The following is a 144,179-nucleotide window of genomic DNA, read 5'->3' as shown; positions in this document are numbered from 1 at the left end:
TCCCTGTCCGTCACCAACTCCCAGAGTTTACTCAAACTCATGTCCCTTAAGTTAGTGATTCCATCCAACCATCTCATCCTCTGTCGTCCCCTTATCCTCCCACCTTCAATCATTCCCAGCAGCAGGGTCTTTTCAAATGAGTTAGTTCTTTGTATCAGGTAGCCAAAGTATTGGAGTTTCAGCTTCAGCATCAGTCCTTCCAAAGCACTGATTTCCTTTAGGATGTACTGGTTGGATCTCCTTCCAATCCAAGGGACTCTCAAGAGTCTTCTCCAACACCACAGCCAAAACCATCAATTCTTTGGCACTCAGCTTTCTTTATAGTCCAACTGTCACATCCATACATGACTACTGGAAAAACCATAGCTTTGACTAGATGGAACTTTGTTGGCAAAGTAATGTCTCTGCTTTTTAATATGCTGCCTAGGTTGGTCATAACTTTCCTTCCAAGGAGTAAGTAAGCATCTTTTAGTTTCATGGCTGCAGTCACCATCTGCAGTGATTTTGGAGCCCAAGAAATAAAGTCTGTAACTGTTTCCCCATTTATTTGCCATAAAGTGATGGGACTGGATGCCATGATCTTAGTTTTCTGAATGTTGAGCTTTAAGCCAACTTTTTCACTCTCCACTTTCACTTTCATCAAGAGGCCCTTTACTTCTTCTTCACTTTCTGCCATAAGGGTGGTGTCATCTGCATATCTGAGCTTATTGATATTTCTCCCAGCAACCTTGATTCCAGCTTGTGCTTCATTCAGCCCAGTGTTTCTCATGATGTACTCTGCATATGAGTTAAACAAGCAGGGTGACAATATAGAGCCTTGACATACTCCTTTCCCTATTTGGAACCAGTCTGTTGTTCCATGTCCAGTTCTAACTGTTGCTTCCTGACCTGCATACACATTTCTCAAGAGGCAGGTCAGGTGGTCTGGTATTCCCATCCTTTTAAGAATTTTCCAAGTTTGTTGTGATCCACACAGTTAGAGGCTTTGGCATAGTCAATAAAGCAGAAATAGATGTTTTTCTTGAACTCTCTTGCTTTTTTTGATATCCAACAAATGTTGGCAATTTGATATCTGGTTGTTCTGCCTTTTATAAATCCAGCTTGAACATCTGGGAGTTCACGGTTCATATACTTTTGAAGCTTGGCTTAGAGAATTTTGACCATTACTTTACTAGGGTGTGAGATGAGTACAATTGTGCAATAGTTTGAGCATTCTTTGGCATGCCTTCTTTTGGGATTAGAATGAAAACTGACCTTTTCCAGTCCTGTGGCCACTGCTGAGTTTTCCAAATTTGCTGGCATATTGAGTGCAGCACTTTCCCAGCATCATCTTTCAGGATTTGAAATAGCTCAACTGGAATTCCATCACCTCCACTAGATTTCTTCGTATTGATGCTTGCTAAGGCCCACTTGACTTCTCATTTCAGGATGTTTGGTTCTAGCTGAGTGTTCATTCCATCGTGATTATCAGGATTGTGAAGATATTTTTTGTATAGTTCTTCTGTGTATTCTTGCCAAGATCACATATATTATAATTCTTCTTGCTCTTGTAATCCATAATTCTTTCAAAGCATCATCCACAAACAGTTTTCTTAAATTATTTTTATTTCTCATTAATCCTTCTCATATCCTCTTCACTTAAACCAAACAAATTAAGTTTCAATCCAATATCATCTAAGGCCATTTTTATCTTCCATTATGCCCTGCTAGTTTCCCAAAGGTAAACCAAATTCTCTTTGCCAGTACATGTCAGTCATTTACATGAAAATCAAAAAGTGATTTAGTTTTTCACAGAAAATATTTTACTGTCTCCTCACTCAGCATTTACTACAATGCTTTCACCATCTAAAACGACTCAATATATTTCTTGCATCAGTAAATTTGACTAAATTAATTTTTGTTTGCACTTTCAACATTCTAAGTGTGTAAGGAAATGTATTAGCTAAAATGCAGATTCCATAAGACTAAAGACCATATGGTTCAATTATTTGTTCCAAGTATGTAGAGCAGAGCATGAGAATCAGTATACTTTCAGTATATATTCGATGAATGAATGAAACAGTCTTTTCTGTCTTTCTTTCTTCTCTCCTCTCTTTTTTTCATTGCTTAATGGCAGTATAATACTATACAGTATTCTATTTGGCATATTGGATTTTTCCACCTAACAAAATCTTGGAGATCTTTCTACATAGATCAATAGAGCACTATCTTAATCCTGTTACAAATACATTCCAAGGTTTCAACTGCCATATTTCATCATAAATTTTATGTAAATAGCTATTGCAATCAATGCTAATGTCTTATGTAAGTGAACAAATTCTCAAAGTATATACCTAGGAATGAAGTTTACATTCCTATGAAGACACATTTGGGTTGATCAAAAAGTTCATTGAGGTTTTTATTGAATGAACTTTTTAGGCCCCCCAGTACATTCTAAATTTTGGTGAATATTGATAACTTTGGTGAAAATTTGGTGAATACTCAGTAGAGTATTTCAGGTATTTCAGGTAACACTTTTACCAGCAATGTATAGGAGTTCTATCTAAAGTCTGTCTTCAGCCTACACTGTTATCGAACTCTTGGACTTTTGCTAATCTGAGTAGTTACAAAAGAAGTTTTTAAATTTTAGTTTTAGGCTTTATTCTTTTATCACCATTGAAGCTGATATATACCACATGTTTAAAAGCTATTTTTAGTGTCTTTTATATTCTCTGCTTATTTGAACCATATGTCTATGTTTTCTACTGAGTGTATGCTTTATTATTGATTTTAGTTCCTCTTTATGGCTGGATGGCATCACTGACCAGATGGACGTGAGTTTGAGTGAACTCCGGTAACTGGTGATGGACAGGGAGGCCTGGCGTGCTGTAATTCATGGGGTCGCAAAGAGTTGGACACGACTGAGCATCTGAACTGAACTGAACTGAGTTCCTCTTTATATACTAAGAAAATTAGTCTTTACTTGTGATTTCAATTATAAGTCATTTTTTTTCTCAGTTTATCCTTGATGTTTGACATATTTATGTTTTTCCCTCAGGGGATTATTTTTATGCAGATTATGTGACCTTATTTATGTCATCATCCATTTCCACTTTATTAAAAATGTGTTTTCATTTTAATGCTTGTAGTCTTTTAAAATTTTAAGTTTATAGTCTGTAAATTCTTTTTATATTGGGTGTGCTATCCAATTTGGGTCTTCCCAGCTGCTGCTAGCGGTAAAGAACCTGCCTGCCAATGCAGGAGACATAAGAGATGTGAGTTTGATCCCCGAATCAGAAAGATCCCCTGGAGGAGGGCGTGGCAACCCACTCTAGTATTCTTGCCTGGAGAACCATATGGGCAGAGGAGCCTGGCAGGTTGTAGTCCATAGGGTCACAGAGTCAGACAAGACTGAAGCGACTGAGCACACATTCATTCACTTTACTTTTGTTCCCAAGAAAGCCATTCAAATGTATCAGCATCATTTATCAGTGCTGATTTAAATGTCACCTGTATAGTGCCTCTATATTTATTTTTGCCTCCAAATTGATTTTTCAGTTTTCCATTTGTTTTTAATGTCTATTTATACTTCAAATCCATAGTGCTTCATTAATAAAACTGTACAATATATTTCAATATTGGAGTATTGGATTTAGTCTATCATATTATTTTCTTTTAATTTAGGCTTATCATGGATATTCTCACTTGCTGCTTATTCATTTCAAGTAAATTTTAGAATACTACTGTAGTTTATTTTAAAAAAAAACACTGTTGTTTTTATTGAAGTCAATCTACTTTTAGGGGTTTCTTTTGGGAGAATGCACCTTTATAACACTGAGTCTTTTTATCCAAAATGTGTTAAGCTTTCTAAATTTTTTACATATTTTATTTTTATTGTTGTTGTTGTTGTTGTTACTAACGTTATTTTTAATTTTGTGTCTGATGACATTCCATAGGTTCATCCATGAAGATTTTATATTTATTGATAAGGTTATCCTTGAGCTCTGCATTGATTTTGTCATTATAAATGGAAACTTTTTTTCATCATTTCTCCTACTCAGATATAATTTGTAATAATATGAAAATTGCTTTTTATATATTTGCTTTCTACCTGGCAACCTTTCTCTATTTTCTTTTTACTTTGTGTAAATTTAAAACAATGAGTTCTTTCGGTTTTTTCAAGTAAAAAAATCATTTCATTGGTAAATAATATGTATTTCTACCTTCCTCTAATTTTTATATTTATTTATGTTTCCTCTTAATTATATTGGCTATTATTATCAGGACATTGTTAAATAGTAGAATCAATATGGATTGATTTCTGTTCCTTGCTCCCTTGAAAAAATTTATTAGGTGTGTTTCTGGCAGTTGTGAGTATTAACATATTTTATCTGTTAAATTTGTATACATCTCTTCTTAGTTTTTAAAGATTTATCCTTAAAACTTTAAAATGTATTAAATGAAGTTTCAGTGAATATAAAAAAGATAATATGATTTGTATATTTTCATATATTTATAAAATAAATTATATTAAGACATTGGTGCTTATTGAATTGATGCTTTTGAACTGTGGTGTTGGAGAAACTCTTGAGACCCTTGGACTGCAAGGAGATCCAACTAGTCCACCCTAAAGGAAATCAGTCCTGAATATTTGTTGGAAGGATTGATGGTGAAGCTGAAACTCCAATGCTTTGGCCACCTGATGCGAAGAACTGACTCATTTGAAAAGACCCTGATGCTGGGAAAGATTGAAGGTGAGAGGAGAAAGGGACAACAGAGGATGAGATGATTGGATGGCATCACCGACTCAATGGGCATGAGTTTGAGTAAGCTCTGGGAGTTGGTGATGGACAGGGAGGCCTGGCGTTCTGCAGTCCATGGGGTTGCAAAGAGTTGGACATGACTGAACGGCTGAACTGAACTGAACTGAACTGAAAGACATTGGTAGTATTAAATATTTGCTTACCTGAAATAAATATTATTCAGTCTGATGACTTTCTTTTTATACTATAGTGCATTTTTATTTGCTGCTTTTCATTTCACATTCTTATATTTATAAGTAATATTTGTCCAAGGTTTTCTTTTTTGGCAAAATCTGTTTATATTCCAGTGCCAAAATCCAGTCCAATGGCCAACACTAATATTTTTGGGGAAAAGAAAAGTGCCCACAGGAAGCACTGTACTCACATGGCAACAGGGAGCTAGTCAATGAGAAGAGGGATAAAACTAGATGGGAGCAATAATACAATCATCCATAATTATACTATCTTCACAGTGTTTTTTCCTTCTTTCCTTTTATTCTTCTTTATTCTTTTCTTTTTTTTTAATTAATTTTATTTTATTTTTAAACTTTACATAATTGTATTAGTTTTGCCAAATATCAAAATGAATCCACCACAGGTATACATGTGTTCCCCATCCTGAACCCTCCTCCCTCCTCCCTCCCCATACCATCCCTCTGGGTCGTCCCAGTGCACTAGCCCCAAGCATCCAGTATCGTGCATTGAACCTGGACTGGCATCTCGTTTCATACATGATATTTTACATGTTTCAATGCCATTCTCCCAAATCTTCCCACCCTCTCCCTCTCCCACAAAGTCCATAAGACTGTTCTATATATCAGTGTCTCTTTTGCTGTCTCGTACACAGGGTTATTGTTACCATCTTTCTAAATTCCATATATATGCGTTAGTATACTGTATTGGTGTTTTTTCTTCTGGCTTACTTCACTCTGTATAATAGGCTCCAGTTTCATCCACCTCATTAGAACTGATTCAAATGTATTCTTTTTAATGGCTGAGTAATACTCCATTGTGTATATGTACCACTGCTTTCTTATCCATTCATCTGCTGATGGACATCTAGGTTGCTTCCATGTCCTGGCTATTATAAACAGAGCTGTGATGAACATTGGGGTACACGTGTCTCTTTCCCTTCTGGTTTCCTCAGTGTGTATGCCCAGCAGTGGGATTGCTGGATCATAAGGCAGTTCTATTTCCAGTTTTTTAAGGAATCTCCACACTGTTCTCCATAGTGGCTGTACTAGTTTGCATTCCCACCAACAGTGTAAGAGGGTTCCCTTTTCTCCACACCCTCTCCAGCATTTATTATTTGTAGACTTTTGGATTGCAGCCATTCTGACTTTGTCCATTTTTCCCCCTCCCTTCCTTTGTCCTTATCTCCCTGCCTGCCTTCTCCCTTGCTCTTGTACATTCTACGGATTTGAACAAATATATGTGATATGTATCCACCATTATAGTATTGTATAGAGTAGTTTCACTCTGCAAACAATCCTCTATACTCTGTTTATTCATTTCTAACCCCTGGCAACCACTGATCCTTTACTGTCTTGTAGTTTTATCTTCCAGAATGCTATATGGTTGGAATAATATAGTATGTAACCTTTTAAGATTGACTTATTTCACTTAGTAATATGCATGTCAGGCTTCTAATGTCATTTCATGCCTTGATAGCTCATTTCTTTTCGGAACTGAGTAATATTCCATTTTCTGAATGAACTACAATCTATTTATCCATTCATTTATGGAAGGACATCTCAGCTGCTTTCAAGTTTTGAAAACTGTGAATAAAGTTGTTATAAGCACTCATGAACAGGTTTTTATATGACTATAAGTTTTCAACTTTGGGGAAAATGCTATGGAATATGACTACTGGATTGTATGGTAATAGTATGTTTAGTTTGGCAAGAAACTGCTAAATCACCTTTCAAAGTGGTTGTACCATATTATATTCCCAGCAACAATGAATGAGAATTCTTATTCGTCTGTGTACTTGTCAGAATTTGATGTTGTCAGTGTTCTGACTTTTGGCCATTCTGATAGGTAAGTAATAGTATCTCATTGTTTTAATTTGCATTTTACTCATGACATTGATGTGGTGCACTGTTTCATATGACTATTTGCCATCTGTATATCTTCTTTGGTGGCATGTCTAAGGTTTTTGACCCATTTTCTAATCAGGTAGTTTCTTTTCTTATTGTTGGGCTATGAGATTCTTTATAACAAATGTTTTAAATATTGTATGGGCTTCCCTGGTAGCTCAGATGGTAAATAATCTGCTTGTAATGCAAGAGACCTGAGTTCAATTCCTGGGAAAAGAAGATTCCCTGGAAAAGGGAATGGCTACCCACTCCAACATTCTTGCCTGGAGAATACTATGGATGGAGGAACCTGGTGAACACAGTCCATGGAATTACAAAGAGTTGGACATGACTGAGGGGCAAACACTTTCACTTAACACTTTAAATATTATATCGACATATTTAAGAAACATTTATTAAACATGTTAAATATCCTGAGGTAGGAAATATAAAAATTCTTAAGACATGATTTCTACTAACAAAAGAGAGGACTGTGCTCATTTGCTCAGTCATGTCCAACTCTCTGTGACCCCAGGGACTGTAGCTTGCCAAGCCCCTCTATCCATGGGATTTTCCAGGCAAGAATACTGGAATGGGTTGCCGTTTCCTACTCCAGGGTATCTTCTTGACTTAAAGATCCAACTCATGTCTCCTGTATCTCCTGCATTGATAGGTGGATTCTTTATCACTGCACAACCTGAGAAGCCCTCTCTAAGGAGGAGGAAAAAAAGTAAACCAAAGATTATGATAAAAATTACTAAACATAAAGTTATGTAATGAAACACACACTTTAGGCATCTAATTTAAAATGTACTCATACTGAAGAAGGTATAATCAAATATTGTCATATGATTTTATGTCAAAATCAAGATATTGTTTTTATATGAATTAAATAAGTCAGATTGAGCCCATTCAAGAAAATAAGGAAATCTTAATATTAGCCATGAGAATTAACTATGGCTAAAGAAAAGAGTGAAATATGAATATAGAGAAAGATAAATCTTAAACTATTGACAGAGTAGAGATTATAAAGGATCTTGTTAGGTTTAAAGAGGTTTTAGAATTTCATTTTGAAAATGATGGGAATTCTTGGCTTGGTTTTTAGGTTTGGGGATGAAATAATGAGAACTGGACTTTTGAGAAATTTATTTAACCACAGCAGTGCAACAATCAAATAGATATAAATATTCAATGAAAAGTGATTAAAATGGAACCCTAAGAGATGTCAGTTGGAGTGAGCACACCCATTTTTGTTTGGGAGCCTGTGATATTTGGGGAACTGTATTTCCCTTGAGCCATGGTGTCCATGACTATAGGATGAGTGCACAGACGCGGATATGTTACTCAAGTGAATCAAATCCTACTTCTCTTTGTACTGAAACTTAAGAGATGTCTGCCTTGTACTGATGGCTGTCTTAAATAAAAGCTATCAAGCCTGGGATATTTTACTACTGACCACTTCACATGCTCTGACAATGTGTACTGAAAAACTAAGAAATCTAGTTATCTATGTGAGAAAGGAGTTAAGTAGAAATAAAAAGGGATATGAAGTAACTTAGAAACATGGCAAACTAAACTAGCCCACTACTAACCCTGTCATACAAATACAGAGATATTTTGGATACCTTATACTATTTTGTAAATATTTAACGTTAATATTTAACTTAAACATAATTATGTGACTTTTGATTCCACTTTTTCTAAATGTAGGTGCTATTTTAGAAAATTCTGTAGGAAATCAATAAAAAATATTCTTTAATTATAATAAAATATTGAGACTTTTTCTACAGAAATCAGGTCAATGCAGAGCAATTAAAAAAAATGGGGTGAATCTAGAATCATCATGAGGAAATAAGTTATTATTTACCTACAGAACAGGGAAATTAAGAAAATAGAGATCTTTTTATTCAGATCAGATCAGTCGCTCAGTTGTGTCCGACTCTTTGTGACCCCATGAATTGCAGCACGCCAGGCCTCCCTGTCCATCACCAACTCCCGGAGTTCACTGAGACTCACGCCTCAGTGATGCCATCCAGCCATCTCATCCTCTGTCATCCCCTTCTCCTCTTGCCCCCAATCCCTCCGAGCATCAGAGTCTTTTCCAATGAGTCAACTCTTCGCATGAGGTGGCCAAAGTACTGAGTTTCAGCTTTAGCATCACTCCCTCCAAAGAAATCCCAGGGCTGATCTCCTTCAAAATGCACTGGTTGGATCTCCATGCAGTCCAAGGGACTCTCAAGAGTCTTCTCCAACACCACAGTTCAAAAGCATCAATTCTTTGGCGCTCAGCCTTCTTCACAGTCCAACTCTTACATCCATCCATGACCACAGATGAACCTTTGTTGGCAAAGTAATGTCTCTGCTTTTGAATATGCTATCTAGGTTGGTCATAACTTTCCTTCAAAGGAGTAAGTGTCTTTTAATTTCATGGCTGCAATCACCATCTGTAGTGATTTTGGAACCCAGAAAAATAAAGTCTGCCACTGTTTCCACTGTTTCCCCATCTATATCCCATGAAGTGATGGGACCGGATGCCATGATCTTCGTTTTCTGAATGTTGAGCTTTAAGCCAACTTTTTCACTCTCCTCTTTCACTTTCATCAAGAAGCTTTTTAGTTCCTCTTCACTTCCTGCCATAAGGGTGGTGTCATCTGCATATCTGAGGTGATTGATATTTCTCCCGGCAATCTTGATTCTAGCTTGTGCTTCTTCCAGCCCAACATTTCTCATGATGTACTCTGCATAGAAGTTAAATAAACAGGGTGATAATATACAGCCTTGATGTACTCCTTTTCCTATTTAGAACCAGTCTGTTGTTCCATGTCCAGTTCTAACTGTTGCTTCCTGACCTGCATACACATTTCTCAAGAGGCAGGTCAGGTGGTCTGGTATTCCCATCTCTTTCAGAATTTCCCACAGTTTATTGTGATCCACACAGTCAAAGGCTTTGGCATAGTCAATAAAGCAGAAATAGATGTTTTTCTGGAACTCTCTTGCTTTTTCCATGATCCAGAAGATGTTGGCAATTTGATCTCTGGTTCCTCTGCCTTTTCTAAAACCAGCTTGAACATCAGGAAGTTCATGGTTCACGTATTGCTTAAGCCTGGCTTGGAGAATTTTGAGCATTACTTTACTAGCGTGTGAGATGAGTGCAATTGTGTGGTAGTTTGAGCATTCTTTGGCATTGCCTTTCTTTGGGATTGGAATGAAAACTGACCTTTTCCAGTCCTGTGGTCACTGCTGAGTTTTCCAAATTTGCTGGCATATTGAGTGCAGCACTTTCACAGCATCATCTCTCAGGATTTGGAATAGCTCAACTGGAATTCCAGCACCTCCACTAGCTTTGTTTGTAGTGATGCTTTCTAAGGCCCACTTGACTTCACATTCCAGGATGTCTGGCTCTAGGTCAGTGATAATACCATCATGATTATCTGGGTCATGAAGATCTTTTTATTAGTAGAAGGTATTTCCCTAAACAACAACAACAATAACCAACCAAACAAAAAGCATCTTATAATTTTAGTATTGAGTAAGATCTCTAAAATGAAGGCAGAGAAACCATAATATAAAGCCATGTTCAGCTTCTAGTTAAATCCAAAAGAGAAAAATTACTTCAATAGGTTTATGGAAGTAAGCAACAAAATGAATACTGAGAGGACAGAATAAAAAATGGATTAAGATCTTCAGAGTCAGAAAGAGAAATAAAACTTTAATAGAAGGAAAAACAGTCAGTAGACAGATGATTTGGATAATCCTCACCAGTTAGCCAAATTGCCAAAATTTTGTTTGATGAATTTTCTTTCTTTGGATTCACTTAGAATCAACTCATTTAACTATATCTAATCAGTTGTATTTTCATTATTAGAACTATCTAAATTTAAGAAGATCATACTGTGAATACTACCATACTTTAAATACAAATGAAATAAGATGGCATATTAGAAAATATATAAACTTATGAATTTAACATCAACAAATTTGTATTCAAATTCTAGAACCAGTATTTCACAGCTTAAGTGAAACTGTAAAATATGCCATCTGCTCAATCTGCATCACATGTTTAAATGCATCATATGAAGTTTTTGCAAATGTATAATACCTACCATTGACCTATCTATATTTGAGACAACAAAGAGAGTTACTACAGCAATAATGATGCAATAAGAAAATTTACAAAAGAATTGTCATGAAGTATGAATATAAGCTATATTATTTTTTTCTAAGGACACTGGGAATATAGCAGGTGAACAGAGTTAAGACTTTCTGCATCCCAAGAGTTACTGTTAAATTTGCTCTTGGCATTTAAAAATATATATATACTATCCTCAGGATAGAAAGTTGTAGAAAGTTGTCAGTGTTCAAGTTAGAGCTAGGGAGTTCATATTTTCAAGATCTAATTAACATATATCAAATCTACTTACATCTGAAAATCTAGTTTCAAATTTTGAAATATTTTAAATATTTTATTTATCTAAGATAAACATTATATTCTATAAATTAGAATGGTATTGATTTTTTCCTGTTTTACTCCAAACAAATATATGATAAAATAATACCTTCAGAAACAATAAGCTATTCTTTTATTAATTCAACAAATGTTTGTTGAGCATCTACCATGTACCAGCCACTATGAAACATAATAATTATAGCACAAGTGTACAATTAAGATCTTTGCTCTTATTTATAGTTGGGGTAGGAAAAGGCTTAGCAAACATTCCATGTCAGGTAGGTGATATGTACAGTGAAGTAAAATAAAACAAAAGAAATATAGGATAATGAAGTTCAGTTCAGTCGCTTAGTCATGTCCAACTCTTCGTGACCCCATGGACCCCAGCATGCCAGGCCAACCTGTCTATCACCAACTCCTGGAGTTTACCCAAACTCATGTCCATCGAGTCGATGATACCATCCAACCATCTCAACCTCTGTTGTCCCATTCTGCCCCTGCCTTCAAACTTTCCCAGCATCAGGGTCTTTTCAAATGAGTCAGCTCTTCAGGTGGCCAAAGTATTGGAGTTTAAGCTTCAACATCAGTCCTTCCAATGAACACCCAAGACTGATCTCCTTTAGGATGGACTAGTTGGATCTCCTTGGGAAGTACCATTTTAGATAGTCTGGTGTTGAATGCCTCTTCTGATTAGGTGATGCTTTGGCAGAAACCTAAATAAAGTGAAAAATGAGGCAAAATAGATACCTAGGGGAAAAGAAATCTGGGTAGAGAAAATATTCCACAGATATTTACTGAACCTCAAATAAGTGTCCTTCCATAGTGTTATGAAAGCAGTGTTTGTGATCTTGTCATCAGTCAAGATATGCCATAAAAAGTTATTTGCTAGTATAAATGGTTGGATAAACTCAGTGAAAAAAAATTCACAGACTATGGTATTTCTATAGCATAGACAAGTCTTTTCTACATTACATATTACTGAGAAAATTCTGAACCTTTGAGTAGTTACTATTGAAAGGAAAGTCTTGTTCACTGTGGAAGCTCAGGACAAGGATCTGTCATTTACTGGATATTCAAAAAATGGATGGATGGGTGAGAAAAATGCGACCATATCTTTAAGAAAGCATTGTGTAAGTGGCAAGGAGGTAATCAAGTATTTCAGGTAAAGAAACAACATCAAAAGAGTGGAGGGCATATAGCAGGTAGAATTGATGTTATTTGTGTCAGAAGCAGAGAGATAAATTAACAAAAGATTTACTTTAGAATCCAATGATATCCATGATCTAATTTTAAGTGGTATTAGTAAATGGAGAAGGCAATGGCAACCCACTCCTTTGTTCTTGCCTGGAGAATCCCAGGGACAGGGGAGCCTGGTGGGCTGCAGTCCATGGGGTCACACAGAGTCGGACACGACTGAAGTGACTTAGCAGCAGCAGCAGTATATGTAGGAGTATAGTTAAGATCAAAATACATCTACACAATTTGAATATTAAGAATTTTATTGACACATAATGCAATAACACTAGGGTAAGTATATTGCTAATTAGTCTAATTTTTTTTTAATAAAGATAACATATGATCTAAGTTGTATGAGATGGTTGGATGGCATCACCGACACAATGGACATGAATTTGAGTAGGCTCCAGGAGTTGGTGATGGGCAGGGAAGCCTGGTGTGTACAGTCCCTGGGGTCTCAAAGAGTCGGACAAGACTGAGCGACTGAACAGATGACCTAAGTGGTTATTTTTCAGTTCTATTAACCCAATACATTCCCTATATATTCATTTTAATTTGATTTAAAAATAGTAATGAAGATGAAGAATCCAACCACTCTGCTTGCATTATCATTAACTATTTTAACTACTCCTGACAAAACTCAAATGATTTTTAAATAATTCATTTAAATTTATAATAAGTTAGAAGTATTACTTATAGATTATAAGTAATATACATATGTATATATATATATATATACACATTATTATATATATTATATAATAATATATAATATGTATATTATAAATATACATATTTATAATAGAACTTCAGTCTATGAAGCTCACCTTTCACTAAATTTGTTGTCATTGTTTTAGCTTGTACTGTACACAGGAATCATTGCAAAATGTATTTCCTTAATTAAGCAAATATTATTTTATTTGCTTTCAGTAAAAACTAATAATTACAAACAAACAATATTATTTACTGCTGACTTTATGAAATTAATTTTACTTCAAATAAAATATTTTTGAATGATACAAACATCTTACTATAATGCTTGAAATCAGATTTCTTAACATATTGGCAAGACGAAAATAAAGCTTATGACGTGCTTTATGTTTTTATTTATGTATATTTTATGTTTTACTTGCTTTATATATCATTTATGTTCAGAGCTTGAAAATTTTACCAGCTGTGCTGATGCTCAAAATGTATTCCGTGAACTCATTGTGGTTACAGTGTTTTAAATTGTTTCTTAAACACTATATAAGAGTAATATTAAAGGAAACATTAGCTACTTAGAGTGTTTCTTTACTTAGACACTGTCCAAATGTCACATAACAGTTTAGAGGTGAGTTCATGTTTGTGAAATTCCCTGGTCACTGTTGTATAACCAAATAGCTTAGTATTCTAGCTGATTCTAGTTCTGCCTTGCAAACAAGTGCACAACTGGGAATTGCAGTATATATGGTACTTTGGGGAAATTTCAAGGAAAGTTCTTCCCCATATTTTAACTGACAATGGAAGATAAAGACTGTCATAGGAATGTCAGGCTGAATTGAAGTATCTATTGTTCCAAGCACAAACAAGACAAGCTAGTCCTAGAGTTAAAAACACTTCATCTCAGCAGGGAACTCTGTTCTTTTACTTCACATGATATATTCTTTTACATTTTCATATACAGATCCTGGCATCCATCAGCTCTGAAATGAGCATCATAAAGAGTACATTATTTTTAGCTAGGACAATCATCAGAGCTTAAGAACTTTGAATAAATGCATAGAGTTTCATGCAATTTTGAAAAAATGTTATTTTAATATAGAATATTTATTTATAAGTAATTTTGACAAGAAAAGCTCTTAAAGTCAGAAATGTTATACATGGCTTTAAATAAAATTTCTTAGAATATGGTAGTCAAATGACATACATTAATCCTGTTATAATCAATTTAGTAATATTACAGAAGAGTGATCTAGCAAGTTTATTTGCTAGGAGCAAATAAGGAGCAAACTAAACAAGGAGCAAAACCTAAAACATGTGGTGCAATCACTGTTTTAAAATGAGATATTTTATTTATTTGGGTTGTGCACAATGTAACATATAAGAACATAAATTATTTTTTAAGGAAAATAAAATAAAAGTGCTTACTTCAAAAAAGGTATGATTAAAGGACAGTACATATGCCAAGACATTGACTCTGTATAGGGTTGAAACTGTAAGTCACATAGACTTTTTTTAAAAACCTACTCAGTATATAAAATTAGTATACATAGCACACCTAAAATATAGCTATTAACAGAGAAAAAGTGTTTTACTAAATTTGGAAAATAATATCTATTAACTTTATTTGACCTACAATTATATTATAATTTGAATTTCAAAAAGTCTTTGAATTTGAATGATTTAAAATTTAAGAAGGTATAAAATCACATTGCTTTATTTCAAATATTTAAGTGTTCCTGAATATTTCATATTTTATATAATCAATTATAAAATGACACAATGCCAAAAATAATAGTAAGAATTGAAATGAAATTGAAACAAGGTATTATTTTTTAATGAATTGAATTAAGTGATTATATTTCCTTTATTGAGTATAAAAAGGATTAATTCAGAAACAACATATAAATGCTTGTGATCACAGAAGATATGTCAAAATATCACAGGTGCTGAGAAGGTAATGACAGAAGGTTGAAAAAAAGGAACAAACCTCAGTATTGTTGCTTTACTTGAAAATTGAAATCCGGAAAGTTTTTGTTGAACATGAACCTGCCTCTCACAGTTTTGAAAGTATTTGACATTTTCTGTAACTAGAAGTGCAACAACATTAAAAAAAAAATATTGCTTCTCAAGCAAACCACATGCATGATGCTTCAAACAACAATAGTTTTGTGGAAGACCTAAACATGGTGCTGCATAAACTTGTGACTACCAATACACAGAATTAAATTCCATGATGAAGAAGGTGTAGACAGTCAAAGTCCACTTTTACAATGTCTAATAATGTCAGATATTTTTCCTTTATTTTAGAAAGGAGTTCTCTAAATTTTGTAATTGAAAACTAAGTGATCTAAACTTTACATAGGGCAAACAATAAAGGTGTATCAAGACAGGATGTACTGAATAATGAGGGGAATTTATCTTAGAAATGTTATGTTTGTAGTAGCATATCTAATTTCTAATAGTAATCTCTAATGTCAGCCATTAACAAACACACAAAAAGGCAGAAAAAAAAAGACCATCTTTTTCTATTTAGCAAATGTGTTTCATGCAACCATTCTGTTTTCACGAAATCATTTATATGCATAGAATTTAGAAGTTTGACTTTTTCTTTGCAATGTTTTTTTGATGAAATTGCAAAGCCTGGAAGATATTTGTGAAAAAACAATTCAATATACTAGTAGAGATACAAACATCTACATTCTTTAAATTTGGTATATTCAAAAGTTAAAGTGAAAATAAGTTTATTTACTTTGAATCTTTATTTTGTATTGATATTGTTCAGTGGCTCAGTTGTGTCCGACTCTTTGAGATCCCATGTACTGCAGCACATCAGGCTTCCGTGTCCATCACCAACTCCCAGAGCTTGCACAAACTCACGTCCATTGAGTTGGTGATGCCATCCAACCATCTCATCCTCTCTTGTTCCCTCCTCCTCCTGCCTTCAATCTTTCCCAGGATCAGGGTCTTTTCCAATGAGGCAGTTCTTTGCATCAAGTGTTCAGCATCAGCCCTTCCAATGATTATTCAGAATTGATTTCCTTTAGGTTTGACTGATTCTATCTCTTGCAGTCCAAGGAACTCTCAAGAGTCTTCTGCAACACCACAATTCAAAGGCATCAATTCTTTGGCATTCAGCTTTCTTTGTGTTCCAAACTGTCATATCCATACATGATTACTGGAAAAATCATTAATTTTGACTAGATAGAACTTTGTCAGCAAAGTAATGTCTATGCTTTTTAATATGCTGTCTAGGTTGGTCATAGCTTTTTTCCCAAGGAGCAAGAGTCTTTTCATTTCATAGCTGCAGTCACTTTCTGCAGTGATTTTGGAAGGCCCCAAAATAAAGTCTGTCACTGTTTCCATTGTTTCCCCATCTACTTATCATGAAGTGATAGGACCAGATGCCATGATCTTAGTTTTTGAATGTTTTGTACTATATTAATGCTAATACAAATATGAACAAATTAAAATAGTGGAAAAATTCTTAATTGCCAAGAGAATAATTCACCTTAACTTGTGGAATAATCCCAGCTAAATGGAAACATTTATCATAAGAAAAATTACTGCTTATTTCTAGACTAATACCAGCAATAGCAAAACAGACTATGCTTTATTGAGCTCATTATACTTTAAGTAACACACAGTACAGAGTAACTTTTCCCAGTCTCTACAGAAGCAGAGAAAAGAAATGGAAACTTACTTTTTACATTCTGTAGTTAGAAGAACCAGATAACTTTTTATAAGGAAATAAATATTTAAGCTAGTTTCAGGCTAAGGAAAGATATCTACCACATAATCTCTCAGAGACAAACTTTTATTCAATCAGCATAGATTTATTGATCATTTGATATGTTAAAGGCATTGTCTTGTTTCTCGGGATATATCAAGAAACGAAAACAGAATGCACATCTTTGCCACTGAAGTTTGAAGATTATATTCTAGTTAGGGAGAAGGAAATGGCAACCCACTCCAGTGTTCTTGCCTTGAGAATCCCAGGGACAGGGGAGCCTGGTAAGCTGCCATCTATGGGGTCACACAGAGTCGGACACGACTGAAGTGACTTAGCAGCAGCAGCAGCTTGTATTACAGACAAAAGAGTGTGGCTGACCATGTTCAAAATGACAAATTTGTCTATTATTAAATATTCTAAAATTATGTTAGAGACTTGGGACAGAAAAAGATACCCTGGTCTAGTGTCTTCTTTTTTTTCCATAACAATCACTTATGTTTGCTAAGTTTCCCACAATCTTGAAATAACTGCTAAATTGCATGAAATCAATTACCACTTTAGTAATTTCATACAGATAAAAATCACTTTAAAGCTCTGAAGGCACAATTCTCTGAGTTTCATCCCACAAATACCTGCCCCCAACTCTTTTAAACCAGCTTTTATTTAGCCCATCAACTTATCAACAATGTTAGTCAATGTGACTCCACATTTGTAACTTACCTCTTTGTTTCTACTTAGTGGTTGAGTCATGACCCTAAGACATAAAGAGTTCCCTATTCTGAGCAAATATAACTGGTGTGGTTATATTAGATGCCTAGTTATGTAGGAAGATTTATGTGCTTACATAGCTAAGTAGGTGACCAGATTTTGATAATTGAACAGAGATATGGTTCATGTACTAGAGGTTAAAACCAAACTAGTGCTCTTAGAAACCTAGATTTGTTTTTTTAATTGCACTATAAAAGTCCAAAGAACTCATGAGGGCTTTTTTAACTCTGGGCTTTCTTTTCAGAAACAAGGTATGCAAACTGCAGGTTACCCTCTAATAGGTTACCCTCCTAATTTTTCTACTCTTAGAGCCCTAAGGTGACAATTATTTCTGAATTCATTAGTAAATGGAAATCTAGTATGATGACAAAACCAGAAGAGCTCTATGTGTGTGTTTTTCCTGCTGCCTGAAGAATCCCTTGTGGCTGATAATAATATATCACCTCTAATCTTATTTCCTATTTCTAAGATGTATTTTCATTAGCACTCATTGTATATGGTATTTTTCACTCTAAAATATGATTTATTTTGTTTTTACTGTAATTTTGAGTGACTTCATTGAAGGCTAAAGTGATGGAATAAATTATCATGTGTGCAAAAATAGAGGGGAAAAAAAGACCCTCAATCAAGACCATTTAATTGAAAAAAAAAAAAAAAATCATACGCAACTTTAAGTGAATTTTCCCCCAAATTTACAAAGATACCAGTAAGTGTTAGAGGTTAAATGATCATAATGTTGTGTGATACAGCAATAATTTTATCTAACAAATAAGAAAACAGATGAAGGATGTGTCCAGGTGTTACTTTCTCCATAGAATGTAAGATTTCAGATAGGTCCTAGGGAAAAAAGAAACTTTATCATCTGAAATATTATAGGCTTCCCAGGTGTTGCAGTGGTAAAGAATCCACCTACCAATGCAGGGGCACAAGAGATGTGGGTTTTATCCCTGAGTCCAGAACATCCCCTAGAGTAGGAAATGGCAACCCACTGCAGGATTCTTGCCTGGAAAATTTCATGGACTGAGGAGCCTGGTGGGCTACAGTCCATGGGGTTGCAAAGAGTCAGACATGACTGAGCACAGCATAACAATAATGAAAACATATATATACAAGTAAAGGAAACATAACTAAAGCCTAGTGGCAGTTATTTAATCACACGCATATGCAAGGTAGTGTTGTCAGAAGCAGCACCCAGCACAGGAAGAAGTCTTAGTGGGGAAGGGAGGTATGTGCCAAACAAGCCAATTTAAATTCAGCCAGTCAGCAAACAGGAGAACCTGTCAGTTTGCAAAGGGATATTTTGCATTCCTTGGACAGTGCTCTTCTTCTGTTAAAAATAACATTACTTGGCTTGACATAACAGGATGTTTTAAACATGGAACTTTGAGGAAGAAGCATTTCTTTGATTAACTTGAAGAAATTGAAACAAGGTAAGATGGTTGAAAAGAGATAAAAAAAAAAAAAAAAGAATAGCTCATTGAAGTGAGCAGCAGATTGACATACATAGGAAACCCTGTAATGGAGAAGAGGGGAAATGCTGCTTGTGACTAATAACCTAGTTTGACCTACTGCAGAGCCAAGTATAACCATTTATGGTAAAAATAAAATGAAAATAAAAATTGTGGTTGACTAAAACTGACTTATTTAACAATACTATTTAAAAAAATGGAATTATCACATATTCTAAATAATAATGGTTTCATACATCTCATATTTGTTTATTATTTATTGATATCAATAATACCAATAGTGAACATTTATTAAGTTTTAAGCATTGTGCTTAACATGTGTAATTCTCTCAAAACTCATAAAATGGGCACTGAACTCATCTTCATTTTAGAGGTAAGAAATTTAATGCTTACAGAGATTGTCAATTGCCAAAATCACAGAGCTAGCAACTTAATTGGAAAATTGGTGTCCAGACTTCTCACTTTTAACCATCTTCCTGGCAAAAATGATTGAAACTGTTGGGACATTTATCCCCTTTGTCTTCAACATTATCTAACATATGCAAAATATTAATGATCATTTTCTTGAAAACTTAATGTTTTAGCCTGATGTAAGCTTTCCCTCAGAGGTTTTTTTATTTTTGTTTTTTTATTTTTTTTTAATTTATCAATAGACACTTCACATTTTCAAGAAAGAATGGATAGCAATTCACATCTGGGAGATAGTTATGAAGGCCTTTGTCTTCAATGAGGGAAGCTGATGGTGATTCACAATCAGTGGACATTATTTGCTGCTAAATTATGGTGGAATTCCTATGGCATCACATATTATATTCACATTAGAGTCAAATGAGCTCATCATGATTAATGTAACTACAGTGAATGCCAAAGAAATTAATAGTGATTATCTGCTCATTGTAAAGGGTGGCTGATAATTAGTGCTATTACACAAAAAGGTATATTTTAAGCAGTCATCACCATGCAGTCATTTAGTGCTATTACAATTCTGATCAGAATGAGTTCATTTGATAATCTTGCAGCCCAAACTCAGAAGCTCTCTGAGCCTCAGATTTGAATAAAGAACAATTCCATCATGTTTTTGTAATTTTATTTAAATATACAAAACACAGTTTTCTTTTCTGAATATATCACTTTGTGATGTATGACTGCAAATGATATACATACTTTGGTCTTCTTTTTTTAATGCAAGACATTGATACAGCTACAAGGCCACATTCACACATTAAGATTATGAGCTCAACATACACTCTAAATACTAAGATAATCAAATGTTTTATTATTAATTGTGCTGTGTATTCATTCATAGTTCTGTGTCATCTTAAACAGCAGTATCTGCTTTGAGGATGATAAAATGTGAGGAGAAATGAGCATTCATGCGTAACTCTGGGTACTTTTTAAACAGTGTAGGGAAATGGGTTTGTAATGTTAGGAAGATGTATTCTCTCTTTCTTTTTTCTTTTTTTGATCAAGATTAGAAATTGAATATTTGATTTACTTCTCTGATGCAATGACCCTTTGGACAGACTAAGATGATGGTTTTATTCAGGAACCAAAATGTCTCATAAGTAAAGTGATTGTCATCATTCCCTCCAAAATAACAACTTACAAGGATCATAAGTTTCAATTCAGTGAATTCTTTCTTTAAAATTGTGTTAAAGAATACATAAAATGAAATCGATACCTTAACATATTTTTAAGGGTGCACTACAGTGTTGTGAATATACATGTATTGTTATACAGCAGATGTCTAGAACTAAAGTAAATTCTAATTTGACAAAAATTTTATATGTTTTTGGTTGCATAAATTATGGACTTCTCCATTAGGAATTCTGATGTTAGAGAAGCCAGCTAGACTGCAGCTTTTTAATTAATTCAGTCACCTACAAATCATAGTCAAGAAGTGAAGCATGGACATCATTTAAATGATAATGTCCTAAGGCTTTCAGAATTTAACATCCATCCAAAAGTCCATTTCCATGAGCCCTCTTCACAAGTGAAATTCAGCTGTTTCCTTTTGATTTCCCCAAATCATTATTGGCAAAGGAAACTATGCAGTGGCACCAAACAGACCAGTATTTGCTGAGTAACCTGACTCTTCAGGCAGGGTGTTATTTCTGAATGTGACATGATCTTCACTACCTGAGTTTGAAAACTTCTGTCTTTTAAGTGAGAATATTCCTAAGAGAATTCTGTACTTGAGTGAAATGTTCTATTTGCCCTCATTTTAAATGATGAATTTTTTGTCGCTCAAGCAGAAGGAAAAAGGTTAATAGTTGTATTACTCATTTCCCTGAAAATATCATTTGATTAGAAAAAAAGTGAAATAAAATAGCCCACAGGAAAATAAAATGTTATGTATTTATGTATTGCAACATCTGCTACAGAACACAGAGCTAACACTGTAAATTTTTTTAGCAAATTTGGGAGGAGGTAAGATAATAGACTTAAAAAAATTAAATAAATGTACAAATTAATTGTATTTTAAAGTTTCTATTTGAGGGAGTTAAAGGCAGCTTATTAGAACTACATCTTATCTGTCTTCCATTTTAAGAAATATTTAATGGCATATGCAATATGAAGTTCTGCAGAATTTCGGTTGGAAAATGGGCCCTGGAATCAGGCTGGCCAATTCTGAAAATTGATTCTTCCTCTTTTTATAGGACCTGTGGGAAGATACTTAATTACTCTAGCTCTCAGTTTTCTCACTTGCAAAAGTGGGCAGAGGGTATGATGCTTGTTCCTAAATAAGAGGGTCTTTTGCATGCTGAAATGCAAAGTTCATGGAACAAATCCTAGCACAGACCACTTGGAAAACATGAATGTTAAGCTTATTACTGTATAGTTGTCTAAAACTGAGGTCAGCAAACTATAACCCTTTGACTAAATCCAGCTCACAGCTTTTATTTTTTTTCTTAAAGTTTTTCTAGACTTCATGTAAAAAGATCATGTAGTATTTGTCTTTCTCTGTCTGACTTATTTCACTCATTTTGCCTTGAGGGCATAATGCCCTCAGGTTCATCTATGTTGTCACAAATGATAAGGTTTCATTCTTTATATATGGGCTTCCCTGGTGGCTCAGTGGTAAAGAATCTGCCTGCAATGCTGGAGACCCAGGTTTGATCCCTGGGTCAGGAAGATCCCCTGGAGGATGGCATGGCAACCCACTCTAGTATTCTTCCCTGAAGAATCCCATGGACAGAGGAACTGGGCAGGCTACAGTCTATAGGGTCACAAAGAGTGGGACACAACTGAATGACTGAGCACGTGTGCATGCATATACATATTCTATACCATGTATTCTTTATCAATGGACACGTAGGTTGTTTCCATATCTTGGCTATTATAAATTATGCTTCAATGAATATAAGGGTGCATATATTTTTTAAAGATAGTAATGTTTGTCTTTTTGGAGAAATACCCAAAAGAAGAATTCTGGATCATATGGTGTTTTTATTTTTAATTTTTTGAGCAAACCTCATAATGTTTTCCATAGTGGCTGCACCAAGTTGCATTCTCACCAACAGTGCACAAGTGTTTTCTTTTCTCCACATCCTCCCTGATACTTGATATTTCTGTTTTCTTTTTTTTAATAATAGTCAGTCTAAGAACTATGAGGCTCTATCTCACTACTGTTTTGATTTTCATTTCCCTGATGATTAGTGATTATCTATTCATGTAATTTTGGCTACCTTTATTTCTTTGGAGATCACCTTTTCAGTTGGCTCTGCAGGTCCAACTGAAGAGTTGATCTTAGACCAAAATCTAGCAAAGGGAAATTAGTGAACCTAAGCCCCTTGTGGCAGAAAGTGAAGAGGAACTAAAAAGCCTCTTGAGGAAAGTGAAAGACGAGAGTGAAAAAGTTGACTTAAAGCTCAACATTCAGAAAATGAAGATCATGGCATCTGGTCCCATCACTTCATGGGAAATAGATGGGGAAACAGTGGAAACAGTGTCAGACTTTATTTTCTTGGGCTCCAAAATCACTGCAGATGGTGACTGCATCCATGAAATTAAAAGACACTACTCCTTTGAAGGAAAGTTATGACCAACCTAGATAGCATATTCAAAAGCAGAGACATTACTTTGCCAACAAAGGTCTGTCTAGTCAAGGCTATGTTTTTTCCAGTGATCATGTGTGGATGTGAGAGTTGGACTGTGAAGAAAGCTGAGTGCCGAAGAATTGATGCTTTTGAACTGTGGTGTTGAAGAAGACTCTTGAGAGTCCCTTGGATGGCAAAGAGGTCCAACCAGTCCATTCTAAAGGAGATCAGCCCTGGGATATCTTTGGAAGGAATGATGCTAAAGCTGAAACTCCAGTACTTTGGCCACGTCATGCGAAGAGTTGACTCATTGGAAAAGACTCTGATACTGGGAGGGATTGGGGGCAGGAGGAGAAGGGGACGACAGAGGATGAGATGGCTGGATAGCATCACCGACTCAATGGACATGAGTTTGAGTGAACTCTGGAAGTTGGTGATGGACAGGGAGGCCTGGTGTGCTGCAATTCATGGGCTCTCAAAGAGTTGGGCACGACTGAGCGACTGAAATGGACTGAACTGAACTGAAGCTATTTTTGAAACCAATGATCCAGGTATAGGCAAGTGCAGGTAAGGAGGACCTGAGATGTGAATGTGGCTGGAGTATTACAGGAAGAAAAGGGATACCAGCAAGGTGGGAGCTTAGATAATAAGGGGAAGAATGGGGACAAAATTATGAGAGGATATATTGTTATTTTAAGGCTCCAGGCATTATTCTGAGTGATAATAAAAACCTCTGGAGGGGTTTGAAATTTATTATGCTTGTTGTATGCACGTGTCATAAATTTGCTTCTTTCCCCTACCATCTTATATTTTTAGATACGCTTCATGATTCTTCTAATTGATCTGCAATAGATATGACACAATACACTTGCTTTGGGTTTTCTGCTACTTACTCTTTAAGTATTTAATAATCTGTGACAAAGGTCACATTCATAGAAGATAATTTTCCTTTTTCTCCTTACTAAATGATTGCTGTTTTAATACTACCACTATTTATTTTTGATGTTTTATATTTTTACACATTTAATGTTCATATGTAGTCACGGCAAATTTAACATATTCTGAAAATTTTATTTTATTTATTCACATCTTTTTTTCTATTCATATTAATAAATATATATGTATTGCTTGTGTGTATTACATGTAATATGTTATAATATCACCTCTTTTTATTTTTCAAAAAATGCCTTCTTAGGTTAATAAGGCATTTTTCTAATATTTCAATGCAAAATTGTTTGCCAGGAGTATAATCAATCAATTAATTCTAATTTTTATTGAATTAATTTGACATGTAACATTGTTAAACTTTAAGAAGTACAGTATGTTACTTCAGTATATTTATTTACTGTAATATGATTCCCATTGTTACAATATTTACCACATTCTATTATATAGTACAATATTATTGTCTACATTCATTACACTGTGCATTAAATATGTATGTGCATTAGATCTCTACTTCTTGTAGGTTTGTAACCTTAAACATTGTCACTGTCTCCCACTCCCACCCCAGTCCCTTGGTAACCAACATTTTACTCTGTTTTTTACACAACTGACCTTTGTGGGTTCCACAAGCAAGTGATAACACATAGTATTTGTCTTTCTCTGTCTGACTTATCTCTCTTATCATAATGTGTTTGAGGTCCATCTATATTGTTGCAATATAGATGCAAAAATATATCCTCCTTTCTTATTACAATGGCACAAGGAACTCTACTGAATACTCTGTAATGGCCTATATGGGGAAAGAATCTACAAAATGAATACGTGTATGTGTATGTATAACTGATTTACTTTTCTGTAGCCCTGAAACTAACACAACATTGTAAGTCAACTATACTCTGATAAAAATTAAAAGTAAAAAAACACAGGCAACAAGTGCTGGCATAGTTGTGAAAAGGGAATCTTTTTACATTGTTGGTGGAAATATGAATTTGTTCAACCACTGGAGAAAACAATATAAAAATTAATCAACAAATTGAAAATAGATTTACTAATCCAGCAATCCCTCCTTTGTATATATACCCAAAGGGAATGAAAGCTAAATTTTAATGAGATATCTGAGGGGCTTCCCTGGTGGCTCAGAGGTTAAAGTGTCTGCCTGCAATGCGGGAGACCTGGGTTTGATCCTGGGTCGGGAAGATCCCCTGGAGAAGGAAATGGCAATCCACTCCAGTATTCTTGCCTGGATAATCCCATGGGCAGAGAAGCCTTGTATGCTACAGTCCACGGGGTCACAAAGAATTGAACATGACTGAGCAGGGAATGAAAGCTAAATTTTAATGAGATATCTGAACTGCAGTGCAATTTTTATTACAACTTTACTCACAATAGCCAAGGTATGGAAACAACTCAAATGTCCATCAACAGATGAGTGGATAAAAATAGATGTGGTACATGTATACATTTTCTGTATTGTAAATTTATTTTTGTGAAAATCTATAGTACACAATATTTGAAAATGAATTGTGGCAGCCATTTAAGATTTAAAAATCTATATGAATATCAAAGACAGCTTTTCATTGAGGAAAAATATTGCTTTCATTAAGAAAATTTCATTTTAACTTTTGATGGATAGATGAAAGGAAACAAAACAAGAGTTCCCATCTTCCCTAAGTGACCATGTGTGACCAAGTGAAAATGTAGTCATTTTGACACAGAAATTTTATATTGTGATATGACAGATTGCTTATTGAAATATTTTATGTGTCTTATGTTATTTTCCTGTTATTCTCATCATGATTTCTTCAATCATATGTGGTTCAAAAGTTTAGAATCCTTTTCCCTGATCACATGTTCTGTTTTATAGAATTTTCAACTCTATTGTGAATTAACTATGCCTATATATTTCTGCTTTAAATCTCATAAAACATTTTAATATTTTAATTCTAACTGCTCTAGTTCTCATTTTTTTCAGTCTGATTTGTTGATCAAAATAAAAATCAATGAACTATTGTTTCAACCTGTGGGAAAAGTTTGTTGTGTCTAGACACAAGGCATAGTGAATATTATCAGACCTATCTTATGATTCTTTTATGTATTTTCAGGTTTCCTAGCTCAGTTCAGTTCAGTCCAGTCGCTCAGTCGTGTCCGACTCTTTGCGACCCCATGAATTGCAGCACACCAGGCCTCCCTGTCCATCACCAACTCCCCGAGTTCACTCAAACTCGTGTCCATTGAGTCAGTGATGCCATCCAGGTATCTCATCCTCTGTCGTCCCCTTCTCCTCCTGCCCCCAATCCCTCCCAGCATCAGAGTCTTTTCCAATGAGTCAACTCTTCGAATGAGGTGGCCAAAGTACTGGAGTTTCAGCTTTAGCGTCATTCCTTCCAAAGAACACCCAGGACTGATCTCCTTTAGAATGGACTGGTTGGATCTCCTTGCAGTCCAAGGGACTCTCAAGAGTCTTCAGCTTATGTTAAATAAATTGAACATGGTTATCTTAATATTCAAATGAACATTTTAAAGCAACTTAAATATCAATGATAAAAATTTAAAATTTTCTAGTGAAATTGGATGTTAATCAGTACCAAGCAAAATAAGGTTTCCATCTTGCATGGTCATTAATTTGAGGCAACAATAACATTGATTTCACTGAGCTGCTGTTAGGATTAAATTTAATTCATCTTAGTAAATGCATAGAATCAAGCAAGTGAATAGCAGATATTCAGTGGCATGTGTTGTGATGAGGAAAAGGAGGAGGATGATGATGGAACGCATAACAAGAGAAGATGAGAATTCTTCTAAGTAGAAATGGAGTTTTCTGTTATGGCTGTTGCTTGTAAGTTAGTTTTTAAACAACTTTTCTATGAATTTACAATTATTTCATCCGAGTCCTCAGGGTGTTTCTGATAATTTTGTAGGGAGCTGCCAAAAATTAGTTATTGTTCTGTTAATCATTGCTAATAAGAACAGAGAATTTTTCTAGTTGTCCCATGAAAATTATACTAATTAGAAATGTCTGAATTTTTGCATCTCCTTGGAGATTAATTTATTCATCATAATCAGTTAATCACTTTTCTTTACATAATTAGACAGCTTCTGGGGAAGAAGAAGACCCTTCAGTTTTATTAGAATGAAGAAGGCTATTTTAGCGACACTAGTGAAACCTGGAAGTCAGCTCAAGACCTTCTTAACATGTAGCATCCGTAATTGCATACTGATTAGTGCTGGTACCATTGTTGTCCCAAGTAAGAGAAGGCTCCAGGAAATGTTTAGAAAATTGACTCTGCAAAAGTACAGTGGACTTGTTGATGGGCAGTATTTTTTATTGTATGAATTATTCAGTAACTGACAGTAGTAGAGAATCACTTTATAAATAGGACCAGTCTCTACTATTTTCCTCAGTCAGCCTAACAAGCTAGATCCCTGCAAATTATCCCTGAATGAGACACCATTACTACTGTATTATTCTGCTTCTTCAATAGAACAGGAAGAGGAAAAAGGAGTCATATATTTTAAAGCTGAAAAAATTAATCACTTGGGCAATATGGAGTCAAAGAATAAATATGCACAGGAAGAAGTCAACTGATATTAGCAAATGATCATTATTTTAATAAGATAGCCATTATGTGCATGTTGGAACATTCTCATTTATTTAACCCTAAATTTCTTTTCTCAACTTAACCAAAATAATATAAAAATGTTTCTCTCCCAAAACTTCATTAAAAAGTCAGTAAAATATGCATTTCAGGGAAAAAAAAAAAACAAATTCAACTCAAAAATTTGTACTGAAGGCAGAAAGGACAAGTATTCAAAAGTACGGTAAAATTTGGGTATATCTAATCTGCATCTTTTAAAATAGTTGATAATTCTGGCTAATGTAGGGTATGAAAGCAGTGTGCCACTAAAGAATTGGAAGTTCATAACGTGTAAGTTTGGCAAAAAGGAAGTGCTAACAGTTTTAAAGAATTTCAGCTCATTTTATTAGTATTGGAGAAGTGCAGAATCACACAAAATAATTGAACTGATTGCAAATATTTTAATTACCTTGCTGCTGCTGCTAAGTCACTTCAGTCGTACTGATACCTATATACAATTCTAATATTTCCCATTAATTTAAAACACATGCAGTATTAATAAAATATTATTAGTAAAAATGGCATTCCAGGCATTTCTATGCACTAGTAAAATTTGCACATAAATTGAATTTTTAAAATCTAAAACCACTACTTTCTTTGAAAATATTTATTCTTGTATGTGTGTGCTAAGTCGCTTCAATCATGTCCAACTCTATGACCCCCATGGACTGTAGCTCACCCAGCTCCTCTGTCCATGGGATTCTCCAGGCAAGAATACTGGAGACAGTGGCCATGTCCTTCTCCAGTGGATCTTCCTAACCCAGGGATGGAATCCATATCTGTCTCCTGCATTCACAGGTGGGCTCTTTACCACTAGTGTCACCTAACAAATGTGTAGAGCTAGCCTGTGCACTTCTCTTCCTTTACATTTATAATTGTGTGTGTAGTCATCCCTTGTTGTCTCTTGGGGATTAGTTCCAGGACCTACTTTGGATACCAAACTCCATGGTTACTCAAGTCCCATAGTCAGCCCTCTGTATTTGTGGTTCCATATCAGCAGATTCAACCAACTGTGGATTGTGTAGCACTTTAATTACTAGTGAAAAAAAGATCTGCTTATATGTTGACCTGGACAGTTCAAACCCACATTGTTCAAGGGTCAGCTGTCTTTTTCCTTTTTCTTAAGGAAGCTTTAGATCTTTAAAATACATTTCTTTATATTGTGGAAGATTAATTATTTAAACTATATTTAGCAATTATAATTTCATAAGAATCACAAAATATGCATTATTATTCTCTCTCAAGGCAATGAGGAGGACATATAGGCTGGAATATAATGACTGTTTTCAAATTCAATAGCTGATCATCAGATTTTTTGATGATCATTTATCACCCAGCTACTTAACAGTAAACGAGTCCTGTAAAAGCCACAATATAAAATTTATTCTAACAGTATTTAAAAATATCAATATATTAAATACATTCTGTACATTTATTGTATACATTAATCTGCATAAAGCATAACTCTAACACGGATTACTTTGAAAACTACTCAGATGATGGCACCAAGTTTTGTCAATGGCACATGAAATTTCAGTTGTACTGTGTGTGTAAAATTTTCATGAAAAGTTGAATAGTTTTCAGATGTGTAAGTCTGCATATTGTCACTATGTAGACAATGTTACAAATCAGATTTAAAATGATCCATTAAAAATATTTGATATTTCAAATAAATTGTCATTCAGTAAATAGGAAGGCTAGAGTATGACAATAGTGGACAATGTTAATACTGTGCAAACTGAGGTGAGAAAAAAGTCTGTTTAATTTCTATCCATAGGAATTCCTATTATATTTGGTCATCATCACCACAGATTCCTGTACAAAGAAAACTGTGTGTAGAGTTGGAGCAGAGATGGTCCAACTCTACATGTATCCATACACTGACTCACTTATCCCCATGTTTATTTTACTCATTAAACATTTATTGAGCACCTACTTTATGGTGGAAGGTATAGTACAAGAGAAGGCTAACCTCATCCATGTGACAATACACAGTGTACTGGCAAGAAGACATGTAAGCACATTTTGTTGGTGCAACAATATATTATATATATATATATATATATATATATATATATATATATATATATATAATGTTGGCTGCAATGTGGGCCAAAGGATGAGATGTAGTTGATTTGGCATGGAGAAGACTGGGAATCATGTGCGTAAGGGATATTAATTTACCTAGATGGAAAAAAATAGAATATTGCCTGTTGGAGAAGGGGCTAGAAAATTTAATTATAGGATAAATGTCTCACTCACTCACACACACAGGTCCAGAGACTGTGGTTAGGGGAAGAGTAAGAGGGATAAAAAGCTGATCTGCAAACAAATTATACTTGAATGTAGGGTTTATGCATTGTTATCTGGGTAATGATTATCCACTGAATTGTCTATGCAGAAGCTTTTGTTATCAAAATTATTTTAGAAAGATCACTTTTATAGCATTGAGGATGATGGATTGGAGAGAGAAGAATGAATACAAGGACCTCACTTCCCCTACTTATTCTGTCTCTATGGATGATATGATTCTCCATGCTCTTGCTCAAATAGGGAAATGGTGGACTTTTAGATTCCTTTCTCTCTTTCAATTCATCACCAAATTCTTTCTTATCATTGCATATACATCTTAATCCCTGTAATTCATAGGATCAGTACAATTCAGTTGCTCAGCCATGTCTGATTCTTTGCAACACCATGGACAGCAGCATGCCAGTCTTCCCTGTCCATCACCAACTCCTGGAACTTACTCAAACTCATGTCTATTGAGTTGGTGATCATCCAACCATCTCATCTTCTGTCATCCCCTACTTCCTCCACCTTCAATCTTTTCCAGCATCAGGGTCTTTTTAAATGAGTCATTTATTCACATCAAGTGGCCAAAGTATTGGAGTTTCAGCTTCAGCATCAGTCCTTCCAAAGAATTTTCAGGACTGATTTCCATTAGGATTGACTAGTTTGATCTCCTTGTAGTCCAAAGGACTCTCAAGAGTCTTCTCCAACACCACAGTTCAAAAACATCAATTCTTCAGTGCTCAGCTTTCTTTATAGTCTAACTCTCACACCCATACATGACTACTGGAAAAACTATAGCTTTGACTAGACGGACCTTTGTTGGCAAAGTAATGTCTCTGCTTTTTTAATATGCTGTCTAGGTTGATCATAGATTGTCTTCCAAGGAGCAAGTGTCTTTTAATTTCATGGCATCAATTTTCACCATTGGCAGTCATTTCGGAGCCCCCCCACCCCCCCAAAAAAAAAAAGTCTCTCACTGTTTTCATTGTTTCCCCATATATTTGCTATGAAGTGATGGGATCAGATGCCATGATATTAGTTTTCTGAATGTTGAGCTTTAAGCCAACTTTTTCACTCTCTTCTTCCATTTTCATCAAGAGGCTCTTTAGTTCTTCTTCACTTTCTTCTTCACTTTCTGCTGTAAGGGTAATGTCATCTGCACATGGTGGAGTAGAAGGACGTGTGCGCATCTTCTCCTGCAAGAACTCCAAAATTACAACTCCCTGCTGAACACCTGTTAACAAGAGAATGTTGGATCACTCAAAAAAAAAAAAAAAAAGATACCCCATGTCCAAGGGCAAAAAGCAGAAGCCTCAGCAAGATGGTAGGAGGGGTGAAATCATGTTTAGAATCAAGCCCCATACCCTCCAGAGGTGCTCAGAGGGCACAAACAAAACCTTGTGTGCACCAGGAAACCCTACAGACTGAGCCAAAACTGTCTTTGAGTGTTAGAGTGCCTCTTGCAGAGGTACAGGTCAGCAGTGGCCTGCTGAAGAGGCAGAGGCTCTGAGTGCAGTAGACCTGGGTGTGGCATAACCCTCTTGGAGGAGGTTGCCATTAACCCCACCATAGAGCCACCAGAACTTAAACAGGACTTGGGAAACAGACTCTTGGAGGACACAAACAAAACCTTGTGTGTACCAGTACCCAGGAGAAAGGAGCAGTGACCCCATAAAAGACTAACCCAGACTTGCCTGTGAGTGTCCAGAAGTGTCTGGCAGAAGCATGGGTCAGTGGTGGCCTGCTGAGGGTTGGGGGCACTGAGTGTGGCAGTGCATGCACAGGACCTTATGAAGGAGATCACCATTATCTTCATTACAATAGGGAGGGAGCACAGCCCTGCCCATCAACATAAAATTGGATTAAAGATTTACTGAGCATGGCCCTGCACATAAGAGCAAGACCTAGTTTTCCCCACAGTCAGTCTCTCCCATCAGGAAACTCCTATAAGCCTCTTATCCTTATCCATCAGAGGGCAGAGAGAATGAAAACCAGAATCACAGAAAACTAATCAAACTGATCACATGGACCACAGCCTTGTCTAACTCACTGAAACTATGAGCCATGCCATATAGGGCCACCCAAAACAGACAGGTCATGGTTGAGATTTATGACAAAATGTGGTCCACTGGAGAAGGTAATGGCCAACCACTTCAGTATTATAGGCTGAGAACCCCATGAACAGTATGAAAAGACAAAAAGATAGGATACTGAAAGATGAACTCCCCAGAATGGTACGTGCCTAATACGCTACTGGAGACTTGTGGAGAAATAACAAACTAATTGAGCCTCATATATTCATTCTTACCTTTGTTTTTCCCTAGAGTCCATTCTTTCATACAACCATAGAGATATTGCTAAAACACAACTTTTCTGAAGAAATTCCTTTAAAATTTTGTTGTTACACTTAGAAAAAATTCCTGAATATATCATCTTTATTATAGCCTAAATCTGCCAAGTATTAAATTGAACATGAATGGCCGTAAAAAAGAGTCAGTTCTTAGATATCATTCTTCATAATATGTTATTCAACTAACAGATAATATAGATAATTATGATGCCCATAATAAATGACATTTACGTTGTACTAAGCTCAGTACCAGATCAGATTAGAAAACAATCATGGCATCTGGTCCCATCACTTCATGGGAAATAGATGGGGAAACAGTGGAAACAGTGTCAGACTTTATTTTGGGGGGCTCCAAAATCACTGCAGATGGTGACTGCAGCCATGAAATTAAAAGACACTACTCTTTTGAAGGAAAGTTATGACCAACCTAGATAGCATATTCAAAAGCAGAGACATTACTTTGCCAACAAAGGTTCATCTAGTCAAGGCTATGGTTTTTCCAGTGGTCATGTATGGATGTGAGAGTTGGACTGTGAAGAAAGCTGAGTGCTGAAGAATTGATGCTTTTGAATTGCGGTGTTGGAGAAGACTCTTGAGAGTCCCTTGGACTGCAAGGAGATCCAACCAATCCATTCTGAAGGAGATCAGCCCTGGGACTTCTTTGGAAGGAATGATGCTAAAGCTGTAACTCCAATACTTTGGCCACCTCATGTGAAGAGTTGACTCATTGGAAAAGACTCTGATGCTGGGAGGGATTGGGAGCAGGAGGAAAAGGGGATGACAGAGGATGAGATAGCTGGATGGCATCACTGACTCGATGGATGTGAATCTGAGTGAATTCCAGAGTTGGTGATGGACAAGGAGGCCTGGCGTGCTGCGATTCATGGGGTCGCAAAGAGTTGGACACGACTGAGCGACCGAACTGAACTGAAGCTCAGTACTTTATATGTACTTTATTTGGTCTTCACAATAACTCTGATTTTATTGAGATTTTATAGATTAGGGAATCAAATTGTAGCATGTTTTATTAAAGGTTGGATCTGAAAAAGAAATCAAATCTGTCTGACTCCAAGGTCTCTACTCAACCACCCACTTATGTTGCCTTCTAAAAGTAATAGGAGAGGGAAGCAATTAAAAATAATAATAATAATAAAAGTTTGAGAATAATTCCTAGCTTCAAGTCAAAAGAAAGCCTAGTTCTACCAAAAATATAAATTTGAGACTAAATTGAAAGTCAAAATCAAATGAGAAACCAGGAAACTATGAATAATAGCAAGAAACCGATATTATTTTAGAGGATTTTTAGCCTCAAATTATACCCTGGTAAGTGTGGGCATCTATTCCTATTCCAGGCATTGTTATCAATCTGATTAATGCCTGTCAAGAGTCTCCTTCTGAGAGAAACTAGCAGTAGTATTAACCAGATGCTAAAGATAGGTATCACACTCAATGGATGTTACCCATAAAAGAAATACAGAGTACATATGTAAGATCATGGGGATAGTTCAGTTCAGTTCAGTCACTCGGTTGTGTCTGACTCTTTGCGACCCCATGAACTGCAGCACGCCAGGCTTCCCTGTCCTTCAACTCCCGGAGCCTGCTCAAACTTATGTCCATTGAGTAGGTGATGACATCCAACCATCTTATCCTCTGTCATCCCCTTCTCCTCTTGGAGAAAATGCTGGCTGAAAATATTCTCATTCTGCCATTTACATTCTAATACAAATGACTCCTTCTTCTGATGAATTTTCTTATTCAGAAGGAAAATTAGCCTCCCCTCCCAAACTAACACACTAAGAATAAGGAACTTTCACTGAGTCCCCAATTAATTTATGGTAGATTTGGATGGAGTTCAGTCAGAGTGCATATGTGCATGCTGTCACTCAGTCTTGTCTGACTCTTTGCAACCCCATTGGACTGCAGCTTGCCAGGCTCCTCTGTTCATGGAATTTTCCAGGCAAGAATACTGGAGTGGGTCAGTCAGGGTATGACTCATTACAATTTAGTTTTGTTTCATTTTGTGAGATGAGCATTTTGTATTTGTTTCCTCAATAGACAGACATTCCCTGTTCTGGCAACTGAATCTACAGTTAGAGAGTGGAATGTGAAGAGAATGAAACTCCGTCTTCACTTCAACTCAAGGTCTGGTGGTATTACACCTCCAGACAACTTCCAGGATAAAAAGATGTCAGCAGATTGCATTAGAAAGGCCTAAAATGAATCTCAGGCTTTGTCAGATATACAGTGGACAGTTGCAACACTCTTCCACCAGAAATGAACTTACAAATATATGGTCCCTCAAGCTGCTGATTGCCATCATGGAGCTTGAAGAAGGCAAAGGAAATGGAACCAAAAAGTAGAAAGAATTTGGCCTCTGGATGCCATTTCAAAACTTGTCTCCACATGCTCTGAAGCCTCATCTCTCAAAGACTATTCAAGCTATGTATGTCAGTAAATTCTCTTCCTTTGCTTGTTGTTGTTGTTGTTCAGATGCCAAGCTATGTCCAACTCTTCGCAACCACATGGACTGCAGCAGGGCAGCTTTCCTTGTCCTTCACCATCTTCCAGAGTGTGCTCAAGTTCAGGTCCATTGAATTGGTGATGCCATCCAACCATCTCAACCACTGTTGCCCTCTTTTCCTTCTGCCTTTAATCTTTCCTAGAATCAGGGTCTTTTCCTTTGCTTTTACATCAGTTTAAGTGAGGCTTCATGCAACTTGCAATGTAAAGCATTCTCAAGGAATGTTAACATTTCCAATTAGGCTTTTAACTGCTTTTCAGACAGCTTTTTTGTTGTTGTTGTTGTTTGTGTTTTACCAGTGAATGCTTTTCTAAAGATTTCTGCTTTGTTATTCACTCATTCATCCATTCATTCATTAGCTTGTTATTTCATCTTCTTCGTATCTTTGTACCTATTATTACCCTGGCACTTTTCAAAGCATGGAGGTGGTTTAGTTGCTTCAGTCTTGTTGGACTCTGTGATCCTATAGACTGTGGCCCACCAGGATCATCTGTCTATGTGATTTTCCAGGCAAGAATACTGGAATGGGTTGCCATTTTCTTCTCTAGGGCATTTTCCCGACCCAGTAATTAAACCCGGGTCTCCTGCATTGCAAGCAGATTCTTTACCATCTGAGCTACAGGGCGCTGGGGAGGCTACTGTAATACCTGGGCAATCACTTATGTGAAGCATATAATCTTGGAGAGTGAGGGAAAGGTGTATTTTTCACTGTAAAAATATAAGTAGGTTCTGGAAAAAATCATTTAAGGAAAATGGAATAAAGAAAACCAGGGATAAGATGGCATTAATATGAACATTAAAGATAGATATGCTTTCAGTGTGTAAAATTGTGAGAAAAGGTGCTTCAGGCAGAGAAAACAGTATGAAAAAAAGTCATGTATCATGAAAAATGGAGTTTGTTGGAGAAAAGCACATCATTTCACTTTGGCTGCCCACAATAACTGGAATTTTGTGTCAGTTTAAGAAATCTGTATTATAGCACATCCAGAAAAAGACAAAGCTTTATCCACCCCCCTGCCTTTGGCACCGGTCCAAAAGCAAGTCTTTAAGTTAAAAAAACAACAACAACAACAACAACAAAAACTGTCTACAGCTTAAAAGTCTCTTGTCTTGGAAACAATTCTGCAATGCTGGCAGATTATCATTCCTTCTTTCCCAAAACAGCAAATTTTGAAAGGGAGAATCTGACATTGAACTTTCACAATAGTGGTTTCTTGATTTCTCTGCCAAGTTTGCTTTATACATTCTGAACGCTATCTCTTCACTCAGTTCATAAAGAATGACATGAAATAACAGCAACATAATCACTATGGCCATTAAGAGCTTTAGGCAGTTGGGAAGTTATTTAAGGTTAACCCAACAGGAAAAAGCCTTGTATGTGCATTTATACAAGCTCTCAATTTGGATAGTATTGTTGCCATCTTTCTTACTTACCAGTCACCTAAAAAATGTAACATGTCTGTTATCCAGGATGTCACTTTACTCAGAAAAGTTCTTTGTAATGGTGGCATTAAAGGTATGTTAAGGGGGTCAGCAAGCCTTGTGGCTGGTGATTTGAATTGACTAAAACTCACAGTTCAAGTCAGTTGCTCAGTCGTGTCCGACTCTGCGACCCCATGAATCACAGCACGCCAGGCCTCCCTGTCCATTACCAACTCCTGGAGTTCACACAAACTCACATCCATTGAGTCGGAGATGCCATCCAGCCATCTCATCCTCTGTCGTCCCCGTGTCCTCCTGCCCCCAATCCCTCCCAGCATCAGAGTCTTTTCCAATGAGTCAACACTTCCCATGAGGTGACCAAAGTATTGGAGTTTCAGCTTTAGCATCAGTCCCTCCAAGAACACTCAGGACTGATTTCCTTTAGAATGGACTGGTTGGATGTCCTTGCAGTCAAAGGGACTCTCAAGAGTCTTCTCCAACACCACAGTTCCAAAGCATCAATTCTTTGGTGCTCAGCTTTCATCATAGTCCAACTCTCACATCCATACATGACCACAGGAAAACCATAGCCTTGACTAGACGGACCTTTGTTGGCAAAGTAATGTCTCTGCTTTTGAATATGCTATCTAGGTTGGTCATAACTTTCCTTCCAAGAAGTAAGTGTCTTTTAATTTCATGGCTGCAATCACCATCTGCAGTGATTTTGGAGTCCAAAAAAATAAAATCTGACACTATTCCCACTGTTTCCCCATCTATTTCCCATGAAGTGGTGGGACCAGATGCCATGATTTTCGTTTTCTGAATGTTGAGATTTAAGCCAACTTTTTCACTCTCCTCTTTCACTTTCATCAAGAGGCTTTTTAGCTCCTCTTCACTTTCTGCCATAAGGGCAGTGTCATTTGCATATCTGAGGTTATACTTCTCCCAGAGATCATGATTCCAGCTTGTGCTTCTTCCAGCCCAGCATTTCTCATGATGTACGCTGCATAGAAGTTAAACAAGAAGGGTGACAATATACAGCCTTGACGTACTCCTTTTCCTATTTGGAACCAGTCTGTTGTTCCATGTCCAGTTCTATCTCTTGCTTCCTGACCTGCATAGAGGTTTCTCAAGAAGCAGCTCAGGTGGTCTGGTATTCCCATCTCTTTCAGAATTATCCACAGTTTATTGGGATCCACGTCAAAGGCGTTGGCATAGTCAATAAAGCAGAAATAGATATTTTTCTGGAACTCTCTTGCTTTTTCCATGATCCAGAGGATGTTGGCAATTTGATCTCTGGTTCCTCTGCCTTTTCTAAAACCAGCTTGAACATCTGGAAGTTCATGGTTCACATATTGCTGAAGCCTGGCTTGGAGAATTTTAAGCATTACTTTAATAGCGTGTGAGATGAGTGCAATTGTGTGGTAGTTTGACCATTCTTTGGCATTGCCTTTCTTTGGGATTGGAATGAAAACTGACCTTTTCCAGTCCTGTGGCCACTGCTGAGTTTTCCAAATTCGCTGGCATATTGAGTGTGGCACTTTCACAGCAATTTCTTTCAGGATTTGAATAGTTCCACTGGAATTCCATCACCTCCACTCGCTTTGTTCATAGTGATGCTTTCTAAGGCCCACTTGACTTCACATTCTGGGATGTCTGGTTCTAGGTGAGTGATTACACCATCATGATTATCTTGGTCGTGAAGATCTTTTTTGTACAGTTCTTCTGTGTATTCTTGCCACCTCTTCTTATATCTTCTGCTTCTGTTAGCTCCATGGAGAAGGAAACGGCACCCCATTCCAGTATTCATGCCTGGAAAATCCCATGGACCGAGGAGCCTGGTGGGCTACAATCCATGGGGTCGCAAAGAGTCAGACACGACTGAGTGACTTCTGTGTCTGTTAGGTCCATACCATTTCTGTTCTTTATCTAGCCCATCTTTGCATAAAATGTTCCCTTGGTATCTCTAATTTTATTGAAGAGATCTCTAGTCTTTCCCATTCTGTTGTTTTCCTCTATTTCTTTCATTAGTTGCTGAGGAAAGTTTTCTTATTTCTCCTTTCTATTCTTTGGAACTCTGCATTCAGATGGGTATATCTTTCCTTTTCTCCTTTGCTTTTCACTTCTCTTCTTTTCACAGCTATTTGTAAGGCCTCCTCAGACAGCCAATTTGTTTTTTTGCATTTCTTTTCCATGGGGATGGTCTTGATCCCTGTCTCCTGTACAATGTCACGAACCTCCATCCATAGTTCATCAGGCACTCTGTCTATCAGATCTAGTCCCTTAAATCTATGTCTTACTTCCACTGTATAATCATAAGGGATTTGATTTAGGTCATACCTGAATGGTTTAGTGGTTTTCCCTACTTTCTTCAATTTAAGTCTGAATTTGGCAATAAGGTGCTCATGATCTGAGCCACAGTCACTTCCTGGTCTTGTTTTTGCTGACTGTATAGAGCTTCACCTTCTTTGGCTGCAAAGAATACAATCAATCTGATTTCAGTGTTGACCATCTGGTGATGTCCATGTGTAAAGCCTTCTCTTATATTGTTGGAAGAGTGTGTTTGCTATGACCAGCGCGTTCACTTGGCAAGATTCTATTAACCTTTGCCCTGCTTCATTCCGTATTCCAAGGCCAAATTTGCCTTTTACTCCAGGTGTTTCTTGACTTCCTACCCTTGCATTCCAGTCCCCTATAATGAAAAGGAGATCTTTTTTGGATGTTAGTTCTAAAAGGTCTTGGAGGTCTTCATAGCACCGTTGAACTTAAGCTTCTTCAGCGTTACTGGTTTGGGCATAGACTTGGATTACTGTGATATTGAATGGTTTGCCTTGGAAACGAACAGAGATCATTCTGTCATTTTTGAGATTGCATCCAAGTACTTCATTTTGGTCTCTTTTGATGACCATGATGGCCACTCCATTTCTTCTGAGGGAGTCCTGCCCGCAGTAGGATATAATGGTCATCTGAGTTAAATTCACCCATTCCAGTCCATTTTAGTTCACTGATTTCTAGAATGTCGATGTTAACTCTTGCCATGTCCTATTTGACCACTTCCAATTTGCCTTGATTCATGGACCTAACATTCCAGGTTCCTATGCAATATTGCTCTTTACAGCATCAGACATTGCTTCTATCACCAGTCACATCCACAACTGGGTATTGTTTTTGCTTTGGCTCCATACCTTCATTCTTTCTGGAGTTATTTCTCCATTGATCTCCAGTAGCATTTTGGCCACCTACCGACCTGGGGAGTTCCATGTTCAAGGTCGGGAGGGGCGGCAGTGAGGAGATACCCCAGGTTCAAGGTAAGAAGCAGCAGCTGTGCTTTGATGGAGCAGCCCTGAAGAGATACCCCACGTCGAAAGTAAGAAAAACCCAAGTAAGACTGTAGGTGTTGCAAGAGGACATCAGAGGACAGACACACTGAAACCATAATCACAGAAAACTAGTCAGTCTAATCACATAGACCACAGTCTTGTTTAACTCAATGAAACTAAGCCATGCTGTGTGGGGCCACCCAAGACAGGCGGGTCATGGTAGAGAGGTCTGACAGAATGTGGTCCACTGGAGAAGGGAATGGCAAACCACTTCAGTATTCTTGCCTTGAGAACCCCATGAACAGTATGAAAAAACACACAGAAGCAATCCTAAACACCTCATGTGATTTTTGCTTAAATACAAGTGGTAAATTGCTGTTTGATATAATCCAACTCCAATACTTTGGCCACCTGATGGGAAGAACTGACTCATTGGAAAAGACTCTGATTCTGGGAAAGATTGAAGGCAGGAGGAGAAGAGGACGACAGAGGATGAGATGTTTGGATGGCATCACTGACTCGATGGAGTTGAGTTTGAGTTAGCTCTGGGAGTTGGTGATGGACGCCAGGGAAGCCTGGTGTGCTGCAGTCCGTGGGGTCGCAGAGTCAGACATGACTGAGGGACTGAAAGGAATTGAACTGATAATCGTCATAGTCACTCACAGCTATTGAAAATCAAATTTATATTAATTAAAATAAACAATTCAGCTCCTTAGTCACATTACTCACTTTTCAGATGTTTCATAATGTGTTCTAGAAACTCAAGATTAGAGGCACAGATAATGTTCTCATCATCGCAGAAAGTTTTATTTGATAAGGTTCTTTATAGCATCCCACAAGTGCTTTCAGTTAGTCCTTCTGTAACATGGAAGTCACCATCCACTGAGAGTTGCCTGCACTTGAGAGATGCTGCTTTCACCTTGTTCAGAAAGAAAATATGTCTCATACACACTTAATACCTTCCAGTCCTGATCAGGTTCCTTGCAGACATATAAACTGAAACCTTATAAACCATACAAACTGAACATTTTCAGTTTTCAGTACTTTATGAGACCGAATATAAAGTCTGTAAGAAAATACTTTAGATGTTGAGCATCTTATATTTCTAGAATTCAAGCTTCTTTAGTAATCAAATGCAAGGAAAGGAAGCATAAATAAACAATTCCTGGCAATTCTAGCATCAAAATATAATCAAAATTTATTAATAATTATCATTGTTTGGGGCTTCCTAGGTGGCTCAGTGGTAAAGAATATGCTTGTCAATGCAGGAGATGCAAGAGATCTTGGTTTGATCCCTGGGTCTGGAAGATTCCATGGAGAAGGAAATGGAAACCAACTTCAGTATTCTTACCTGGATAACCCCATGGACAGAGGAGTCTGGCAGGCTACAGTCTATGGGGTCGCAAAAGAGCTGGACACGACTGAGCATGCAACACTCACTCTCGTCATTGTTTTAACACAATAAATTCCGCATGGTTGACAACAAATGCCTTCAAACATAGGCCTTTTTAAACGATTGATTATAAATGTAAAAATAATAGACTATTAAACTGAAAAATGATTATGGTTGTTTGCTAAACAAATTTAAAACATCGATAAGCCAGCACATATTTCCCTATAAGTGGCTAGGATAATGACCAATATATAACGGACACTCAACAAATGTTGACTGAATTGAGTTAACCTGGTAATAAAGTAATATAAATGGTTGACTGATTACCACTTTGTCTGCATTTAGCATGCTTGGCAATCAAGACAGAGTTTAAACTCAAATTCATATTTCAATTGCATTTAGAGGTGTTCATTAACCTCAAATTGTAAAGGAGTTCTAGAAGTACATTAAAGCATGCACTGTAAGACAGTGACTTCAACAACCAGATTCAAAAAGAATAATGTGACTTAAGTATCTCACTACAATAAATTGCTATACCCACCATGATTTCTATGCCTGATTAGCACAATACTTTCACTTGACTCAAAAATGAACTTTGAAAATATCTGAATATTTCATAAGCAGTTTTACCATTGGATTGATTTTAAATTTTCAAAAACTAAAATAAAATGCCACCATGCCTTTCAAGATACACTATTTGGAAACTATTCTGTGTTCTTGAAAAAATAAAATAATAATAAATTTTAAACTATTATGCTAGGTAAATTTTTATTTGATTGATTGGATTTTGACTCATTTATCTAGATTTTTTCAGAAAGCAAATTACTAAAGAAAAATATATAATTTACAGCATTATCAAAATATTATACTTTATACAATTTACCTAATTAATTTGATATAGATAGCTATTTTGCTGTATAGTTTTTCTGTGTAAAAACTTGAAATTTAAAACTTTTAAATTTAAAAAGTTTAATATAACCATTTAAACCATAAGATGATAAGATCTTTCATTGTTTTTAAATGTGTAAATTTTTATCTAAAACCAAATATTCCACTGGACAATAAGTTCTTGATAAGAAGATGATGCTATAAGCTTCTGACTAGTAGAGTGTAAGATATTCAGTAAACACTTTCTGATTTAGTGTGAGTTAAAATGTAGAAAACAATTTTCTGTAGACATATTTTTTCAGGCAAAAAAATGCTATATAGATATTTGTATTAAGAGTAGCTGTGTTTATATACACATACATGTGTTGTAATTAAATATATTTATATTACCAGGAAAAATATCAATAACCTCAGATATGCACTCTTATGGCAGAAAGTGAAGAGGAAGTAACCTCTTGATGAAGGTGAAAGGGGAGAGTGAAAAAGCTGGCTTAAAACTCAACATTCAACAAACTAAGATCACAGCATCTGGTCCCATTACTTCATGGTAAATAGATGGGGAAACAATGGAAACAGTGACAGACTATTTTCTTGGGCTCCAAAATCAATGTGAATGGAGATTGCAGTCATGAAATTAAAAGATGCGTGCTCCTTGAAAGAAAAGCAAGGAGAAACCTAGACAGTGTATTAAAAAGTAGAGATGCTACTTTACTGACAAGGATTTGTATAGTCAAAGCTATGGTTTTTCCAGTAGTCATGAACAGATGTAAGATTTGGACCATAAATAAGGCTGAGCACCAAAGAACTGATGCTTTGAACTGTGGTGTTGGAGAAGACTCTTGAGAGCCCCTTGGACTGCAAAGAGATCAAACCAGTCAATCCTAAAGGAAATCAACTCTGACTATTCATTGGAAGTACTGATGCTGAAGTTGGAGCTCCAATACTCTGGCCACCTCATGCAAAGAGCTAACTCATTTAAAAAAGACTCTGATGCTGGGAAAGATTGAAGGCAGGAGGAGAAGGGGGACCCAGAGGATGAGATGGTTGGATGGCATCACCAACTCAATGAACATGAATTTGAGCAAGATCCAGGAGTTGGTGATGAACAGGGAAGCCTGGAGTGCTGCAGTCCATGGGGTTGCGAAGAGTGGGACACAACTAAGCAACTGAACAACAATTCGTATATGTGGGCTTCCCTCATGGCTCATATGGTAAAAAATCTGCCTGCAATGCAGGACATACAGGTTCAGTCTCTGGGTAGGGAAGATCTCCTGGAAAGGGAATGGCTACCCACTCCAGTATTCTTGCCTGGAGAATTCCATGGACAGAAGAGCCTTGTGGGCTATATGGTGTATGGGGTTGCAAAAAGTCAGATATGACTGAGCAACTAACACTTTCAGTTTCAAATATATGTGTATGCATATTGATATAAAAACATTTTCAAAACATGTTTTCATTATCAGTGTATCATGACTTAAGAAGAAAAATGGTAGTTGAATTAATTCTAAGAACATTTATTCTCACTGACGTTAATTGTTCATCACTCTGACAATGCAAGAAATGTCAATTTCCAAGGTTACTTCTAGAAAACAATACAGTTTAGTAATTATTGTTTCAATACCTTAAAAGCTTTTATTTTCTTTAAAACATGAACTGCTTAAGAAGATAAAATTGTGGAAAACCACACATGATTTCTGGAGAAGGGAATGACAATCCATTCCAGTATTCTTGCCTGGAAAATTCCATGGACAGAGAAGCCTGGCAGGCTATAGTCCTTGGGGTTGCAAAAGAGTCGGACATGACTGAGCAACTAACATACAGAAACACTTGATTTCTTACTTGACTAACCATCTTATCAAAATGACTTTTTCATAATTATACATGCTTTACTTACAAACAATTTATAGTTGAACCCAAGTTCTCTGGTAAAGCCACATTTTTTCAGTAAAATATGTGACAAGTTGAAATTGGAAGGGATCTTTGTTGTGAAAATATCGATATATTAAAATGGCATTACCACCTCTATTCTTTATAGGACTAAAGCTGTAAGTACAGATTCTACTGGCCTTGCACACCATTAGTTCAGTTCAGGTACTCAGTTGTGTCCAACTCTTTGCAACCCCATGGACTGCAGCACGCCAGGCCTCCCTGTGCTTCACTAACTCACAGAGTCTATTCAAACTCATGTCCATCAGGTCAGTGATGCCATCCAACCATCTCATCCTTTGTTGTCCCCATCTCCTCCTGCCTTCAATCTTTTCCAGCATCAGGGTCTTTTCCAGTGAGTCAGTTATTTCCCATCAGTAAGCCAAAATATTGGAGTCCCATTTCAGTATCAGTCCTTCCAATGAATATTCAGGACTGATTTCCTTTAGAATTGACTGATTTGATCTCCTTGAAGTCCAAGGGACCCTCAAGAGTCTTATCCAACACCACATTTCAAAAGCATCAATTTTTCAGTGCTCAGCTTCCTTTATTCTCCAACTCTCACATCTATACATGGGTACTGAAAAGACCATAGCTTTGACTAGATGAACCTTTGTTGGCAATGTAATGTCTCTGCTTTTTAATATGCTGTCTAGGTTTGTCATAGCTTTCCTTCCAAGGAACAAACATTTCTCAATTTCATTGCTGCAGTCACCATCTGCAGGGATTTTGGGGCCCAAGAAAATATAGTCTGTCACTGTTTCCATTGTTTTCTCATCTATTTGCCAAGAAGTGATTGGACCGGATGCCAGGATCTTAGTTTTCTGAATGCTGCATTTTAAGCCAGTTTTTTCACTCTCCTCTTTCACTTTCATCAGGAGGATCCTCAGTTCCTCTTCGCTTTCCACCATAAGGGTGGTGTCATCTGCATATCTGAGGTTATTGATATTTCTCCTGGCAATCTTGGTATGTATGTACACCATACAGTCTACAAAATGATGACTTTTTCCTGTGAGCAATAGGGAGCTTTTGAAGGTGAAGGTTTGATGTACTTACATTTGTAATTTAGTCTATTAATCTGTGATGCTGGTGAACATGAGTGGAGGCAAGAGGAAATATAAGCTATCAGTCAAGATAGGTAAGAAAGTTAAGATGACATAAAAAAAGTGTTAAAAATCTGGAAAGGCATGGAGTAGGCAACACTTATGTTTCATTTGTATAATGCTGGCCCACAGATGTCATTATGAAGTTGTATGCTATGGGAAGACGTGAAAGTTTGAGAAAAGTATATTTCAATATTTACCTGGCAGTTAATGAATCCTATAATATCTTTTCAAAGAGACTTATATTCAACCCAATATAATTTTACTCTCTTAAATTTCCTGAACCTGAGTACCTATGAAAAGCATCAAGCTTCACCTATGGTAACATAGGCCCAAGATGGAGAAATGATGGTGTCATCCGAAAAGAAGAATTTTATCATTTTCTATACCCCCATGAAAAGAACTATTTTATACCATCTGCCTTTGTCAGTTTCCTAGATTTACTAAGATATCGATCCCCACATGATTATGATCTGTTGTGTAATGAAGGAAGTAGAATTGGACAGTAGAAGGAGGCATTGAACAACAATTTACAGGCAACAAAGTCCTCAGTTCTGAAAGTTTCAGAGCCCTTCAAAGTCATCCACCTTTGAGGCAGTGAGGTCACCACATCTTTCACCTCTCTACGACTAATTATTGGATATGTGCCCCTTTCAGAGAAGGATGTATCTTTGGCAGGGCACTTTGGGCCAATTTCCAGGAATCAGCCACCAACACCTCCCTGCCAGGCACAGACAGGAAATGAGTACATCAGTCCTGAGAGGAAATACTGGGCAGAATATAATAACATTCACTCCACAATCAAAGATAGAAAGTAATTTAAGATTTTTCAAACTACTTTCAAACATACACACACAGAAAACAAAATCATCAGTGACAAGAAACCAAACCAGAAAGACAGTTAGCTTTATGAGATTTGCTTTCTCTTTTATTTATGTTTATATTACATTTTTGAAAGAGGAAAATAAAGATAAAGGTCATGATAGCTGCATTAGTATGGATTGATCTGGCTCAGTGAACTGAATCTTCTAAATGAGAATTTCTAGAGTAGTTAAAATAGAAAGAACTTTTTAACAGGGACTTTGATTGATGACCATAACCTATACAAGCTTTTGCCTTAGTGATATGGTGAAGATGAAATGCTACAGCTTGTTTGAAATGAGGAATGGTGTTTTTAAAGGATATTTTCTTCTGTTCACTGGACATTGTAGAGACTTATGAGTCACAGCAACTTCTAGCTTTTGTGCCTAGAATTGTTTTTTGTTTGCTACTGTAACAGTTAAAGTTTCCAGTTGAGACAAATCTCAAGAAAAACTTATTTTCTTCAACATGTTATCAAGCTCAAAATCAAACAAAACTATCCACCTGTTTTATGTTATTAGAAAGTTTAACTGACAATTTTTAAGCAGATCTTTTTTTTTTATCCAGTCTCTATTAAAAAATATTAGATATCTGTGGGTCACTGTATCAGTGTTTTTAGCATTGTCATAACACTTCAATCTCTCATAGTAGAGAGAGAAAATAAATGTGGAAAAATTATAAAAGTAAAGCAATATATTCATGTTAGTACTTTGGACTTTCTCTAAAAATTTTAAAGGCATAAAGCAATTTAAACCATAAAAGACCAGCAAAATAACAGTTAAAAAATATGTGCATAAGGGAATGGATGATAGAAGCATCTTGAAGTGGAACAAATCCTCATATTCATAACTATGAACAATCCATGTGATGCTCCTTTGGAAAATAGTCAAGAAAAAAAAACCTAGTCAAGAGAAAACTACAAAATAACAGCAATTCTGTCTTATACATGGGAAAGATCTGTCTCTAACAAAGTGACATAATTGAACCATGGAGAATAGCTTTTGGCTAACACAAAACTACATTTTGTTGGAGCTGTAAGGAAACCTAGTTTTCAGACTCCTTCACTTGACAGATAAGAATGTTGAGGCCAACAAAGTGAAGTTTCTCAATTAAGGAGACTGGTACAGAGGTTTCTCTACGTTTGCTCTTGTCTCTGCCCTTCTCTATGTGTGTCAGAGGACAAGGATGCAATCTCAACATCTAGAACAAACCTTTCATTGATTCTTCCCCTGAGACTCATGATATATAGTAGATTTCCAAAATTTTGAATAGTAATTGCTCATTTATAGATCTACTTCCCCAACAGTGTCTCAGTTATTTTAGGAATAAAGCTATCTTTTATTGATTTTACTAACGTCCCTATTGTGTATGCTGAACTTTAATCTAGTTTAGTTTTTTTCATTGTCATGATTTTAAAAATGAGAAAAACACAACTGAGTTATAGAGGTTAATTATCTTGTTCAAGGCCACTTAACTTTTCTGAAATAGATATTATGATTCCAAGTTTATTTATTTATTTTTAAAATTTTCAATGTCTGGAGGAGATTGTGGTACCAAATAGGAACTTAATTTGTGTTTCTATTTGCTACATCAGGTATGACTCTTTGTGACCCCATGGACTGTAGCCTGCCAGGCTCCTCTGTCCATGGGATTTCCCAGGAAGGAATACTGGAATGGCTTGTGATTTCCTTCTTCAGGGAGGAACTCAATAAATGTATGCCAAATGAATCAATAAATGAGTAGTGAGCTAGTGAAGGAGTTGGCCCTAACGCCTAAGGATCTCCTAGAGAATCAACAGCCCTTCTTGTCATTTTCAATTACGTGTTCTTCCTACTAATCATCATTGTTTTCCTCCATCCTACTACCCTATTCAAAATCTGTCTTCTTTTTAACATTCAGATCGAGTAACACCTCCAAGAAATTGTTAATTTAAATGAAGCAAAATATCTTTACCCCTTTATTTAAATGAGAAATAGAGCAGAATCATGGATTGGGCTTTCCCCCTCCACTCTATGCATGGAGGAAAAGAAAGAAATATTGGTAATCTCCTGGTTTAATAAAAAAACATGACTTTATAGTTTCAGAAAATGAAAATGTCAATTTAGATATTACCAGGGCAACAGATTATTAGGTTACAACCAATCAGAATCACAGCTATTACTGGGGTTTAATCTTAATTTCAGAGGACACATCAAAAAATTTCCATAGCCTGAGATTCTTGCATGCTGTGTGTTAAGTTGCTTCAGCGGCGTCTGACTCTGCAACCTTTTTGACTGTAGTCCACCAACCTCCTCTGTCCATGGGATTCTTCAGGCAAGAATACTGTGGTAGATTGCCATGTCCTCCTCCAGGGGATCCTCCTGACACAGGGATTGAACCTGCATCTCTTGTCTCCTGCACTGGCAGGCGAGTTCTTTACTATTAGTGCCACCTGACGTCTTAAAATAACTCTGCAAAATCAGTGTATTAAATAGAACTATATGTGTTTTTCTACAGTTGTAAAGGAGGACGGAATATTTTCTCCTTATCTTAATCAGAGCTCTTTCACTATAGTTTGTAGTTTTCAAGACAAGAGCTAAAATTCCACTAATTAGAAAAACAGGGTTAAGAAGCTCAGAACTCATACCATGTACAGAAAATGTTACAGAACAAGACTATTAAAAATAGAATATAGGCAAAGTCATGTTTTGCATCTAAAAGTCTTTCCTCCAATATTTTAGTTATACAACGTTTGCTCCATTTTCTGATTATCTTGACTATAGCTCCTTATGCCACTATTTAATAATTGATTTTATACTATCTACTAGTTCATTTCCCATGCCTCCTACTGTAGGAATTACATGAGTTTTCTCGGCCAAGAACCACAAGAACTATTACACAGTGGTTTCTCACAGCATACAAAATATTGCTCTGTACACATGATCTATCGTATTATCTCTTTACACAGGAAAAAAAGAGTCAAATATTTAAAATAGGGTAATTTGACTGATTATAGTGGTTCAGGAAAAAATAATTCTTATAAAATACATCTAACTCTTGTGCTCTCTTTTAAAGGAAACTTCCTATTATTTGATAGGTAAGATATGTCACGATTGTACCCAATAAAAATTACTGTTTATCCTATGATCTACTTCAGAGCTTTTTCAAAGTGCTTTAAAATGCAAAACTTTTCATCATGAAGGTTATCCCTTAAGAAACACTGTTTACCCATGATATATATTTAAAATTACCTATGTAATGGAAGAACAGAGACTGATTAATAAAAATATCAGCAATGAGATATTTCTGACTATTCTTTTTTTTTTTTTTTTAAACTGAGTTGCAATATATAGTCTTTCCAAAGAGACAGCAGAATGAAAAGAAAATCACCTCTGGATTGACACAAATCTGGCTTCAAATATTTTTTTTTTAAATCTGCTTACTTGGTAACCTTTGGTAAGCCATAAGTCTTTTCAACTGTTAGATAGAGGGAAACATTTCTTGCTTTTCTTAGTCAAAATCAAAACTGTTTTCCAATAAGAGCTTCTAATCAGCATGAATAATTTTAAGCTTGAATAATTTAAGCATGAATAAATTTAAGCTTATATTATTATAGAATAATTTCTAGCTTGGTGCAAAGAAAATTCAGATTTATCAATTCTTGAAATCTTATTATGGATAACTGTACAAATCTTTATGAATTTTATAATAGTCAGGAGTACATCAAATAGTTCTATTGTTTTGTGGAACACACATTGAGACAGAGAAAACTTTATATTATTAAATTTTGTATTGGACTAGAGTTGATATACAATGCTGTGTTATTAATACTTTCAGGTATACAGCAAAGTGAATCAGTTATACATACATCCACTCTTTTAGGTATTTTCCCCATATAGGCCATTATAAAGTATTGAGTAGAGTTCTCTGTGCTACAGTAGGGTCTTGTGTGTGTGTGCTCAGTCACTCAGTCGTATTCTGTTCTTTGTGACCCCAAGGACTGCAGCCGACCAGGCTCCTCTCTCCATGGGAATTTTCTTAGCAAGAATACTGGTGTGGATTGCCATTTCCTACTCCAGGAGATCTTCCCAATCCTGGGATCGAACCTGCATCTCCTACATTTGCAGGTAGATTCTTTGCCACTGAGGCACCGTGGAAGCCCACAGTATGTGCTTATTAGTTACCTGTTTTTATATATCATAGTATGGAGACAAAACTAGGTCAACTAAAAGGATATTACATTACACTAAAAATAGGCAACAATTTTTTTTATTGAAAAATAAAAGTTTAGCCCAAAGTGATATATATTACAAAGATCAGACTAATAAAAATCAGATTTAGTTTATTCTTTCTTTTTCTAATCATCTTCCTCACCCATATCCTCCTTCCCTCCTCCTCCAGCACCTCTTCCTCCTCCTCCTCCTCCTTCTTCTTCTTTATCATCAAGCTGACAGAAGCTGGGTTGCAGGGCCTGACCTTGGATATGAAGGCCTATTTTTCTCTTAGCAATTAATCCCAGAATAAGAAAGAATTGCACACTTTGAAGGACTTACCATAGTTAAAATAAAATGGAGACCAGGCTGGAAAATGCTGCAGGCAGACAAAATCCTTTAAGCTATGCCAGGAAAAAAAAAATCTAGCTTTTTTATAAACATTAACAAATCTTAGGTTATTTTTTGTGAATACCTCTGATAATCATAAAGTAAATTTAAATAATCTTTCTACAATGTTTTAAGATAATCACTTTTTTGAATTCCCTGCCATTTGGAAACTCTCACTATATTAACTAATCATTGTAAAGGTTAAAAAAATATCTTTATTTTCACTTTATAAGTCATCATGTAACAGCCTGCTTCTTAACGTCATACCAGCTTGGGGTTTGCAGAATCCTTCTTTGTTGCAGTTTGTTTGCTCAATTAAATATTCATATTGAGTAAAGTTCTCTAAATTTTTTTCTAACATCAAATACAAAATAAACTATGCCAGCAGAAAGGAGTGGCTGAGGTAAGCATGTTTAATTTTCTCTTCCCAATAAGAAAAGACCTTCCAACTTTCCTGCAAAAAGTTACCAAAGAGGTAAAAAGAGGAGAGGACCCACAACAATTGTGCACCATCTTCTTGAAAGCATATAGGGAGTGGGAAAACTCTAACTGTCCATGTCATTTTTATTTAAATGAATATTCTCTCATGTATGTGTAATGATGGACAAACCATAAGACAGAAAGACTTTTATGACACTATTGTGCTATTACTAATGCAAAATTATCTCTAACTAAATTTATAGAAATGGAAATAGTCTTTATAAACTGAGAATTGACATGACTTAATTCAGTTTTGTTTTAACATTCTCATTATTTTGAAATTTGTTAATGTATTAAGAAATATGCTCAGGATGGCTTCAGTTTCCTTACAGTTATTTACTTCTATTTCAACTAAGTAAATTTCTGAAAGTGGAAGCTTTACTCAAGTACCGTAATAAATCTGCCTGAATTTTAATTTTTGGTGTAAACATGCACACTATTTCATAAAAATGTATTTCCTTCAAAGTAATACAAGTCAAGAAACAAAGTTGGGGCATTTTGTGAACCAAAAACAATTGATCATTCAGAATATTTATGGGATTAAGTTATTTTTCTCTTTGCATTTTGGTTTACTAAATCTTATGAATTAAAATAAATAAATAAAATACAAATGAAAAAAATATAAATATATTTATGACATGTTAGAATAAAATAAAATTCACTGGCACCCAAAATATTGCTGAATATAGGTTAAAAATCATTAAATAATTCCAGGTGAATTTAAAATACGTGTTTTGTCTTTTATCAGATCAGATCAGATCAGTCGTTCAGTCGTATCCGACTCTTTGCGACCCCATGAATCGGAGAACGCCAGGCTTCCCTGTCCATCACCAACTCCCGGAGTTCACCCAGACTCACATCTATCGAGTCAGTGATGCCATCCAGCCATCTCATCCTCTGTAGTCCCCTTCTCCTCCTGCCCCCAATCCCTCCCAGTACCAGAGTCTTTTCCAATGAGTCAACTCTGCACATGAGGTGGCCAAAGTACTGGAGGTTCAGCTTTAGCATCATTCCTTCCAGAGAAATCCCAGGGCTGATCTCCTTCAGAATGGACTGGTTGGATCTCCTTGCAGTCCAAGGGACTCTCAAGAGTCTTCTCCAACACCACAGTTCAAAAGCATCAATTCTTTGGCGCATTTAATGTCATTTTTCATTTTACTGGTAAAAGAGAAAGTTTAAGTAGCATAAAATGTGTTAATTCAGTGCTACATAAAAGAATTTATTGGATTTTTAAAAAAACTTAATTGGAAAAGAAATGGAAACAAATTAAGTAATTAAGTAAATGTTTATAAAACTGAAGCCAGAGCTGAGAGAGGATTTGAATTTACCTTATATATTTTCTATACATGATTTCAGTGAAACATGCAGCATTCATTATCTTTAAAATAATATAATTGAAGACAAAAGTGCAAGAAAATGGGACTGACCATGGGACTGGCAGAATGAAAAAAAAAAAGTCTTGAGAAACTTTTGTTGTTTAGTTGCTAACTCATGTCAGATTTTTTTGGAATGCCATGGAATGTAGCTTTCCATGCTCCTCTGTCCATGGGATTTTCCAAGCAAGAATACTGGAGTGGGTTGCCATTTCCTTCTCCAGGGGTTCTTCCCGACCTAGAGACTGAGTCCAGGTCTCATGCGTTGGCATTCGGGAATCTTTACCTCTGAACCATCAGGGAAGCTTTTGGGTGCCTATAAAGAGATGATCAGTAATTTTAAATTAAAATGTATTTCAAAAGTGTCTTATTCATTTTTTTCCCCAAAGTTCTTACACAAAATCTAGCAACTCACACTATTCTCTTTCTGGCACTGATCAATTATTCAAGCTTTATCCATGTCCAGAACATTTCTGTAAAAAAAAAAAAAAGGAAATCTTTTTCCCAGTTTAATGCACTCCATCCACATTTGTGGTCAATGCCAACTATAAAGTCTCAGTCAGATCACCTCTACTCCCAGGAATATATGAGGAGTTTGAGTTTTCTGTAATGAATAAACAGGAAATCAAGAATGTTGGCTTTCATTTTTACTCCCAGTATGCCTGGATGATTATGAAGGTCAGAATACTACAACTGTTTTCATATGAAGTCAAAAAGTGCATGACACCAGAAGAAGTTTCTGGGCAAATGTCCTTTCTGGGCAGAGAACACAGTGGGTAGAAGTTTGACAGTCTGCATACACTCCTGTAGGAATTATGCACCAAACTGAATCATAAGGGAAACAGATCTTCAACAATCTAAACCCCTGGAGAGTAGACTCAAAACACATTTTTTAAATACATAGCTCAAATGCTTATTCTTTTATGACTTCATAGTTTATCTGGGGGAAAAATCTTGGCCAAACTTCCCATTCTTTTTGCCAAATTAAACTAGATAATCTGTATAACTCCACCTACAATTGCATCTTTTTCTGCAAGTGATTTTTATCAATGTGAAATGATTAACTAGGTCTAATGACAATGATTCAGCTTTAATCAAAATGTTTTTATATTTGATCAAACTCTCATCTTGTCCTTAATTTACCTCAGGTTCACAACCTTTGGTCATTTAGCTGCTAAGTTGTATCTAACTCTCGTGACCCAATGGTCTGTAGCCCACTAGGCTCCTCTGTCCATAGGACTCCCCAGGCAAGATTACTGGAGTGGGTTGCCATTTCCTTCTCAGGGGATCTTCCTGACTCTAGGATCGAACCCACATCTCCTGCATTGGCAGGCAGATTCTTGACCAACTGAGCCATCAGGCAAGCTCATTGCAACCTTAAGTATGCGCAGTATTTTATATTTCTCTTAGCTTTTTAATTTTTCCTTCTACTTACATAAGACCCAAATAGCTTCTACATTTTATTTTTATGCTTCATTAATTTAATTCCCTGCTACTCACCTCAACTTTCCTTCTGGTCAATATACCCAACTATGGATGTGCCTTACTGCTTGTTCTCCTGATGATGATCCTGAGCCTGATACTGGCCCAGTGGTGCAGCCATGTGTTCTCTGGAGACCCCATGTACACAAGAGTGGCTACACTGCTGGTGCTCATCATTAGCATCACAGCCATCATTTGGAGGCAGCTCCAGAGCCCCACTTCTCATCATTTCAAGGTCCCTGCTTTCCTGTCCTCCTACTAGTGAACACCTTTGTGAAAGTTTATGATGCAAATGACCTAGGCCAAATTTGGTATCTGGAATGTGATTGGATTTATCATATAATTTGAATGACACAGCTTGGTGGAGAAAAATAACCAACAGTCACCAAACTCCACCTCCCAGACTTTGGACAAAAACCTCCCTTAACCATAGGAAACAGATGCTGCATGGGATTCCTCCATGCACTGGACATGTCTTTTGGGTCAAGTGGAACTTTAAGGCTCTATGGACTGTGAAGTTGGGATGCTTTTACAGCCCTGTATACTCATTGCTAGTGGACAAAATGACTTATATGCTGTATAATTTGTAAGTAAACTTGATTTCAAAGATTGATAGATATATACAGAAAAGTGCATACTTCATACTTGGGCATCAATATGCATTTTCACAGAGAGTACAAGGTAACCAGAAACCAGAGAAAAAAGAAAATACTAACCTGCATGAAAAAAAAAAAAAGAAAAATGAAACAGAGGCCTTTGGAGCGGTGTGACTTTAATAAGACCTGCTGCCTCTCTGAGCTTCACTTTCTTAACTTTCAAGATGTGAAAATAGACCTACATGTTTTTTGGTATCTCATCTAGATTCTTAAAGCTATGAAACCAAAGAATGTGTGGAAGTGAAAGAGGTATACGCAAGCATTGGCAGAGAAAATATAATATGGAAAATATATACTAGGCACCAACAATAAACAAAATGATAACACTTTCTCTGGCGTTTTAAAATGTTTGCTAAAAGCACAGGGGGCTTTTTTTTTAAAGTTGGATGATATTTTTATTTACAAGTTGAGATAATGAAAGCACAAGACTGAAAGAGCAAAAGGGCAGCTACATGAAAGGACAGAAGATATGTTTAGTGAAATAAGTCAGGCTGAGAAAGATATACACTGTATGATATCACTTATATGTAGACTCTGAGAAATAATACAAATAAAGGTATATGCAAAGCAGAAACAGACACACAGATACAGAAAACAAATTTGCAGTTACCAAAGAGGAGAGGGAACAGGAGGGGAGAGGGGACAGTTAGGGGTATGGGATTAACAAACTACTACATAAAAAAACAGCGACAGACTTTATTTGTGTTTTTGGGCTCCAAAATCACTGCAGATGGTGACTGCAGCCATGAAATTAAAAGATACTTGCTCCTTGGAAGGAAAGTTATGACCAACCTAGACAGCATATTAAAAAAGCAGAGACATTACTTTGCCAACAAAGGTCTGTCTAGTCAAGGCTATGGTTTTTATAGTTGTCATGTATGGATGTGAGAGTTGGACTATAAAGAAAGCTGGGTCCTGAAGAATTGATGCTTTTGAACTGTGATGTTGGAGAAGACTCTTTCTTGAGAGTCCCTTGGATTGCAAGGAATCCAACCAGTCCATCCGAAAGGAAATCAGTCCTGAATATTCATTGGAAGGACTGATGCCGAAGCTGAAACTCCACTACTTTGGCCACCTGAAGAGAAAAACTGACTAGAAAAGACCCTGATGCTGGGAAAGATTGAGGGTGAGAGGAGAAGGGGATATCAGAGGATGAGATGGTTGGATGGCATCACCAAATCAATGGACACAAGTTTGAGTAAACTCCGGAAGTTGGTGAAAGACAGGGAGGCCGGGAATGCTGCGGTCCATGAGGTCGCAAAGAGTCAGACACTACTGAACGACTGAACCGAACTGACATAAAAAATAAATAAGCAGCAAGGATATATATCGTATAGCATGGGGAATTATACTTATTTTCTTGTAATAACCTATAATGGACTATAATTTGTAAAAATACTGAATCACTGTTGTACACCAAAAATTAAGACAGTATTATCTCAACTCTACTTGAATTTTAAAAAGAACAAAAGAGAAATCTAGGTATTCTCCTCTGATATATTAAGTTGGACAATAAAATACACACCATGTTACTATGATTATAAATAATTACCATCCTCCTCTCTCTTTATTAAAAAATAAAAAAGAAAACCAAATTGTAGTAACACTTGTAACTGAAATAGGGCTTGACACCTTTAAAAAATAAGCCTTTCCACCAAATGTCAAGGATGTTGTGATGAAATGATTCTTACATGAAATGAAATACCAAAAGCTTTGTATTTCTCAAGAGACTGGAACTAGGAGAGGCTGACTTACACACACACACAAAAACACGAAATCATTAATCAGGAGTGTTTGAACCTCCAAATAATAGGTGTTAGTTTCTAAAATACTTCAGCTTCACATTTCCATGTTCAAGTAATTCTATATGTTATATAGTCCTTAGAGAAATAAAGAAATAACTTATGGGAAACAAAGTCAGGCTGGAGAGGGAAAATGTCTGAACTATTCTTCTACAATGCTACTTATTCCATACTAGGTGAAACGCCCATTTGGATACTTAAGCGAATTAATATTCATTCCCATTAATCTTTTTGAAAATTGTTTTCCTTCCTGAAATAAAAGTTTTTTCATTAACTTCCTCTTAGTGTTTTCTTCATGACTTTGGGAAAATCATTGAATAGCTACCTGACTGTATCATCATTTATAACATTAATCTTCATTCATTTGTTTCCTTAAAAAATATCTACTGCTTGCCTTTTACATACAAAGCAAATGGCTTACTGGTATGTCAGATAGGGTGACAAATTTAGACATAAGCCACACTGAAATTATTATCTTTAGAGAGAGAGGAAAATGACATGTATATAAATAATGTGTTCTCAGTGTTATATAAAGAACTATTATACAGGGTTGAAAGTGAAAAATGTCATAAAGAAGTTCAGATAAAGTGCAATGTAAGTTCAGAGCAAACCAGTCTTATTTAACCTAGAGATAAATGGAAGGATTTTGGATAACTTGAAATTTCATCTGGGCAGAAGAGCACAGGTTGAATTTGAAAATACAGAAATAAGAAAGAAGCATATACCAGGCAGAGGTAGACATCCATCAAGGTGTTCAGTTTTCCTGGAACTTAAGATGAAAACATAACAACCCAAAAAATACAGCAATAATGAAATTTGGATCAGAACTGCAAGAAGTTTTGATTTGCAGTGTTATCCGTTCAGATTTAATAAGATCCTGAAATTTTTTGAGGCAGAGACAGAATAAATTACTCTTTTAGAGAGATTAAATCTGTTATTATATATATAATATTTACATATTTGTACACATATTTTTATATGTGACAGATTATATCTGTATATTTTGTTGTTTAGTCGCTAAGTCATGTTGGACTCTTTTGTCAGCCCATGGACAAAAGCCCTCCAGGCTCCTCTGTTCATGGGATTCCTCAGGCAAGAAAGAATGGGTTGCCATTTCCTTCTCCAGGGAATCTTCCTGATTCAGGGATTTAACCTTTATCTCTTGCATTGCAGGCAGAATCTTTACCACTTAGCTACCTGGGAAGCCCATATATGTATGCATATATACATATGTGTACACACACACACACATACACTTATATATGTGAAGAAGGCTGAGAGCCGAAGAATTGATGCTTTTGAACTGTGGTGTTGGAGAAGACTCTTGAGAGTCTCTTGGACTGCAAGGAGATGCAACCAGTCCATTCTGAAGGAGATCAGCCCTGGGATTTCTCTGGAAGGAATGACGCTAAAGCTGAAACTCCAGTACTTTGGCCACCTCATGCGAAGAGTTGACTCATTGGAAAAGACTCTGATGCTGGGAGGGATTGGGGGAAGGAGGAGAAGGGGACGACAGAGGATGAGATGGCTGGATGGCATCACTGACTCGATGGACGTGAGTCTGAGTGAACTCCGGGAGTTGGTGATGGACAGGGAGGCCTGGCATGCTGTGATTCATGGGATCACAAAGAGTCGGACATGACTGAGCGACTGAACTGAACTGAACTGAACATATATATATAAAACAGATTTAATCTTTCTAAAAATGCTTCTGTATGTATACATACACACACACACACATATATATTCCTGTGTGTGTGCGTGCACACACACACACACACATATATATATATATATATACACACACATATATGAATTCACTTCAGTTCAGTTCAGTCACTCAGTCACGTCCAACTCTTTGCGACCCCATGGACTGCAGCACACCAGAGCTCCCTTTCCATCACCAACTCCTGGACTTTATTCAAACTCATGTCCATTGTGTCAGTGACGCTACACAACCTCCCATCCTCTGTTCTCCCCTTCTTCCTCCGTGATCAATCTTTCCCAGCATCATGGTCTTTTCCAGTGAGACAGTTCTTCGCATCAGGTGGCCAAAGTATTGGAGTTTCAACTTCAGCATCAGTCCTTCCAATGAATATTCAGGACTGATTTCCTTTCGGATAGACCGGTTGGATCTCCTTGCAGTCCAAGGGGTTTTCAAGGGTCTTCTCCAACACCACAGTTCAAAAGTATCAATTCTGTGGCTCTCAGCTTTCTTTATAGCCCAGCTCCGCATCCATGCGTGACTACTGGAAAAAACCATAGCCTTGACTAGACAGATCTTTGTTGGCATAGTAATGTCTCTGCTTTTCAATATGCTTTCTAGGCTGGTCATAACTTTCTTTCCAAGGAGCAAGCATCTTTTAATTTCATGGCTGCAGTCACCACTTGCAGTGATTCTGGAGCCCCCCAAAATAAAGTCTGTCACTGTTTTCACTATTTCCCCGTTTATTTGCCATGAAGTGGTAGGACCAGATGCCATGATCTTAGTTTTCTGAATGTTGAGCTTTTAGCCAACTTCTTCACTCTAATCTTTCACTTTCATCAAGAGGCTCTTTAGTTCTTCTTCACTTCTGCCATACAAGTAGTGTCAACTGCATATCTGAGGTTATTGATATTTTTCCCAGCAATCTTGATTCCAGCTGTACTTCTTCCAACCCAGCATTTCTCATGATGTACTCTGCATATAAGTTAAATAAGCAGGGTGACAATATACAACCTTGACATACTCCTTTTCCTATTGGGAACAAGTCTGTTGTTCCATGTCCAGTTCTAACTGTTGCTTCACGACCTGCATACAGGTTTCTCAAGAGGCAGGTCAGGTGGTCTGGTATTCCCATCCCTTTAAGAATTTATCCCCAGTTTTCGGTGATCCACACAGTCAAAGGCTTTGAAATAGTCAATAAAGCAGAAATAGATGTTTTTCTGGAACTCTCTTGCTTTTTCCATAATCCAACAGATATTGATAATTTGATCTCTGGTTTCTCTGCCTTTTCTAAAACCCACTTGAACATTTGGAAGTTCACGGTTCACATATTTTTGAAGCCTGGCTTGGAGAATTTTGAGCATTACTTTACTAGCGTGTGAGATGAGTGCAATTGTGCGGTAGTTTGAGCATTCTTTGGCATTGCCTTTCTTTGGGATTGGAATGAAAACTGACCTTTTCCAGTCCTGTGGCCACTGCTGAGCTTTCCAAATTTGTTGGCATATATTCACTAACTGCATGTATAAAGGAATTCCCAGAACATTCAATGCAAAGACTTGGAGAGAATGGTCTCACTTTTTTCATCAGCAACCTTATGTGCACTGTTCACCTTAGCAGTAATAAAAGATAATAAACATAATGAGTTCTATCATAGCTTATTTACCTGAACATCAAAGCAATGCTTGCTGTAATAAACTAGTTTACTGAGAAGCACAAGAACAGAAAATAGGTGACGATAGATTTTTCTCAAGTAAATTAGTTACTAAATATATTAATATTAGAAGAAAATTTAATTTTTAAGATTTGAAGCATTGTATCACATGAGAATAAATACTAGATTAGAGGAAAACCAAATGGCATAGTCCATCTGGGAGTGAGCATTGTTATGTGATTCTCAAGAAGAAAATATATATAAGTACAGCAAGACCAATTTATCCAGACTCACATCAGCCGGTTCTTCATTGTCAGCTGTGCTCCCATTCAGTGTAATGAGTTCACATCTTCTTGTTCATTTCCTCTATGCTTAAATTCCTTCATGCAAGCATTACAAATCTGAAAGGTGGCTTGTCAAAATGTTTTTTTGTGTGTGTGACTTTTCTATAAATTTTCTTTTCTCCAGAAAAACTCACAGCGGCATTTCAGCACAGGTGTTGATGCTACCTAATTCCATACCCAGCCCATTACCTATGGCCCATCTTTGCTGCTTCAAATGGCATCTCCCCATGAGGAAATAGCATCTTTCATCTCCCTGTAATCATTTCCGCCCATCTTTGCCTTATTTTGTTCGGTGGTCTGGGACCATGCATTAAAAATATTTGTGTTTTATCTTAACTGTTTTACACATGGTACACATTGAAAAAATTAGAAAATAAGTGAATAAATAAATAAATGGCCCATTTGAGAATGAATACAACCTGAGGAAAAAATGCTATTTTCCAGTCCTTTCCCAGATGTATTTTGAAATCACACCATCTTTTTATTTTACATTGGAACAAAAGCATTTCCAGTCCTTCACGTGGTAGAAATCTAAACACTGCCAAAGATACATCTTTCATTTTACACTTCAGAAATGATGCAAAAGATCATTTTATCCCCCCAGGGCTTGAAATAATGGGTAGTCTTTGCATGTGCTCCAGTTGGAAAAGACTACAGATTACCTACTGTTCCTTTTACCCATACTTATTCGGACACCAAATCATCACCACTAAAAGCTTCATTTTTTTAACAAGAAGAAAAAACAAAAGTGAGAGCAAAACACTCATAAATGTGTTAACTGCTAAGTAAATGTTAATTATCCATTCAAAATGGCAGTCAGTCTCTTTTGTGTATACCAAGTGCTTGGAGTATGTTGTGTGAGGTTATTCACCTCCAAAGCCAGGCAGATTTTGTAAACTTCTCTTTCAAAGCATATCACGTGCAAGATTTTACACCAGCTCTTCAGAAAAGGCATAATATCAATCCAGCAGGTAAATAAATAAATAATGCTTGCAGACAGGGCTCCAGGTCATTTCCTTTTTTCTCCTTTTGTTTTTGTTTGAGGTTTAGATATTAGTTGATTTTCCCCTTTTGCATACTTTATTAGTGCTGATTAATTAGATGTGATTTTCTTTTTCAAATGCAAAAGGTACAATTTTCTGAGTAATGCAATTATCAGTTTACTTATGAAAATTATAATAGTTGAGTCACTAATATAAGTATTGGATGGACTATATTTAACAGTTTTTGGTGAAATGGGAGGTCAAGGGATTATGTAAGTACTATGTTTACAGACTCAGAAACCATTTACTTGCTTCAGTGACTTTGGGCTGGTTCCTTCCATTATCTAAGCTTTCATGTCTTGTCTATAAAATTGTGATGACAAACCCTAATGCACAGGGATGTCATGAGTAAATAACTAAGTTTCCTGTTACATAGTAGTACTCTTCAACTGTTTTATTTTAGCCTAATCTAAATCAAACAGTTTAATGCAAATTAATCAGGTTCACTGTTACAGGGATCCAAATATGCTTCCAATTCAGTTGATTTTTGTTAGGCAAGTCTCCTTATGAAGCCAACAGTGAATTCTATAATTCTGTATGGGCTCAATATAATTAGTATTTCCTGAAACTAATTTTCACTGAGTATTATAAATGAACATAATTAGTATTAAGAGAAAACTGTTGATAGTCTGTGTTCACTCATTAAATGAAGGTACATATTTAGGTCTTTTCTCCCCCTTAACTGTCAAGCATTCTCTAAGTTAATGACTCACTTCCCTTGCTGCTATATCCAGAACACATGCTCTATAATAGCTACCAACAAATACGTATTTAATTTCCACAAAGTGTAAAGATGTTACACACAAGACACATCCCACACCCACAAAGGGCTCTGTTGATGGTGATGCTTACTTGACAATATGACTGAGAGTTTTAGGCAAGAAAGTTGCTCAAATTTAATTGTATGTTCTTTTCTACATTTTGATTTTTAAAGCATATTCATGTGTAATATTTAAAATAATTAAAGAAAAAATATTATGACAGAGATGTTAAACTGGAGTGAGAAAGATATTATGCACATAGAAAGCACTCTATCTTTGGCCTGCTGCTCTGCTATAGTCATTTTGAATGTTTTAATACTTGTTGGATAAGGGGTTCTGAATTTCTATTTTTCACTGAGCCTGCCTATTATATAGATGGACCTTCATATATATAAAGGTGGCATTATAAGGTAGAATGTGGTAAAAAAAAAAATGAGCAGTACTCACAAGAATTGATAGGATGAAAAGAAAACTGAATATTGTGTCTACTAGACTAAAGTAGATGAAACAAGCTAACAGGAACAGTTTTTGCAAAGCATGTTCTTATTGCTGCAAATGGTCCAGTCTCTAATGTGTCTTTACTCATTTTCAAATAGGCCAAGCCCTCTATTCCAACCTAAAGATGATTAGAATTCTATAGTTATGAGGTTTTTCAACTTTGGAGCACTAACATTTTGAAGTAGCATCTGTTCACTCAGATAGAATAGGTTCTAAAGTGCAAACTAATACCTTTAGTAATCAAGAGTGTGGATGTTTGATTAACTTTGTGAAAGTTAATTCCCCTCTCCTTTAAATTTAAATGTTCTACCCTTCGAATATGTGGCAGACATTGCCCTTTGGAAAGACCCCTTTGGGAACTGATCACATTTATAATTCATGCAAAAGGAACAACTTGTTGTCAACTGACTGACAAGATACTGTCAGATGGGTCACTTTGTGACATCTTTGAACTTAATTGGTACAAATTGTCAAAATCTTAGAGATGCTTCTGAATGCACAAGGTTATCGACCCAAGCCATCAAACTAAGTTACATCAAGAAGAGATGCACCATAAAGTCTAACCTCTTGAAAATCATTATAGACTCATGAATGGACTCTTGTAAAACTGGAGAGATTGTTCAGCCCCAATGCCCCCTTTGTTCATATCTCTTTTCTAAATTATACACATACACATACTGATTTGAGCATGTGGACATGATGCGTTGTGCCTAGCTTTTCTTAAGAGAGAGACTGAAATTTGGGCCAACTGACTTAGGAAGCCAAGCTATGGCAGCTGACTGCTTCAGCAAACAGATATGTAGAGATGCCACAGTGGCAAATGGTGCTGAAAGGCATGAGAAAAGTGGGACAGGAAAAGTGCTGGGCAACACACAGGATGATTGATGGCATGCCTCTTTTGCTGGGTGCCATCTGTTGAAGAGTACAAGGAAATAAATGGATAGAGTGTAATCTTTAAATAGCTTGTTACTTTTATGAAATCAATCAATGTAATAGAACTTAAAATGTACATGTCTACTTGCCCTCCCAGATTCCAGCCCTTTTTTTCTCCTGTCAAAAATATTTTTCATAAGTGAAAAGAGGTCTGTTGCCATATGTGCTTTAATATGATAATTTTTAAAGCTTATATTTTCTTTTCCTTACCAAGTCAAGAAGAAAAAAATTCAATTGCATAGATTTTATTTCAAAAGTCACTTGAGAAAGATTTACAGAATAAGTTATTTCCCATTTTGCAGTTGATTATTTCATTCGCTCACACTCCCTGGTGTTCAAAGCTGTAACTGTAATTTATAGAAGAAAATAAATAGTCAAAATAGACTAATATCACTGTGCATTTTAGACACTAGGATTGTAAAAAACCTTTGATGTACTTGTCATTGATGGGCCCTTAATTTGAGTAAGATTTCTTAATAACTTATATGTTTATTAAAACCTGCTTTAATTTCCAACACTTGCAACCCATCTGTTGTCTCTGCCTAACTCTCCAAGATAAAATTAAAGGATTTTATATGTACATCAACATCTATTGTTTAAAAGTCCTAAAGTCATTTGAATTAACTTGAGAGTATTTTTCAGTGAAATGTCACCAATGTTTTCTATACTGAGTACAGTGGAGAAGTCTCATATATTGATGATGAGGTCCAGCTTATATTTTACACAAAAATATGCATCATTATTGATGAAGGGAAACTTGTGTCACATTTTCATAAAGAATTTGCATAAATCTCCAGAGCAATAGGACTTTAAAATAGCCTATGAATTTTTTTCTCTTGCAAGTCAAGCTCCTACAATGAATTTAAAATAAGATAGGTTAGGTCTGTGCTATAAAATGAAAACTCACATATTTTCAACTGTATGTGTTAGAAAACAGATGGGAAGATAACATTCTATTCTTTCATTCATTCATTCATTTCTTGAGGCTGTTTACACTTATTTCAAATGTTATTACATATCAACATCAGCATAAAGCCAGGATTTAGGCAGTTAATGTGTAAAGATGAGCTCAGTCCTATCAAAAGAAAATAATTTATTAAATTCAATAAACAATTCACAGTGATTATAGGTCTTTGTTGTAAAGCAAAATTTCATTAACCAAATATTTCTTTTGAGAGAAAAAATGCTGTAGCATCTTTAATGAAGTTTTAAAGGTACTGCTTTGGGCCTTGAAATAATCAGACAGTAACTTCTGTGAATCTGATTTTAAAACCAAATCTAGGACCTCTTTGCTTCCTATCCCCAGTGTCTCACCAAAGAAGTGGAGTTTCTTTTAGCTCAGTCCTAATGCTCTTGTAGCACAGACAGGGAAAAAAAAAATTAAACCATCTGAAATAAGAACTTAGTTATTTCTTCTTCTCTGTCTGACTTACTTATCTTAGTATGACACTCTCTAGGTCCATCCATGTTCTGCAAATGACATTATTTCACTCTTTTTAATGACTAAGTAATATCCTATTACATATATGTATCACATCTTCTTCATCCATTCATCTTTTGATGCACAAGGTTATCGATCCAAGCCATTAAACTAAGTTACATCAAGAAAAGACGCATCATAAAATCTAACTTCTTGAAAATCATTATAGAGTCTATAGACATATATACATTTAGGTTGCTTCTGTGTCTTGACTGTTGCAAACAGTGCTGCAATGAGCATTGGGATGCATATATCTTCAGATCACATTTTTCTCCAAATATATGCCCAGGAGTGGAATTGTAGTGTCATATGGTAACTCACTGTTTTTAGTTTTTTAAGGAACCTCCATGGTGTTCTCCATAGTGGCCTTACCAATTTACATACCCATTGACATTGTCGGATGGTTCCACTTTCTCTGCATCCTCTCCAGCATTTGTTGTTTGTGGATTTTTTGATGATAGCTATTTGAGGTGACACCTCATTGTGGTTTTGATTTGCATTTCTCATATAATCAGTGATGTAAAACATCTTTTCACGTGCCTATTGGCCAACTGTTTGTATTCTTCGGAGAAATGTCTATTTAGGTCTATTGCCCATTTTTTTTTTAATTTTTTAACATAAATTTATTTATTTAATTGGAGGTTAATTACTTTAAAATATTGTATTGGTTTTGCCATACATCAACATGAATCTGCCACAGGTATACACATGTTCCCCATCCTGAACCCCCCTTCCACCTCTCTCCCTGTACCATCCCTCTGGGTCATCCCAGTGCACCAGCCCCAAGCATCCAGTATCATGCATCGAGCGTGGACTGGTGATTCGTTTCATATATGATACATGTTTCAATGCCATTCTCCCAAATTATCCCACCCTCTCCCTCTCCCACAGAGTCCAAAAGACTGTTCTATACATCTGTGTCTCTTTTTCTGTCTCGCATACAGGGTTATCGTTACCATCTTTCTAAATTCCATATATATGCGTTCAGTTCAGTTCAGCTCAGTTCAGTCGCTCAGCCGTGTCCGACTCTTTGCGACCCCATGAATCACAGCACACCAGGTCTCCCTGTCCATCACCAAATATACTATATTGGTGTTTTTCTTTCTGGCTTACTTCACTCTGTATAATAGGCTCCAGTTTCATCCACCTCATTAGAACTGATTCAAATGTATTCTTTTTAACGGCTGAGTAATACTCCATTGTGTAAATGTACAACAGCTTTCTTATCCATTCATCTGTTTGAGTGGGTTGTTTGTTTTGATGCTGTTTAGCATCATGAGCTGTTTGTAAAATTTGGAGGCTAATCCCTTATTGGTCACATCATTTGCAGATATTTTCTCCCAGTCTGTGGGTTATCTTTTTATTTCATTTATTGTTTCCTTTGTTGTGCAAAACCTTTTGAGTTTAAGTAGGTCCCATTTGTTTATTTTGCTTTTATTTCCAGTATTCTGGAAGATAGATCAAAAAATATATTGCTGTGATTTATGTCAGTGCTCTGCCTATCGGAGAAGGCAATGGCAACCCACTCCAGTACTCTTGCCTGGAAAATCCCATGGATGGAGGAGCCTGGTAGGCTGCAGTCCATGAGGTTGCTAAGAGTCAGACACGACTGAGCAACTTCACTTTCAATTTTCACTTTCATGCATTGGAGAAAGAAATGGCAACCCACTCCAGTGTTCTTGCCTGCAGAATCCCAGGGACGGGGGAGCCTGGTGGGCTGCCGTCTATGAGGCTGCACAGAGTTGGACATGACTGAAGCGACTTAGCAGCAACAAGAGCAGCGGCTCTGCCTATATTTTCTGGAGTTTTATAATGTTGCTAAGTTACTTCGGTCATGTCTGACTCTGTGCGACCCCGTAGACAGCAGCCCACCAGGGTCCCCCATCCCTGGGATTCTCCAGGCAAGAACACTGGAGTCTCACATTTAGGTCTTTAATCCATTTTGAGCTTATTTTTAGAGAATCTAAAAAGAAATGATACAAGTGAACTTACTTACAAAAAAGAAACAGACACACATTTTGAGAATGAATGTATGGTTTCTTGAGGGATAGGATAGTTAGTGAGTTTGGGAAGGACATGTACACACTGCTATATTTAAAATGAATAACCAACAATGACCTACTGTATAACACATGGAACTCTACTCAATGTTGTGTGGCAGCCTTGATGGGAAGGGAGTTTGAATGAGAATGGATACATGTACAGATACATGTACAGGCTGCGTCTGTAGACAGTTCACCTGAGAGTATCACAACATTGTTTATTAACCAGCCATAGTTCAATACAAAATACAAAGTTAAAAAGAAATAAGAACTTAGCAAAAATTATAAACCTAATTGGATATCACCAATCTGAACAGTCAAAAAATATTTCTTCCTAAAAACTCAGTAATTAAAGTCAGAAAGATTTTTTAAAAGAAATTTAGCATGCGAACAGAAATCAAGTTCAAAGCTAGTTCCTTCTCCTTCTAATATCAGCTAGAGACTTCCAGAACATGATCCTGCTTTGATTTACTCCAGCACGTTGGGCTGTGCTGAAATCAAGGCAGTTAATAATACATTAATCCATGCCTCTCCATCAATTCATTAAATATTTAATATTTATTGAGATCTTACTAGATTCTCTGCTAGGCAATGTGTTAGTATTTGGGCTTACAGACATAAAAGATACAGTCCATACATACCATTGGAAAGAATTTAAAAAGTAAAGAAAGAAATTAAAACATAAAATGTCATTACAAACACCTGAAAAGCATTTTCCTAATCTCTACCGTACTGGCTTGTTACTATTATTGTAAATAGACATGTAAGTAAATAATTGTTATTCAAGTGAGAATTGGGATGACAGCCTCGTATAGAAAACAAACAAATGTGAGATCAGTTCCAGTGATGTGCATGTGTTTGTGGTTTCACAGCAGGAGTGTTGCTTGAAAGATTTCATTCATGTGTTCCAAATTGCTGAACTGTGTCTGCTTTTTGCTCTAGCCAAAGGAACATGCTGCTTTGGGGCAGGGGTACTAAATAATAGTGGTTGAACTGGAGAAAGCAGTTGAAAAAAGGAGGAAGTAAGAACAGAGCATAAGACAAAGAAAGTAGTACAGCTTTCTTACCAAAGTTCAAGGGTGTGGTGGAGGAAAAACTATAAAATATATATGGGATTATCCAGTCTCCCCAAGTGGTACTAAAGAACCTGCCTGCAGTGCAAGAGCTGCAGAAAATGGAGGTTTGATCCCTGGATCAGGAAGATCCCTGGAGAAGGGCATGGCAACCCACTCCAGTATTTTTGCCTGGAGAATCCCATGGATAGACGAACCTGGTGGGTTACAGTCCACAGTGTCTTAAAGAGTTAGACATGACTGAAGAGACTTGGCCAACACAGGAATATTCACACTGTTACAAACTAATAATGAACACACCTATTAAGTGCAGACAACCACCCAGAACAGCAAAGTTGGAAGAACAGGCGGGTTTTTCATCTTGCTATTATCTTGTCCTCTTCTTCAGTGCTTGTGGTGTGCATATATATTCTTAAGCACATATGCTATTAATCAAACTTTCCTCCACAACCTAATTTTAAGAATGCATATAGGTAGGAAGCATTAGTCTGTCCAGTATCATATCATTTGTAAGTGTCTTGAGCAGTGCCACACCATGATTGTGATCTTGTGCTATCAACTCAGGCTGACATTATAGAACAAGGAGGTCAAGAGTGTAAAACAGTTATAAGAACAGACAAGAGTCAGAAGAGAACCACTGATGAAAAGAGAGATAAGAAGAACTTCTGTAACAAGATGAAGTGAAATTATGGTAATAAATAAGAAAAAAAAAACATAAATACAGTTCAGTTCAGTTGTTCAGTCATGTCTGACTCTTTGCTGCTGCTGCTGCTAAGTCACTTCAGTTGTGTCCAACTCTTTGCAACCCCATAAACTGCAGCACACTAGGCCTCCCTGTCCATCACCAACTCCCAGAGTTCACTCAAGCTCACATCAATCAAGTTGGTGATGCCATCGAGCCATCTCATCCTCCATCGTCCCCTTCTCCTCCTGCCCCCAATCCCTCCCAGCATCAGAGTCTTTTCCAATGAGTCAACTCTTCACATGAGGTGGCCAAAATACTGGAGTTTCAGCTTTAGCATCATTCCTTCCAAAGAACACCCAGGGCTGATCTCCTTTAGAATGGACTGATTGGATCTCCTTGCAGTCCAAGGGACTCTCAAGTCTTCTCCAACATCACAGTTCAAAAGCATCAATTCTTCGGCACTCAGCCTTCTTCACAATTCTTCTCTCTCATCCATACATGACCACTGGAAAAACCATAGCCTTGACTAGACGAACCTTTGTTGGCAAAGTAATGTCTCTGCTTTTGAATATGCTATGTAGGTTGGTCATAACTTTCCTTCCAAGGAGTAAGCGTCTTTTAATTTCATGGCTGCAGTCACCACCTGCAGTGATTTTGGAGCCCAAAAAAATAAAGTCTGACATTGTTTCCACTGTTTCCCCATCTATTTTCCATGAAATGATGGGACCAGATGCTATGATCTTCGTTTTCTGAATGCTGAGCTTTAAGCCAACTTTTTCACTCTCCACTTTCACTTTCATCAAGAGGCTTTTTAGTTCCTCCTCACTTTCTGCCATAAGGGTGGTGTCATCTGCATATCTGAGGTGATTGATATTTCTCCCGGCAATCTTGATTCCACCTTGTGCTTCTTCCAGCCCAGCGTTTCTCATGATGTACTCTGCATATAAGTTAAATAAGCAGGGTGACAGTATACAGCCTTGACGTACTCCTTTTCCTATTTGGAACCAGTCTGTTGTTCCATGTCCAGTTCTAACTGTTGCTTCCTGACCTGCATATAGGCTTCTCAAGAGGCAGGTCAGGTGGTCTGGCATTCCCGTCTCTTTCAGAATTTTCCACAGTTTATTGTGATCCACACAGTCAAAGGCTTTGGCATAGTCAATAAAGCAGAAATAGATGTTTAGATCCCTCCAAACACCTAGTAGAATATCTTATCCCTGGTAGATACTCCATAAATACTGATACTTGCTATCATGTGGGTCTCAGTGTTGGTCATAGTTCTTCTACTCAACCTCAATATGCCAACCACATTCTCCACCGAATTCCCATTGAACATGAGGCCCAGGAACCTTACACCATGCATAGAGGAAGGGATGTTAATTAGCAAGTGGACATATTGCATTGTTTTTTTAAGGCAATGGCACCCCACTCCAGTACTCTTGTCTGGAAAATCCCATGGACAGAGGAGCCTGGTAGGCTGCAGTCCATGGGGTCGTGAAGAGTTGGACACGACTGAGCGACTTCACTTTCACTTTTCTCTTTTCATGCACTGGAGAAGGAAATGGCAACCCACTCCAGTATTCTTGCCTAGAGAATCCCAGGGACGACAGAGCCTGGTGGGCTGCCATCTATGGGGTCGCACAGAGTCGGACACGACCGAAGCGACTTGGCATAGCATAAGCATAACATACTTTGATTAAAATGCTGCATTATATTTTGAAAATATATGAGTACAAGTAAATTATTTGCAAGTATATTGGCAAAATATTTTGAGAGCAAAGTTGTGATTTTAAGGAAATTGACATTTTTATTCACAAGTAAAATTATTTATGTATCAATAAAAATAACATTTAAAATTTTGTGTTAGAAATGAACTTAGATGACAGTGTGCATGTACTACATGAAGAAACAAAGCATATTTTAAAATATTTGACAGGATCCAAAGACAAAGTAAGTTCTTTCCAAAAAGTAAAGGGGAGATATTTCAACAATGCAACCATAAAAGAAAAGACAACCATAAAAGTGTTTGATATGTATAACTACAAGGTTTTATAAAGCAGAGACATCACTTTGCAAACAAAGGTCCATCTAGTCAAAGCTATTATATTTCCAGTAGTCAAGTACAGATGTGAGAGCTCTACCATAAAGAAGGTTGAGCACTGAACATTGGTGCTGGAGCAGTCTCTAGAAAAATCCCTTGGACAATCAAGTGACAATCTAGGAGATCAAACCAGTCAATCCTAAAGGAAATCAACCCTGAATATTCACTGGAAGGACTGATGCTGAAGCCGAAGCTCCAATAGTTTGGCCACCTGATGCAAAGAGGCAAGTCATTGGAAAATACCCTGATGCCCTGATGCTGGGAAAGATTTAGGGCAGGGGGAGAAGGGAGCGACAGAGGATGAGATGGTTGGATGGCATCACTGACTCAATGGACTTGAGTTTGAGCAAACTCTGGGAGATAGTGAAGGATAGAGAAGCCTTGGATGCCACAGTCCTTGGGGTCACAGAGAGTGGGACACAACTTAGCAACTGAACGACAAAAACAAGTTTTTGTGAATAGATGATATCTGTGAACACAGAAAACATTTATTTAAAGGAGTCCAATAGCTCAATTTTAAGGCCCATCATTAAGCAAAATGGAGACTAAAGAAGTGCTCTCAAAATGCAAATAGACTTGACTAGTTTAAGATCCCTCTCTGGAGTCATATCCTTTAAGACATTAAGAACTGAACTGGAAATAAGATTATTAATTATATTCAGTTCAGTTTAGTTCAGTGGCTCAGTTGTGTCTGACTCTTTGAGACCCCATGAACCGCAGCACACCAGGCTTCCCTGTCACCAACTCCTGGAGTTTACCCAAATTCATGTCTATTAAGTTGGTGATGCCATCCAACCATCTCACCCTCTGCGGTCCCCTTCTCCTCCTGCCTGCAATCTTTCCCAGCATCAGAGTCTTTTCAAATGAGTCAGCTCTTTGCATCAGGTGGCCAAAGTATTGGAGTTTCAGCTTCAACATCAGTCCTTCCAATGAACACCCAGGACTGCTCTCCTTTAGGATGGACTGACTGGATCTCCTTGAAGTCCAAAGGACTCTCAATATTACCCGTTTAAAAAACATGTGTCATTTAAATAAGTAAGTCCAGATGACCCAAATTAAATCAGTCTAATTTCTATGACACTTGCATTTTCTTTCCAGATGTTTCAATGTCCAACTGAATAATTTCTGGCAAGGTAACTGAACTACTGGTGTTATTTATTTATTTGTTAATTCAGTCCTTTGTATATCTAATCGTTAGTTTTTTTGCCATATAGTTGAATAATGAATTTTAACAATAACTTTTGGTAAGTTATGTAAAAACACTATGGCATATATATTTGTAACTATATATCATCAGGTGCTATTGTAGGACTAATGTTGAAATTGACTAAGAAGCTGTGAGTTCATTGTGCCAGCTGAAGCTAAGAGGACAGGTTTTATTTCAATTTAAATAAAACCTGAAGGTATTGCTGTGGAAAGCTGGCTCAAGCTGTCTGGCATTCTGCCTAGAAGAGAATCTTTGACAGTATTCTTCTTTAGGCTATATAAGCTTCACCAGTTTTTCTTAGTTAACATTAAACATTTAATTCTCCATACAGTGTAATTCACCAGGATCTTGCAATTGTTTCATCTGCCTCCCTCTTTCCTATCTTTCCTAAAAGTTCATTCAAATCTAGATCCTTACAAAGTTGCAAAATGAATCATCTACACTTTGCTGACAGTTCTTTTTGAATTCAATATGGTATTGTCACTCATAACTGGAAAGCACCACGTGATTATAGGTTACTACAGAGCTCAGAGCTCAGAGTAGTAAATATTCTTAAACCTAATGGGGATGTTTTAAAAATGTGCTTCTTAACTTTATTTTCATGTAAATTTTCACTGGTTGGGGATTATCAGTCAAAGTGAAAGGTAGATTAAGAAGCATTTGTAGGTTCTGATCTGCTTATAATAAAAACAATCTGCTTTACATCTGCTTTATAGGAAGAAAGCACTCCCTCCACAAAAATGCTTAGAACATATCAAGGGAAAAAATCACAATCTCAAATGGACTAGTTTTTCACTTCTTGTTTGCTTGGGGCTCTTGGATTTTCCTGTCTTGATATTTAATAAAATAATTTTCCCACACCCCATAGTTTCACAATTTCTTGGGAGTTGCTCCTTCTCTTCTTAATGCAATCAACAGCCACCACGTCTACAGTGACTTTAGAGAGGGTCAGTCACAGAAAATAACACATTCCAAAAGCAAAACTGTTGGATTATTCAATCACTTATCTATGAATGTCTTTTGATAATTTCATGAGGTCTTGTGAGTTTCTTAAACAGATCCTTCAGTTATTCAAAACCATCTCAGGTCTTGTTATTAATATCTGCTCAATTCCCCTTGGCTTGAATTTAAGACAACTCTGTTGCTCCTTTTTTTTTTTTAAATAAAGTATGTTGGGGATAAAAACCATGAGAGTTCATAAAATATTTTATGTTTACCATGTACTTTGGGATCTTTCTAGTTTTGAAAGGAAAATTTCAGTTAAAAATGTAAAATTACCTTTGATTTCTCACATTTTATTTGAGAGCCTTTGTTTCTGCCCTAAGATTTAACTTTTCACCTTTCCTTAACAGAGTAAGCTTTCAATATAAAAATTGCTGATATATTTCTTATTCCACAATTATTTTTTCCTCTTAGTATCACATTGCTCAGATTCCCTTTCCTCATTCAATTTACCTGGCTTCTTTGAAATTTTTTCAAGCTTTCTGAAGCAAAGTTTAACTAAGGCTTGCTATGTGCAAGATATTATGCTGTGATAGAGGCAGTTTTAGGGCCTATGTTTCTTGTTTTTTGTTTTCATGTGAAATAATAACAATGTGAGAGAAGTCAAAGGTTTTCATGTGTTGCTTCACTATTTTCTTTTGTCTTTTTCCTGGAAATGAGAGACCCCTCATATCCTCCTAATCTGAATGGTCAAGACTATAAATACTCTTTCCAGACAAAAACTTTTTCTTACAAGAAGACAAACCTTATAGATTAAGGTTAAGTATGGAATTTTCTTGTAGGTTATAAATATGAGTAACAGATATAACATAGATTTTATTCTCATTTGGCATAAATAAATAGAGTTGTAATTCAGAGTTTAACAATTGAGTGAAGCAAAATGTTGCAACTGAATTAAAATAAAGGAAGATACTGAAATTCTATCTCATAGAATACTATTTTCATAATCATTTTTAATAAGTCTTATGAGATTACCTATCAAAATTTTTAAATGGTAAATATCATAGAGGAGAAGGAAATGGCAACCCACTCCAGTATTCTTGCCTGGAGAATCCCAGGGACAGAGGAGCCTGGTGGGTTGCCGTCTATGGGGTCACACAGAGTTAGACAATGACTGAAGCAACTTAGCAGCAGCAGTGGGGAATATCATAGATTGGTTCCTTCAAAAGCATTACTGAAGAAAAGGACTTCAGTGGAAGCATGGCTAAGGATTAAGGGAATGGCAAAACCTTATATTCTATTAATGATACCATCAAGAAAATAATAGACAATTTACTTCATAGGATAAAATATTTATCAATCACACATCTAATAAAGGACTTTTATGTAGAATATACAAAGAACACATAACTCAATAATAAAAAGACAAGTAACTCAATTAAAAAATGGAAAAAAAGTATTTTAACAGATACTGCTCCAAAGATACACAAATTATCAATAAGCACACAAAAAGTGATCAACATCATTAATCTTCAGGGAAATGCAGTCAAAACACAATGAGACACCACTTCATATATACTAGAATTGCTATAACCAAAAGAACAGAAAATAAGAAGTTTTGGCAAAGATATAGAGGCAATGAAACTCATATGTTGCTGCTGTGCTAAGTCGCTTCAGTCGTGTCCGATTCTCTGTGACCCCATGGACTGTAGCCTGCCAGGCTCCTCTGCCCATGGGTTCTCCAGGCAAGAGTACTGGAGTGGGTTGCCATTTACTTCTCAACATAGTTTTCTTAGGGGTATGCAAAAAAGTGCAGCTGGTTTGGAAAACAGTTGGGCCATTACTCAAAATGTTCATCATAAAGTTCCCAAGTGTACTGTGCTTAGTTGCTCAGTAGTGCCTGATGCTTTGTGACCCCATGAACTGTAGCTTGCCAGGCTTCTCTGGCCATGGAGATTCTCCAGGAAAGAATACTGGAGTAAGTTGTCATACCCTCCTCCAAGACATTTTTCCAGCCCCGTGATCAAACCCAGGTCTCCTGCATTGCAGACAGATTCTTTACCAACTGAACCACCAGGAAACCCCAAGAATACTGGAGTGGGTAGCCTATCCATTCTACAGGGGAACTTCCCATAGGTTGCATCAGATCAGATCAGTCACTCAGTCGTGTCCGACTCTTTACGACACCATGAATCGCAGCACGCCAGGCCTCCCTGTCCATCACCAACTCCTGGAGTTCACTCAGACTCATGTCCATTGAGTCAGTGATGCCATCCAGCCATCTCATCCTCTGTCATCCCCTTCTCCTCCTGCCCCCAATCCTTCCCAGCATCAGAGTCTTGTCCAATGAGTCAACTCTTCACATGAGGTGGCCAAAGTACTGGAGTTTCAGCTTTAGCATCATTCCTTCCAAAGAAATCCTAGGACTGATCTCCTTCAGAATGGACTGGTTGGATCTCCTTGCAGTCCAAGGGACTCTCAAGAGTCTTCTCCAACACCACAGTTCAAAAGCATCAACTCCTCAGCGCTCAGCCTTCTTCACAGTCCAACTCTCACATCCATACATGACCACTGGAAAAACCATAGCCTTGACTAGATGAACCTTTGTTGGCAAAGTAATGTCTCTGCTTTTGAATATGCTATCTAGGTTGGTCATAACTTTCCTTCCAAGGAGTAAGCGTCTTTTAATTTCATGGCTGCAGTCACCATCTGCAGTGATTTTGGAGCCCAGAAAAATAAAGCCTGACATTGTTTCCACTCTTTCTCCATCTATTTCCCATGAAGTGATGGGACTGGATACCATGATCTTCGTTTTCTGAATGTTGAGCTTTAAGCCAACTTTTTCACTCTCCACTTTCATTTTCATCAAGAGGCTTTTTAGTTCCTCTTCACTTTCTGCCATAAGGGCGGTGTCATCTGCATATCTGAGGTGATTGATATTTTTCCCGGCAATCTTGATTCCAACTTGTGTTTCTTCCAGTCCAGCGTTTCTCATGATGTACTCTGCATATAACTTAAATAAACAGGGTGACAATATACAGCCTTGATGAACTCCTTTTCCTATTTGGAACCAGTCTATTGTTCCATGTCCAGTACTAACTGTTGCTTCCTGGCCCGACATACAAATTTCTCAAGAGGCAGATCAGGTCGTCTGGTATTCCCAGTCAAAGGCTTTGGCATAGTCAATACAGCAGAAATAGATGTTTTTCTGGAACACTCTTGCTTTTTCTATGATCCAGTGGATGTTGGCAATTTGATCTCTGCCTCCTCTGCCTTTTCTAAAACCAGCTTGAACATCAGGAAGGTCACGGTTCATATATTGCTGAAGCCTGGCTTGTAGAATTTTGAGCATTACTTTACTAGTGTGTGAGATGAGTGCAATTGTGTGGTAGTTTGAGCATTCTTTGGCATTGCCTTTTTTGGGGATTGGAATGAAAACTGACCTTTCTCAGTCCTGTGGTCACTGCTGAGTTTTCCAAATTTGCTGGCATATTGAGTGCAGCACTTTCAGGGCATCATCTTTCAGGATTTGGAATAGCTCAACTAGAATTCTATCACCTCCACTAGCTTTGTTCGTAGTGATGCTTTTTAAGGCCCACTTGACTTCACATTCCAGGATGTCTGGCTCTAGGTCAGTGATCACACCATCGTGATTATCTGGGTCGTGAAGCTCTTTTTTGTACAGTTCTTCTGTGTATTCTTGCCATCTCTTCTTAATATCTTCTGCTTCTGTTAGGTCCATACCATTACTGTCCTTTATCAAGCCCATCTTTGCATGAAATGTTCCTTTGGTATCTCTGATTTTCTTGAAGAGATCCCTAGTCTTTCCCATTCTGTTGTTTTCCTCTATTTCTTTGCATTGATCACTGAGGAAGGCTTTCTTATCTCTTCTTGCTATTCTTTGGAACTCTGCTTTCAGATGTTTATATCTTTCCTTTCCTCCTTTGCTTTTTGCTTCTCTTCTTTTCACAGCTATTTGTAAGGCCTCCCCAGACAGCCATTTTGCTTTTTTGCATTTCTTTTCCATGGGGATGGTCTTGATCCCTGTCTCCTGTACAATGTCTTGAACCTCATTCCATAGTTCATCAGGCACTCTATCTATCAGATCTAGGCCCTTAAATCTATTTCTCACTTCCACTGTATAGTCATAAGGGATTTGATTTAGGTCATCCCTGAATGGTCTAGTGGTTTTCCCTACTTTCTTCAATTTCAGTCTGAATTTGGCAATAAGGAGTTCATGGTCTGAACCACAGTCAGCTCCTGGTCTTGTTTTTGCTGACTGTATAGAGCTTCTCCATCTTTGGCTGCAAAGAATATAATCAATCGGTTTCGGTGTTGACCATCTGGTGATATCCATGTGTAGAGTCTTCTCTTGTGTTGTTGGAAGAGGGTGTTTGTTATGACCAGTGCATTTTCTTGGCAAAACTCTGTTAGCCTTGGCCCGGCTTCATTCCGTATTCCAAGGCCAAATTTGCCTGTTACTCCAGGTGTTTCTTGACTTCCTATTTTTGCATTCCAGTCCCCCATAATGAAAAGGACATCTTTTTTGGGTGTTAGTTCTAAAAGGTCTTGGAGGTCTTCATAGAACCGTTCAACTTCAGCTTCTTCAGCGTTACTGGTTGGGGCATAGACTTGGATTACTGTGGTATTGAATGGTTTGCCTCGGAAACGAACAGAGATCATTCTGTCGTTTTTGAGATTGCATCCAAGTACTGCATTTCGGACTCTTTTGTTGACCATGATGGCCACTCCATTTCTTCTGAGGGATTCCTGCCCACAGTAGTAGATATAATGGTCATCTGAGTTAAATTCACCCATTCCAGTCCATTTGAGTTCACTGATTCCTAGAATGTCGACATTCACTCTTGCCATCTCTTGTTTGACCACTTCCAATTTGCCTTGATTCATGGACCTGACATTCCAGGTTTCTATGCAATATTGCTCTTTACAGCATCAGACCTTGCTTCTATCACCAGTCACATCCACAGCTGGGTATTCTTTTTGCTTTGGCTCCATCCCTTCATTCTTTCTGGAGTTATTTCTCCACTGATCTCCAGTAGCATATTGGGCACCTACTGACCTTGGGAGTTTCTCTTTCAGTATCCTATCATTTTGCCTTTTCATACTATTCGTGGGGTTCTCAAGGCAAGAATACTGAAGTGGTTTGCCATTCCCTTCTCCAGTGGACCACATTCTGTCAGATCTCTCCACCATGACCTGCCCATCTTGTGTTGCCCCACGGGCATGGCTTAGTTTCATTGAGTTAGACAAGGCTGTGGTCCTAGTGTGATTAGATTGACTAGTTTTCTGTGAGTATGGGTTCAGTGTGTCTGCCCTCTGATGCCCTCTTGCAACACCTACCATCTTACTTGGGTTTCTCTTACCTTGGGCATGGGGTATCTCTTCACGGCTGCTCCAGCAAAGCACAGCCATTGCTCCTTACCTTGGATGAGGGGTATCTCCTCACCACCGCCCTTCCTGACCTTCAATGTGGGATAGCTCCTCTTGGCCCTCCTGCGCCCGCGCAGCCACGAGGCCTTGGACGTAGGGTTGGTCCTCCCAGTCACTGTCCCTGGCCTCGGGCATGGGGTTGCTCCTGGTACACCATCCCTGGCCTCAGGTGTGGGGGCATGGGGTAGCTCCTCCCGCCCACCACCCGTTGCATAAGACATAGCAATTCTACTCCTACATATATATCAATGAGCAGTGAAAACATAAATCCACATAAAACACTGTACATAAATATTCACAGAAGCATTATTAACAATAATCAATAACTAGAAACATCTCAAATGTCCATCAACTAATGACTGTATAAATAAAATGTGATAGGTATATCTACATAATGAAATATTATTTAGCAATAAAAGAATTGAAGTTATGATGAATACTACAAAATGGTGGAATCTTGAGGATATCACACTCAGTCAAAAAAGCCAGTCATAAAAGGATTACATACTATATAGTTCCATTTTTATAAATTGTTAGAAATCTATAGAAACAGAAAGTTGATCAGTATTTGCCAAGTGCTGGGGACTGTAGGGAAAATGGGTAGTGGCTGCACTTTGTGTCAGAAAATATCTCAGAACTAGATTTTATTGAAGGTTGCTCAACTCTAACAATATACTATCAAAATTTTAAAAACAAGTACAAAAACAACAAAAAAAAATGCACTGTATCATTTAATTGGATAAAATTTAATATACAAAAATTCTATCTCAAGAGGCTGTTTTTTAAAGTAATTGTATGTATGTAATAGTAATTACTACTCTCAAATTTAATTAAACCTGAAATAAAAACATTAGATATTAATATAAGGAAAATTTGTCATTATTTCACGCTAAGTCACTTCAGTATGTCCAACTCTGAGACCCCATGGGCTGTAGCCCACCAAGCTCCTCTGTCCAAAGGATTTGCCAGGCAAAGTACTGGAGTGGGTTGCCATGCGCTCCTCCAGGGCATCTTCCTGACCCAGAAATGGAAATCCTGTCTCTTTTGTCTCCTGTATTGACAGACAGGCTCTTTACACTAGCGCCACCTGGGAAACCCCTTGTTCTTAGCAGCTTGTGATTTAAGGATTTTGCATTTAGTTTCTCTATGTAGGCGGCTGCGACGGGCGTGCTAAAGCGTGGCCAAGAGGAGCCACCCCACATCCAAGGTCAGAGGCAGAAGCCGGGAGGACCCCATGCCCGAAGGGCGGCGGCCAAGAGGAGTTACCCCACGTCCAAGGTCAGGGGCAGTGGCCGAGGGTACCAGACTGTGACGGCGCAGGAATGGCCAAGAGGAGCTACCCCACGTCCGAGGTCAGGGGGGGTGGCCAAGAGGAGATACCCAGCGTCCGAGATCAGGGGCGGCGATGAGAGGAGTTACCCTGTGTCCGAGGTCAGGGGCAGTGGCCGGGAGGAGATACCACACTCCCCAAGCCCGAGGCCAGGCGCTTTGGGCGGGAGGAGCTACTCCATGCCAGAGGCCAGGGTGGTGACCAGAAGGACCAACCCTACGTCCAAGGACTCGTGGCTGCGCGGGCGCAGGAGGGCCAAGAGGAGCTATCCCACATTGAAGGTCAGGAAGGGCGGTGGTGAGGAGATACCCCTCATCCAAGGTAAGGAGCAATGGCTGTGCTTTGCTGGAGCAGCCGTGAAGAGATACCCCATGCCCAAGGTAAGAGAAACCCAAGTAAGATGGTAGGTGTTGCAAGAGGGCATCAGAGGGCAGACACACTGAACCCATACTCACAGAAAACTAGTCAATCTAATCACACTAGGACCACAGCCTTGTCTAACTCAATGAAACTAAGCCATGCCCGTGGGGCAACACAAGATGGGCAGGTCATGGTGGAGAGATCTGACAGAATGTGGTCCACTGGAGAAGGGAATGGCAAACCACTTCAGTATTCTTGCCTTGAGAACCCCATGAACAGTATGAAAAGGCAAAATGATAGGATACTGAAAGAGAAACTCCCAAGGTCAGTAGGTGCCCAATATGCTACTGGAGATCAGTGGAGAAATAACTCCAGAAAGAATGAAGGGATGGAGCCAAAGCAAAAAGAATACCCAGCTGTGGATGTGACTGGTGATAGAAGCAAGGTCTGATGCTGTAAAGAGCAATATTGCATAGAAACCTGGAATGTCAGGTCCATGAATCAAGGCAAATTGGAAGTGGTCAAACAAGAGATGGCAAGAGTGAATGTCGACATTCTAGGAATCAGTGAACTCAAATGGACTGGAATGGGTGAATTTAACTCAGATGACCATTATATCTACTACTGTGGGCAGGAATCCCTCAGAAGAAATGGAGTGGCCATCATGGTCAACAAAAGAGTCCGAAATGCAGTACTTGGATGCAATCTCAAAAACGACAGAATGATCTCTGTTCGTTTCCGAGGCAAACCATTCAATACCACAGTAATCCAAGTCTATGCCCCAACCAGTAACGCTGAAGAAGCTGAAGTTGAACGGTTCTATGAAGACCTCCAAGACCTTTTAGAACTAACACCCAAAAAAGATGTCCTTTTCATTATGGGGGACTGGAATGCAAAAATAGGAAGTCAAGAAACACCTGGAGTAACAGGCAAATTTGGCCTTGGAATACGGAATGAAGCCGGGCCAAGGCTAACAGAGTTTTGCCAAGAAAATGCACTGGTCATAACAAACACCCTCTTCCAACAACACAAGAGAAGACTCTACACATGGATATCACCAGATGGTCAACACCGAAATCCGATTGATTATATTCTTTGCAGCCAAAGATGGAGAAGCTCTATACAGTCAGCAAAAACAAGACCAGGAGCTGACTGTGGTTCAGACCATGAACTCCTTATTGCCAAATTCAGACTGAAATTGAAGAAAGCAGGGAAAACCACTAGACCATTCAGGGATGACCTAAATCAAATCCCTTATGACTATACAGTGGAAGTGAGAAATAGATTTAAGGGCCTAGATCTGATAGATAGAGTGCCTGATGAACTATGGAATGAGGTTCAAGACATTGTACAGGAGACAGGGATCAAGACCATCCCCATGGAAAAGAAATGCAAAAAAGCAAAATGGCTGTCTGGGGAGGCCTTACAAATAGCTGTGAAAAGAAGAGAAGCAAAAAGCAAAGGAGGAAAGGAAAGATATAAACATCTGAAAGCAGAGTTCCAAAGAATAGCAAGAAGAGATAAGAAAGCCTTCCTCAGTGATCAATGCAAAGAAATAGAGGAAAACAACAGAATGGGAAAGACTAGGGATCTCTTCAAGAAAATCAGAGATACCAAAGGAACATTTCATGCAAAAATGGGCTCGATAAAGGACAGTAATGGTATGGACCTAACAGAAGCAGAAGATATTAAGAAGAGATGGCAAGAATACACAGAAGAACTGTACAAAAAAGAGCTTCACGACCCAGATAATCACGATGGTGTGATCACCTACAGCCAGTCATCCTGGAATGTGAAGTCAAGTGGGCCTTACAAAGCATCACTACGAACAAAGCTAGTGGAGGTGATGCAATTCCAATTGAGCTATTCCAAATCCTGAAAGATGATGCCCTGAAAGTGCTGCACTCAATATGCCAGCAAATTTGGAAAACTCAGCAGTGGCCACAGGACTGGAAAATGTCAGTTTTCTCTTCAATCCTAAAGAAAGGCAATGCCAAAGAATGCTCAAACTACCACACAATTGCACTCATCTCACACGCTAGTAAAGTAATGGTCAAAAATCTCCAAGCCAGGCTTCAGCGATATGTGAACCGTGAACTTCCAGATGCTCAAGCTGGTTTTAGCAAAGGCAGAGGAACCAGAGATCAAATTGCCAACATCCACTGGATCATAGAAAAAGCAAGAGAGTTCTAGAAAAACATCTATTTCTGCTGTATTGACTATGCCAAAGCCTCTGACTGTGTGGATCACAATAAACTGTGGAAAATTCTGAAAGAGATGGGAATACCAGACCACCTGATCTGCCTCTTGAGAAATTTGTATGCAGGTCAGGAAGCAACAATTAGAACTGAACATGGAACAACAGACTGGTTCCAAATAGGAAAAGGAGTTCATCAAGGCTGTATATTGTCACCCTGTTTATTTAACTTATATGCAGAATACATCATGAGAAATGCTGGACTGGAAGAAACACAAGCTGGAATCAAGATTGCAGGGAGAAATATCAATAACCTCAGGTAACACCACCCTTATGGCAGAAAGTGAAGAGGAATCAAAAAGACTCTTGATGAAAGTGAAAGAGGAGAGTGAAAAAGTTGGCTTAAAGCTCAACATTCAGAAAACGAAGATCATGGCATCCGGTCCCATCACTTCATGGGCAATAGATGGGTAAACAGTGGAAACAGTGTCAGGCTTTATTTTTCTGGACTCCAAAATCACTGCAGATGGTGACTGCAGCCATGAAATTAAAAGGCACTTACTCCTTGGAAGGAAAGTTATGACCAAGCTAGATAGCATATTCAAAAGCCGAGACATTACTTTGCCAACAAAGGTTCATCTAGTCAAGGCTATGGTTTTTCCTGTGGTCATGTATGGATATGAGAGCTGGACAGTGAAGAAGGCTGAGCGCCGAAGAATTGATGCCTTGAACTGTGGTGTTGGAGAAGACTCTTGAGAGTCCCTTAGACTGCAAGGACATCCAACCAGTGCAATCTGAAGGAGATCAGCCCTGGGATTTCTTTGGAAGGAATGATGCTAAAGCTGAAACTCCAGTACTTTGGCCACCTCATGTTGGGAGGGATTGGGTGAAGGGGGCGACAGAGGATGAGATGGCTGGATAGCATCACTGACTCGATGGATGTGAGTCTGAGTGAACTCCGGGAGTTGGTGATGGACAGGGAGGCCTGGCGTGCTGGGATTCATGGGGTGGCAAAGAGTCGGACACGACTGAGAGACTGATGTGATGTGATGTGATTTGATCTGATGTATAAAACTGAGCTCTAAAACAACGTTAAGTACATTTCTCAATAGCCAACATTTTCACTTAGAAGCCCGGTAACTTATAAGTGTACCCTTTATTAAAGTATCCTATCCAATTTCACAGAGAAGGCGATGGCACCCCACTCCATTACTTTCGCCTGGAGAATCCCATGGACGGAGGAGCCTGGTAGGCTGCAGTCCATGAGGTCGCTAAGAGTTGGACACGACTGATCAACTTCACTTTCATTTTCATGCATTGGAGAAGGCAATGGCAACCCACTCCAGTGTTATTACCTGGAGAATCCCAGGGATGGGGGAGCCTGGTGGGCTACCATCTATGGGGTCGCACAGAGTCGGACACGACTGACGTGACTTAGCAGCAGCAGCAGCATCCAATTTCAATAATGGAAATCCCAGTGCAGTCTAGGAAACTGTCAAGGACAGTAGTTTGCTGCCTTCTTTTTATGGCAGAACAAGTAGACCAAAGTACAATCACACATTGTACTTTGGTCATAATCTGCCCTCCACATACACAGGGGCAGGGGAACACGGAAAGCAGCACTGGATCTTACTTTAACAGTACATTCCCAGGGTGTCTTTATGCAGTCTACTCATATAGAGCCTAGGGAAAGTAACAAGATTAATCATCTATGAATTACTACATGACTGTGCTTCTTTACTGAAGATCATAAGCAAGTCTAAAATACACCACAAGAAATTAAGTATAAAACTCTGGTAAATCTAACATTCTATCATTGTCTTTAAATGCATTCTCCATCAGGCAGATGTCACTAATTTGGTCTGCCTCTAAATTTAGGCTTAATTTTGGCATCTAAGAGTTTAAGAAGTGAAGCTGAAACCCAAGGCTGACTAATTTATCTCTAATCTGAAGCCAAGTGCAGAGGATTATGTTATGAACACTTGTAGAAGAAAAAACTCAAGTAAATCTTAGAAATTTTTTTCTCTTCATTTTTTCAGGAACTCTCACAATCTTACTCAACAATAAATACACAAGGGCTGATGAATAAACATCATATGCAAGTTTGGAATTTCCCATTTAGAAATTAAAAACTTTCAAAAAGATAGCAGACTGTATTACAAAAAAAATTGTTTCAGTTTTTTTTTTTAGTCTTTTGCCATAGTAAGCAAAGTTATTTACATCATTATATCAGTTTCTTGCATTAAAGTCAAAATAAACTCACAATGATGGATTTTTTTAAAGTTGCTTTTAATTACAGACTGGTATTTAATTGATTCTCTATAATAATTAATCTATGGTTTCGTCAAGAAATCACAGAATGTCTGTTTAGTAAAAAAAAAAAAAAAAAGAAGAAGAAAGAAACTATCTTCAATAGAACAATTGATTAGAATATGGAAATAGCTTGAACTATTATGTAACATTATGTCCAACAGCATATAAAAGACCATGCTTCTTAACCAGTATAATAGGATGACAGAGGAGAAATTACAGAGTGACTAACCTTCAGTTCAGTTCAGTCGCTCAGTCGTGTCTAACTCTCTGCGACCCCATGAATCGCAGCATGCCAGGCCTCCCTGTCCATCACCAACTCCCAGAGTTCATTCAAACTCATATCCATCGAGTCAGTGATGCCATCCAGCCATCTCATCCTCTGTCGTCCCCTTCTCCTCCTGCTACCAATCCCTCCCAGCAACAGAGTCTTTTCCAATAAGTCAACTCTTCACATGAGGTGGCCAAAGTACTGGAGTTTCAGCTTTAGCATCATTCCTTCCAAAGAACACCCAGGACTGATCTCTAGAATGGACTGGTTGGATCTCCTTGCAGTCCAAGGGACTCTCAAGAGTCTTCTCCAACACCACAGTTCAAAAGCATCAATTCTTTGGTGATCAGCTTTCTTCACAGTCCAACTCTCACATTCATACATGACCACTGGAAAAACCATAGCCTTGGTTAGACAGACCTTTGTTGGCAAAGTAACATCTCTGGTTTTTAATATGCTATCTAGGTTGGTCATAACTTTCCTTCCAAGGAGTAAGTGTCTTTTAATTTCATGGCTGCAATCACCATCTGCAGTGATTCTGGAGCCCAAAAAATAAAGTCTGGCACTGTTTCTACTATTTCCCTATCTATTTCCCATAAAGTGATGGGACCAGATGCCATGATCTTTGTTTTCTGAATGTTGAGCTTTAAGCCAACTTTTTACTCTCCTCTTTCACTTTCATCAAGAGTCTTTTTAGTTCGTCTTCATTTTCTGCCATAATGGTGGCGTCATCTGCATATCTGAGGTTATAGATATTTCTCCTGGCAATTTTGATTCCAGCTTGTGCTTCTTCCAGCCCAGCATTTCTCATGATGTACTCTGCATAAAAGTTAAATAAGAAGGGTGACAATATACAGCCTTGATGTACTCCTTTTCCTATTTGGAACAAGTCTGTGGTTCCATGTCCAGTTCTAACTGTTGCTTCCTGACCTGCATACACATTTCTCAAGAGGCAGGTCACGTGGTCTGGGATTCCCATCTCTTTCAGAATTTTCCACAGTTTATTGTGATCCACACAGTCAAAGACTTTGGCATAGTCAATAAAGCAGAAGTAGATGTTTTTCTAGAACTCTCTTGCTTTTTCCATGATCCAGTGCATGTTGGCAATTTGATCTCTGGTTCCTCTGCCTTTTCTAAAACCAGCTTGATCATCTGGAATTTCATGGCTTGATAAAGGACAGAAATGGGATGGACTTAACAGAAGCACAAGATATTAAGAAGATGTGGCAAGAATACACAGAAGAACTGTACAAAAAACATCTTCACGACCCAGATAATCACGATGGTGTGATCACTCACCTAAAACCAGACATCCTGGAATGTGAAGTCAAGTGGGCCTTACAAAGCATCACTACGAACAAAGCTAGTGTAGATGATGGAAGTCCAGCTGAGATATTTCATATCCTGAAAGATGATGCTGTGAAAGTGCTGCATTCAATATGCCAGCTAAATTGGAAAACTCAGCAGTGGCCACAGGACTGGAAAAGGTCAGTTTTCATTCCAATCCCAAAGAAAGTAATGCCAAAAAATGCTCAAACTACTGCACAATTGCACTCATCTCACACACTAGTAAAGTAATGCTCAAAATTCTCCAAGCCAGGCTTCAGCAATACATGAACTGTGAACTTCCAGATGTTCAAGCTGATAACCTTATTCATGTATATATTTACTTATATCTGCTGCATTCCCTAAAAAGTATTTATGTGCCTACTGTAAAAAACTTATGAATAGGCAGGAAGGGTTTGTAAAGATATGTGAACACTTTAAATTTGGAAAGAGAAAAGAGATAAAATAATGATGCAATATTCATAGCAAGTTGGCTGCTTAACACAGATCTTATTTTTACTGGAATCTTACTCAAATACTATCCATGCCAGGAAGTAAATAATCATGAAGGACCCGTTAGACAAGTCAGGTATCAGTAAAAGCTTTCAGCAACACCTTGGCAATCTTAGAAATTATTTTTACATCAGCTATCACCACTTATCTTCAGCTCCCTAACTGAAACACTGCGCTGCTGGGAAGAAACTTCAATTGGCCCTGTTGCTGTAAATATAATATCAACAAAACTTTCCTTTCTAAAAGTGCCATCTCTTTACCTTAAATTTCACAAATTTGTGGCATATTCAAAAGCAGAGACATTACTTTGCCAACAAAGGTCCATCTAGTCAAGGCTATGGTTTTTCCACTGAACATGTATGGATATGAGAGTTGGACTGTGAAGAAGGCTGAGTGCCAAAGAGTTGATGCTTTTGAACTATCATGTTGGAGAAGACTCTTGAGAGCCCCTTGGACTGCAAGGAGGTCCAACCAGTCCATCCTCAAGGAGATCAGTCCTGGGTATTCATTGGAAGGACTGATGCTAAAGCTGAAACTCCAATACTTTGGCCACCTCATGCAAAGAGTTGACACATTGGAAAAGACTCTGATGCTGGGAGGGATTGGGGGCAAGAGGAGAAGGGGACGACAGAGGATGAGATGGCTGGTTGGCATCACTGACTTGATGGATGTGAGTCTGAGTGAACTCTGGGAGTTGGTGATGGACAGGGAGGCCTGGTATGCTGCGATTCATGGGGTCGTGAAGAGTCGGACACGACTGAGTGAACTGAACTGAACTGATGCTACAAAGTTCTTGAATAACTTTGTGATGTCTCAGGTCCTTAGTTTTCTCTCCTAAAAATGGTGACAATATCTGTTCCATCATTAACAGCACAATAGTGTGAATTAAAAAAAAAAGTGTAACAAATTGCTGGTGTAGGCTATTAAAATAATTTATGTTTATATGACAATTTACTTTCTACAAATTGATTTTAGTTGCTTGAACCAACTACAAGAGATCTAAAGAGGAGACCCATAGATTAAAAAACTTGCTGTTTAGAACAGTCTTTTGGACTCTGTGGGAGAGGGAGAGGGTGGGATGATTTGGGAGAATGGCATTGAAATACGTATAATATCATATATGGAACGAGTAGCCAGTCCAGGTTTGATGCACGAAAGTGGATGCTTGGGGCTGGTGCACTGGGATGACCCAGAGGGATGGTATGGGGAGGGAGGAGGGAGAAGGGTTCAGGATGGGGAACACATGTATACCTGTGGCAAATTCATTTCGATATTTGGCAAAATCAATACGATATTGTAAAGTTTAAAAAAAAAAATAAAATTAAAAAAATAAAAATAAAATTAAAAAACAAACAACAAAAAAAGAATGATTGGGGGATAAGAAAAAGCTCTTGGAAATTAAATATAGAAGAAAAGTTTTTAGATTCAACAAAAAGACTGAGAGACAAATATTGGGAAAATCACTGCAAAGGAAGCATAAAAAGACAAATAGATGGAAACCAGAAAAGGACAGAAAGAAAAGAGGTTCAAACACTGAGAGAAAAGAACAGAAAATTGGAAGACATAAGTAAGAGATCCAACATTTTGATCACCTTCAAGGGAAAACCAAACTTAGATAAGTGGTTGGGGAAGTGGTTTCAGGATCCAGCCTACGATTGGCTCCCTCCAGTCAGAAGGCAACAACAATGGCATCGTTGCTGGTACATGCAGCCGTGAAGACGCCTGTCAGCCTGAGCATCACAGTTACTGAAATGCTTAACTGTGAGGGGGTGGAATGGAAGAGACTTATAAGATCTCTGTAGCACTTGAAAGATAATCTGTGGGGGCAATGGTAATGATAAAGATCATGGAATTGTTAACCGAAGAAAGTGAATAAAAGGCTTATGTCCAAAAAAAAAAAAAAAAAAACTTGCTGTAGCCTACATGATACAGGAGCACAATAGAGATAGAGGGTCCCTATTGATAGTTACTTAATTATAAATTAATATTTGCATCACTTTAGAGTCTATGAAAAGTTCTACATGCATATTATCTCATTTAATTACCTCATAGCTCTGAGAGAACTTTAGTATATCATTTGTAGATAATAATATTTGCTGACATGTAAGTACTTAAAACCTGACATTGTTCTAAATACTGTACATATGCAAGTATTAACTATTTTACTATCACAGCAATACTATGGAGTAGATTTTTTTAATTCCTCCTATTTACAGATGAGGAACCTGAATAGAGAACTACTAACTAACCTGACCAGATTTATCAATTAAATAAAAGGTATATGTCAAAGCCAAGGCCCATGCCTTTAAGTATTGGATTGCTGTTCTGCTGTATAGATGAAACTAAGATTCAAGCTACAACTAAAATAGGCTTCTGAGCTGGTCTGCATTTAAAGTCTATAATCTTAACTTTGAATCATTTTGCCTTTCTTGAAAGCAAAGTATTTGTCATTAATATAAGAATTAATAGGCAGGGGAAATGGCACCATAGATATGATTATAATAAAAATGATACAAAGCATTTACGTTTCCAGCCAGTACACAAGCTGAGTTTCTCAGATCTTTTGTGAGAGTATATATTTCCTCTAATGTAATATTAAAAGTAATATAAAATACCTAAAAATCTTTATCTTCCAGAAAATGTAATCATTAGTTTATGCTCCTTGACTGTTGTTTTTAACATTAAAAAATTTTACTGGCAAATTGTGCCATTTTTCTTACTTCTAGCTACTGGTTCAGTAGAAGTTGTCTTTTTGTTATATAGTTATATTCAATGTTTAATTATTTCTGAAAAAGTGTAAAATAATCTTTAAAAAACCGCCAAAAATCCTATCAAATTCTCAACATTCATATTAAAGCAACTGTTTTAAATGTTCAACAAGTACTTGATCAAAATACATACAAATAAGAGAATATGATGATATTCATTTAAAAAAATATATAGTCACTATTGTAGCAATTTTAGTATATCACTTGAAGAATGTCCCACTTAAAATTCTGTTTTACCCAGTTGGTTGATTTAACCCTGTTTTATATTCAGATAAACTAGCTGTTATTTACTATCTGCATACCAGTTCTTCTACAAGTAAATACAATTCACTTTCTTTTTAACTTTTTCCTTACTTTGGTTAGTTCACAACTATTGAAAAATCAGAAATGGAAATAAACCCACCTAAATAGGGGTAATACAGCTTGAACTAAAATTTGTAAATTACTTCATAAAGCAAAGGACAAAAAAATCTGCTAAGAAGACATTTGTTTTCTGCTCAGAGGTTTTTTACCTTACACACAAAGTCTGACTTTGTTCATGCCATTTTCCCCCAGTGGGATAAATGATAAAGTTATCAGAGGCTGCTTTACTATAAATATGTTATCAATTTGCAGGAAGAAGGCAGTGAGAAAGGTAGTATTATTTTTCCAGAAAAGTGTGTGGTAGCTTATTGTGCTCAACAATTTAGGTTAAAGTAGCAGAAAAACTGACTCAGGTCAGGTCAGGTCATTCACTCAGCCATGTTCGACTCTTTGCCATCCTATGAATCACAGCACGCCAGGCCTCCCTGTCCATCACCAACTCCCGGAGTTCACTCAGACTCACATCCATCGAGTCAGTGATTCCATCCAGCCATCTCATCCTCTGTTGTCCCCTTCTCCTTCTGCCCCAGTCCCTCCCAGCATCAGAGTCTTTTCCAATGAGTTAACTCTTCGCATGAGGTGACCAAAGTACTGGGGTTTCAGCTTTAGCATCATTCCTTCCAAAGAAACCCAGGGCTGATCTCCTTTAGAATGGACTGGTTGGACCTCCTTGCAGTCCAAGGGACTCTCAAGAGTCTTCTCCAACACCACAGTTCAAAAGCATCAATTCTTCAGTGCTCAGCTTTCTTCACAGTCCAACTCTCACATCCATACATGACCAGTGGAAAAAACATAGCCTTGACTAGACGGACCTTTGTTGGCAAAGTACTGTCTCTGCTTTTTAATATGCTATCTAGGTTGGTCATAACTTTCCTTCATAAGTGTCTTTTAACTTCATGGCTGCAGTCACCATCTGCAGTGATTTTGGAGCCCCCAAAAATAAAGTCTGACATTGTTTCCACTGTTTCCCCATCTATTTCCCATAAAGTGATGGGACCAGATGCCATGATCTTCGTTTTCTGAATGTTGAGTTTTAAGCCAACTTCTTCACTCTCCTCTTTCACCTTCATCAAGAGGCTTTTTAGTTCCTCTTCACTTTCTGCCATAAGGGTGGTGTTATCTGCATATCTGAGGTGATTGATATTTCTCCTGGCAATCTTGATTCCAACTTGTGCTTCTTCCAGCCCAACATTTCTCATGATGTACTCTGCATATAAGTTAAATAAACAGGGTGATAATACACAGCCTTGACGTACTCCTTTTCCTATTTGGAACCAGTCTATTGTTTCATGTTCAGTTCTAACTGTTGCTTCCTGACCTGCATACAAATTTCTCAAGAGGCAGGTCAGGTGATCTGGTATTCCCATCTCTTTCAGAATTTCCCACAGTTTATTGTGATCCACACAGTCAAAGGCTTTGGCATAGTCAATAGCAGAAATAGATGTTTTTCTGGAACTCTCTTGCTTTTTCCATGATCCATCAGATGTTGGCAATTTGGTCTCTGGTTCCTCTACCTTTTCTAAAACCAGATTTAACATCTGGAAGTTCACGGTTCAAGTATTGCTGAAGCCTGACTTGGAGAATTTTGAGCATTACTTTACTAGCGTGTGAGATGAGTGCAATTTGCGGTAGTTTGAGCATTCTTTGGATTTGCCTTTCTTTGTGATTGAAATGAAAACTGACCTTTGGAAAACTCAGCAGTGGCCACAGGACTGGAAAAACTCACTAATCCCAAGTAAATCTTTGGAGGAAACCCTCCTGGTCATAGAGTGTTTTTTTCAGTAGACCCAACAAGTCATATTATGTAAGCCTTGGTCTCCAATGCTGCTGAAGATGAAAAACAAACCTCTAATCTGGCTCTTTTATAGAAATAGGAGAGAAAAGAGTATTAATTTCTGCTGAAAAGATTGAAAGAAGGAAAAACAACTGAAACTCAGAAGCTTTTTTCTATCATCTTTTTAATAGACACTGCAGATCTTCATTCACATTCGTCATCTTGTATGTTTGCTGTCTTGTGATAAATGCTGCTGTAAAAGTTATAAAGAGCAAATTGGCATGAATCTTGCTATTTCTACTTTTGAAAGGCACAGACACAAACAGGTTAGATGAAGTTTTGGAAAAACAAACAAACCAACCCTCTGTCTGCTAAACCAAGCCAGCTGTCTTCTATCCTGGAGAGAAATTAAAACCAGTATCTTAACTTCTATAAGGAAGGACCCATGATTCTAGAAGGCAAAATTATTTTCCTAGACCAGTGACATTTAAATGTTGAAAGGAGTATTGGTATCCACACTAGACCTGACCTCCTGTTTTCAGAGTAGATGGGCATGCCTGGAGATCCAGGAGCTCCAAAAGATAGATAGCAATCTCAAGAAATAGATGGGTAAATAATGGTAACAGTGACAGACTTTATCTTCTTGAGTTCAAAGATCATTGCAGATCATGACTGCAGCCATGAAATCAAAAGACTCTTGCTCCTTGGAAGAAAAGCTGTGACAAACGTAGACAGTCTATTACAAAGCAGAGATATTACTTTGTCGACAAAGATCCATCTAGTCAAGGATATGGTTTTTCCAGTAGTCATGTATGGATGTGAGTTGGACTATAAAGAAAGCTGAGGGCTGAAGAATTGATGCTTTTGAACTGTGGTGTTGGAGAAGACTCTTGAGAGTCCCTTGGACTGCAAGGAGATCCAACCAGTCCATCCTAAAGGAAATCAGTCCTGAATATTCACTGGAAGGACTGATGCTGAAGCTGAAATTCCAGTACTTTGGCCACCTGATGTGACTCATTGGAAAAGGCCCTTATGCTGGGGTAGATTGAAGGCAGGAGGAGAAGGGGGGGACCAAGGATGAGATGATTGGATGGCATTACCAACTCGATGGACATGAGTTTTAACAAGATCCAGGAGTTGGTGATGGACAGGGAAGCCTGGAGTGCTGCAGTCTATGGGGTCACAAAGAGTCAGACATGACTGAGCAACTGAACTGAACTGAACTGAGTGAGTCAAATAGTGTTTCCCCGAAATCAATATCCACTAGAAACTCAGAATGTGGCTTTGTTTGAAAATAGGGACTTTGTAGATGCAATGAATTAAGTTGAAAGGGAAGCTGAATCTAATGATTGGTGTCCTTGTAAGAAGAGGAAAGAACACATAGAGAAACATATGGGAAGAAAGCCATGTGAAGGTGAAAGAAGAGATTGGAGTGATGTAGGTACAAGTCAAAAACTGCTGGGAGGCAACCAAAAGTAGGAAGAGGTGAGGAAACTTCAGAGGGAGCATGGCCTTGTTGACATCTATTTGTGAACAGCATTTGACAAATTTGGATTTCTGGTCTCCAGAACTGAGAAATGAATTTCTGTTATTTTAAGTCACTTGTTTTTTGGTAAATTATGATAGTTGCTTTAGGAAACCTATACAGATACTATGCCATGTCCTCAAGGTAATCTTTGACTGTCTCCTGCTTCATCTCACTGTCCCAGCTGACCTAGAAGTTTCCATGTTACCATATTGAGAGATATGGTAACTCTCTCAATAGGCAGGTTGATAAATCTGAGGACCCCAAGGAGGAGAGAGGAGTCTGGGGCTTTCAATTAGGGGATAGGGGTCTGGACAATAGTGTGTTTTTTTTTTTTTTTTTTTCCTACATTGCTTTGTCTTAGTCAATATAACTATGTATCTTGCTTGAGGACATGTTTCTCCATAACAAGAACATTCTGACTAATCTTGTTCATTTAAGATGTTTGTTGTGGAAATGGGTCTGGTAAGAATATATAAGGCCTTGATAAGACTAGTGAGTGTGGGCATTCTCCGTCCCCCTTCTGATGTCTATACCAGAAGCTTTCTCTGTCCCTTTTAAACTTTAATAAAACTCTGTTACTTAAAAGCTCTTCAGTGATCAAGCCTGGCCCCTGATCCCGAAGCTAAATCTTCTTCTTCAGAGATCACGAATCTAACATCGTTCACCGTAAGCTATCATCTTGGGGGCTTGTCTGGGTTCTTCAGGACAAGGTAAGAACACTCAGATCTCTAGCCTCTCTGTTTTCTCAGTATACACATTTTCTACTTTACTTACTAACTCTGCGGTGTGCCTGTGTGTGTGAGTGATTGAAAGCCTATGGGCAAAGCATGTGGACCAAACTTTCCTTTCTCAATCAGCTTTTCCTGGTCTCTTTGACATTTTCATAGTTACATTGGGAATTAGAACTACTAACCTAATCTGTCAGATTATACTTTCAAGGGACTTGTGATCCATGCTGTTACTATGTACTTTTACTTAGACCTCAAGCTTGGTAGTCATGAGAAACCCAGACTTGTTAGGAGGAGCATGTTTGGGAATGAGGGGGAGATCTAGCCCCAGGAATGCATCTCAGACTAGAGGTCACTCTTTTGGCTGCCTGCCTCAGGGGCCAGCGACCTGAAAGTGAGTCTTTGTCAGGGCTGTGCCTATGATCTATGGCGATAAAAGCACTGCTGGTGGCCATGAGGTTTTTGAGGACACAGATCAGGAATTGCAGGATCTGGTCAGATTGGAAATACAATGGGCTTCTTCCTTTGGTAGTGACAGCTCTTAGCGGACCAAGTAAAGTTCTCCAGTGGTTTCTGTCTCAACTTCTTAGATATTCCTTCTGTGGAGTCTGTGGAAATGAACTGGAAGGATTGGCGCTAATAGTTTGAGAACAAAAAAATCACTTTTTCTTCACTGGCCTACCCTTCACAAACTATTTTGCTATCACATTTACTGGTGTGGTGATACTCAGAAAGGACATCTTGGTTGTTGTTCATCCCTTTATGACTTACCATTTCTACATGTGGTCAGGACTGTACCACACCATTTCTACGTAGGCACAAGGAACATGGATGCTTCCCCTAGAAGTCCTAGCTTGGGAAACATTCCAGGAAAACTACTCAGCTCCACTCTAGGTGGCATCAAAGGAAAAGGGAAAATCAAACAAAGGTTTGGCGATAAGGAACTAGAAATCAATTGTGGATGCCATCAGGCCTATCCCTGGTGCCTCTCCACCACTCCTTGGTGGTAGGACCAGGAGGGACGAGTAAGGTGCCTGTGTTGTTAAGGGACAGACTAAGTCCGGCCAGGGAAGGAAAACTTCATGGAAAGTCTGTCTACACCCTCATCTAGATAGAACAGGGAGGGACACCTCAGGTGGAAAGAAGCCACGACTGTGGATGATGCTTTTTTCTCTCTTACAGATGGGAGCTAGCAGTTCCAGAACCACTTCTTTATAATGTATTAAAAAAAAAAAAAGCAGGACAAGTTTGAGCCCCAGAATTAAAAAAAAGACACACTTGATCTTCTTCTGTGATACTGAATGGCCACAGTATCCTTTGGAAGATGGGGAATGCTGGCCTGTTTAAGAGTCTCAATTATAATACTGTTTTACAATTAGGTTGATTCTGTAGAAAACAAGAGAAATGGGTAGAAATGCCATATATGTTATTCTTTATCTATCTGCAAGGCATGCCAGACTTATGTCCTAAGGGTACAGATTTGAGTGTGAAACCTTCAGCTCCCTCCTGTTCTCTTACTTTGCCCCTGTATCTGGGACTCCCAACTGAATAGGCTGAGACTCAGGGCACCCTTCCAGGAGGGGTTGCCTCAGTCTTGATAGAAATTCAAACAGTCCCAATTGTGGTCAAGACTATATATATATAGAAGCCTTTACAGGACTAACTTTACTTTAGGAACTTACTTGCAGAGATATAATGTATGTCTTGATACCGTTGCTGACTCATGACCTGAGAGCTTGAGTTTTGGGGGAAATGTGCTACTACTTTTGGCTCACTGACTCACGTGAGCCACATCAATGAACGTGAGTCTGAGTGAACTCCGGAGGTTGGTGATGGACAGGGAGGCCTGGCATGCTGTGATTCATGGGGTCGTGAAGAGTCGGACACGACTGAGAAACTGAACTGAACTGAACTACTTTTGGAGATGAATAGCTTGAAAGCAAGGGGACAGAGGGAATATGAAATAACCCTCCTCCCTATTGGGAGCCAAGAACTTCCTATAACAGAGCCATTTTGCCGGATGTATTCTTGTAGGACTCAAGTGAGCATGTGCTAAGACTTTAAGATAAGCTGGCTGACATAGAATAGGGAGAGAAGAAAACTCCTGGTAAATTCCTAGATAGGCTGCAGGAGGCTCTCCACAAGTTTACTAACATTGATCTTGAAATTACAGAGGGAGAAATGATCTTAAAAGATAGATTTCTCACTCAGTTGGCTCCAGATGTCTTCTGTACATTACAAAAACAGGAGTTTGGACCAAATCAGTCTTAAAAAAAGATTGTTGCAGCTGGCTCATATAGTATATTATGGTAGCGAATATGAGGAAGAGAAATAACAACAAAAAAGAATCAGGTGAAAGACTGAAGCCCCAACAATGGCTGTTAGATCTTCACTGAAACAGCCTGAGAAAAATGCCCAGAGGGACCCAGGTGAAAAGGGATGAATTTGTTATTACTGTGGAAAGGAGGGGCATCTCAAGTGGGATTGGCCTCAGGCATCTAAGTCACCCCCAGCTCTATGTCCGGTCTGTAAAGAACCACACCTGAGGAGAGACTGCCCTCTGAGGCAATAGATCCCAGGGGTCAGACTCTCAAGGCAATCAGGACTGAAGGTGTCTGGGGGTTCCCACCAAGTCCCCATCCTAATAACACCTGAGGAACCCTGGGTATTGATAACTGTGGGGGCAATCAGTCAATTTTCTTTTGGACACTAGGGCAACTTTCTCTGTGCTCACTGAAGCCCCTGGTCCTCTTTCCTCCTGATCTACTGCCATAATGGAGCTGTCTGAATGACCCAAATGTTACTATTTCAATCATTCTCAAAGCTGGAACTGGGACTCTGTGCTATTTTCACATGAGTTTCTTATCGTACCAGAGTCTCTCTCACCCCTTCTGGGGAGAAATATACTGAACAAGGTCCAGGCTTTTGTTTTTATAAGTACAGAACCTGCTCATTTTAACTGAATAAAATGTGAATCTTAGATTGTAGGCTGATGGAACTGTGGGTTGAACACAAAATGCTGTTCCTGTTGTTTTCAAGCTCAAAGACCCTCACTTATTTCCGCATCAAAAACAGTAGATGTGGGCTCTACACACTAGAGCTCGATGATAAAAAAAGGTTAAAACCCACCATAGAAAATTTAAAAGAACAGGGGCTATTAATTGCCTATAATAGTCCATACAACAATCTTACTTTGAGTGTGAAAAAGTTGAATGATAAATGGAGACTAGTTCAAGATTTATAAATAAGAAATGAGGCTGTGGTTCCTTTACACCTGGTGGTGCATAATTTTTATAGTTTATTGTCTAAAATTCCTGAAAGAGCCAAATATTTTTTACTCACTGATTTGAAAGTTGCTTTCTAGAGTTAAACCTATATTAAATCATCCTCTACCTATGGCTTTAAGACAACTGAGAGGATTCTTGGGCATTGCAGGCTATTGCCACATTTAGATTGTGGATTGTGGGGAACTTCAGTCAGTTCAGTCACTCAGTTGTGTCCGACTCTTTGTGACCCCATGGATTGCAGCACACCAGGCTTCTCTGCCCATCACCAACTCCTGGAGCTTACTCAAACTCATGTCCATCTAGTCAGTGATGCCATCCAACCATCTCATCCTCTGTCATCCCCTTCTCCTCCTGCCTTCAATCTTTCCCAGTATCAGGGCCTTTTCAATGAGTAATTTTTTTCACATCAGGTGGCCAAAGTATTGGAGCTTCAGCAACAGCATCAGTTCTTCCAATGAATATTCAGGACTGATTCCTTTTGAATTGACTGGTTGGATCTCCTTGCAGGTGGGGAACTTGCCCAGCCTTTAATGAGGGATTAAACTGCCCCCCCCCCACAAAAAAAAAGGGACTGTCTCTGTGGCAGACCATTTTTGCATGCAGATATTGTCATAGATCCTAAAGCCTTGGAATTAACTATGTGACTCAGCTTTCAGCTTTTCAACAGACATTATGAGAACTCCAGGAGGTGACCCCTAACCCAGCCTCCACAGTTGGTCTAATTGCTGGGTCTGCGGAGCACTCTCCTCTTCAACAATTGAAGGCTTAACATGGTGAGTTTCTCTGCTTCAAGGAAAGGACTTTCTTCAACTTCACCAACAGTAATTGTACGTGACACCTCTTCTTGATATGGTTGGTAACAACAATCCTAAGATGGACTGATGTAAGTATGGACATAGCATGATTTTTAATTTTGATTATGTATTAACTTGGTTTGATGACAATTTTGCCTGAACTCTGTAACTGTATAATGGGGTTTATTTCTAACCATCTGAAAGCTCTTAGTTTACAAATGGTTGTTCAAATTCCTACGAGTGTCACAGCCTCCTCCAACCATTACTTGGGGCCCCTGGATCAGAGATTCTCAATATGAGGGTTAGGAGAATATGTTGCCTCAAGAATTTAGGACCAATGCCCCTCAACAGCAGGAAGTACTTATGAAATGAAAACTATTTCCCTTTTATTTGGCAACATAATTCTCCTAAAAGAAAAGGAGGGAATTAGAGAGTCAATTCCTAGGCAGGTTGATAAGTCTGGGGTCCCCAAGGAGGAGAGAGAGGTACGGGGCTCTTAAGGAGGAGATAGGGGTCTGGACTTTCTCAAGGAGAAGAAAAGGACAAACTTTTTTTCTACGTTGCTTTGTCTTAGTGAATATAACAATGTATCTTGCTCAAGAACATGCTTCTGCTTAACAAGAACTGTTAGGTAGTTAGGATAGGAAAAAGGAGTCCAAAATAGCAGTGGCTAAAAGACAAAGAAAGGAAACAGCGTGTGAAAATGGAGCAAGGGAAAATCCACAGACCAAAGTGAGAACATCAGGTGAAAAAACACAGCCTAATTTGCATGGGGCAGGTTCAAGGGGTGGGGGGTGGGGAGACAAAAGTAGAAAAAGAGGAAGCTAAGACGGATTGAGGCCTCTCCTTTGGGGCCGGCCTTCCCTCAGGCCTTGAGGGTGTACTTTCCTTTGCTTGCCCCAGATGAGCAATAACACTAGTCTGCCACTTCAAATTTTTGCTGCAGCAAGACAGAACTGAGGAAACTACACACTCCCCAGACAAGAACTTTCTGACTAATCTTGTTAATTTAATATGTATGTTGCTGGGAATGGGTCTGCTAAAAGTATATAAGGCCTTGATAAGACTAGTAAGTGTGGGCACTCTCCATCCCCCTTCTGATGTCTATGTCAGAAGCTTCCTCTGTCCTTTTTTCACTTTAATAAAAACTCTGATACACAAAAGCTCTTGAGTGATCGAGGCTGGTCCCTGGTCCCAAAGCTAAATCTTTGTCTTTGGAGATCACAATCTGACATTGTTCACCGTAAGCTATCAACATGCTCATTTTCCCATCATATTTTAATGCATTTTTCCATTTATTTGAATTTCTTTTCAAAAAGCAGTAAAATATTTGAGGTAAAAAATTCTGTCTTATTTATTTTTACATTCCCAGAACTTAATCAGGAACAGAAAGTCTAAATAAATGCAGAATGCATGGTTGACTTTCTATTGTAATTGAATCATTAACTACATTATTTGAGTGTTTTTTTTTTTTTTTTTTAAACATATATCTGTTGGGGAAGTTTGTAATTTCCTTGGTTTTGTCTTGCCACAGCAAAAATTTGAAGTGACTGACGGACCAGTGTTAAAGCTCCTTGTTACAGCTCAGTTTTATTTGGCCAGCAAGGGAAAATACTTCCTCAAGGTATGAGGTCAGGCCAACCCAAAAGATTCAAAAAGAAGAGAAGCCACCAGCTCAATTTTGGCTCTTCCTTTTATGTTTTTCCTCCTTGCCTTGAGTCTGCCCTATGTAACTTGGGCCAGCCAGGAGGGCTGTTTGTTTTACCTGAATTTCTCATTCTGGTCCTCGGACCTTCCTTTGTTCTATTGTCACGGGTTTTTCCCTTCTTTGTCTTTTAGCCACCACCATTCTGGACTCCTTTTTCCTATTCTAGCTACCTAACATTTCACCCTCAAGAGATGGGAGGCCCAATTCTTTGCGAATAGGGGTGTCAAGTTCTCACTGGCTACTTCCTGCTGAACTGGGATGGCAAGGATCATCAGGCCTCCCCGTCTTGCTAGTCTGAAGCCTCAGAATCCGTATAGCGGTTTCTATCTAAGGGTGAGTGATACTTTCCAGAGTCAGCTGCATTTTTATATATCCTTCTTGAACTGGCACTGCATGTTGTAGCTTGTTGATGTGAGCAGAGACAAGACAATTGATAATACATGGAGCAATCATATGCAGCATCAATATGTGATAACAAGCAGTAGTAGGTGCACTCAGTTCAGTTCAGTTCAGTCGCTCAGTCGTGTCCAACTCTTTGCGACCCCATGAATCGCAGCACGCCAGGCCTCCCTGTCCATCACCAACTCCCAGAGTTCACTCAGATTCATGTCCATCGAGTCGGTAATGCCGTCCAGCCATCTCATCCTCTGTCGTCCCCTTCTCCTTCTGCCCCTAATCTCTCCTAGCATCAGTCTTTTCCAATGAGTCAGCTCTTCACATGAGGTGGCCAAAGTACTGGAGTTTCATCTTCAGCATCATTCCCTTCAAAGAAATCCCAGGGCTGGTCTCCTTCAGAATGCACTGGTTGGATCTCCTTGCAGTCCAAGGGACTCTCAAGAGTCTTCTCCAATACCACAGTTCAACAGCATCAATTCTTCAGTGCTCAGCCTTCTTCACAGTCCAACTCTCACATCCATACATGACCACAGGAAAAACCATAGCCTTGACTAGACGGACCTTTGTTGGCAAAGTAATGTCTCTGCTTTTTAATATGCTATCTAGGTTGGACATAACTTTCCTTCCAAGGAGTAAGTGTCTTTTAATTTCATGGCTGCAATCACCATCTGCAGTGATTTTGGAGCCCAAAAAAATAAAGTCTGACACTGTTTCCACTGTTTCCCCATCTATTTCCCATGAAGTGATGGGACTGGATGCCATGATCTTCGTTTTCTGAATGTTGAGCTTTAAGCCAACTTTTTCACTCTCCACTTTCACTTTCATCAAGAGGCTTTTTAGTTCCTCTTCACTTTCTGCCATAAGGGTGGTGTCATCTGTGTATCTGAGGTTATTGATATTTCTCCCGGCAATCTTGATTCCAGCTTGTGCTTTTTCCAGTCCAGCGTTTCTCATGATGTACTCTGCATATAAGTTAAATACGCAGGGTGACAGTATGCAGCCTTGACGTACTCCTTTTCCTATTTGGAAGCAGTCTGTTGTTCCATGTCCAGTTCTAACTGTTGCTTCCTGACCTGCATACAAATTTCTCAAGGGGCAGATCAGGTGGTCTGGTATTCCCATCTCTTTCAGAATTTTCCACAGTTGATTGTGATCCACACAGTCAAAGGCTTTGGCATAGTCAATAAAGCAGAAATAGATGTTTTTCTGGAACTCTCTTGCTTTTTCCATGACCCAGCGGATGTTGGCAATTTGATCTCTGGTTCCTCTGCCTTTTCTAAAACCAGCTTGAACATCAGGAAGTTCATGGTTCCCGTATTGCTGAAGCCTGGCTTGGAGAATTTTGAGCACTACTTTACTAGCATGTGAGATGAGTGCAATTAGCCAACTCCAAATTGCCCCTCACCAGGAGAAGGACCCCCCAAAGAGAGATCGTAGCCACCCCAAGAACTCTCCAGCTCATTCTTTGAGGTCCTGTAGGATCTGAATGTTTTTCATTCAAGATGTCTCATTTAAAATATCTCAAGTCCCTCCTTGTTCAGGGATCAGGAGATATATCTCCTGTGTATTTTAGAGTACAACCCCTGTCAAGCTGTGTTGGCTCTTTAGCACTGTCCTGAGAAATCTTATCCCCAGAAACTTGATTTTGGTGGTGTTCATTAGAATGGCACTCATTTGTAGTTTGCACTCATTTGAATATGTATCTGAGAGCTCCCAGGGCCTCACAGGTGTATTGAATGTCCTCTTCTGATTTCTTCCATGGCTTGACTTGTGAGTAGTGAATCTAGGCGTTGTGTCCTGGTACCTTGACTGCTTTGGAGGTAGAAAGTACTACAGGGTAGGGTCCCTTCCATGTGGCTGGAGTTGAGCCTTTGTGGACCCATTTTTCCAGACTTTAATTAGGACTCGAGTCCCTGGACCATATAGTGATGGCTCTTTAGAATCTTTTGGGTCCTGGTTGACACCCCAGAAGCATATATGTTGTTGGAATTGCCCAATGGCCATGGTATAAGACTGGAAGGTCTGAGTCTCTGGATCTAGGAAGAGGTCACTGACATAAACAAAAGGTCTCCCATATAGCATCTCATAAGGACTAAGACCAACCTGTTCCTTAGGGGCAATGCGGGTGTGGAGGAGAGCTATTGGTAAAGCCTCCTTCCATCCCAGGGAGGTCTCCTGAGTTATCTTTTTTATCACTGATTTTAAGAATTAGTTGGTTCTTTCTACTTTTCCTGAAGACTGAGGCCTCCAGGCACAATGGAGATAATAAATAATGCCCAATGCTTTAGAGACCCCTTGGGTGACCTTAGAAGTAAATGATGCTCCACTGTCACTTTGTAATGACCTTGGCAGACCAAATCTCAGATTCATTTTGTGGAGCAGTTTTTTCTCCACCTCCTCAGCCTTTTCAATCCTGGTGGGAAAGACTTCAATCCATCCTGTGGATGTATCTATCATGACTAGTAGCTATTTATAACCCTGAGAAACTGACATCTGCATGAAATCCATCTGCCTATCTTTTCCTGGGTAGTTCCCATGCCATTGGATGGCCCAGGCCAGCTGGGGTTCAAGCTCCTTGCTGCTGCTGCTGCTAAGTTGCTTCAGTTGTGTCCAACTCTGTGCGACCCCAAGGCAGCAGCCCACCAGGCTTCCCCATCCCTGGGATTCTCCAAGCAAGAACACTGGAGTGGGTTGCCATTTCCTTCTCCAGTGCATGAAAGTGAAAGTGAAGTTGCTCAGTCGTGTCCAACTCTGTGAGACCCCAAAACGGCAGCCCACCAGGCTCCCCATCCCTGGGATTTTCCAGGCAAGAATACTGGAGTGGGTTGCCATTTCTTGGGGGTTGTATAATTGGCAAATGGGACAAGACGAGACAACTTGCCTTATAGTCGTTTGGAGGCCTCTTCCTCTGAAGGACCTATTTAGTAATATTTGGAGGGCCTTATCCCCTAAATGAGTGGTGGTATGTAAGAAGTTAATCAACTTCCATTGGAGGTTCCCAGGGAGAAAAAGGAGCCCCTCCTCTTTGAACCACCCCATATGATCTTGAAAGCCCTCATTCTAAGCTTTAAGAGTCTCACCTTCAGTATATGAAGGAGGTTCTGGCAAATTAGTCTATGGAACTAAGATAGCAATCCCTATTTGGTCATTGCTCTGTAATGCTGCTCTCTTAACTGCCTGATTGGCTGCTTGATTCCTTCATGCCCCTTCTGTGCATGAATTGGAGATTACTACATATCCAGCTCTTCTTTTTCCATCCAAGACAAAGCTGCTTCCATCAGTGTACCAGATTTCCTCAGGATTGGTCAGAGGATCTTCTGACAATCCCTCTCAGATTTTTGTCATTTAAAATCACCTGTCCCTCATAACAGTCCAAGTTCAGATTGGTAAACTTTTGGAGGGCCTCTTTTAGACTTTTCAGAAAGGCAATGGGGTTCTCACTGGACTCCTGAGTTATTGCTGAGACTTGACTCAGGCATAGCTGATTACTTTTTGCCAGGCTATTAGGTAGTTAGAATAGGAAAAAGGAGTCCAGAATGGTAGTGGTTAAAAGAAAAAGAAGAGAAAAGCCCACAAAAAATAGAACAAAGGAAGGTCCAAGGACTGGAGTGGAAAATTCAGGTAAAACAAACAGCCCTCCTGGCTAGCCCAATTTACATAGGACAGGCTCAGGGAGAAGTCAAAATTGAGCTGGGGGCTTCTCTACGCTTTTCATGGATGGACTTCCTTAGGGGTGAGTCTTTCTGAGGCTTATCCTACTCAGTACTGTTGCAACCTGAGAGCCGGGCATCCCTGCATCAGGGTGCAGATCCCTAGGCAGGCTGAGGCGTGACAGCCTCCTGGAGATTGAATCCCCAGGCAGGTTGAGGCAGGTTGGCCTCCCAAGAATTGGGTCCCTGGGCAGGTTGAAGCATGTCAACCTTCTGGGACCCCTGGACTGGTGGATCCCCAAGCAGGTTGAGGTGTGACAACCTTTCAAGGATGAGATCCCTAGGCAGGTTGAGGCAGGTCAACCTCCTGGCACCCCCGGACTGGAGTTGGGCATCCCCAAGGTCTCCAGCATGACCAGGGCTGGGTAGGATTAAGGGGTTGTAATCTTAACTCATTGCTGGTTTGTCCACCATGGATGGAAAGAGATATCATAATGTAAAGCAATCCAAGCCTATGCTCTCAATGTGGGGCTTGGTGAAACAGCCATAAGCCTTATCCTCTTATTTCTCTGAGGGAATATAAGTCACTTATTTCCTCTCCTAGTCCTCCATAAGAGCAATTTAGGGTGTATCCAATGGTAAACATTTCATTGTCATAGACCCACTTTAGGTAATGACAGAAGTAATGACAGAGGAGCAGGTTATCTGTTCCTGTTAGGGACATTAAGAGTATTTTGGTAATAAGCAGTGTGGAGCAATGTTGCCTAGTAGAAGGCAGGGTCCTGATTGTAGGAGTTAGTAAGTGGGTTAAGAACAAATTGATAAGAGGCAGCAGACTAGATGTTCCATAAAAGTGGAATGGAATCCACTGCCTGGGGATTCAATCTCCAGGAGGCTGTCATGCCTCAGCCTGCCTAGGGATCTGCACCCTGACACAGGGATGCCAAGCTCTCAGGTTGCAACAGTACTGGGTAGGATAAGCTTCAGGGGTATGTTTGTAAATTTAGGAGAAGGGTGGTAAGGGTTTGGGTCCAAATGGCCTGCAGAGCTAACTCCTAAAGTGCCAAACATTATCCCCGGATGCCCAAATTCCCTTGAAGGGATGCCACCTACAGATGGACTTCTAGCAGGTATTGCATGCCTGTCACCCTCCCTAGCAGGTTCACTGAGAGGTGCTGTTGTTGAACATGTTGTAGGAAACATGGAAGATAAAGGCCTGAATCTCTATAAGAACTGGATGTCATACAGTATTTCTCTCCCAAGGGCCAGCTACTTTTTGATTGTCCCTCCAGAAGATTGTAGAGGCAACATTTTGGGCCCAGAAGGGGCTCAGGAAAAGAGCATGAAACAGGAGGGAAGGGGGCAGGGCACAACTTTTGAAAAAAATGACATAGCACAAGGGCATAATGTAAACCAATTAAAATCAGATGACAAGTCAAATTCAACTAAACCTTGATCCTCAATCTGCAAGCTAAATGACACAACCAGAGGTGCCCAGACAGTTCCAAGGCACTATCAAAAGACCAAGGAGTGGCTGGTTCCCCAATTGTCGGAATGATTCTCCCACTCATTAGCATATGAAATCACCCAGCCCTAGAAAACTAACCACATCACATTCCATAGCCACTGCACTCACCCTCTGTGATGGTCCACACCCTGTGGAGTGCGCTTCTCTCTGAATCTGAACAAATCCACCTCTTACCTATCACTCTGTCTCTCACTGAATGTTTTTCAATGAGACATCAAGAGCCTGACTTTCATTGGGTCCTGAAACCAGGCACTGTGTGTTTTAGCCAGGCTCAAGTCCCAGGAGAGAGGAGCTGAAGGACGGGAGGAAAAAGCAGTGGGAAGAACACACCAAGGAGTCCCCTTCATAATCTGTGCTCACAGTTTTCATTGGCCTGAATTTTGACACAAAGAAGATTAAGGACAGAAGAACCCCCACCCGCTTGGGCAATAGCTACTAAGGCATAGCAGATAGTAGAGCCTTTGGGACACCCTGGGGCACCAACTGCCACGTGCCCGTTCACAGGAGGTGCTGAGAATACTATAAACCAAGCAGACATGATCTCTGCCTTCAAAACAATCTAACAGCCTCAATTGAAAAGGAAAAAAGAAAAAAAAAAATCAAACCTCAGAGAAATGAAGCAGTTTGTCATTTAGATACAAACTAAGGTCAGAAGAATTACAAAACTTCTTTTAACTACTTGAACATTATGTCCTTCCCCAAGAAAAGGCAAACCTTTCTACGTAAATTTTCATCATGTCTGGAAAGAGGTGCCAGTATTAACTGGTGAGTACTGGTAGTTGGTTTCATATATGGCTAAACTTTAATAACATGGTGACTCTGACTTTCAAATTGTGGTCTGTATGATAACCATTAGAGATTCTTTTGGAAAAGGCAATGGCACCCCACTCCAGTACTCTTGCCTGGAGAATCCCATGGACAGAGGAACCTGGTAGGCTGCAGTCCATGAGGTCGCTAGGAGTCCGACACGACTGAGCGACTTCACTTTCACTTTTCACTTTCATGCATTGGAGAAGGAAATGGCAACCCACTCCAGTGCTCTTGCCTGGAGAATCCCAGGGACGGGGGAGCCTGGTGGGCTGCCATCTATGGGGTCGCACAGAGTCGGACACCACTGAGGCGACTTAGCAGCAGCAGCAGCAGCAGAGATTCTTTGGACCCACATGAAAGAGGTCTGGACTGAAATTCAAAGATGCATCTCTATAACACGGTAATTTTGATTTCAGCCATGTCTTTAAGAAACATAAAGCTCCTGGAATTCTACAGACACTCTTAAAGAAACTTGTGATTTTTGTTCCTATCTATCTGTCTATCTATATTTCTTTGTTTGTTCCATTACTATAACCATGGAATATGCTATCAATTTTTCTCTATCAATACTAAAACTTTTTCAATTTCATATTAAAGCCTCAAAGAAATTTTAGCCATTTCAACATCACCTAATCATTTCTACTCTGGCTGCATAGAACTTATACAATTTCAATTTTATTCTATTTTTACCATTTTTCCTCCTTTGAAATGACCAAACACCTTTTGATGCACATAACTGATATTAAACACCTTACTTTAAATAAAAGTGTATTCAAACTAATTTTGAAGAACCACAGATAAATAAATTCAGTAAGTTAAATATTTCTTGATAATCAACTACCTAGCAATGTTTTCTTATGTATCAACTTAGTGATACTAGTTTATAGAAAACTTTCTAACAAATACTGTAGAAATTATAAAGATTATAATTAGTATTGTGCCTGATTCAAAAATTTTATTTAACAATTTAATATTCATATATAATATTCTTTTGCCTGAGAAGGCTATTAAGCCAAAGTAATATAAAAGCAGAGACATTATTTTGCCAACAAAGGTTTGTCTAGTCAAGGCTATGGTTTTTCCAGTAGTCATGTATGGATGTGAGAGTTGGACTGTGAAGAAAGCTGAGTGCCAAAGAATTGATGCTTTTGAACTGTGGTATTGGAGAAGACTCTTGAGAGTCCCTTGGACTGCAAGGAGATCCAACCAGTCCATTCTAAAGGAGATTAGCCCTGGGTTTCTTTGGAAGGAATGATGCTAAAGCTGAAACTCCAGTACTTTGGCCACCTCATGTGAAGAGTTGACTTATTGGAAAAGACTCTGATTCTGGGAGGGATTGGGGGCAGGAGGAGAAGGGGACGACAGAGGATGAGTTGGCTGGATGTCATCACCGATTTGATGGACGTGAATTTGAGTGAACTCCAGGAGTTGGTGATGGACAGGGAGGCCTGGCGTGCTGCAATTCATGGGATTGCAAAGAGTTGGACCCAACTGAGAGACTGAACTGAACTGAATATAACTGCATGCACTAAGAGTGTTTCCAATTGCAGGTATATAACCAAAGACCATAGTAACAGATTTCATTATTTATTATTGATGCTATAGGTAAAAATGTGAGTGCTTAAAAAAATCTTCGTGAGACTGATTTCTTCTTAAACAACCTGTAAATCAAGCCCTTTTTAAATAAAATTTTAATAGTATAAAATATATTGAATATTGCAACCAGACAATTTTAAAATGTGGGTTTCATTGACATTAATGAGTGGCAGTGGTAGGAAAGCTTTTCTAATCCAAATTTTATACTTTTCTTTGTATATCTACCATCTCGTCAGTCAGCTCTCCTGAACCTTGGTTTAAAAAATTGATTTTGCTTTTGCACTCTTAAATACAAATAATGACCTCCTTTTGCTTTCCACCCACAGCTGCAGAATCCCACCTGGATTAATCTAGTGATTTATTGAAAATGAGCACATTGATCTTCTTTTACCCTTCCCTCTGTGGCTCTATAGAGGTACTTACTGGACCCAATTCCAGCAGCAGTATCTGATATTTAAAACCCTATAGAGACTGGGTCTCCCCGGTTGAAAATAAATTGCTGCTCATTTTGGTCAAGCTCAATTGGTTTTCTAGAACAGGACTAAACTTGGTGGTGATGTCATGACTGCTCAGTTCCTGGTGGAAGAAATTGATTGATTGATCTTGCTCAAAAAGTCAGAGGAGCAATGCACAGTGTAAGACATGAGCCACGGTGGGATTCTTGGGTGGACTTTGTGGTGAGATTTAAAACCCCTAGCAAAAATAAAAACATGACAGTTGTGATGACAGGTGCCTCTGCAGGATGGCTTCTTCCATTGTAGAAGGTCGTGCCATAGAAACACCCTAAACAGCATGTATCAGGTAAAATAATTGCTGCCAGGTCACTTACAGAAAATTTTGAAAAAAAATTCTTCAAAAGGTATATCACCTGTCTTAAATTCCATGTACACCTAATTTTTAAAGGAAACTGTCTAACTTTATAATTTCTTGCACATCACTGAATTATTAAACATGTATAAATGACAATATTTTCAAATAAAATGGCTCACAACTGACAAACACCTTCCCAAATTATCTTGACATTGAAAATTTTAGATACAGAACTGAAAAAAAAAAAAAAAAAGCATTTTGGATTGTTCCCTCGCATATGGAGAGCAAAGGATATCAGAACTAAACCCTAAGGCTGATCTAATGTTTCACTCTCTTACTATTGATTTGTTCATCAGCTCTCAAGTGAAAGACATGTATTACAGCTTGGGGCTACAATGGTGAATAAAATATTCCCCACCATCAAGAGTTATTTAGCTGTATACTAAGGTATACTTAATGCAGTTTGATAAATATAATATGTAGAGAGACAAATTGCTATGGGCACAAATGAAGAAAGTTACAGTATTATCCCCACCAGGTAGAAGCCTATATGAGAAACACCTCATAAAGACTGGAGTAGGTAATGGGGCCAGAGAAGGCATTTTTTAGGAAGAGAAAAATGGCTGTTTCATAGTCATCATCCCATTTACTATGAAACATTGTACCTTTATCAGATCAGTTCAGTTCAGTTCAGTCATTCAGTCATGTCTGACTCTTTATGACCCCATGAATCGCAGCATGCCAAGCCTCCCAGTCCATCACCAACTCCTGGAGTTCACTCAAACCCATGTCCATTGAATTGGTGATGCCATCCAACCATCTCATCCTCTGTTGTCCCCTTCTCCTCCTGCCCTCAATCTTTCCCAGCATCAGGGTCTTTTCCAATGATTCAGCTCTTCTCATAATGTCAAATTAGGCCTTTTATAATCTTCTAAGAATTGTATTTCAGTTAGACATCAACAGAATATTTTCTTTGCAGTTTCCTTCTTTAATAAAGCTAAAATTATTATTCTGTGTTAAAACATAAAACCTGATTTGAACAGATAATAGTAAATTTTTGTTTAAAATATCACTTTTTAATGTATTTAATATTTACTTCTCACAAGATACTGAGATAGTATTATAAGACTTTATTCATGCCTTGTATACATTTATAACATGACCATGGCTTCTTATCACAGAAAATATTCCAAACAACTAAGGTGGACATTAAGATCCTTCATTATCTGGCTTCTATTATACTCTTCAGACTTCTAAAATTTTCCAATATGAACTTTAGAATCAAGAATCATCAAGTTACTATATTTCTATATATCCCTTCTCCAGTGGATCTTCCTGACTCAGGATTCCAATCGGGGTCTCCTGCATTGCACGCAGATTCTTTACCAACTGAGCTATCAAGGAAGCCAAATGTGAAGAGGGCCGCAGAAGCCACAGGCTGAGGAGGATGGGATTCTCCTCATCGAATGGCTGTGAGTTCAATATTAATCAAGCAACAAATATTTAATATGGTTTCTTTAGTAAAATATATATATATTTATATACACACAACAAATCCAGCTTATGTGTTGTTCAGTTGGGCAAAATGTGACCAGAGGCTCATAGGATCTTAACCCTATTTGTGATTAGGGTTCATGGTAACTTTGTAGAATATAGCCCTTGAAGATAAAGGTAACTGATCATTGCTTTGACTAGGAACCTAACCCTATTTTTGCTAATTGGGGTTCATGGTAACTTTGTAGAACATAGCCCTTGGAATTAAAGATAACTGACCATTGTCTTGACTAGTCTGTCAACTCTTGAAGTTTAGTACCCCATTTTCTTCACCTTGCTATTGCTGGAATGGACTATCAGTGTTAATACTAGAAGCCAATAAGAATTATTTTTAATCAAATGTTGTTTAAGGGTGAAAGTGAATGTCACTCAGTTGTGTCCGACTCTTTGTGACCCCATGGACTCTACAGTCCATGAAATTCTCCAGGTGAGAATACTAGAATAGGTAGTCTTTTCCTTCTCCAGGGGATCTTCCCAACCCAGGGATTGAACCCAGGTCTCCCACATTGCAGGCAGATTCTTTACCAGCTAAGCCACAAGGGAAGCCCAAGAATACTAGAGTGGGTAGCCTATCCCTTCTCCAGCAGATCTTCCTGACCCAGGAATTGAACTGGGGTCTTCTGCAACTGAGCTATCTGGAAGGATGGATAAATGTGTTCATTACTCAAAAAATAACTATAGAAACTTTTTAGCAGACTAAAGGGAAATAATTACAAATTTTTGAACTAACTCTTTGCATTAAAAGAAAAATAAATCCCACTTCAAGAAAATCAAATCAGTTTGGAGGAGGAAAATATAAAAATAAAAACATATATTCTAATTAGAAGAGATTTCTAAGAGGCCAGATAGAAATGATGTACACTTAGCATGAAAAAAGAGTAGAGACACTGGATGAAATGTGATTCTAGTCATGGGGAATTTTTAAATATCCATAGCATCTATATATTGTATACATCCCTCCCATCTCATTGGATACTAGGAGGCAGAACCAGGAGAGAAACCCAGCCTTCCTGCCCAGTAGTCCAGTTTGCATTTAAAATCTTTTGGACTGTCATGGATCATAAAACTAAAAAATACCATAGGTCCAGCTCTGCATAGTATCTTTTACTTTTTAATTATGTCTGCAGGGAGGCCTAGTTTCTTCTTTATATCCATATCCTTCTGGTTTTCGTCATGCTTACACAGTAGTGGTAGAAATCAGGAAAGAAGTTCCAAGTGGACTCTGATTTCCAGATACCACTTAGACAGAGCAGATAGTAACCTGGCCCTCCTTTGTTCTCTCAGGGAGGGCAAGAGAGGAGAATTCACCTCCAAGAGAACTGTGAATGTTGTTGCATTTCAATGTGGACAGAATCTTTTTTGTAAGGGCTTAGTCTGCCCAGTCTAGACTAGAAAGCTTCCTTTTGATCACTCCTAAATAGAAATACTGATGACCCAGAATACAGAGGCACTTAAGGTAATTTTTCTGTTGTATTTCCCCAGGAATAGATTGTTTTAGGAATATAGTTCAGTTGAATTTTGAATGACAGAAGTTGTTTGAAGATATAATTTGGCAACTGGCATTTGTCATTTGTCACAAAAATCAATCAACTAATCTGTCATTCAAACAAATGGAATGCTATTCTGGGTCATGCCCTATGTGCCCAGGAAAGTATATGGAGTAGTACCAAGAATATTAACTCCCATATATGTTTCATTCTCTGTTGAGCTCAAACTGGATTTATTTAACAGAGATAGACCTGTCTGGAAGCTGCATAAAAGACTTGGTGCCTTGTAAAGGTGATATCTGTATAATGTCTATGGATATTTATTTGTTCATCTATTCCTAAAAATATACTGTCACTCTGTTAAGAGCTGAATAAAAATTTTAATAAGGTATTATCCCTTGTTTTCAGGAGGTCCCTATCTAATATGTGAACAAATCGTTTCAGTATGTGTAATATATTTTGAAGATGTAAAATTACATTATGAAGGCTGTGTCATTCATAAAGCATGCAGTTGTTTAAGAATATAGAGATGAGCTATTTTTTTCAAAACAGGAGAGTAGATATTTCCATATCATTCAAAGGAATCAACTGAATTGAAACCTCAAAATATTTCAAACACAGTGCAATGAAATTGAAAGCTAGTTGTGGGGAGATGGGATGGATGGAATTGTCATCCCCTCAGACCTTGACCTGAGGCATTTTTGACTAAGAAAATGTTACTGTCCCTCACTGTCCTGTCAGATATGTTTATAAGGCTGTCTCCCCATCATAGATTGTAAGTTTTTTGAGGGCCAACTATGCACAGGAACCTGGAATGTTAGGTCGATGAATCAATGCCTATTGGAAGTGGTCAAACAGGAGATGACAAGAGTGAACATTGACATTGGAAGAATCAGTGAATTAAGATGGACTGGAACGGGCGAATTTAACTCAGATGAGCAGAATGCCTCACCATGACCATTATATCTACTACTGTGGGCAGGAACCCCTTAGAAGAAATGGAGTAGCCATCATGGTCAACAAAAGAGTCTGAAATGCAGTATTTGGATGCAATCTCAAAAATAGCAGAGATCTCTGTTCATTTCCAAGGCAAGCCATTCAATATCACGGCAATCCAAGCCTATGCCCCAACCAGTAACATTGAAGAAGCTGAAGTTGAATGGTTCTGTGAAGACCTACAAGACCTTCTAGAACTAACACCCAAAAAATATGTCCTTTTCATTATAGGGGACTGGAATGCAAAAGTAGGAAGTCAAGAAACACCTGGAGTAACAGGCAAGTTTGGTTTTGGAGTGCAGAATGAAGCAGGGCAAAGGCTTATAGAGTTCTGCCAAGAGAACCCACTGGTCATAGCAAACATCCTCTTCCAACAACACAGGGGAAGACTCTACACATGGACATCACCAGATGGTTGACACGGAAATCAGATGGATTATATTTTTGCAGCCAAAGATGGAGAAGCTCTATACAGTCAGCAAAAACAAAACCAGGAGGTGACTGTGGCACAGATCATGAACTCCTTATGCCAACATCCTCTGGACAGTTGGGAATGCAATTCAAGCTATAACCATATTCTATATGTTCAGTGAGTGAAGATTAGAAATAGATACACAATAGGAGTGTTTTCTAGAAATAATTAAAAATCATAATTCAAAAACTCAGATGCTAAGGAGGGAACAGTATATTTAAAACCCAAAATTATTATACATAGAAGAGGATTGAAAGTCATCTATCCTATGCATTTATTTTTAAATTAGTGACCCTTCTATTCTTAGCTTATTATAAGCTGATTATTGGAAGCAAATAATGGATGCTTGCTTACTGGATACCTGGCCCCATTTTACTTGTCTACAAAATGTCTCTCCTCCACTCAAATTCATAGGTACAAAATCAGTGTCCTGGAAACTGTGATTGTTAAGCATTATCTTGTACCTCTAGCCCTACAATAGTCATTTGTACCAAGGGTGGCCCATTGTTTTATACTGAGCTAATGACCTACTTCTTTGGAAAAGTTCAAATTAAGGTTATGTGATTTTAAATTTAGGTGATATATATGCATTATTTAAAAGGAGAATGTGTATGTCATACCCCTTTTAATTATTTTGAGTAGCTTATAGAACAGCATATACATGAAAATTAGTCTGTAGTTAGAAAAGAAAATAAAGCAGTTGCCAGAGGGTCCCAAAGACAAGAGCTAATTATATTCACTTTATGAATCCATTCACTCCCTAAGAATGCCTCTTGTTCTGTAAAAATTCCTTTATTTTTCTTTTACTTATGCTAGCTTTAGAGAATTCCTTAGGAAGCAGTATTAACAGCATTGTCTTCTGAGCCACAATTTGTGGAGTCTGAATTCTGCCATATAATTACTTGGGTAAAACTTTTTGAACACCTCTGTTCTTCAGTATCTAAAATACAGAGGGAAATAGTTAAAAAAAAAAAAAACTTAATTGGTTGTAAAGTGAAGAAATAGAGGAAAACAATAGAATAGTGAAAACTAGAGATCTCTTCAAGAAAATTAGAGATACCAAGGGAACATTTCATGCAAAGATGAGCATAATAAAGGACAGAAATGGTAGGGACCTAACAGAAGCAGAAGATATTAAGAAGAGGTGGCAAGAATACACAGAAGAACTATACAAAAAGATCTTCATGACTCAGATAACCACCATGGTGTGATCACTCAGCTAGAGCCAGACATCCTGGAATGTGAAGTCCAGTGGGCCTTAGGAAGCAACACTACGAACAAAGCTAGAGGAGGTGATGGAATTCCACCTGAGCTATTTCAAATCCTAAAATATGATGCTGTGAAAGTGCTGCACTCAATACACCAGCAAATCTGGAAAACTCAGCAGTGACCACAGGACTGGAAAAGGTCAGTTTTCATTCCAATCCCAAAGAAAGGCAATGCCATAGAACATTCAAAGTACTGCACCATTGCACTCATCTCACATGCTAGCGATGTAATACTCAAAATTCTCCAAGCCAGGCTTCAACAGTACATGAACTGTGAACTTCCAGATGTTCAAGCTGGGATTTAGAAAAGGCAGAGGAACCAGAGATCAAATTGCCAACATCTGCTGGGTCATTGAAAAAGAAAGCAAGTTCCAGTAAAACATCTACTTTTGCTTTATTGACTACACCAAAGGCTTTGACTGTGTGGATCACAATAAACTGTGGAAAATTCTGAAAGAGATAGGTATACCAGACCACCTGACCTGCTTCTTGAGAAATCTGTACGCAGGTCAAGATGCAACAGTTAGAACTGGACTTGGAACAGCAGACTTGTTCCAAATCGGGAAAGGAGTACGTCAAGGCTGTATATTGTCACCCTGCTTTTTTTAACTTATATGCAGAGTATGTCATGTGAAATGCCAGGCTGGAAGAAGCATAAGCTGGAATCAAGATTGCACCGAGAAATATCAACAACCTCAGATATGCAGATGACACCACCCTTATGTCAGAAAGCAAAAAACTAAAGAGCCTCTTCATGAATGTGAAAGAGGAGAGTGAAAATGTTGGTTTAAAACAACACTAATGAAACTAAGATCATGGCATCTAGTTCCATCACTTCATGGAAAATAGATGGGGAAACAATGGAAAAAGTGACAGACTTTATTTTTTGAGCTCCCAAATCACTGTCAATTGTGACTGCAGCCATGAAATTAAAAGATGCTTGTTCCCTGGAAGAAAAGCTATGGCCAACCTAGACAGCACATTGAAAAGCAGAGACATCACTTTACCAACAAAGGTCTGCCTAGTCAAAGCTATGGTTTTTCCAGTAGTCATGTATGGATGTGAGAGTTGAACTGTAAGGAAAGGTGAGGGCCAAAGAGTTGATGTTTTTGAACTGTGGTGGTGGTGAAGACTCTTGAGAGTCCCTTGGACTGCAAGGAGATCCAACCAGTCCATCCTAAAGGAAATCAATTCTGAATATTCTTTGGAAGGACTGATCCTGTAGCTGAAACTCCAATATTTTGGCCATCTGATGAGAAGAACTGATATATTGGAAAACACCTTGATGCTGGGAAAGATTGAAGGCAGAAGGAGAAGTGGATGATAGAGGATAAGATATTTGGATGGCATCACTGACACGATGAACATGAGTTTGAATAAACTCTGGGAGTTGGTGATGAATAGGGAAGCCTGGCATGCTGAGTCCATGGGGTTGCAAAGAGTTGGACATGACTGACTGACTGAAAGTGAAGAATATGAAAGTGAAAAATATATGCACAATTTATAGTATATACTATTTACAATTTGTATATACAATTTATACATATATACAATTCATAGTATATACTATAAAAATGTCTTATTGTACATAAATCATGTGTATATACTATATAAATGGTCTTTCCTGATCACTCAGATGGTAGAGAATCTGCCTGCAATGCAGGAGACCCGAGTTTGATTCTTATGTCCTGAAGATCCCTTGAAGAAAGGAATGGCAACTCACTCCATTAGTCAACCCAATTCTAATTTTCTCAACATTGTTAGGTACTATCAATTGGGCTACCCAAATAATTCCTCTAGAGACCTAGCACTAAGCTCAAAGCTTCACCTGTCATATTCACCAGACCTTCTCCACACCCTACAATATTACACATTAATTGGAAGTCTCTCTCTTGGAACACTCCATGCTTGCTGCTGTGCTCTCTCCTCTTTGTAATTCTCTCCAAGGGTAGAGGGAAGAATAAGAAAGTAGAGTTCTTCATTTCACTGACTCTCTGCTTGAAAATATTCCCAACAAAGTCCATTTTAGGTTTCTAGGGCTGCTGTAACAAAGTACCATGAGTCCAGTTCAACTTGGAGGCTAGAAATCTGAGATCAAGGTGTTGGCAGGGCCACACCCCCTGTGAAGATTCCAATTAAAGGTCTGATCCAAGACTTTCCTAATTTTTTGGTAGACTTTAGGCAGTATTTGCACATCAGTCTCTGTGTTCAAATATTCCCTTTTCATGATGACATTTGTCATACTGGATTAGGACCCACTGTAATGTCATTTTGTCTTAACCTGATCATATGCAAAGGCTCCATTTTCAAATAATGCCACATTCACAGAAAAAAGGAAGACTTCAATGTCTTTGGTGCTGCTGCAAATCAACTCTGTTTTGTTTGTTTTTGCCTTCAACCACCATTAGAAAGTACCAATAGAGTATACTAACACATATATATGGAATTTAGAAAGATGGTAACGATAACCCTGTATGCGAGACAGCAAAAGAGACACAGATGTATAGAACAGTCTTTTGGACTCTGTGGGAGAGGGAGAGGTTGGGATGATTTGGGAGAATGGCATTGAAACATGTATAATATCATATATGAAACGAATCGCCAGTCCAGGTTCGATGCATGATACTGGATGCTCAGGGCTGGTGCACTGGGATGACTCAGAGGGATGGTACAGGGAGGGAGAAGGGAGGCGGGTTCAGGATGGGGAACACGTGTATACCCATGGCGGATTCATGTTGATGTATGACAGAACCAATACAATATTGTAAAGTAATTAACCTTCTATTAAATAAATTTATATTAAAAATTAAAAAAAAAGAATTAATCATGGAGGGTGACACCAGGCTTGTCAGGATTTTGAAAGTCACTCAGTCATGTCCAACTCTTTGTGACCCCATGGACTATACAGTCAATGGAATTCTCCAGGCCAGAATATCAGAGTGGGTAGCCTTTCTCTTCTCCAGGGGATCTTCCCAACCCCAGGATTGAACCCAGGTCTCCTGCATTGCAAGTGGATTCTTTACCAGCTGAGCCACAAGAGAAGATCAAGAATATTGGAGTGATTAGCCTATCCCTTCCTTAGCAGATCTTCCCAACCCAAGAATCAAACTGGGGGTTCTTGCATTGGAAGTGGATTCTTTACCAACTGAGCTATCAGGGAAGCCCCAGGATAATAGGCTTCAAATGTTGACTCTCCTTTTCCAAATTATTTCTTATTTTGATCTTGAGGAATTAATGACTGAAGAATAGAAAAAATAACAGAGCCAAGACAATTTTCCAGAATTTGAGTGTCTTCTGTTCTATATGGAGCTCTTCTTAACGCCTAAAAGAAGCAGAATATTACTTTTAGTTTCATAAATATTTACATATTGAGAAAAATACATTTCAGTCTCTCTGAATGCCTGAAGTACAAACATGAACAAAATACATAGTACCTAATCTTGAGTCATTCTCATTCTGACAAGAGAAACAGTTACCACATAAATTACAATAATTGTGATTAGTTGTTTAATGGAGTCATAAAGAATTCTTGGAGTATGGAGAAGCAAAATAGTAAACCTATCTGGGATAGCAAGAAAAAGTTTTATGAGTATGTAAGTATTATTCATAAATATTGAGATGAAGTAAAATGAATTTTGAGCATAGCTTTGAAAAGTAAATTCTCAAGTGATACAAAAGAGGACAACAGTATTATAATTATACAATTGAACATTAATTATCTTAGAAGTTGTGATTATTATATTTTTTTAATATTTAAGAAGCTATACAATATGTCACATCATTAAAAATATTAAACACACACACACACAAAGAAAATAGGGCTCACCTATGGCTGCCCACTTCTAATTCTCTTCCTGAGGGGAATTTAAATATAATCATCACTATTCATAATGAGATTGGTGGTTATAGTCTTTAAATATGCCTTTTGATTTATCAACATTAGATATTTTCTCTTAGTGTTTTACCATGATAATTGGAAACAATTTACTCTTATTTAATTGCATTGACTAATACTTCCAGAACCAGGTCAAATAGTACAGTGTCATTTGCTATGACATTTAATGGTTTTCAGTTTGAGATCTACAGTATCTGATATTAGGATCACTATTCCTTCTCTTTTGATTTGCACTTGTGTAGTATATTTTTGGGAGAAGGCAATGGTACCCAACTCCAGTACTCTTGTCTGGAAAATCCCATGGTTGGAGGAGACTGGTAGGCTGCAGTCCATGGGGTCGCTAAGAGTCGGACAAGACTGAGACTTCACTTTCACTTCTCACCTTCATGCATTGGAGAAGGAAATGGCAACCCATTCCAGTATTCTTGCCTGGAGAATCCCAGGGACGGGGGAGCCTGGTGGGCTGCCGTCTATGGGGTCGCACAGAGTCGGACACGACTGAAGTGACTTAGCAGCAGCAGTAGCAGCAGCAGTATATTTTTATCCACTGTTTCCTGAATCACTTTGTTATAGGTGTGCCTCTTATGCATAGTATTTAATTAGGTCTTGTTTTGTGAGCCAAAATGAAAATATCTTTTATTTCCTATGTAAATGAGTTCACATTTGAATATATAAATATGAATTTATAAATATATGGCAAATATATCTAATCTCAGCTCTTTGATTATATTTTACAAATGCTGATTTTGTTATATTTGTGTTTTTTTTATTAATTCATAAATTTTCTTCAGGGACATCATTTATAGAAAGACAATTGTTTTGGCCTGTCTTGAATTTATACTACTTACTTTCAGTTTCTTTTTATCTTTCTTATATCTTTTCATCTTTCAATGTCATTTTTATTTTCTGGATTTTTTTTTTTTTGCTTTTCTCAACATAGTTAATATATGTTTTATTTGTGTACAGTCTCCTTATGGCTCTGAAATATATTTTCAACTTTTAATATTTCTTTTCCACTACTTTCCTTTCCAGAGTTCAATTCAGTCTCTTTTTAATTTCACTCTGCTTTTTGCTCATCCTGTTTTGTTTTTTTAATTTCTGATTCAAATGTTCATTTGAGTACATATACTTCTATTTCGAATGTTCATTTACATATATCTTCTAGTTTGTTAATTGGGGGAGGAAGTGCTGTATTTTCTATGTGTTTCATGTGATTTTTTTCCTAATTTTCTTTAATAGATTTCTAAATATTTTACTTTTGTTCATTTTATGGTATTAGTGAGCTTTATCAAGAATATTGTAACCTAATATGCAATTATTTTAGTATAAGGATTAGTATTAGGCCTCTTTACCTGCCATCCTCATCTGTCTTCTCTGTAGATTTTTTTTTTTCAGTCTGACTTTAGCCACCACAAAGCAGTGAATCTGGCTGGAGGTGGGGCAGAAGTATGAGAGATTGCATGTTGAGAATTAACAATTTTCTTCTTTGTTACTCATACTGATTTTGTGGGGTTAGTATTCTCTCTCTTCAAGTTATGATGATTTTTTAAAATATAATTTATGTTTTCCTTTTGCTTTTTCATATGAGTAGGGGGGTGTTTTTGGAGATACTTGGTTTGTTGTTGCCATTTCTCGCAGCTGTCCAGAAGTCTAGACTCTTGTACTGATTTTTGTTTGCTTATTTTTTGCTTTAATATTTCAATACACTTTCCTTCTCCTTAATATTAGAATAATATTCTAATTTATTTGTCATATCTATAATGTATTTCAGCTTATTTCTTAATACATTTATTGCTAATATTTTATTTTTTAGTTCTACCTTAATTATTAAAATTTGCTTTATATTTTAACCTTGACTCTCTCCTATGGTTTTATTGTCATTGTTACTTGTTCACTTTTTGCAAATCTTCAATTCTTAGTTTAAAAAAAATTGCTGAGAAATAATTTCCTGTCTCTTGGCATCCTGTAACCAATTGAATCATTAGAATAATCTGACCTGTAGCTGTCCTCTTAACTACCTTCTACAGAAAGGAGGAGAATGTCTTGTCTAACAAGCAAATTTTAGAGAAGGAACTTAAGTCATGACTCTATTCCTTCTCTCTTTTTTTCTTCATATTTGTTGTATTATAAAGATGAAGCACCTAAGTAAAACTTTTTTAAAGAGGATATTAGAAAGGGAGAGATATTTAAGTTGTTGCTAGATCAGAAAGTGACTGAAGCCCAATGACATCTGACAGAAGAAGAGAGCAAAATCCAAGATAAGAGACTTGAATACATCCACCAGAGGAAGCCAGGACCAAGGACACTATTGAGAAGAAGACTTTCAAAGCTACTGATGGAGAATTCTCTGTAATATCAATACAGGACACATCTTTTTGAATATCCAAATAGATAAAAGTGGAGGGACAGGGAAGGTCAGCATAAAATAGTCAAAATATTTTTAGGTGGCATTTCAGAGTGTTGTAGTTATTGTAGACAATATGCCTGACAAATCTATGCTTCTCTAAGAGAAGCAAACTTTAGAGGGTTTAAGGGTGCTGTTGTTGTTCAGTTGCTAAGTCGTGTCTGACTCTGCGATCCCATGGACTGCAGCACACCAGGCAGAACTATAAGAAACAATCCAACCCTGGTTCTGACATTGGTGAACAGAGAAAATAATTTCTCATTAGGTGTACCTGATTCTGGGAGATGAAAAAGGATGTACTTTTGGATGCTTTGAGAAAATCTGGTTTATGTTGATTCAATTTCACTTTGGACAATTGTATATGAAAAAAATAAATATAGATGTCCCATGAAAAAAAGGTACTGTGACAAGGCATGACAGAGATATTGCTTCTTTCCAGATGAGTAGAAGGATATGGTTCAAAAACATTAGCAGCAACATCCATTGAAAATCTGCCAAGGGTTATCCTCCAATTAAAGCAAATATGAATTATATATAGATATATAACTATATATATATATATATAATTGACATAATATATAGATTTTATATATATATTATAGATTATATAAATTATATATAATCCATAGATAGATTATATATATAATCCATATATATAATTATATATAGAAAAGCATCTCTAAAATTTAAAATTTAAATTTAAAATTTAAAAAATTTTGTCAAAGGGCTACAATTTCTCAAAAATATCACTTCCTGAAAGAGGAAACATTATGTTCTGGTTATCAATGTAGGGTTTTAAAATATACATCTTGGCAGAAGATGGTATTTTTACCACATAAGTTTAGATTAACAGGTGATAGATTCTGGAACATTAGCATAGACTACCTGGGAATGTGAGGAGGGTGGCCCTGAAGACTTTTTTTTTTTTCAAACTTGACTTCTTTTAATATAGTATCCATTAATTTCTGTCACCGTTTCTATGGTCTTAACAACTAAATTCTAGAATATATAACTATAATTTTGCTTGTGCAAAACATTTCTAGGGACAGTGCATGGATTCATTTAAAAATTGTGTGTGTGTGTGTGTTAGTGCTATGAATCAGCTGTGTATCCTTTCATTTTCAACATGAAACTTTGGATTATCAATGTCATATAGTTTAGAAAAAAGGAGAGACATTACTTTACCAATAAAGGTCCATCTAGTCAAAGCTATGTTTTTTCCAGTAGTCATGTATGGATATGAGAGTTGGACTATAAAGAAAGCTGAACACCAAAAAATTGATACATTTGAACTGTGGTGTTGGAGAAGACTCTTGAGAGTCCCTTGGATAGCAAGAAGATCAAACCAGACAATCCTAAAGGAAATCAATCCTAAATATTCATTGGTAGGACTGATACTGAAACTGAAGGCCCAATATTTGGCCACCTGATGTGAAAAACTGACTCATTGGAAAAGACCCTGATTTGGGGGAAGATTCAAGGGAGGAGAAGAGGACGACAGAGGATGAGATGGCTGGATGGCATCGCCGACTCGATGCACATGAATTTGAGTGAGCTCCAAGAGTTGGTGATGGACAAGGAAGCCTGGTGGGCTGCAGTCCATGGGGTTGCAATGTGTCAGGCACGACGGAGCAACTCAACTGATAATTTAGATAAGTAACTTCAGCAGTGGTAAAGGTACATGTACAACAGAGCCTAGCCTGACTCCACCCAGGAACCTAGTTGGAAACCCTTGGACTGAGAGTAGAAAGAAGAAAAAGAATCTTTCATGGTTTATTGCTGTATTCTTGCATTTCCAGATCTTGGACTTTCAACTTAGGAAGTCAAGGGAATCTGATTTTAGACTTTAAATCTTTTGAATTTATAAGATTTGACATTAATATTTTGGAGTATTAATTTATCCTTAGGAATTTGATAATAGAATGCAATTATATAATAAATTTGGGTCATTTTTGTCATTTTTCATATAAAGGTAATCGGTTGATGTCATTATAGAATTTTTGATGAGACAATGAATCTGGATATAATTTGAGTTGAAAAACAGAACATAGAATGGGGTTTCAGCCTTAGATATATAAGACCCTTGAAATTTATTTATTCACTCCTTCAATCCATTCCAAATCCTCCTGGAGATTAAATTTTGAATTCCCACCAGTGGGAATTTAGGATAGAAGTTATTAGAGTAGTGGACTCAAAGAATGTAGGAAAACTGACCTGAGGACCATTGATCTCTCTATCTGAGAAAGCATTCACACTTTTGTTGAATCAGCGTCATCATAGTTAGATAAAATGTTTTGAGGACAGATCTGTGAAAATTTGGAATTGAGATTAGGAAATGTCCTATCCCCTAGCTTCTTGGTCCTTCAAATTAAAGCCGATCAAGCTCCACTAATTCTTGAGCTCTCAGGAATCCATTTGTGTTGACTGAAGCTCTTACCTCAGAGGATTTTCATCACAGATTAGAAAGTTCGACCCTATCAATGCAATTCTCAATTAAATATACACTAGGTCAGTGGTGCGATCCTGACATTTTTATATTTTCACATTCAGAAATAGTACTGTTAGTGATGATGGTATTTGGATGTCAAGATACAGCAGGAAAGACAGAAAAATTTCTTCCTATTTTGCACACTAAAATACTGTTATTTGATCTATAATCTTATACCTTATTTACAGAGATATTCATGGATTTTTGACTCTATGACTTAGGTTCTTAATCTACATAAGCCCTTGGCTAAGGCTTGTTTCTCTTTATTTGTGCACGTTAGGTAGTTACATGATAGTACTGCATAGTGGTTCACATCCATGTGATGATGTTTAAATCCCTATTATTTGTTCATTCACATACTAGGATTAACTGAGTCAAACTGTCTGCTTAAAGCTGAAAATCCAGTAAACAGACAGGAAGACCTTGCCCTTATCAAGCTTACACTCCTGAATAAACAAGATACAGGGCATGAGAAGTGCTATGAAAATCTGATTGATGTTTTGTGAGAGAGTGACTACCATACAGGAAGAAAAAAAATCTTGATGCAAAATAGAAAGGGAAAGAGACTTTAGAGGGGAGACATTTATGCCAACCTGAAAATGGAAGGAGCCAGTCATGGCAAGAGACCAAAGGTGATGAGCACATTTCAGGCAGTGGGAATAGGGAACAGCTAGTAATTGCAGAAGTTTCCAGGCCCAGGAAGAGCTGACAGGCAAAACATTTTAGTGACTAATAGAACATGGATTGTCTATAATCAATCAACACAAGTGTGTCAATGCATAACGACTGCAACACCCTTTTGGGTTTTGGTAGAGTCAATACATAGTGTGGCTGCAGAGAGGAGAGTAAGCGGCAAAGTAACAGCTTACAACCAGCTGCACAGGACAGTGTTACCATGGGCATGCTGCTAACGGACCACACAGGTAGGTCATCGAGAAACTTGGGACATATTTCTATAAGAGGGGTCACAAAGCTTGAGTTACAGAATAAAGTGTTGCTATTTGGAGAACGGATAACAGAGGAGCAAGAATGTAGTCTTGGGGATTTACTCTCTCTCCTTGCGTTGCCTCCAAACAGCAGTTTATACACGGTACTACTACTGGCTCTTTCAGCATGAAGTTCTGCATATTCTCTTAGATGTTTTGAGCTCAGAGGCATCTAATTTTACCAGAATCCACGAAATATAAATATTTCCATAGTTAATGGCACACAGCAGGAAAACCCCCTGAGCATGGAACTCTTGGAATTTGGCCAGGCTTCCAGCAAGAGAGCTCACTGCAAAATCTCCAGGCCAAGATTAGTGGCCAGTGAGAACAGGTCAGTGACAAGGATTTCTTAAGTCTGAAGTACAAATATGAGGATCCTAGTGGAGTAAAAATTGGCAATATTCACCACTGTTAGGAAATCCACTGTTAGAATAAACATGCATTATTTCCTTTACATCACTCTCTTCTGCAATAACTGTGAATTATCAACATCATTTCAATACACAGAGATATTTTTCTTCAGCTTCATATAGGAATACTTTAGTTCAGCTACTTTGTAAGCAAAGCATGGAAAATTGGGCATTTCCTCATTCCTTTGAAATATTTTATTTATTAAGTCATATTCCGTGTGAGAAATACTGCTCATAGTTTCTAAACTGTAAGAGCATTCAGTTTAACAATTGCTGGTGTGTGCAGTTACTCAGTTTTGTCCAACTTTTGCAACCCCATGGACCATAGTCCACCAGCTCCTCTGTCCATGGGATTCTCTAGGCAAGAATACTGGAGTGGGTTGCTATACCCTCCTCCAAGGGATCTTCCCTACCCAGGGAACAAACCCATGTCTCCTATGTCTCCTGCATTGCAGGCAGATTCTTTACCCATTGAGCCATTGGGAAGGCCCTGAAAGTTTAACAATTGGTACCAGGCAAATGGCTACTTGTTAAAATATTCCTATGTGAATCTTAACTCCAAGGCTCCAGAATTAGAAGGAAACATACATATTTGTAGGTAAAATCTTGGAGTTTAAGATTTCAATGGTGTCAAGTTTAAACACATACAGTATGACCTTGGTTAAAATAGTTTAGATAAATGTGTTTAGAAGCCTTTATTAATAGAAAAAAAATTTTGGAGCATAGTAAAGAGCTGCCAGTGTAGCCTCCAGAAAAATCTGTGGCCCAGGAGTCACAATATTAGTTCAAGTTATACCACTGGACAAACTTAAAAGAAAGTTAATCCAATATTTTGGAATTCATTTTTTTCTTTTTCCCCTCAAACGACCTATTCTGTGATGAAGACCATTGCTGACAGAAATAAAGTTATTTAAAGGAAATAAATATCAGGAGGATTATGCCATTGCCAGTTAGCAACTATTTGGGATTATTCTGATCCTTTATTATTTTTTACATGTTTTTAATATTTATTATTTTTCACATATTTTAATTTAATGAGTATAATATCCACAAACTGATCACACCTTGGTAATCAGTTCTCAGATCAAAAAAGGTAATATTATCAGAACCTTCCAGAAATCCTGGTTTGTACTTTCCTTAGTCATCATTTCATCATGAAAAAGCTAATTAGAAGCTCTGAGTCCATGGATGGATCTCATCAAATATACACTTAAGCAGCATTACTATGTAAGCTACTATCAGCATGACTCCCAAAGTCTTTCCTCTTGGATTTATCTTCTAATCTTTTGTGTGAAGGGTGACTTCTTGGCTTTCAGCACACTAAGAGACGAGTAAATTCACTCAATCCCTCTAAATATCATATCTTACACTTATTTTCAAATATGCCTCCCAGCCCAAAGTCCAAAATTACAATCTCCAAAAAATAAACTTCCAATTTTTTTCTCATGTGTTGGAGTAAGACAACACATAAAACTACAAAAACACTAAAGAATATGCAATCCTCCTTGCTTCTGAATCAAGCTTTCAAACAATCCTCTTAATTTTAATATGTCTTTTAACTTTAGAGACAAAATTACCTATTTTGATTTTTCTAAATCTAGAGCCCTTGGGAAATTTTGTGGTGTGATTATCAGCTTTCACCTTCTAGGATAAGATTCAATTTTCTTAGATCTAATAAGTCAATTATTACTTATTGCTTTCCACATTTTATTCTTTTAAATTGCTGTCTCTTGCTTTTTTCATTTTTGTATATACACATTTCACTGTCATTATGGAGGAAAGTGAAAGTGTAAGTTGCTCAGTCATGTCCAATGCTTTGCGACTCCATGGACTACACAGTCCATGCAATTCTTCAGGCTAGAATACTGACTGGAGTGGTAGCTTTTCCCTTCTCCAGGGGAATCTTCCCAAGAAGGGATTAAACCCAGGTCTCCCACAATGCAGGCAAATTATTTACGAGATGAGTCACAAGGAAAGCCCAAGAATACTGGAATAGGTAGCTTATCCCTTCTCCAGAAGATCTTTCAGATTAAGGAATTGAACCAGGGACTCCTGCATTGCAGGCAGATTCTTTACCAACTGAGCTATGAGGGGAGCCCAGAGTATGGAGGAAGCCAAAATTTATGTGTGTGCATTCAATATTCCTTTTATGCTCAGAAATCTTCTAATTGTTATCCAATTAGAAAAGTAGCATCCAACTGTTTGTGACCCTGTGGACTGTAACCTGCCAGGTGCTTGTCCATGGGATTCTCCTGCCAAGAAGGAGTAGGTTGCCTTGCCCTCCTCAAAGGGGGTCGTCCTAACCCAGGGATCAAATCTCCATCTCCTGTGTTTCCTGCATTGCAAGCAGATTCTGTACCCACTGAGCCACCTGGGAAGCTATATCTATATATCTATATCTACCTATCTGTCTACCTATCTATATCTATGTCTATATGTATATATTCTGAGACTTACGTTCTATTTTTTATCTTTATGTTCTACTTTTTAAGAGATTTACTACTCTGTTAGCCTTTAAATTGAATGGTTATTTTGTTAAAACAATTTGGAATTTCAAGAACTTCTTCATATTCTTGAATTGTTCTTTTTTTTCATGCCATATCCTTACTTCATGGACACAATACTTTCTCTTATTTCTGTGATAATTAAAAGTTGGTCATTGGCTTCTGCTTCTGCCATTGTATCTTTCCTGTGGCTTCCCTTTGAGAAGATGCTGCTAATATTAATTCATTGCTTTCTCATGAGAGATTTCCTTTTAAAAGTCAAGTATTGCTTGACTCTATTCATGTTTTTTGGACATAAGACACTAAAAAGCTGACTAGTTGTTCTCTATGAGTGGGAATGAGACTTACTGACTTGTGAGTTAACCTAAAGTAAGCCAGAAGGAAAAACACCAATACAGCATACTAACACATATATATGGAATTTAGAAAGATGGTAACAATAACCCAGTGTACGAGACAGCAAAAGAGACACTGATGTATAAAACAGTTTTATGGACTCTGTGGGAGAGGGAGAGGGTGGGAAGATTTGGGAGAATGACATTGAAACATGTAAAATATCATGTAAGAAATGAGTTGCCAGTCCAGGTTCGATGCACGATGCTGGATGCTTGGGGCTAGTGCACTGGGACGACCCAGAGGGATGGTATGGGGAGGGAGGAGGGAGGAGGGTTCAGGATGGGGAACACATGTATACCTGTGGCGGATTCATTTTGATATTTGGCAAAACTAATACAATTATGTAAAGTTTAAAAATAAAATTAAAATTAAAAAAAAAAACTACACAATCATCAGTTAAATTGATTTGTTTTTAGATAAACTGCTCTCTAAGTGTCAACAACAATGACAACAAAAAAGATGCCTGATAAATGTGCATTAAATTAAAAAAAAAAAAACAAAACTGGAGTGGGTTGGTGTACATTCCTCAGGGGATCTTCCAGCCCAGGAATTATACTCAGGTCTCTTGTATTGCAGGCAGATTCTTTACTATCTGAGCCATCAGGGAAGCCCATGATTACATAAGTAGGTAGCTTATCCCTTCTCCAGGGGATCTCCTGACCCAGAATCAGGGCCTCCTGCATTGCAGGCAGATTCTTTACCAGCTGAGTGTAGATTTTTCTCTGTTCATTTTTTATTGAAGGATAACTGTTTTACAGAATTTTGCTGTTTTCTGCCAAACCTCAACATGAATCAGCCATAGGTATACATATATTCCCTCCCTTTTGAAACTCCCTCCCATCTCCCTCCCCATCTCATCCCTCTAGGTTGACACAGAGCCCTCATTTGAGTTTCCTGAGCCGAGAAATGTAAATCAAAAACTACAAGGAGCTATCATTTCACACCGGTAAGAATGGGCCTCATCAAAAAGTCTACAAACAATAAATGCTGGAAAGGGTATGGAGAAAAGGGATTACTCTTACATTGTTGGTGGGAATGTAAATTGATACAGCCACTATGGAAGATGGTATGCTCTATTCATTTTACTATTTATTTAACCCTGTCCTCAACCTTGATCTTGACTATGCATGAGAGACCAGTTGTATGTATTTGTGGCAGACTTTGGTGTGGTTCATTCCCTCACTGTACAAATTCTTAAACAAATTCCCTGTTATTAGCATGAGTTTCACGCCCACCTTCCCTGTGACCTGTGTCTTTAAGCTTTGAGGTTCTCAGAAGAGCATAAAATGTGAATTGCCTTACTTATACTGGTCACCTACTCCTTTATCCTTTGTAAGAATATATAACTCCTTACTCTTTTGTAAGGATATATAACTCCTTTATAACTTTTCCTATCCTTTGATATTAATTTTTCACTTGTCTTTTCTCTTCCAAAGATATGTTGGAAGAACTCCTTTATTGCTGCCTCTTCCCCCACCTTTCTTTGTCTGTATTGACTCTATAACTACATCTTTGGTAGGGTTGCATGCTTTACAAACATGTAAGCAGTTTGAGGGCATGTGCCATATTATGTTTAGAGTCAGACACGACTGAAGCGACTTAGCAGCAGCAAGTTTAGTTTTATTTTCTCATCAGCATCTAGGACACTGAATGAAATAAGGTAGGAGTTCAGAAGAACAATTTGTTAAGGGACTGATTGTTCAAATCAGTATTTATTAAGTTACTACTAAATTTGGAACATAATAGTATGGACAACATTTATAATAAGATATACAACAATTGACATAATTCAGTTCAAACAAACTCAAAAGATCAAAATTTAAGACTGGAAGCAATAAAATTCCTAAAGGAAAACAGAAGCGATACTCTGACATAAATCACAACAATTTTTTTTTATCTCCTAAAACAAAGGAAATAAAAGTGAAAATAAATTGGAACTAATTACACTTAAAAGCTTTTGCACGTATAAAGGAACAATCAACAAAATAAAAAGACAGCCTACAAAATAGGAGAAAATATTTGCAAATAATATGACAGATAAGAGGTTAATATCTGAAACATATAAGCAGCTCATAAACTCTAAAATATATAAGCGGCTCATATAACTCCACATCAAAAAAAAAAAAAATCAAAAGACCTAAATAGATTTTTTCCAAAGAGGACATGCAAATGGACCAATAGGCACGTGAAACGATCTTCAACATGGCTAGTCAGCAAGGAAATGCAAATCAAAACTACAATGAGATATCACTCCTTATTTGTCAGAATGACTATCTTCAAAAAAATTCAGTAAGAATGTGGAGAAAAGAGATATCTCATACACTGTTGGTGGTAATGCAATTGGTGCAGGCACTGTGGGAAATACATAACGGAATACCAGGCTCAATGCTCAGTTACTAAGTCATACCTGACTCTTTACCACTCCATGGATTGTAACCTTCCAGGCTCCACTGTCCATGGGATTTTCCATTCAAGAATACCAGAGTCAGTTTCCATTTTCTTATCTGCGGGATCTTTCTGACCCATGGATTGAACCTGCATCTCTTACATTGTTAAGTGGACTTTTACCACTTGAGTGACCTAGGAAGCCCACCCAATGGAATCCTACTTAGCCATAAAAAGGATGAAAATTTTGCCATTTGCAACAATGTGAACAGACTTGGAGGAAATTATCCTGAGATAAGTCAGACAGGGAAAGACAAATCATGTGTGATATCATTTATATGTGGAATCTAAGAAAGGCAACAAAGTAGTGAATATAATAAAACAGAAGCATACTGATAAATTTAGAGCATAAACTACTGGTTATCAGTGGAAAGGGAGAATGGGGGAGGGGATAGGGAGTTAAGAAATACAAACTATTATATATAAAATAAGCCACAAAATATAATGTACCACACAGGGAATATAGCCAATGTTTTATAATAACTATAGAAAGTGAAAGTGAAGTCGCTCAGTCGTGTCCAGCTCTTTGCGACCCGTGGACTGTAGCCCACCAAGCTCCTCCATCCATGGAATTCTTCAGGCAAGAATACCAGAGTGGGGTGCCATTCCCTTCTCCAGGGAATCTTCCTGACCCAGGGATCGAATCCAGGTCTCCCACATTGCAGGCAAATGCTTTAACCTCTGCGCTACCAGGGAAGCATAAATGGAGTATAACCTTTAAAAATTGTGAATCACTATATACATCTGTAACATATAATATTATACACCAACCATACTTCAGTAAATATAAACAAGAAAAAAAGTGGTCATTTTGTCCAGCTTGAATGTCCTTTCCTCCTCTTATCTGTCCTGAGATTTCCTATTTATCTTTCAAAATGTTGACTCTATTGGGAATCATCCCTTCTAATAGTTCTTCCCTAGTCTTCAGGGAATGAATCCTTATTCTGTACTCTTTTTGCATATTGCATATATGTTTATTATTAGATACCACAATTTTTGTATTTGTTCATTTCAAGCAGAAACTCAATCTTATCTGTCTTTTCATCTCCTAGAGCTAGTACACCTAACAGAATCAGAACTCCACAAATATTTATTAAGCAGAAATGAACTGAATGTTTTTTTCCAGGAACGATAGAGATAAACTAAAAGGCTGATGTTGGTCAGGTGATGTTAGCCGTTTTTACATAGCCACAAAGCCCAGAAAATTTTGTTTTGATTCCTCATGTGTTGGTTTTACTATGCAGAAAGAAAAGTACAAATGGAACAGGGACAAAAAAAAAAAAAAAAGATTCTCTTATAAAGGTTTGGAAATATATACCCAAGTCAGAACCAATCATCAACTGAATTTACTCTATTAGCTTTAGACCATGCAATAGACCATTTAGATGATTGACCATGTGGAAAATTTGAGTAGATTATCTAGTCAACCTTTTTAAATTATCAATATTTTTTCATTAGATACTATAGCAATAAAGATGCATCAATTTTTCCAACTACACCTTTATCCTGAATATTTATATATATCAGAATGTGATCCAAGGTCAAATACTGACCTGTATTTTAAACAAGGGATAGTTCATCATTTGATAGAGGCTGGGAAGAATTTTTCCCTGTATGGTGGCTGATTTTTAGGTTTTCACACTTTCAGCAAAAACTTGCTTTTTAAAGAAAAAAGTAACACCTAGACATTGTAGAAAATATCTTTTGGTTTGAAGATAAAGGAAAAAATGAGGTAGTAAGTGAAAAATGATTTGCTTTCCTGTCAACCTTCAAAGAGGTGATTTTTCTCTGGTCTGCTTGGCAAAAAGATTTATTTTGATTCAGTTCTATCAGCAATAGGCTGAAGTACCATGGGTTTTGTTGTTGTTTGTTTTGTTTTTGTTTAGTTTGAAAGTAATCAAATCTAATATTGCCCTGCTGTACCTTGTAGCTGCAATGGAATAAGAAAGCCACCTTGCAGGTGTGGTCAGGATCACTAAGTTTCACTACTATTGACTGGGGGCAGTTATAGTCTTGCTGGCTGAATTTTAAATGTGGCTTGATGTATCCAGTTATGTGTGATCATCTAAATACAACTCCAGGCATTTTAGCAATTAGAAAAAAAAAAAGTAATTTCTCTGAAGATAGTTAGAAATGTGAACTGTTTGTCAAATGAACAGAATATGTTTTCTTTGCCAGAGAGAATAAGATGGAGACAGGAAGAAGATTCAATAGTTAATACTATTAGATAATTAGCCTTTCTACATTTAAAAAAACTGGCTTTTGTTTTATGAGTTGAAATAAAACTAGGGTTTTTTAATTGATAAGTTTAGCTTGAAAATGGTTGAATTTTTAAGAAATATATGTTGGCAAAAGTGCTGTGATTGAGAAAATATATCTGTATTTCATATATATCTGCATTCATAGAATATAATTAATATTCAGTATGCATTGTGTTCTCTCTATAAAGGTTGTTAACGCCCAACTGATTGAATAGAAATTAGGACATATGTTTTAAACGCCCTTTTCTAACCTAAACTGAAACAGCAAGAATGTCTAGTCACTAGAGGGCAGCCATCATCTGTTACAGTCCATAAAGATCTTCCTGGATATTTAAGTCCAATTGCGGATGTGAAAGCCATGATTTAAAATCAGTAAGCTGTTTTTCAGCTGTACTTATTTTGGAAAGAGGACACTAACATCCTTGTTTATACAACCTATCAGAAATGATCTGATTAAAAGGCAAAGCAAACAGACCATGGCAATGCTGTTTGTATAAAATTTCATGTAAATATATACCCTAGTTATTATAGAAAAAAAATGAATGTGATAAAAAAGAAAGTTTTCACTTAAATAGACAGGGTTCATTCACATTTCTATTAGTTTGCTGTTCTTACCAGGAACCCAAAGTTCCAAGAAAAGAAAAGGAAATCCCTGAACAAGGAATGCCTATGAAGCTCCTCAATTTTTTTTCAATATGTAACCAGCTTCAGAATGCATACAGGTCTACTGGAAGAACTTGGAAATCAAAAGCAAATGAATATTTCATATCAACAGTGTTACTAGGATTTTGTAACTGGAGTAAATGTACTTTATGCCAACCTTAAAACAAGCACTGCCAAGTAAGCCTTACACATGGTAGAGTTTAAATCCTTTGCCTTTAAAGACAGAGAAGGCAATGGCACCCCACTCCATTACTCTTGCCTGGAAAATCCCACGGACGGAGGAGCCTGGTGGGCTGCAGTCCATGGGGTCGCTAAGAGTCAGACACGACTGAGAGACTTCACTTTCATGCATTAGAGAAGGAAATTGCAACCCACTCCAAGTGCTCTTGCCTGGAGAAACCCAGGGACGGGGGAGGCTGGTGGGCTGCCATCTATGGGGTCGCACAGAGTCAGACACGACTGAAGTGACTTAGCAGCAGCAGCAGCAGCCTTAAAAGATAACACTCTGCCTGGCTAATTTGAATTAAAGTGCCCATTAGCACTATGTGGACATTTCAGCTTCTGTCCTTTCCCTTAAGAACCACTCATCAACCTATTTAAAAATCATCTGCTGATCTGTTGAGCTCAGTAGCGATCAGTAATAAGCACACATTATAGCCCATGGTTATTTACCATCTCTTACACTGGTGGGACGATATTCTACATCACCTTCTGTGAAGTACACAAGAAAAATACTGTAGTTGGTGAGAATATCCTGCTAAAAAATTATGTTTTCATTTATTGCTTTGATCCACAAAAAATTCCACAGCTAGTTTTTATTCTACTGGACACAAGGAAGTCCAGTCGAAAGAATATCGGGAGACGAACATTTGATTTTGTATATAGTAGAAAAAGAACTCTAAACACAAACTTCATTGATATTATGTCTCATGCTGCAAGAGATTAATTTTTCTTGGATGAATAAATGATGAATGAATAAGTGAATCGGTTAGTCTCATATTCATGTAAGACGGCACTTTGAAGGACTATATATGACAGAATACACACATGCTCACTATTTTTATTTTTTCAGGTATCTATAAATGATGCATCCTTTAATCATAATTTAAAACTGTTAAAGAATTCTTATGAGCTTTTAGCTATTTTATGTTCATTCCAATCAACATTCACTGATAGTAAAACTACAATCATGTGAAGGTTCAATTTTAAAGAGATTCTCAACCACTATTCTCATGGACCCTAGTTAGATTTCAAATAGCTGTTGATAACAAAACTGCTTTTGTCATGACCTATCTATGAAGTCAAAGCAACTTTATCAGTTGCTTTGTCCAACTTACAGTTCTGAATTTTACTACTTTGTAAAATGGATCAGATACATGAATAATGGGTTTAGACAGTTACCAAAAATATTTACTCTGCTAACCCCAAAATTTAATTTGTTCCATGCACTTTATAGTGTCCAACAATATTGTTTATATATTTGTATACTCGAATTAAAGTGAAACGTACCAAAGCCCCCACAAAATTAAAGTTAATTAAGTTCCCCAAAAGTAAGAGTGCAGCTTGAATTTAAAACAGCCCTTGATTTGACTTGACCTGACTTAGTCCTGGGTGTGTTCTAATATGTTGTGTGACCTTAAGCAAAACTGACTTACTACTCTTGACTTCTTTTCTCATCTATAAAGTGAGGTAGATTAGACAGACTGGCTGATGTTATAGGTCCATTTCTACTCTCCTAGTCATCTTTCTCTCTGGTACCTATGTGACTCCACCTTGTGTAGTCATATATATACTTGCTAAGTCCCCCCTTGTAGGATATAAACTCTGTCTTCGAAAGCAAAGGACATTTCAGTCATCTTGTCTCCGGAAACATAGATACCAAAGGAACCAGCACACAGCTGATGGGAACACAAGTAAATATTGGTGTAAGTAAACAGGGCACAGGAGTGTTGTTGTCTTCTTACAGAGACAGAAGTGAATTTCTCTGTGCCTCTTTCTATTACCATTCAAAACAGCTCAGAGCTTAAAAAATAGATAATCAGAACTTGACTGAAAAGTTTTAGCTTCTATTCTGTGGTGTTTTAAGTTACCGAAATTTCAAAAATTATTTTCTTTGTGTGTTCAGTCATGTCCGACTCTTTGCACACCCATGGACTGTAGCCCGCTAGGCTCTTCTGTCTGCAGAATTTTTCAGGTAAGAATACAGGAGTGGGTTGTAATTTCCTACACCAGAGGATTATTGACTACAACCCAGCAAAGCTGCACTCTATTCTCCATTTTCCAAACTTCTCACTTATATCTGATGACTTCTGGATATTTTAATTTTTGTTATGGAATTATCTCTACCCAGTAATATTAACATGTGAATCAACCGCATAGACACTGAGTTTATTAAAAGTAGTAGAACTGTGCATATTGTATATATCTTCCCCTTGTATGAGTCTGAGAGAAAAAGAAATCTGAGGAAAACAAATATATCCATATATACAGGTGCTTTCTACCATTTCTTGAAGCTTAAGGCAGAGAAGATATTTCAGACGCAAAGAAAGGGATGTCCCATACACTGTGACATTTCATCTTTGTGGGTTTGCTGTTAATTATTTCAAAAATCAAAAATACACTAAAGCCCCAATTTAAAATGCTCTAGTCTCTAAGTTCAAATAATAATAATTTATTATAAATATCATTCAAACAGCAATAAACAAATTGAAACAGGCTTATAGAAAAAAGTACGACATATTAAATTTTAATCTTTCTTTTTTTCTTAAACTCTTGAGGTGTTTATGTAAGGGAATGGGATTAGACATTTAGTTTTATCAATTTCATTTTATATAAACTAGTAACAAAAGCACTACATATGCAATCCGTGAAATCATAAATATCTGTCTGAGAATATAACCTTCGCAAACCATTTTCTTTTACTTGAAACTCTTTCCTGCTCTGGCCATAAGGTTGAAGAAACCACTCAAGATTCTGACAACCAACCACAGTGGCCCATCTGTCTGCAAAACCATCTCCACTTCCCTCTTTTGTATATTTTTTCTCTTATTTACCATGACACTCTCAAGGCCTTTTCATAACTCCCAGAGCATTCACACATGGGACATAGGGGACTGTCCCCTGTCTGCCCTTATTTGATGTGGTTGGTAAGCTTGTCCTGGAGTAAGTTTCTCTTCCCTGGGGAGAACCACCTGATAAGACTGTGCTGGGTCCTGTCTCAAAGGAGAGAACAAATGTGCATAGCCTTAAATTGACTGGACTAGGGGTTAAATGCTGAAGTGGCCCTGGTGCCTGGAGATCCTGCATCCTTGACCTTCAAGCTGCTGAGCCTGTGAAGGACTGCTGAGCTGCTGGAGGTGTCACAAAGAGACTCAATGGGAATAAGAATTTTTAATGATTTATGGAACTTTGCTCAGAACTGAGAACTATGTTTTTTCATTACAGGACATTTTAGAAATTATTGCAATATGGAACTTCTGTTAACTGCTTTGTAAAAACATATGCATAATAATGTTTATTATTATCAAGATTTGCAACATGCATATGTGCTCCCATGCATCCTGTTTTCTATGAATCTGAAGTATAGAACATTATACTGACAGATGTCATCATTTCCATCATCACAGTAATAGCTAACATTTATCTAGCATTTACCATGTGTCAGTTACTGTGCTCAGAACCTTCTATGTGTTTCTGTATGTAATCCCCACAATAACTTACATTATTTAAACCACATTATAATCTCCAATGTTCTTACCATTATTACTTTTCATCTTACAGGTGAGGAAAATTATGACTAGGCAGGTTATGACCTAGCCCATAGCCAAATAGCTTATGATTGGCAAAGAACAATTTAAAACTATTGCTGCTGTCATAGCTTGTAGTTCAAAGAATAAGCGAGCATGCTACTCATCCCTGAAAATTTGGAGAACAACTACAATGCATTAGGCACAGACAGAAAGGACATGGGAGGTGAAATTCCCAGAACCAGGATGTAAGGGTTAAACAGACTACTAGGGTCTCTACACTACTACACCTACAGATACTATTCTTAGAACATTGGATGCAGTGCAGTCACTTAATAAATAGAGAAGAATAAAAATGTTCTGGCCCTTATTAGAGGATAAGATGCAAACACTTGCATTCACCCATTTGAACCTGTTACAAAGTAACTCATCACAAGATAAAATGCGTATTCCATTTTTGGGGGATGGTATATCATGACGCTTAAAAATAATAACACAAAGAGAGCCACTTTCTGATTGTAAAACTAGTGCCAAAGTATGTGATATTACCTTCCTTTTTTTGTTGGCAAAGTAATGTCTCTGTTTTATTTTGTGTGTGTGTGAACTTCTTTTATTTTTTAATATAAATTTATTTATTTTAACTGGAGGTTAATTACTTTACAATATTGTATTGGTTTTGCCATACATCAACATGAATCCACCACAGGTATACACATGTTCCCCATCCTGAACCTCCTTCCCTCCTCCCTATTTCTCCTATGATATAATTTCAAGATCCTTCCTCTTATTAGTCATTCAGTTCAGTTCAGTTCAGTTTCTCAGTCGTGTCTGACTCTTTGCGACCCCATGAATCACAGCACGCCAGGCCTCCATGTCCATCACCAACTCCCGGAGTTCACTCAGACTCAGGTCCATGGAGTCAATGATGCCATCCAGCCATCTCATCCTCTGGTGTCCCCTTCTCCTCCTGCCCCTAATCCCTCCCAGCATCAGAGTCTTTTCCAATGAGTCAGCTCTTTGCATGAGGTGGCCAAAGGACTGGAGTTTCAGCTTTAGCATCATTCCTTCCAAAGAAATCCCAGGGCTGATCTCCTTCAGAATGGACTGGTTGGATCTCCTTGAAGTCCAAGGGTTCAATTCAAAAATATCCATCCTAAAATGGGGTATAGTGAATGAGAGGCAATATTTCAGGCGGAGCCTGCATCTCAAAGAATAATGAAATCTGTGCCATTCATGCTCTGATATTAATACCAATACAAACTGACAATTTATTATATATCGATGACTAGGGAGAAATTTTGTCAGCTGAAACTTCTGAGCATTTTCCATTGAAATATTTGTGAAAAAAATTTTGATCTCTATACATATTTTCATTAATTCTTATTTTTTATTGTTTTTATCATTCAACTTGTCAAGATATTTATGTATTCTCTCATAGAATTAGCTGCACATCCACTCTTTTTTATTATCTATTTATTTAATAAGCATGGTTTTATACTTTTAATATAGGAATTGAGAAAATTAGAAATGATATAAGGCTGAAACACAAGTTTAGAGATTTTTTTTCTATGTGGACATCCATTCAATAATCAAAATTATACATGACTACCATGATAAAATCAGTTATGGTTCTTCCCAAGTATGAAGCTTCAAAATGCATATATGTTTTGACTCAGCAGCCCCATTTCTTAACATCTGTCTTGCAAAATAAAAGCAAATGTATATACATATTATGCTCACTTATTTAAATTTATTTGGAATTTGTTTAATAAAGACATACATGCACATAATATAATCCACATTATATTAATATGTTACAATGTATTATATTTATTACTATTTATAATATATATGCTCATTTTTAACATGTCTTATAGAGTGGAGTTATATATTTTCTGAAGTTTAGGCTAATGATAAACATTCTTAAAAGTTCCTTAAATGTTATAATCACTCAGCACAGAGACATGCTTGCTGCTGCTACTGCTACTAAGTTGCTTCAGTCGTGTCCGACTCTGTGTGACCCCATAGACGGCAGCCCACTAGACTCCTCCATCCCTGGGATTTTCCAGGCAAGAACACTGGAATGGGTTGCCATTTCCTTCTCCAGGGCATAAAAGTGAAAAGTGAAAGTGAAGTCGCTCAGTGTCCGACTCCTAGCAACCCCATGGACTGCAGCCTACCAGGCTCCTTCCTCCATGGGATTTGCCAGGCAAGAGTACTGGAGTGGGTTGCCTTTGCCTTCTTCGAGAGACATGCTTACATTGTGATAATGTCAAGAAAGTGGAAGTTTTCTGATATTATTCTCCTATTGCATTCTTATTCCTAAATATATGAATCAGGCTCAGTTAAAAATGCCTACAATATATAAATAAAAAATATCTTCTCTTTGCTCTCTTCTTTACCATATAAGAAATCATGATATGTTGATAGCTAAGGTATATCATATAATTGTTTAAAAGGGTAAAGTAGATCTATATATGTTGATGTGTTGACATACACACATACATACACACATACACGATTATTTACAAAGATGGGGACATGGTGAAGAGAGAGAAGAATTATATTACTAAATGTATACCCCTTCAGACCATACAGTGTTGGAATCTTTATAATGACAATACGTTAATTTTAAAAATACTAAGTATAATCATGAAGGTGAAAGTGAAAGTCAGTCAGTAGTGTCCGGCTCTTTGAGACCCCATGGACAACCCATGGAATTCTCCAGGCCAGAATACTGGAGTGGGTAGCCTTTCCCTTCTCCAGGGCATCTTCCCAACTCAGGGATCAAACCTAGGTCTCCTGCATTGCAGGTGGATTCTTTACCAGCTGAGCCACAAGGGAAGCCCCTAATATATAATCTTAGGAATCATAAATTAATGATGTTTTGTGTTTCATGTTTTTTGAAGCATTTGTGAAAATATTTAGTGGTATAATGATCACTACATTTAATTCAGCAGACATTTAACATTTGGCCTGCAGAATTTCAATATAGATAAATCTCATCCATTCATTTGAAGAAACAAGCTACATAGTCAGGAAGACAGAAAGGTATAGAATTAATTCTTCCTTTAGACATAGAGTAAACTACAAAAGAGAATTGTCATTAACCCAGGCCTCAAAGAAGCCAATGGATCCATGAACTCTGACAATCTTTTTTAGGCAAATTGGACAGCATGTTCCAAGACAAGGAAGCTTATGTGAGCATGATATAATGAACAGTAACTTAGCTCAGCTATGGCATCAACTAAATGGTACTAGGGGAGCTGGTATTGGAATTACAAACTGGTACTACAATAGAGAGGTCCACACAAAGCATCCTAAGATGTGTGGAGGATAAATCTCAATAGAGACTGGCTGGGGTCAAGTGTATAGAAGACTGCTAAAATAATCTAGTAGAGAGATGATGATGACTTCGTGGGCAGGGAAGTGGCAGCAAAGACAGAGAGGAGCAGACAGATTCATGAGATGAGTCAGAGTCTAAGAATGAGTTATTTCAGTCCTTGGGGAGGTAATCAATCTGATTCTGGTAATGTGAACTCTTTGAAGTAGCTAAGTGCTCCCTTACTATCTCTTTACTTATCTTAGGATTTGATTCCCTTGTTTGTCCTACCCTTTCCAATTTGAAGATCACTTTTTTCCCTGATTGAGAAAACAGGCAAAATAAGAGTTTAGTCCTTCCAATGTCATCTGCTAATATTATACCATCTGGCCCAGGAATCAGGCCTATCCCTTAGCTCAGTATTTCTTAAAAATTATATTTAAATTTTCTCTAGTGCTTTTCAAAAGCCTCGGTTCATCCTATGCTTCAGGCTTCTTGATACTATTTTTGAAAGTTTCTGCCACTCTTTCAATTTTGCCCTTCATGGGATGCCTTCCTGCTGACTTCTATTTTCTTCAAGATTCTAGAAAGAGAAATACCTATTTATGATCTCTGATAAATTTCTTAGGGTCAAATTTTCAACTTCTCTCTTTGTTGGAGAGCATTAAATATATCACTACCCTGCCCTATTTTTTGATAATGAACATTATAAAGAGGCCTTGTTAATACCAATACACATTTAATAATATTTTCTGTATTCAAGTTTTTCTTCCCTCTTTAATTTAGAAAGCCTTTACTTATATACTTGCCATTTATTTCTATAACATCTTTTTTTTTTTCCTTTTATTTGCTTTGTCCCAGTTGGCTATATTTTACAGAGCTCTCCAGTCTTCAAAGGTTTTCTTAATATCAATTTCTATTTTGATTGATTCATTTATTTTCCAATATTCCAGTTTTTTTCCTGGCTTTTTGTGCCTTTCCCAGTATAGTATCTTAACTATACACTTGCTAATATTCCTGGTTATCTCCAGACCATTAATGCAGAATTCACCATGTATACTTTTCTTTTAATGGATTTTTAGAAAACTGTTCATTTATTTTAGAGCATCTCCAACTGTTTTTTACTTGCTTCCTCTGTATAATACACATTTTATATTTATTCAAATCGGTGTTTAACTCCTATTACTTATAGCTATGCATTCTAGTTTTAGAGGAAATAACACCTGAGTAGGAATAAAAAAGATAGGGGATTTTCCATGTTGTAGCTAGCTATATAACCTCCTTATCTAAATCGCAGTTTTTCTAAGGCTCAGTTTCTTTCTCATGTATAAGAAAGAAATGTACAAATGTAAAGAAATGGTGATATTTTCTATGATAAATCACAAACGTAAAAGGAAGCATTAAATGAAATGACATACATAAAATCAATTTATAAAGTATTATATAAATATAAATTATTGCTTTCTAAATTAAGCTCAAACTAAAATTTAATTTGCTGTTTGCTTGTGCATATGATTCCATGAATAAAACTTAGGAAAACTAATGAAAAGAGAATTGTTCACTTAATTTCTTTCTACCTGAGACTGTGAAACTGAGTCTCTCAAACTTCTCTGATTTTCTTTTCCTTCAAGCTACATTATTTTTGAAGTCAGAAAAGTTTAGTTTATCTTTTAAATTTTTTTTTTTTCATTTACTGATGGAAAAGCATACTAACTTATGGAGTGAACTGTTTTTATGTTTCCATAGACAAATGTTCTCTTACAGGGACAAAATATAAATTATTTTTAAAGTATTTCTTTCTGAAAATAATTTTAAATATTACAAATATTACTTTCAAAGGCTACAGATTTGATTTCTAGACTTTATCCTAAACACGAAGTACATATCCATAATGATACTAGCAATTTTTATAATTTCAATAACCAAAAATATAGAATCGAGAATGTTCTTTTGGACTACTGATGAGTCCTACATGGATCTATTTGAACACTTATCAGATCACCACTACCTTCACTGGATTAAAGAGGAGATTTATAAATGAAATCTATTTGGGAATTTGGAATTCAAAGAGAATAACAGAAATTCCTCAAAAAAGAATATGCAATTTAGTCTTTTTTGATGCAACTTCACAGAGACCTGATGCAATGTTAGTTGCAATGACCATGAATGTTCTGAGGTTAATCAGGTCCCATACTGCAGATTCAAGAATGTGAAGGGCCATCAACTCAGGACCTTGTGCATGTTCTGCCTATGTAGGGTGAACATAGGTTTCTTTATTATTCAGTGCAAATCTTTTTGTATTTTAAGTGAAAATAAGTTCAAAGGTGCTGCTGACCTTATTAAGAAAGAAACAGCAAAGTTCTTCCACTGAATGAAAAAAAGGCTCTCAAAGTGAAATCAGGTAGCCTCATAAGTAGAGGGTTAGCTTCTTTAATGAACTGGAGGGCATGGACTTAATGTGAGGGTGAAATGTTGTTGCATTATTACAGAAAAACCAGAAATTGTCCTGTTTTGGCCTAAAGGAGACAAAAAGCAACACATGGGAATCAGCATTCTCACTTAGAATATGCCAGTTACACACTTTTGAATGAAGGCTGCCAGTTTGTAGGTAACTGTCCAAAGTGTTTTTCCAAACCAAGTTCAATTTATAGCTTAGCCAAATGCCTTCCACACCCTTTCTTCTGTTTTCTCCATTCCTAACACTCTCTAACCTACAGAGAAATAAGTAGACAAGGTCGACACACAAGTTGAATTTTGCTCTTAAACCACATAGGATTAAACTCTAGACAGGTTTCCTGATTTTCTAAAGGTTTAAACCTGATTTAAAAAGGCAATTCACTGACTTTGTTTGTAAAATAGAATGTGTAAAAACAAAGACACTCACAGACTTAGAGAATAAAATTATGGTTGCCAGGAGAAGGATGGGGAAAGGGATAGTTACGGAGTTTGGGATGGACATGTGCACACTGCTCTATTTAAAATGGATAACTAACAAGGTCCTACTGTATAGGGACAAATAAATGATTTGAATCATTGTAAGCATCTGCTTACAATGCGGGAGACCAGGGTTCAATCCCTGGCTTGGGAAGGTCACTGTATAGCACAGGGAACTCTGCTCAATATTACGTGGCAGCCTGGATGGGAGGGAAGTTTGGGGGAGAATGGATACATGTATGGCTGGGTCCCTTTGCTGTCCACCTGAAACTATCACAATATTGTTAATCAGCTATAGTGCAATAAGAAATGAAACATTTAAAGAAGTAGAATATGTAGTGATAAAATATAAACAATTAGAGTAAAATTACATAACATCTTGTGGACCTCTTCGACTTTTAAAATGGTCAGCAATACAACTGTAACATTGTTATAACAGATTTAAATGGGATTCTGTGTCTATACCTGATTGACAAGTTCAATATTTTAAGATCAAATAGTAACAGAAGTTTTTTTGTTGTTTTTTTCATTTAATTGAGGCCTCTTTGTTTCATATGTGTGCCTACAGCTAGATCCTGTTTTCTGTCTGTAGACAGTGTTTCCTGCTGTGCACTGTTGAGAAAATGAGAAGACAAAATGGAGAATCAATTTAAAGAAAAAAAGCTTTAGTTGACAAAGCTTTATAGTGGATCAAAGGAATCCAGCTTGTTAATACACCTTTAGTAGCTTAGATAAAATTATGCAATTATTGCAAATACTTTTACATTTTATGTTTTCCTCATTTTGAACTTTAATCTTCATAATTTTGCAAGATTTTTTCCTATGACATGTGAATGACTATTTCCTTTGTTACACTATATATAACCAATTTCATAAAGCAATAATTCAAAGATAATTCACCCCTTCAAAATCTCACGCATTTATTTGGAATTCATTCACTTAAGGATGAACTTCTCTTCCAAGAATTTAAAAAAATGTGTAAGTGCAACTTCAAGGTGGACATAATTGTTTTGCTGCATTACTTGTTACTTAAGGGAATTATTTTACAGTTATTTTTTTTTATCACTTGTTTGTTTAACACATTTCCCCTTAAATACAGGATGTGTAAGACTGATATAAAGCAAGAGCATTTGTTTAATAGGTTGATCCATAGATATGATATTTATTTAATTAGGTTTCACTAAATTTGCATGCCAGAAGTAATTAGATGCTTTAAATTCCTAATAGCATTCAGTGAAATATTGTTTGAACTATTTTAGCATACCTTTGTTTATTTAAAAAATAAACAAACATTAATGAACATCCTGCTAACTGGCTATGGTTCACAAAAACAAAATACCCCAGCAACACTGCTTAAATATGAAATGTAGAAGTAAATTATTTAGAAACTAATTTAAAACCTGCAGCTAGTTTACAAAATAAATGATTTGAATCACACTATTCATTCAACTTTGACCTAAATTTACTTTAAACTGATATCTTTGATTTGTAAATAGGACTATTTTTATTACATAAACATCATTTTTAGCTTAAATCATAGCTATTATGTGCAGAGACTTCAAGTGACTCTGGAGCATGGCTATTCAAAATTCTAACAGTTAACCATACACCTTGAAACATTCTGATTGCTAAACCCAATGACACTTAAAATCAAATATTCTGAATACACTCAAGTATGCATTAGTTACAAATTGAATTACAC

Source organism: Bos mutus, chromosome 3, assembly GCF_027580195.1.
Source record: "Bos mutus isolate GX-2022 chromosome 3, NWIPB_WYAK_1.1, whole genome shotgun sequence".
Classification (NCBI taxonomy): domain Eukaryota; kingdom Metazoa; phylum Chordata; class Mammalia; order Artiodactyla; family Bovidae; genus Bos; species Bos mutus.
The sequence above is the reverse complement of the archived record's forward strand: the minus strand, read 5'-3'. Positions refer to the sequence as shown.